General features: G+C 42.9%; 2 protein-coding genes, 1 long non-coding RNA gene and 1 pseudogene across 17 annotated transcripts; 3 read left to right on the forward strand and 1 right to left on the reverse strand.

The window, feature by feature from the left end:
• Positions 1-240: 240 nt before the first annotated feature.
• On the reverse strand, positions 241-55,137 carry LOC103790360 (uncharacterized). Of its 13 annotated transcripts, none has more exons than XM_035290793.3 (6): positions 55,015-55,137; positions 53,894-53,961; positions 29,161-29,241; positions 9,721-9,847; positions 9,128-9,223; positions 1,010-7,303 (listed from the first exon to the last, which is right to left on the reverse strand). In XM_035290793.3, exons 2-6 carry the CDS (start codon positions 53,924-53,926, stop codon positions 5,889-5,891), a joined length of 1,752 nt encoding a protein of 583 aa, XP_035146684.2. In that variant the 5' UTR covers positions 53,927-53,961; positions 55,015-55,137; the 3' UTR covers positions 1,010-5,888. The 13 variants fall into 13 exon arrangements, with proteins under 13 accessions (XP_008988110.2, XP_008988106.3, XP_035146684.2 ...); XM_035290790.3 differs by having other exon boundaries at positions 29,080-29,241; XM_035290791.3 differs by having other exon boundaries at positions 29,080-29,241; positions 54,900-55,137.
• Positions 55,138-55,240: 103 nt separating this feature from the next.
• On the forward strand, positions 55,241-68,828 carry LOC118151377 (uncharacterized). The gene is made up of 2 exons (XR_008479520.2): positions 55,241-55,400; positions 64,585-68,828. It is a non-coding gene; the product is annotated as an uncharacterized LOC118151377 (long non-coding RNA).
• An 8,740-nt stretch (positions 68,829-77,568) lies between these two features.
• On the forward strand, positions 77,569-79,133 carry LOC103790376 (F-box/WD repeat-containing protein 2 pseudogene; annotated as a pseudogene).
• Positions 79,134-82,784: 3,651 nt separating this feature from the next.
• GRM6 (glutamate metabotropic receptor 6) lies at positions 82,785-97,382 on the forward strand. Of its 3 annotated transcripts, none has more exons than XM_002744475.5 (10): positions 82,785-83,492; positions 85,840-86,056; positions 86,371-86,506; positions 87,161-87,315; positions 88,397-88,537; positions 88,640-88,840; positions 90,811-90,956; positions 91,042-91,665; positions 94,531-94,842; positions 95,861-97,382. In XM_002744475.5, exons 1-10 carry the CDS (start codon positions 82,989-82,991, stop codon positions 96,050-96,052), a joined length of 2,628 nt encoding a protein of 875 aa, XP_002744521.4. In that variant the 5' UTR covers positions 82,785-82,988; the 3' UTR covers positions 96,053-97,382. The 3 variants fall into 3 exon arrangements, with proteins under 3 accessions (XP_002744521.4, XP_035146690.3, XP_035146691.3); XM_035290799.3 differs by having other exon boundaries at positions 83,454-83,697; XM_035290800.3 differs by lacking the exon at positions 82,785-83,492 and having other exon boundaries at positions 86,031-86,056; positions 86,391-86,506.
• The last annotated feature ends 4,557 nt before the right edge of the window (positions 97,383-101,939 follow it).

A 101,939-nucleotide genomic window follows, 5' to 3' on the forward strand; every position in this document is an offset into this window, starting at 1 on the left:
CAAATGCAGAAGAAATATACATATTTCAAAATTCACTTAACAGTACAACTGAGGAGTGTCCACCCAACCCTTCTGATCATTCTGCAATGTAACACTGTGCTGAAAGGCAAACACCCAAAGAATCTGATGAAATTCTGTAAATGACTTCCAAGCCATGAAATTGCCCAATTGAATAATATGCTTATGGACAGACAGCAGCATTAGACAATACTTATCAGGGTAAAAGAACATTTCCAAACATGAAATACATAACATTTTTATTACAGATTGGCATTAACAGATAAGCATTTGCAATAGGCTCTTTACAACAAACTTAATTGAGATAGAATTCACATATCATGCAATTCACCCATATAAAGTGTACCATCTTTATATAAATTTACATTCCATGCAATTCACCCATATAACGCCTTGTAGTATATTCAGAGTTATGGAATAATTAGCATGATTTTAGAACATTTTCATCATTCCAAAAAGAAACTCCACATCCATTAGCCATCGGCCCACATTTCCTCCAATTCTCTAAAGCCCTTGGAGATCGATAATCTACTTTGTCTCTACAGATGTACTTATTCTGAAAATCACATATAAATGGAACCATATAATATGTGGTCCTTTGTTACTGGCTTCCTTCACTCAGCATGTTTTCAAGGTTGACCCATGTTGTAGCATTTATTTATTCAGTGTTTTCTTTCTTTTTATTGACAAACAATATTTCATTATACAAATATGCTGCATTTCACCTATTCATTCATCAGTTGATGAACACTGGGTTGCCTCCACTTTCTATTATGAATAATGCTGCTATGAACCTTTGTGTACACATATAAATGTTTTCATTCTCTTGGGTATAAATTTAAGAGTGGAATTGCTAAGTCACATGATTATACTATATTTAATCTTTGAAGTAAATTCCAGTCTGTGTTCCAAAGAGGCTGCACCATTTTATACTCCCACCATCAGTGTATGAGGGTTCCAATTTTTCCACATCCTTGTCAACTCTTATTAATTTTTATTAAATATTATAATGAGCTTCATCATTGGAGGGTGCTTTCCAGGGAATTCTCTAAATTTGATCTTTGCTCAAAGAAGTAATTTCTTAATTTTAGCATCTCCTGTTGTCTTGATGCGACTATCTCCAAAACCATCAAGCCCTGGATCCTTTTTGTTTAATGGTCTTTCCTATAGTTTTTTAATCTCTCCTCATATTTTACTACAATCGAGAAGCCAGATGGCACCTTCAACACTCTGCCAGGAAATCTCTTTAGTGATATCATATTAGGCACATGTTTTACTTTTAGTCTGCCACTATGTAAGTTCTTCCTTCCTCCAGTTTTCCAATACTTAACCTTGCTTTTCTAAAAGTCCTCATCTACAGTCTTGTCAAAGACTATGATGCTTCTACAAGTAGTTTCTTCAAAGCACTTTAGGTTTTTACCAGCACATGCCTACTTAACACCCACTGCCAAGTTCCAAATCCACTCCCATATTTTGGGTTTTCATTATAGCAACTCACCTCTAAGTACCAAGTTCTGTATTAGTTATCTATTGCTGCATAATAAATTACCCTAAAACCTACTGGTTCACTTACTAACCCAGAGTTTCTGGGGGTTAAGAAGCCAGAAGTGAGTGGTTTAGCTAGTTCTTTCTGGCTCAGCGTCTCACATGAGGTTATGGGCAAGTAGTTGGCTGTGGCTGCAGTCTTATTTGAAGGCTCAGGTGAAGGATCTACTTCTAAGCTCACTCACATGGTAGCTCGAAGGCCACAGTTTCTTGCTGGCTGTTGGCCATGAGCTTCAGTTTCTTAATACATGGAACTCTCCATAGGCTAAGTGTCCTCACAATATGGCAACCGGCTTCCCAAAGGTCAAGTAATTCAAGAGAGTGCATGCCTATGCAGAAGCCGCAGTCTTTTCATAACCCAGTCTTTTAAGTGACATGGCCTCACTTCTATCATATTCCATCAGAAATGAGTCAAATTATTTTTTTCCTGCTGAAACAATTGACATTTCCATCCATTTCTGGAATGGTCACACTTTCTGAAACGTTTTTTATAATATCTACTTTAAAGTCTTTCTCATAATTCCAACATCTGTGTCATCTTGGGGTTACTGTCTGTTGTGTCTTTCCTTTGAATTGTTGAAAATTTCCTGATTCATGTATTTCATGTGATTCTGCATTGCATCTTGGATGTTTTGAGTATTATGAGCCTCTGGGTATTTAATTCTTCTGGAAAATGTTGGGGTATTTTTTTCAGCAGTCAATTTAACTGGCTGGTCTTGGTCGCCAGTTCCAATCCATCTCCTGTGGGCTGTGGTTCTAATGTCAGTCCAGTTTTCTAAGTATTTTCAGTGCTATCTGGATCTGTCTTATATGCCCAATGTCAGACTGAACAATTACCAGGTCAGACCTACACATATATAGAACAAATCGCATAAACAACTGTATGAGATCACTTTCTTGAGCTTCCTTATCTTTCACTACCTTGTTGCCTTCCAGATCTCAGGAGCCACTTCCTCTTCCCAGTCTTCAAGTTAGAAACCCAAGGGTTTCTCCTCTCTGCTAATACACCTAATGAATACATCACCTCCAGGTCCAAGTAGCAGGAAGATAGTGAGGGAAGAAAAGCAATGGGGATTCTCCTAACCCTTTTTGTCCCACAGATCCTCTAACCAGAGTGAAGGGTTCCTAACTTTGAGGTGTAGATGCCTGCTCAGCCATCACTGTCCTCATCACAAGAATCCCCAGGAGTGCCACAATGATCTTGTTTCAAATTACAGCCTGTTACCATTACTTTCGAGGGTTCCCAGACAGCTGCTCCATGCATTAGTTACATTTAGCATGAAAGATAAAGTGGGGCATGCTTATTCCATTTTAAGTGGAACCAGTACCAACCAAAGTTACTTTCTTTCCATTGATTACATCCCCGGAAGATAAACTCTAAAACAGGAACTTCCTAAGAATATAAAGGGAGAATTCTGATAGAAAGATTAATATTCAGTACTTTATCCAATCAATTTTTGCATTTTTATTAAAAATTTACATATATAGAAAATTTTTTAAACAACCAACGAACATTTCTACATCCACCACAAAAAAACAGTTGACTAATTTTGTAAATATTTATTTGAAAATATGCTGCAGACATCGTGACTTTTCAAACCTAAAAAAACTTCTGCATGCATCTCCTAAGAATTAGAACATTATCCTATATAACTCAATTATCACTTCTAGAAAAATCAACATACCACATTTTCTAATACCCATTCCATCTTCATATTTCCCCAAATATCCTCCCACATGTCTTTTATAGGTTAATTTTTTTAATGAATCAGAAGCTAATAAAAGATCACACTTTCCATTTAGTTATGTCTCTTGTCTTAATTTAGAAGAGACCACTTTTTGTTTTATTACATTTGCTTTTTGAAAAGTTTAGACCTGTTGTTCTGTACCAACTCTGGATTTGTCTATTTCCATACTGTGTAATTTAACTTGTTCTTCTATTCCTTGTATTTCTTTAAACAGGAAAGTAAGTCTAGGTAAGAGATTTAATTAAATTTGGGGGGAACATTTTTGGCAATACATCAAGGATGATCACATATGCTTTATACTGAATCCCATCAGGAGCCACATAATGTTGGCTCATTCCAGAAGGAGTGAAATGCAGTTTGACAGCCAAAACTTATTGTAAAGGCAATTATTTCTTCTGAAACTTTTTAAACCAAGTTCCTTAAAACCTTTTTCACCTAATGGGTTTTACCATACATTTTTGCCAGATTTAATTACATTAAGGATTTAAAATGGTAACTTTTTCCAAATCTATCATTCTGTGTACATTTAAAAGACATACTTCAAATAATTTTATAAAGTTTTTTTCTCTACTTTCATCATTATGAACTTCTTTTCCTTCTTAATATTATTAGCAATATCAGTGATTATTCTTTTTTATTTTAAGTTGTCCTATATTTGGTCAGTTGGCTATCCCCTTCTGACATTACCCCATTAGTCTTCAAATACTATTTTGCTTATTTTCTTAATTAAAAAAATTTTAGTCACACCACCCACTTCCCCTGCTCCAAACATGGAATCAGCTATTTCTCCAAGGAACCCTGGTTCCTTTTAGTGGGGAATGGCACTTAGAAACCAAAATTTGGATACTAAGCAAGCTCACCACTATTGGGTACAATGTTAAATATTGAGGTCTGTTTAAACACCTCATTTTCTTTGTAATGTATTTAAGTACATAAAACAATTACTTTCTGATAAGCTAAAACCAGTCAATTAAGGAATATACTATACTAAATGCTTGAGTTTAATTCTGTATCTTTCTCAGAAGGTCTAGCTAATTGTATTAGAATCTTTTTTTTGTTTAATGATACCAACTGTTAATTGAATGAAAGTCAAATATAAAATTGGAGGAAAAAGGCCTGGAGGGGAATTAAACATTTAAAATGATGAAAAGAATGCCTAATAATAAAGTCTTCATATATAACTACACAAAATAATTCCTAAAATATGTGTAATAAGAAGGCAACCTTATAGGTGGAGCCTCCAAAAACACTATCTGGAGCTCAGCTAGCTTTAAGGATTTAAGTACAATTATAATAAAAGCAAGCATAATTAGGGACTCATAAGAAAAAAGAATATAGTTATGAGTCAATTATTAAGATTAAGGCGAGAGGAAACCCTTAAAGATAAAACAATAACTTTAAATTACTGCAACTATGTCTAACCAGGCTATAAAGCAAATAGTTCTCTTGGAACCTCAGGTTAGAAATGAGCCTATAATTATCTCAAAACACCAGAACCGAATACCTAGATTCTAGTCTTGGAACTTCATTAAGTTCCAATTCTTCATTAGTACAGTGAAAGGTTATAATTAAACGAAAATCTCTCCTGGTTCTAATGAGCTACCAGACACATAGCCTGAGATTCTGCCAAATATATACCTTCTGCAACAGATAACAAAGTATGTTCATTACAGTTTTTCCAACTGCTTCAGTTAATGCAACTTCTACCCTACTATAATAGTACTCTGTTCAGTTATATAAAACCACATCAAATTAGGAAATAACAGAAGAAAGTAAAAGAAACAGAGTCTACCTTTGGGCATAATTCTAAGAACTAAATTCTAAATTAATAAAACTACATTTTTTAATAATAAAGGACTTTTGAAAAAATGTTTCCCAAAGCTGCATGTGTATGTGTATCCACACACACACACACACACACGCACACGCACACGCACACGCACATACACATATATATGTTTGTTTACACATATAAGTTGCTGGTGGGAAAGCTCATAAAAACAGCATTATTATTTCCACATAAAGAGTTAAATTTAAAGAATTTCCTTTTTATGTTTAGCTTCTCTTTATGAAAAGGAGTGCTTCCTATGTTGGCCCACTACTTTAACAAAGGCTGTGAACTTATTCACATTATTAATAACTCAGTGACTGTTTTTAAAAGAAATTTCACATATTGAAGCTTACTCTTATAAAGGGAATATGGTCTTATGATATAAGCAATATGTATATTCAACTATTTTTCATAATTTTTAAAAAAGTTGGGCCTTTTACATTTTTTCTATGAATTAAAAAATCATTTATAGGATTTTAGAAACATTAGAATTTATGGTTCTTTTTTTTCTTTTTTTTTTAACCCCATCAAAACTGGCAAGCATGGCCATAAACCACAACATGGTTCTTTTAAAACTTAACAAGCAGTGCTCTTCATAACTTCACTAATCAATTTTACCATTACTTAGTGGCAACTAACATATTTTCTTCAGAAGTAAAAAAGACTTAAATCTATTAGGAGTTTGCACCCTACTTATTATTCTCCTTATTCCCCAATGAGAAGTCTTGGATTATTTGAGAGATGAACTAAACCTCATAGGCCTTATCTCCTCTAAGAAATCTCTGATACTGAGTAAGTGAGGAGCTGCAGATGGAAGGTTTCCCATATTCCTTCCATTTATAGAGTTTCTCTTTAGTGTGAACTTTTTTGTGTCTACAAAGGTTTGATCTGTAACTGTAGGCTTTCCCACATTCTATACATTTATACAGTTTCTCTCCAGTATGGATCCTCTCATGTTCAGTTAAAAATGAATACTGGCTGAAAGCCTTTCCACACTGATTACACTGATACGGTTTCTCTCCAGTATGAATTCTCTGATGCCTATAAAGGTTAGATTTGCAACCAAAGGCTTTCCCACATTCATCACATGTATAAAGTTTTTCCCCAGTATGAATTTTTCGATGTTCATTAAAGGACGAATACTGGTTGAAGGCTTTCTCACATTCGTTGCATTGATAAGGTTTTTGTCCGGTGTGAATTCGCTCATGTTCAATAAGGGTTGCAATACGTGTGAAGGTTCTCCCACATTCCAGGCATTTATACAGTTGTTCTCCAGAATGAAATCTCTGATGTTCAGCTAGAGATGTAAACTGGCTGTAACCTTTCCCACATTCACTACATTTGTAGGGTTTCTCGCCTGTATGGATTCTTTGATGCCTGTGAAGTTTTGCTCTACAGTTGAAGGCCTTTTCACATTCACTACATTTATAGAGTTTCTCTCCAGTATGAATTCTCTGATGTACAGTGAGGGTTGAACACTGGCTAAAGGCTTTACCACATTCTCTACAACGATATGGTTTCTCTCCGGTATGCACTCTCAGATGTTTAATAAGGGTTGAACTGTTGCTAAATGCTTTCTCACATTCATTACACTTATAAGGTTTCTCTCCAGTATGAATTCTCTGATGAGAAAGAAGGGATGATCTGTGGCTGAAGGTTTTTTCACACTCATTACATTTGTAGGGTTTCTCACCTGTATGAATTCTCTGGTGTTCAATAAGATGAAGATTCTGCTTGAAGCTCTTCCCACATTCATTACAGATGTGAGGTTTTCCTCCTGGGTAAATTTGGAAGCATTTCATGAGATCAATATTCTGTTTAAAATCTTTCCCAAATGTATAATACATATCGGGTATCCTTTCTACAGGAACACTCTGTTGTGTAACGAGAGCTGTATTTGTAAGTAAGTTTTTCTCCAATTCAAGACTTGTATGGTTTCCATCTTCACTGATGGTTTTCTCATGTGAGACTATCATTTGCCTAGAAGGTTTCTTTTCTTGTTCCTCTTCTGTCCTGCTCTCAAATTCCACAGCTTCTTCAAAGTTAATGTCCCAGTGACCATACTTAATGAATTCTTTCTTCATCATTCCCTGCAATGTTTCTTCTATAAAAATATCCTGCCGATGAGGCAATGCTTCTGTTTCAGGCCAAGTCTTGAAACCTAAAATGCATCAGAAGAATTAATGTCTCCTCTGCTGGAAGAAACAAACTGATGTATCAGTGGGACAATAAAATTGGTAACAGTATATATAAAAGAAAAGTGATATAATCAGATCTCAAATGCTGACTTGAATCTTGGGAAGAACAGGATGGGATATAGGAAGAGAGGTAAATAGGTTAAGGAGTGGCATGGGAGGATACACTGGACAAATTAGCAATGAAAATGAAGAGATTCCACCCAGGGTGTAGTAAAGTTAGACAAAGAACAGGCTGAGTAGAAGATATGAGGATACAGAAAAATGTCGAATGATAAGCCCAAGGTGAATACCATGGGATATTCCATTCTATCATCATTTTCCATTCTGCATATACCAGGCAATGAAGCAGGCAGCTTGCCTACTTTCTCCTTCTTACTCACATGTCCCTTTCATTATATTTTCTCCCCATGCTCTCTCTGAAACTGTATACCCAATAATTTTTTAAATATTTGAGTTGGTTTTCTTAAATTTCTTTATTTCATGTGACTGTAATTTTATATCATAGTCTGCAAAGGGGGAAACAGTCTGTTAAAAAGAGGACAGGCTCAATGGGGTGGCTCACATCTGTAATTCCAGCACTTTGGGAGGCTGAAGCAGGCAGATCGCTTGAGCTCAGGAGTTTGAGACCAGCCTGGACAACATGGCAAAGCCCCATCTCTACAAAAAATACAAAATATTAGCTAGGCATGGTGGCACATACCTGTGGTCCCAGCTACTCAAGAGGCTGAGGTAGAAGGATCACTTGAGCCTGGGAGGCAGAGAGTGCCGTGAACTGTGATCACACCACTGCACTCCAGCCTGGGTGACAGAGAGTCATCTCAAAAAAAAAAAAAAAGGAGTCGGGGACATTCAGGTTTTGAAAATGATAACAGCCCTGCAGCATGACTGTGATGATTATATGTGATTTAAGTTTTGGATTCTCATTATAAAAAAGAGGAAAATATGGAGTAAACCACCCATGTGCAACTATCTAATCCCTGGTGATTGGAAGAATAACAATTTGTTTCATATTCCTTTTTTTTTTTTGTGATGGAGCCTTGCTCTGTTGCCAGGCTAAAGTGCAATGGTGTGATCTCAGCTCACTGTAACCTCCGCCTCCCTGGTTCAAGCGATTTTCCTGCCTCATCCTCCCAAGTAGCTGGGACTACAGGCGCGCACCACCATACCCAGCTAATTCTTGTATTTTTAGTAGTATAATTCTTGTATTTAGTAGTATGTTGGCCAGGATGATCTCAATCTCCTGACCTTGTGATCCGCCCACCTCAGCCTCCCAAAGTGCTGGGATTATAGGCATGAGCCACTGCGCCTGACCTATATTACCTTTCTTTTTATTTTCCCCTTTTTATTTTATCACAAAGAGAGACATATTCATTTTGTCTAATAAGCTGCAACCAAAAAACTGCACTCTCTTTGTAGGAATCTCTTGAGAATAATGAAAATCTGCAGGAGATTTGAAGTCAATATGTCTTAAAGTCCTGAAATATGCCCAAGCCCCAAGCTCAGCTTTGATTCTCAGTGAACTGTTCTCTGTTAAAACCTGATTTCCTTTCGTCAATCCATGAGAGAAAACAGGTTAACATTAGATAATTACAATTAGGTAATTGTGTGTAGATAATTACAATTAGGTAATTGTGTGTACTTTAACCTATACAACTCAAATAAAATAAAACTAACCCTTAGCATCTCAGTATGGCTCCATATTTCCAAGATTTTCCCAAGAACTGCCTCTTTGTGACCTGCTCATCTATAAAGACTCTCTTGTGCCCATTTCCCAGCCTCTCACTTACCTAGACAGGTATTGGAAGGGACGTCTCCTTCCACTGTGCAGGGATCTTGTCCTTGTTGCAACTGATGAATCACCTTTGGCATTGAAAATGGAATCCCTGCTCATGAGGAAGGAAACGAAGTTTGAACAAATAGCATGAAGAGCAATCCAAGAACTCACAGACCACTCACTCAGAACTTACACAGCAAAGAAAGCAAGCCCTGAGAGGCAGAGAAGGCAGCACAAGCACTTCTCAGTGGTAGTGGAGCTGCCAATGGGTGTGGAAGGTCTCAGTTCAGAAACATTATAGGGCCCTGGCAATGAATGCCTCTAAGTTGGGGGGTTCCTAAGTGTTTCTCAGAATCTAAAGTGGGATCTAGTCATTGACCTACTCCAAGGAGGAAACTGATTAGTGGTGGAATGTGAGGGGACAGTAAAGGAAGGAGAAACAAATAGCAAGAAGGGCATCACAACAAAAATGTACAGTTTCAACTCTACAGCAATTCAACCTTTCCCAGGGGCTCAATATGGTTAAAACTGCAGGCTCAGAACCCCAAAGACAGACCTGTGAGGTGTTCCTGTAACAGATTCTTCATTATAGGCAGTAATCCTTACCCAGTGAGACAAGAGTGCTGTAGTTCTCCAACATCACCTCCCGGTACAAGGCTCTCTGGGCAGAGTCCAGGTGCAACCACTCATCCTGGCTGAAGAACACAGCCACATCCCTGAATGTCATGGACTCCTGTAACGGCAAACCCATTCCTGTTCATCCAGGACCATCTTCTTCAATGGAAGACGCAGTAAGAAAGTGACAGTGGGATGTATAGCAAGCAATTCAGAAAATCTCAGGATTCTAAGTATTTCACATCAACCATTTATGTAATTTTTGGAACCACTCATTAACTATTTAAACAAGTATTTATTAAGTACTCATTGGGAACAATGACACATGCCACATGCAGTGGGAGTAGGGGAAATAGGCAAAGTCCCTGCCAACAAGGAATTTAAATACCAGCCTGGGATCTTTCTCAACAGAAGGCAATGTAACGACAGAAGCAAAGATTGGAGTGCTATGCTTGGAAGATGGATGAAAGAACCACAAGCCAAGGGCTACAGGGAAACACTAGAAGGTGAAAAGGGCAAGGAAACAGATTTTCCCCTGAGAGCCTCTAGAAGGAACCAGCCCTGTTGATAGCCTGACCTCAAGCCAGGAAAACTGATTTCAGACTTCTGACTTCCAGAACTGTAAAAGAATAAATTTACATTGTTTTAAGATGCTGAGTTTGTGGTAATTTGTTATAACAGCAATAGGAAAGAAATACAATGTGAACAATTGAAGACAACCTACATATCTATCAATAAGGAAATAAATAAGCAGATTACAGTACATTTATTCGACAAAATGTTATGCAGCCTTTAATATAATTAGGTAGATCTGTGTGACATTGGAATTTGACCTGGACATATTGTTGATTCATATGAAAAAGCCAGCCACAAAACGATCTATATTTGTTAAAAATTCTACATCTGTATGTACATATGCATGATGCATACAAAACTCTCCGGAAGAATACAAGCTGTCACCCTCATTATTCTTTGATATTTGTGGAGAGGGGCAGAAAAGCAATCTTTCACTTATTACTTTATACCCTACCATTAGGCTTACAGTGTTTTACAGTTAGGGAGATTGTATGTATGTATGTGTGTGTCTTCCTTTGCTTTGAATTTTCTTAAATTCCATTTTAACTTATATGTTGACTTTTTAGTTAGACCTCTTTGCATTTTTAGTGGTTACTCTAATAATTATAGTAGTTTTGGTTACTCATCATCTATTTAGAGCTAATATATCATTTCACATTGAATGCAAGAACTTTGTGAGTATCACCACCACCTTTCTTTATGCTACAGTTGTTACAAAGATTATTCCCAGTTCATAGAGTTGACAGTACTTAACCAAATTTCACTGAGCATATTCATGTTAAGATTTACATTTAAAGGCAAAGGGTACAACACAGCAAGAGAAAGAGAGTCCAGGGAAGCACTGGAAAGCCAAGAGATACTCCATGTGCCGTCTCCCTTTATTTGCACAGACCACTCTACATCTCTGGGTCTGTGTGAAGAATCTTTGTGTGGGAGAGCTCCAAGGAGGAACTCTTAGCAGGGGTCTTCTATGTAATCAAGCAAGCCCTATCAAATCATTTAGGCCAGTTGCAAGCCATCATTAAGGAAGCTTAAGGGTGTAGCCAGTGGCATTGGGATCTTAAAAATACACAAGCCAGGCAGGGTGCAGTGGCTCACGCTTATAATCCCAGCACTTTGGGAGGCGGAGGCAGGAATCACCTGAGGTCAAGAGTTCGAGACCTGTTTGGCCACCACAGTGAAACCCCATCTCTACTTTAAAAAAAAAAAGGTACAAAAATTAGCTGGGTGTGGTGGTGGGTACCCGTAATCCCAGCTACTTGGAAGGCTGAAGCAAGAGATATTACTTGAACCCGGAAGGCAGAGATCACACCACTGCACTCCAGCCTAGGTGACAGTGGGATACTCAGTCTCAAAAAACAAACAAACAAACAAACAAACAACAATAACAACAAAAACCCACACAAGCTGATGGCCAGGTTCAGTGGCTCACACCTATAACCCTAGCACTTTGGGAACCCAAGCTGGGTGGACTGCCTTAGCTCAGAAGTTCAAGACCAGCCTTGGCAACATGGTGAAACCCCATCTCTACTAAAAATACAAAAAATTAGCCAGGCGTGGTTTCATGTGCCTGTAGTCTCAGCTACTCAGGAGGCTGAGGCATGAGAACTGTTTGTACCCAGGGAAGCTGCAGTGAGCCAAGTTCACACCAGTTCACTCCAGCCTGGGCAACAGAGGGAAACTCTGTCTCAAAAAAAAAAAAAAATCCAAGAATCCCCAGAAATAAAAATAGAGCTTTTTTCAGAGAAAAAGAGAGACCTTTCCCAGTCCAGATATGTATGTATGTATGTATGTATGTATGTATGTATGTATGATGCATACAAAACTTTTATGTTATGTTTACATTACGAGATGTAAATAAATTCTATCTTCACAGTTGTTATTTGCACTATAGCTACCTACGTTGTAAACCCTCTACTATAATACAATAGTATTATTTTGCTTTAATCAGTCAGCTGCATTTTAAAGAAATCGAGGGAAAAAATGTATTTTATATTTATCCAGATAGCTACCATTTCTAATGCTCTTCATTATTCCTAAAATCAGAGTTCCCATCTGGTATATTTTTCCTTTAACTTGTGTAACTTCCTTTAGCATATCTTATAGAGCAGGCTTGCTGGCAATGAATTAGCTTAATTTTATTTTACTTGAAAATGCCATTATTTCATCTTCATTCTTGAAGAGTATTTTCATTGGATGTAGAATTCTGGGTTGAATTTTTTTCTCTTTCAGCATTTAAAATGTCATTCTATTGCTTCCTGGTCTTTGTTGTTTCTGATGAGAAGCCATTGGTCATTCAAATATTGATTCTCTGCATGTAATACAATTTATTTTCTGCCTGCTTTCAAATCTTTGGTTTTTGTGATTTCTCTGACTTTTCCCAATATGGTAGAGACCAGCTAGCTACATGAGGCTACTGAATATGTGTAATGTGGCTTTTCTGAATTGAGACATGTTATCTGTATAAAATACATACCAGATGATTTACTTAAAAGTATATACACACACACACAACATATACATACCTATGCAAACATATATGAAAGTTATCTCAATAACAATTTTATATTGATTACCAGTAGAAATAATATTTGGATATACAGGGTCAAATAAAATACATCATTAAAGTTAATTTATTTGCTTCTGTTTATTTTTTAATGTGGCTGGTGAAAAATTTTATGTTAGGTATGTGGCTTGCATTCTTGGTTCACACTATATTTCTACTGCATGCCACTGGTCAATGATGTGTGTAGCTATGACTTCCTTTGTATTTATCCTGCTTGAGATTCATCAAATGTTATAAACTGTAAATTTATGTTTTTTACCAAATTTGAGAAACTTTAGGCGATTATTTCCTTTTAATATATTTTACCCCAGTCTCTGTCCCCTCTCCTTCTAGAACTCTAATTTCATGTATATTAGATCTTTTAATATCATTCAGTTGGTAACTGAGGCTGTTTTTTCTCTTTTTTTTAGATAGGATAATTTCTATCAATCTATCTTCAAGTGTCACTGACTTTTCCTAATGTTCATTTCCAAAAGTTAAGCCTATACAGTGATTTTTTAAAATTTTACAATTTCAGGTATTTTATTTTTCAGTTCTAAAATTTCATAGTCTAGAATTACTTTTTTTCACAGTCTCTATTTTGTTGCTTGCATTTTGTATTGTTTCATTCTTTACATGTATATTTTCCTCTAAGTCCTTGAGCACAGTTATAATAGCCATTTTAATATCTTTATCTGTGAATCCCAACATCTGGGTCATCTGAGTCATGGTCTCTATTTATTATCTTCCTCTTGAACTTTGGTTGCACTTTCCCATTTCTACATATGCCTACCTCATCCTGGAAGTTGTATAGTACACAATGTAGAAACTCTGGATTTTGTTAGGTTCCTTTGAAGAGTACTGATTTCTTTAAGCAGGTAGTCAATTTAGTTGGACTTAAATTCCAAACTCGGACACCCACCTCTCTAATGGACAGCATTGAATATCTCTATTCAATTCTTATTTGGGCTACTTTGAGTCTGTCCTGTGCATGTATGGTTCAGGGGTCAACTAAAGATTTAGGCAGAGGTTGTGCACAGAATTTGGGGCTCCCCTTCTCTGCCTCTCTCCTTTCCAAAATTCCTCCTCTCGCGTTCCAGTTGCTAAGTTTGCCTCAAACTCTATCTTGTGATTCTTCACACCAGTAAGACTGCAGGTTTGTGACCAAGTTTTGATCATTCTGTTGGTGCTGCCTGTGGCATACTCCCAGGCAAAAAGCTATAAAAACCAGAAAGTTTAGCTGCTGACAATTCCTTCTTTCAAATATACACAGGTGTCCAGTATCTGTCTGCTTCTGATTTCTCTCTAGTACCTTCAGGTTTCTTATATTTTATCCAGAGTGTAGTAGTAATCCACAGATGAATTAGTCTGTAAGGAGCTATTTCTCTATTACCAGAAGCTGGAAGCACATGTATTTTCTTGAAAATATATTTTAAAAACTCAGTGGGGCCGGGTGTGGTGGCTCAAGCCTGTAATCCCAGCACTTTGGGAGGCGGAGGTGAGTGGATCACGAGGTCCAGAGATCGAGACCATCCTGGTCAACATGGTGAAACCCCGTCTCTACTAAAAATACAAAAAATTAGCTGGGCATGGTGGCGTGTGCCTGTAGTCCCAGCTACTCGGGAGGCTGAGGCAGGAGAATTGCCTGAACCTGGGAGGCGGAGGTTGCGGTGAGTCGAGATTGCACCATTGCACTCCAGCCTGGGTAACAAGAGCGAAACTCGGTCTCAAAAAAAAAAAAACTCAGTGAGCCTGGCAAATCTCATTAAATATTAAGAAATAACAAAATGACAGACTCCTAGAACTACAGATCTCATAGACATCTCATCAATCATCTCATCCAGTTGTTCTCATGGATGTGTGGTATCTCCCCCTACCTCTCCAGAGTGAGTAGAAATGTGTGAGGTTGTTTCATTTCTCACGGTGACTAAGGGGGTCCTACTGGCATTTAAAAATTGAGATCAAGGCTGCTAATCATCTGGAAATGGACAAGAAAGTACTGCATAATGAAAGATAGTTCCACCCAAAATGCTTATCATCTTCTCACTTAGAAACATTTGTTGTCTAAACTATATTTTTAAAATACAAGATGAGAATCTAGGTTGTGGCAGATGGCTTTATAAGAAGTTTATAAGAAATGTGGTTTCTCAGTTTTCTAGCAATAAATTGACTTTGGCTCATTTACACAAGGGACCAGGTAGCTCCAGGAAAACTAGGCTTGGAAAATGAACACAAACTGGGGCAGCAATATTCTGGACCACAGCCAGGATCACACTAGGAAACCAGACTTGTGAGAGTACTGTTGTCATGGAAAAGTAGATGGTACAGCCTCACCAGCACGAGAGAGCCACTGCTTTTGCTCTGCTGCTTCTCCTTCCTCCACAAACTCAATATTACTGATGTTGCCACAAATTACCAGAGTACATCAGAGGTTACCAACCTTTTTGGCACCAGGGACATGTTTCGTGGAAGACAATTTTTTCCACAGACAGCAGGGTTGGGGGAATGATCTCGGGATGAAATTATTCCATCTCAGATCACCAGGCATTCTATTCTCCTAAGTAGTGCACAAACTAGGTCCCTCACGTGCATAGTTCACAATAAGATTCACGCTCCTATTGAATCTTATGCTACTGTCGATTTGACAGGAGGCGGAGCTCAGGTGGTAATGCTCGCTCACTTACCGTTCACTTACTGCTATGCAGCCAGGTTCCTAATAGGCCAGGGGCTGGTATCAGTCTGCAACCCCCGGGGTTGCAGACCTTTGTTCTATTCCTGTTTTCCTCGTATATCTAGCTCCTGATGAAGTAGGTCAAGCTTGGGTCACAAGCCTATACTTTCTCTATAATTAAAGCTAAAAATAAATGCAAATTAAATACAATCACGTCAGGAAAAATGTTTAAATTGAAAACAAAACAAAACAAGGTAAATCAGACTAAATTACTCAAGACAACTTTTGTTCCATTTTTAGAAATATATTCCAGAATGTATATCCAATTACACATACATGTGTTCTTTTGACTATTTCTAAAACAACATGAAAACAGACACATGAAAAAGAAGAGAAAGAATACAAAAGAACACACAGTGCAAAGTTAAGTATTCCCTTCCAGCTCCAATTAGCAGTCACATTCTACAGGTAACTAGCAATACTTTACACATGTATTCTTTTTTAATGGAAAAATTCTCAATCATGCTTTACTCCCATTTGATGGATCTGTATCACATCCGCATATGAATTTTTTTTTTTAAAAGAGACAGGGTCTCACTCTGTCACCTAGGCTGGAGTACAGCAGTGAAATTAATCATAGCTCACTACAGCCTTGAACTCCTGGGCTCAAGTGATCTTCCCACCTTAGCCTCCAAAAAAGCTGGGACTAAAGATGTGTACCTCTATGCCCAGATAATTCTCTTTGTTTTTCTGTAGAGCCAGGGTCTTGCTATGTTGTCCAGGCTGGTCTGGTCTTAAGTGATTCTCCCTTCTTTCTTTTTTTTTTTTTTTTTTTTGAGATGGAGTCTTGACCGATTCAAGATGGAGCAGTGAGAACAACCCAGGATTGAAGCTCTCCGTGAACTTGCGGAGGGTGAGTCAGGGCCGCATTTCCAGACGGATCTTTGTTGCCCACAGAACGGGGATATTCCCAGGTATAAAAGAGATGCGGGACGCCAGCGCAGTGGTTTTGGCTGGTGCAGCCGGCGGCCGGCGCTACAGCACACTGGGGCTCCACAGTGCTCCGCACAAAGCGCACTGGTCCGGATACCCTGTTTAACTGGCAATTGGAGACTTGAGAGGGCAGATTGGCATATCCATCTGATTGAACAGGACTTGGACAGTGAGCCAGGCCAGGAGATTTCAGGGAAACGGCGTTTGGGCCAGCACAGTGGGGCAAACGAAACAGTGATTCCAAACGCTCTACGTGGAGAGTTTCACTGCGGGCACAGCTGAACCCAGGACGGTGCAGCTTGGTGGGGGAGGGGCGTCCGCCATTACCGAGGCAATCCGCCCCTACTGAGGTTACACTACCATTGCTGACGCAACCTGCCATTGCCGAGGCAACCAGCCACAATAGAGAGACTCCGCCGCAGGGCATAGCCCGTGGCAGCAGGGTGGAGACCGCAGCGGCAGGGAAGAGCCTGCAGCAACAGGGCGGACCTCACACCAGCAGGGCGGAGCCTCGGCAGGCAAATAGTGACTAGACTGCCTCCTAGCTGGGCAGGACAGCGCAACGGACACTCATAAAGAAAGCCCCAACCCCCCGAGACAGAGCATCTGAAAAAAAAGTATTTTTCTTTATGAGTTCTGCTGCAGTAGAATTAAACATAGCAGCCTAACAGCCCTGAATGAACAACAGAGCTTACAGCTCAGCACTTGAGCTCCTATAAAGTACAGACTGTCTCCTCAAGCAGCTCCCTGACCCCTCTATATCCAGAAGACTGACATTTGGCAGGCATCATTCTGGGACAAATATAGCAGAAAAAGAAACTGGTAGCATCCCTCAGTGTTCCACAGCTGCTATAGGTGCACCCCAGACAAGCAGGGCCTGGAGTGGACCACAGCTGTCGTACAGTGGAGGGGCTAGACTGGTAGAAGGAAAACCAAGTAACAGAAATACTTCATCATCAACAATTTGGGCGTCCACTCAGAGACCCAATCGAAAAGTCAGCAACTACTCAGATGACAGGTGGATAAATCCACAAAGATGGGAAGAAACCAGCGCAAAAAGGAAGAAAACACCCGAAACCAGAACACCTCACCTCCTACAAAGGACCAAAACTCCTCACCAGCAAGGGAACAAAGCTGGACGGAGAAAGACTGTGACAAAATGATGGAATTAGACTTCAGAAGGTGGATAATCAGAAACTTTTGTGAGCTAAAAGAACATGTTTTAAATCAATGCAAAGAAACTAAGAACCTTGAAAAAAGATTTGAAAAAAGATTAGAGGAAAGGATAACAAGAATGGATAACTTAGAGAGGAATATGAATGAACTGAAGGAACTGAAAAACACAATACGAGAACTTCGTGAAGCATGCACAAGTTTCAACAGCCGAATTGACCAAGCAGAAGAAAGAATATCAGAAGTCGAAGATCAACTCAATGAAATAAAACAAGAAACCAAGATTAGTGAAAAAAGCGCAAAAAGGAATGAACAAAGTCTCCAAGAAATGTGAAACTATCTGAAGAGATTTAACCTACATTTGATAGGTGTATCAGAATGTGACGAAGAGAATGAATCCAAGCTGGAAAATACTCTTCAGGACATTATCCAGGAAAATTTCCCCTACCTAGCAAGGTAGGCCAACACTCAAATGCAGGAAATACAGAGAACACCACAAAGATATTCTGCAAGAAGAGCAACCCCAAGGCACATAATCGTCACATTCACCAGGGTTGAAATAAAGGAGAAAATACTAAGGGCAGCCAGAGAGAAAGGTTGGGTCCCCCACAAAGGGAAGCCCATCAGACTCACAGCAGATCTCTCGGCAGAAACTCTACAAGCCAGAAGAGAGTGGGGGCCAATATTCAACAACCTTAAAGAAAAGAACTTTCAACCCAGAATTTCATATCCAGCCAAACTGAGCTTCATAAGTGAAGGAAAAATAAAATCCTTTGCAAACAAGCAAGTACTCAGAGATTTTGTCACCACCAGGCCTGCTTTACAAGAGCTCCTGAAAGAGGCACTACACATAGAAAGGAACAACCAGTACCAGCCATTCCAAAATCACACTAAATGCTAAAGAGCATCAACATAATGAAGAATCTACATCAACTAACGGGCAAAACAGCCAGCTAGCATCAAAATGGCAGTATCAAATTCACACATAACGATATTAACCCTAAATGTAAATGGACTAAATGTACCAATCAAAAGACACAGACTGGCAAATTGGATAAAAATCCGAAACCCATCAGCGTGCTGTATCCAGGAAACCCATCTCACATGCAAGGATACACAAAGGCTCAAAATAAAGGGATGGAGGAAGATTTACCAAGCAAATGGAGACCAAAAAAAAGCAGGATTTGCAATTCTCATCTCTGATAAAATAGACTTTAAAGCAACAAAGGTCAAAAGAGACAAAGAAGGCCATTACATAATGGTAAAAGGATCGATACAATAAGAAAAGCTAATGATCCTAAACATATATGGACCCAATACAGGAGCACCCAGATACATAAGGCAAGTTCTTAATGACTTACAAAGAGACTTAGACTCCCACACAATAATAGTGGGAGACTTTAACACTCCACTGTCAATATTAGACAGATCAACCAGACAGAAAATCAACAAGGATATCCAGGGCTTGAACTCAGACCTGGAACAAGCAAACCTGATAGACATTTACAGAACTCTCCACCCCAAATCCACAGAATATACATTCTTCTCAGTACCACATCATACCTACTCTAAAATTGACCACATAATTGGAAGTAAAGCACTGCTCAGCAAATGCAAAACAACTGAAATCATAACAAACAGCCTCTCAGACCATAGTGCAATCAAGTTAGAACTCAGAATTCAGAAACCAACTCAGAACCACACAGCTTCATGGAAACTGAACAACTGACTCTTGAATGTTGACTGGATAAACAATGAAATGAAGTCAGAAATAAAGAAGTTCTTCGAAACCAATGAGAACAAAGACACAAAATGCCAGAATCTCTGGGACACATTTAAAGCAGTCTCTAGAGGAAAATATATAGCAATAAATGCCCATATGAGGAGAATGGAGAGATCCAAAATTGACACCCTATCAACAAAATTGAAAGAGCTAGAGGAGCAAGATCAAAAAAACTCAAAATCTAGCAGAAGACAAGAAATAACTAAGATTAGAGCTGAACTGAAGGAGATAGAGACACGAAAAACCCTTCAAAAAATCAATAAATCCAAGAGCTGGTTTTTTGAAAAGATCAACAAAATAGACAAACCACTAGCCAGATTGATAAAAAAGAAAAGAGAGAACAAGCAAATAGATGCAATAAAAAATGACAAAGGGGAAATCACCACAGATTCCACAGAAATTCAAACCATCATCAGAGAATATTACAAACAACTCTATGCACATAAACTAGTAAACCTGGAAGAAATGGATAAATTCCTGGACTTCTGTGTCCTCCCAAGCCTAAACCAGGAGGAAGCTGAAACTATGAATAGACCAATAACAAGGTCAGAAGTTGAGGCAGCAATTAAGAGCCTACCACACACAAAAAAATCCCAGGTCCAGATGGGTTCACAGCCGAATTCTACCAGACACACAAAGAGGAGCTAATACCATTCCTTCTGAAACTATTCCAAATAATCCAAAAAGAGGGAATCCTTCCCAAATCATTTTATGAGACCAACATCATCCTGATACCAAAACCCGGAAGAGACCCAACAAGAAAAGAAAACTTCAGGCCAATATCCATGATGAACATAGATGCAAAAATCTTCAATAAAATATTGGCAAGCCGATTGCAACAGCAAATCAAAAAACTTATCCATCATGATCAAGTAGGATTCATTCTGGGGATGCAAGGCTGGTTCAACATACGCAAGTCTATAAACGTAATTCACCACATAAACAGAACCAAAAACAAAAACCACGTGATTATCTCAATTGACGCAGAAAAGGCATTCGACAAAATTCAACAGCCATTTATGCTAAAAACCCTCAATAAACTCGGTATCGATGGAATGTATCTCAAAGTAATAAAAGCTATTTACGACAAACCAACAGCCAATATCATACTGAATGGGCAAAAACTGGAAGCATTCCCTTTGAAATCCGGCACTAGACAAGGATGTCCTCTTTCACCACTCCTATTCAATATAGTACTGGAAGTTCTGGCCAGAGCAATCAGGCAAGAAAAAGAAATAAAGGGTATTCAAATAGGAAAGGTGGAAGTCAAATTGTCTCTGTTTGCAGATGACATGATAGTATACCTAGAAGACCCCATCGCCTCAGCCCAAAAACTCCTGAAACTGATAAGCAATTTCAGCCAAGTCTCAGGATATAAAATCAATGTGCAAAAATCACAAGCATTCCTATACACCAATAACAGACTTAAAGAGAGCCAAATCAAGAACGAACTGCCATTCACAATTGCTACAAAAAGAATAAAATACCTAGAAATACAACTCACGAAAAACGTAAGGGACCTCTTCAAGGAAAACTACAAACCACTGCTTAACGAAATAAGAGAGGACACAAACAGATGGAGAAACATTCCATGTTCATGGTTAGGAATAATCAATATCGTGAAAATGGCTATACTGCCCAAAGTAATTTACAGAATCAACGCTAACCCCATCAAGCTACCACTGACTTTCTTCACAGAACTGGAAAAAACCACCATGAACTTCATATGGAACCAAAAGAGAGCCCGCATAGCCGAGTCAATTCTAAGCAAAAAGAGCACAGCGGGGGGCATCACACTACCGGATTTCAAACTATACTACAAGGCTACAGTAATCAAAACAGCATGGTACTCGTACCAAAACAGAGATATAGACCAATGGAACAGAATAGACATCGGAGGCAACACAACATATCTACAACCATACAATCTTTGATAAACCTGACAAAAACAAGCAATGGGGAAAGGATTCCATGTTTAATAAATGGTGTTGGGAAAACTGGCTAGCCATGTGTAGAAAGCAGAAACTGGACCCCTTCCTGACACCTTACACTAAAATTAACTCCAGATGGATTAAAGACTTAAACATAAGACCTGGCACCATAAAAACCCTAGAAGAAAATCTAGGTAAAACCATCCAGGACATAGGAGTAGGCAAGGACTTCATGACCAAAACACCAAAAGCATTGGCAACAAAAGCCAAAATAGACAAATGGGACCTCATCAAACTCCACAGCTTCTGCACGGCAAAAGAAACAGTCACTAGAGTGAATCGGCAACCAACAGAATGGGAAAAAATTTTTGCAGTTTACGCATCTGACAAAGGGCTGATATCCAGAATTTACAAAGAACTCAAACAGATTTACAGGAAAAAAACAAACAAGCCCATTCAAAAATGGGCAAAGGATATGAACAGACACTTTACAAAAGAAGATATATATGAGGCCAACAATCATATGAAAAAATGCTCATCATCACTGGTCATTAGAGAGATGCAAATCAAAACCACATTGAGATACCATCTCATGCCAGTTAGAATGGTGATCATTTAAAAATCTGGAGACAACAGATGCTGGAGAGGCTGTGGAGAAAAAGGAACACTTTTACACTGTTGGTGGTTGGTGGGAGTTCAACCATTGTGGAAGATAGTGTGGCAATTCCTCAAGGCCTTAGAAATAGAAATTCCATTTGACCCAGCAATCCCATTACTGGGTATATATCCAAAGGACTATAAATCATTCTACTATAAGGACACATGCCCACAAATGTTCATTGCAGCACTGTTTACAATAGCAAAGACCTGGAACCAACCCAAATGCCCATTGATGATAGACTGGACTGGGAAAATGTGGCACATATACACCATGGAATATTATGCAGCAATCAGAAATGATGAGTTGGTATCGTTTGTAGGGACGTGGATGAATCTGGAGAACATCATTCTCAGCAAACAGACACAAGAACAGAAAATGAAATACTGCATGTTCTCACTCATAGGCGGGTGACGAAAAATGAGAACACATGGACACACGGAGGGGAGTACTAAACACTGGGGTCTATTGGGGGGAAAAGGGGAGGGCCAGCGGGGGTTGGGGGGAGCTAGGGAGGGATAGCCTGGGGAGAAATGCCAAATGTGGGTGAAGGGGAGAAAGGAAGCAAAACACACTGCCATGTGTGTACCTATGCAATTGTCTTGCATGTTCTGCACATGTACCCCAAAACCTAAAATGCAATAAAAAATTAAAAAAACATATATTTAAAAAAAAAGAGATGGAGTCTTGCTCTGTCGCTCAGGCTGGGGTGCAGTGGCATGATCTCGGCCCACTGCAACCTCTGCCTAATGGGTTCAAGTAATTCTCCTGCCTCAGCCTCCCAAGTACCTGGGACTACAGGCACATACCACCATGCCTGGCTAATATTTCTTTTATATTTTTAGTAGAGACAGGGTTTCACCATGTTAGCCAGGATGGTCTCAATCTCCTGACCTTGTGATCCACCTGCCTTGGCCTCCCAAGGTACTGGGATTATAGGTGTGAGCCACAGCGCCTAGCCAAACCTCATTCTTTTTGATTACTGAATGATATATTCCACTGTATAAATACCAAAACTATTTTCACCATTTTCCTTATTTAGTATTATTTAGATGGTTTCTGTTTTTTGCTGTCACAATGCACAATGACCAATCTCATGTAGATATCTCTGGGTACACTTATGTTCATAAGATAAACTGCTAGACACTGAAGTACTGGATCAAAATCTATGCACTTTTTTTATTATGTTTTATATTTTGAGACGGAGTATTGCTCTGTCACGCAGGCTGGAGTGCAGTGGCATGATCTCAGCTTATTGCAACCTTCACCTCCCAGGTTCAAGCAATTCTGCTGCCTCAACCTCCTAAGTAGCTGGGATTACAGGCACACGTCACCATACCCAGCTAATTTTTGTATTTTTAGTAGAGATGAAGTTTCACCATGTTGGCCAGTCTGGACTCAAACTCCAGATCTCAGGGTAATCTGCTTGCCTTGGCCTTCCAAAGTGCTGGGATTACAGGCTATGCATATTTTTAATTCTGACAGTTGTGGAAGATTATACTTTCCCAAGATGACCACACCAATTTCTCTCCCATCTCACATGCTCTTTGTATAATGTGACACTGACATATCTCCCACCAAGAAGTGAGTTCTGTGTTTCCTTCCTTTGAAGCTATCCAGTGGAATTCAATGGAAATGATGCATGTAACTTCCAAGAAAAGGTAGTAAAATAATACACCTTTCACCTGGCTCACTGAATGTTCACTTTTGGAGCCTAGTCGCCACGTTGTAAGCCCAAGACACATGGAGAGACTATGGGTAGATGTTTCATCCAATAGCCCTATCTATGATCTCAGCAATGAGCCAAGAGCAAGCATCAATTACCAGACACGTGAACAACTGAGGCCTCCAGTAATTCTAGCCCCCGGTCTTCAGATCTTTCAGCTGAGACACCAGACTTTGTATGGTAAGCTGTTTCTCCCACACAGTCTGCATTCCTAACCCAGGGAAACTGTGAGAAATGACAAATGATTACTGTTGTTGCAGATTCCTAATTTTCTTACTAAATAGCATGTATATACTTCATGTTAAAAATACAATTCTACTTGATCATTTAAAATTACAATGTAATTGGAATGCCATAAGGAGAAGAGAGACTAGAGCAGAGTGAATATCCAAAGTAATAATGGCTGAGAGTTTTCCAAAATTAGTAGCAGACATCAAACCTCAAATCCAGAAAGGTCAGAGAAGGCTGAGCAGGATAACTACCAAAATATCTACACTAGGCATATCATATTAAAACTGCAGAACACCAAAATCCAAGAGAAAATCTTGAAAGATGGGGAAAAATCTTACCTTACACAAGGATAAGAATTACAGTGGATTTTCTCATTAGCAACATGTAAACAAGAAGAGAGTGAAACAAAATATTTAAAGTATTGAGGAAAAAAAAAATCACCAATGTAGAATTCAATATCCAGAGACATTATCCTTCAAAAAGGATGAGAAATAAAGCTTTGTCAGACAAACAAAAACCGAGGGAATTCATTACCAGCAGTCCTGCCTTGCAAGTAATAATACAAGAAGTTCTTCATGGGGAAGGAAAGTAACCTAAGTCAGAAACTTGAATCTACATAAAGACAGGAGGGAAGACTGTGAAGGAACAAATGATGATAAAATAACATCTTTTGTTTTTCTTACCATTGATTTAAAAGATAACTATTTGCTTAAATTTATAATAGTAACAGTGTATTGGGTGATGATAGCATATGGATGAGTGAAATGAATGGCAGCAATGCCATAAGGAAGTGGGGGAGGAAAGGAATATTCTGCTATAAGACACCTGCACTACCCATAATGCAGTGTAATGTTATTTGAAGGTGGACTTCCATTAGTTGTAAATTTATATTGAAAACTACAGGGTAACCACTAAAAAAAAAAGTTTTTTTAAAGCATAATTGACATGTACAGATAGCAAGACAGGCCCATGGTTGCCATACTGATATAAATAAATGTTTGAATAAATAAATAAATGCTGGGAAAAGAACTGACGCATGACCTGCTTATCTGGCACAAGATGGGAGTTAATCGAAGACCATGCTCTGTGCTCAAAGCAAGAAAGACCTCTTTGAAGCACCAGAATGTGGCCAGACTTGCTAGCTCTAGCTGCAGCCTTTTCCCTATCTGTTTACTGACTGTATCTAAAGTGGAACATACTCTATACCTTCAAAGGAAATGCCAAACTGCCACAGGTATAGATCATCTGCTTGATGCTTTGCTTCTTTTTCACCCCAACATCCCTGAGCACATGCTTCTTTGTTTAAGCACTCAATAAATAGTGTGGGTCTCCAGTGCTCAGGGCCTTTGTATCCTCCTACTTGGATCGGCCCCCTGAGAGCCTATCTTTACACACTCTTACCCTTGTCTCTTAATTTCTTTGTCTCCGCCGACCCTCATTATTTCTTAGGTGGTGTCTGGGCTGGTCCCCGACAGACAGAAGCCACAATCCTCCACACAGATTTCCAAATAATGTATGTCGATTCTTCACCTCTAGGAGTGGTGCCTATCTTGCCATGTCGTGAGGACTACACATAGTATCTTTTTTCCAAGGAATACAGTATGGGAAGGCAGAAAAAGAAAGTAACTGTATAGTGGAGAAACTTGACAAACACTGCCTCAGTCAGGTGATGAAGGTGAACAGCAGCAGAGATAAGCCATGTTATTAGTATGCAATTGTTATGTGATGTGATGTGACTGACACTTCAGCTCTGTGACCTTCCTCCCCAAAACCCGAACCCCAGTCTAATAATGGGAAAAAGCATCAAACAAATCACAATGGAGGGGCATTCAACAGAATACCTAACCAGGGCCGGGCGTGATGGCTCACACCTGTAATCTTTGGGAAGCCAAGGCAGGTGGATCACTTGAAACCAGGAGCTTGAGACCAGCCTGGCCAACATGGTGAAACCCATCCCTATCAAAAATACAAAAATTAGCAGGATGTGGTGGCACATCTGTAATCCCAGCTACTTGGCGGCTGAGGTAGGAGAATTGCTTGAACCCAGGAGGTGAAGTTTGCAATGAACCGATATCACATCACTGCACTCCAGCCTGGGCAACAGAGTGAAACTCCATTGGAAAAAACAAAACAAAACACCTAACCAGTACTCCTCAAAACTATTATGATCATTACATGCAAGGAAAGTCTGAGAAAGCACCAAACCACAGGAGCCTAAGAAGACATGAAACTGAACATAATGTGGAATCCTGGGTGGGGTCCCGGCAAAGAAAAAGGAGAGCAGGTTAAAAACTAAACTGTGAATAAAGTATACACTTCAGTTAATAATAATATATCAATGGTGGCTCGTTAATTGAAAAAATATACCATGCTAACACAGGATATGAATAACAGGGGAATCTGCATATAGGGTATGCTAACTGTTTAATGATTCTTTCATCTATAATTGTTACCAAAAAATTAAGATTATTCTTTTTAAAACTATTGACAATATCAAAAAAGTACTTATTTACTGCAGAAAAATATGTAATTAACAAATTATGACTATTAAGCAATCAATATCAAATTCCATGTGCCTTTTCCCCAGACAATAAATTATTACATGGAAATATGTAACATGGCAAAGAACCAATTTTTTTTCTAAAAAATTTGCTTGTTTGCTGTTTTCCTAACAGATAGAGAGAAATTTCTCACTTAGTACCCTTAATGAGGACAGAATGTGATACTGGATATTACCAGTGCACTGACTTAAATGGGGTAATGAGACCTGGGATTGGAACACTCTGGGTCCCCAGGAAACTTAATCAAAAGGGTTAGATATTGGCCAGGTGCAGTTGCTCACACCTGTAATCCCAGCACTTTGGGAAACCAAGGCAGGAGGATCGCAGGAGCCCATGCATTCCTTCGAGCCTGCAGTGAGCCAATATCTCACCACTGCACTCCAGCCTGGGCGACAAAGCAACGCTCTGTCTCTAAAAAAAAGCAACAACAACAAAAACCCACAAAAGGGTTGGATATTGAATTAGCTATCCCCCTTCCAAAACAAAACAAAACTGGTTCTCAGGTGCAAACAAATGTAACTCTGCCCTTGGCTAAAATGCAGTAAATCTCTCCAGCTTGTGGGTGTGGGAGAGCTCAGAGAGTGAAGAACACTACTTTGGGCTGGCCCATGTAATAGCTGGATATTCCTGTGCACTGAATTTTGCTGGTCTTTACATCTTGGTTTCCTGAAACATCCATCTGCTTAATTAAAGAATGAGCCTAGCCTAGTAAGGCAAAGCACACCAAATCTGGCAGGTCCTAAAATAATACTGATTCATAGCAAGAGCTGGAATTTATGGAAGTCTTCATATGTACCATGCACTGCTCTCAGTATTTTAGATGTACTTTTTCAGAGCATGATGCTAACAGTATAGACTGTCTTGTTGGGATCAAAAGCCAGCTGTGTGACCTTATCAAGCGACTTGCTTCTCTGTACCTCAGCTTCCTCATCTGTAAAATTCTATATTAACAGTCCTCTTGTAAGGATTAAATGACTTACTATATGAAAGGAATAGATATTTTTATGCATAGTAATACATAGACCTGGCACACAGTAAATATGCTATTTGGGTTTTTTATTTTTTATTTTTTTGAGATAAGGTCTCACACTCTGTTGCCCAGGCTGGAGCACAGTGGCACAATCATATCATAGCTCACTGCAGCCTCGAATTCCTGGGCTCAAACAATCCTCCTACCTCAGCCTTCTTAGTATCTGGGACTATAGGTGCTGTCTCATCCAGCTATTTTAGTTTTAATTTTTTGTGGAGATAAGCCTGCACTATGTTGCTTAGGTTGGTCTCAAAATTCTGGGCTCAGGCAATCCTTCTGGCCTCCCAAAGTGCTGGGATTACAGAGGTGAGCCACTGTGCCCAGCTACTACTGTTATTAATGCTCACATCAATTCAATGAGGTATGTATATTATTAACCCCACTGAAATTGAGGAAATGGGGTACAGAGAGATAAAATAACTTGCTCAGGGCCACATCCTAGCTTGGATCTGAAGCCGTGAAGTCAAGTTCCAGAGTCCACATTTCTAGCCTACAGGCTACCACTACTTTTTGGAAAAGCAGTCAATGAAGAACAGGCTTTGGGGTATGGCAGAAAAGAAAATGCACAGAAGGGAGGGGACTAGGAAAAGGAGCTAGTGTGGATGGAAAGATGGGACTTCCATGTGGGAATGACAGACGGAAATGCTAGGAAAAAGGTCAGGCCTGAGGACAGATTTGGGGAAGGTATTTAGAAAGCTGAGGGTTAAAGTAATGAAAACGGATCTCAAATGGAAAAAGAACAACAAAAAGGAGCCAGGTAAGGAGGCTAAACTAGCAGAGAAAAAATAAAAGAATCAGAGAAGGAAATAGAGGCATCAATTAGACAGCTGAGAGGGACATTTGGACAGCTTAACATCCTTGCTGCGCTAGAAGGAAAAGGCCCCAGGCCTGCGTCCTCCCCAGTGCTGGGCTTCAAAGCCCAAGCCACAGAACTTCTTCTGGAATGCCTTTAGTTTTCTCTAACCACGAATATCAGTCTTGGCATCCAGTATCAACTCAGAATGCCCCCATTTCTGGGCTATTTCCCCTGAACATTTAATCATGTTTCCTAAGATCATGATCTTAGGATCAAGTTTATGATCAAGTTTAATCATGATTAAACTCCCCAAAGATGAAAATGACAGCATTCCTCTCTATATCCCCCGGGTGCTGCACAGCATCCTGTACACAGGGATCAATAACGCTTGTGGAGGGTATCTTCTGGGCCTTCCCATCTTTGCCCCAAGTGTGACTATATCCTCTGTGAAGTCAAAGACTGCCTCATACCCCATTCTCCCCACCAAGCACCTACTGTAGCAGGAAGTATATGTTTAGCGCTGCCTCCAATATTGATCGCAAAGTGAGTAGGGTGAATTAAGAGTAGTCTGGGGATAGAAGAGGCGTATTCCTCAGCAGCCCCATGCTAAGCCCGACGCTGGGAAAAACTTTTGAGGTTCCAGATTCTTCATTGTTTTAGTTGGACGGAAAAGTACCTGGACAAAGTCTGGAAACATGCCTGCCATCTCTGAATCCAGAAGCCGACTGATGAGAAAGACAAACTTCATCACTCTCACCTGAGCGGACAGCAGATCCACAGCCATCCCTTCCTCCTCAGTCTTCCTGTCCAGGGAGAGCAGAGCGCGGACAAGGTGGGTCTGCAGAGGAAAAGGCGTCATGAGGAATTCTGGCGTCAGAAGGCTTGGAGAGGAAGTTACAATCGCTCATAATGTCCATCGGGCCACCCCACTTAATGATACAAACCAAGAAGAGTGTTTCCTAGGGCAACTTGCGAACCTCTATCCCTTCTCTGCATTAACCATACTTCTATTTCTGTACATTGATGCTTTAACATCCACCTTAGGGCCTCTCAGCTACCTCTAAGCAAACTGTGATTCACCCAAGGATGTCTGGAGTCCTTAGCTAGCTTTAAAGGGAAGACCCTAACAGTTGCAATGAATATCCGGTTTCATGAGGGTGCCACTTTCCAGCCTAGCTAGCTGATCCTAAGCCTGCCTGCCCTGCCTCGCTTTTTCCTCCCTGTAGAAGCTATGATTAAGAGGCCTCTCCGTATTCCCACCCTCGTGACAGACTCCACTGCTTGCCCTGAGTGGCTCTTCCGTGGAGTGCTCTGTTCTCCCCAAGAAACTGTGAGCATAATCCAACCACTAAGCTTTCCCAGCCTCTTACTAGATCTCCGTCGGGCCTTACCACACTTTACCCAAGGTAACAGGATTAACACACTGTCCCCACCCAAGATACATGCCAGCGTGTTGCTGTCCCTCCTAATACTCCACGGGTGGCACCTCTAATAGCATCCACAGCCAGAAACAGCCATCGCTCCCCGACAAACCCCAAGGGAGAGGGGTGGGAACCCTGCCTGTCCCACGGAGAGGAAGGGAAGAGGCTGCCTGGGGCAGCCAGAGAAGTGTCAGCGCCTCCAGGCCTGCTTCTACAGCGACTCCTCAGGGTGCCCCGTGGCATGGAGACAACCTGAGGCTCTGCCAGGCCAGCTCCAGCGGACGCCTTGGCCAGCCCAGGAGAGGCTGCCATGCAAGGCCTCGGTTACTCGGCGACGCCCACCTCTTCCTAGGAAGCGTTGAGTGCTTTCCAAGCAGCATTTTTAATCTTCACATTTACAGATGTGACCAAGACTGAGAATTAGGGGGTCGTGACCTGCCCAAAATCACCTAAACGGAAAGTAGTAGAGCCAGGAAAGAAATCCTGATCTAAGCCTCAGGCCCCAGTTACACTGGGCAATGACCTCGCCACTCTGCCTCAGTTTCCTCCTGGGAGAGCGGGAGCCAGCGTACCACCACCCTGTTTAGCAGAGATGCGCGGAGTTTGTTCCGGCGAGGCGCTAGCCAAGTGTCTGGCACCCGAGCGCTCTCGGCGGGTATCAGCTGCTGCTTTTATTATTTCCATTATTGAGAAGAAAATGCACAGAAGAAAATCGCAGAATGAGCAGTGACAAAAGGCTGGCATCCCCACCTCAGCAGCCCGGCGCACCCAGCTCACCTGGTGGGGCGCTCCCTCCTGCGGGTCTCCGGCTGCCCAGGCCGCTCGCGGACGGCGTCCCGGGACCCTGTGGCAAAGCGCGCCGAGCCGCACAGGGCCGATCCCGATGCCCCGACGAGGCTGCACGCCACCCGCTCGTTGAAGAGGCGCGGATCCACCCCGGCGGAGATGAGACAACTGAGAACGCCTCAGCCCGGGCCGGCAGTCCTAGCCAAGCCGGGAGGGCCACAACCAGGAGAACCCCAGAAAGGCCGCGAGCTATCCCCGAAAGGCCGCGAGCTATCTCCGAAACCCCGCCAACCCCGGGAGAACTACCACTCCCGACATGCCTCGACCCCGTGCCGACTACACTTCCCAGGGGGCGCAGCGGCGAGCGCTGTGACTTCCGGGAGAGGAACCGCCTCCACAAGCAGGAGCTCTCAAGGGTGACAGTCCGCGTGGGGTTGCCATGCGAGGCAGTACGCACGCCACATACAAGGCAGGAGGTCTCTCGCTGCTGGCCATGCTGCCTACAGCCCGCGCACTTGTTAGGTAAGCAGAATGGTTTGAAAAAACAAAACCCGAAATTAGATGCGTTTAGGAGGATCAGTGTGCTGTAGCTCCCACCTCTGGTTGTGATTATTTTTCTCTTTTGTTGATACGAAATAATTTACATAATTTATAGGGTCCATGTGCTTGTTACGTGCATGGACCGTGTAATGATCAAGTCACAGTATTTGGGGTGCCCATCACCTTAAGCATTTATCATTTTTATGCGTTGGTATCATTTCAAGCCCTCTCCTCTATTTACTTTTAAATATACATAATGTTATTGCTAAGTAGACTCACCCTAGTCTGCTATTAAACATTAGAACTTATTTCTTCCATCTAACTGTATATTTGTACCCATAACCAACCTCTCTTCATGACCCTTCCTTTCCTTCCTTCCTGGCCTTTGGTGTCTGTCCTTCTATTGTCTGTGTCCATGAGATAACGTTTTTTAACTCCAGAATATAAGTGAGAACATGCAGTACTTGTCTTTCTGTATCTGGCTTATTTCACGTAACATAATGACTTTCAGTTCCATCCATGTTGCTGTAAATGCATTATTTTATTCATTTTTATGGCTGAATAGTATTCCATTATGTCTATGTAGGACATTTTTCTTTATCCATTCTTCTATTGCTGGACACTTAGATTGAGTCCATATCTTGGCTATTGCGAATAGTGCAGTGACAAATGTGAGTGCAGGCATCCTTTTCATATACTGATTTCTTTTCCTTTGGATAGATAACTAGTAGTAGGGTTGCTGGATTGTATGGTAGTTCCATTTTTAGTTTTTTGAAAAAATATCTCCCCACAACAACCATAGTGGTTGTACTAATTTACATTCCCACCAACAGTGTGTAAGAGTTCCCTTTTCCCCAAATCCTCACCGGCATCTGTCATTTTTTGTCTTTTTAATAATAGTCATTCTAACTGGAGTGAGCTTTATTTAATTACAGGTTGTTAGTAACCAAAACAGCTTGATGTTGCTATAAAAATAGACACACCCATGGAACAGAATAGAGAACCCAGAAATCACTGCACCCGCTTATAACCAACTGATTTTCAACAAAGGTGCCAAGAACACACACTGAGGAAAGGACTATGTTTAATAAATGGTTCTGGGGAAAATTGGATAACAATATGCAGAAGAATGAAATTGGACCCCTTCTCTCTCAACATATATGAAAGTCCACTCCAGATAGATTATAGACTTAAACATAAGACCCCAAACTATAAAACTGATAAAGGAAACATAAGGTCATTTCTTCAGGACATTAGTCTAGGCAAAGATTTTTCTTTTTGTTGCCTTTTTTCTTTTTGTTGTTTCTTTTTGTTTTAAGGTCTATGGCTAAGACCTCAAAAGCACAGACAACAACAACAAAAAAGACAAACACAACTACATTGAACTAAAAAGTGCACAGAAAAAGAATAGATTGAAGTGACAACTTCTTGAGAGAAAATATCTGCAAATTACTCACTCAACAAGGGACTAATGCCAGTATATACAAAGAATTCAAATAACTCAACAGGTTCGTGACCAGCTGGGCCAATGTGACAAAACCCTATCTCTACTAAAAATACAAAAATTAGCCAGCTGTGTGGAACATACCTGAAATCCAAGCTACAGGGGAGGCTGAAGCAGAATTGCTTGAACCTGGGAGATGAAGGTTGCTGTGAGCCCAGATTGTGCCACTGCACTCCAGCTGGGCAACAGAGTGAGACAACATCTCAAAAAACAAAAACAAAACAAAACAAAACAAAACAAAAACCCAACACCAAAATAACTCAACAGTATACAAACAAACAATTCCATTAAAAATGGGCAAAGGGCTGGGCACAGTGGCTCATGCCTGTAATCCCAGCACTTTGAGAGGCAGAAGTGGGTGGATCACTCGTGCCCAGGAGTTTGAGACCAGCTTCAGCAACACAGTGAGATCTTCTCTTTACAAAACATGAACGAAATTAGCCAGGCTTGCCAGGACAGGCCTGTAGTCCCAGCTACTCAGGAGGCTGAGTGCAGAGGATTACTTGAGGCCAGAGGTTGACACTGCAGTGAGCAGTGATTGTACTGCTGCACTCCAGCCAGGGTGACAGAGTGAGACTCTGCCTCAAAAAAAAAAAATAGGCAAAGGACATGAACGGACGTTTCTCAAAAAGACATTCAAATGACCAACAGGTATATGAAAAAATGTTCAACATTACTAATCATCGGGGAAATGCAAATCAAAACCACAAGATAGTTATGTTATTTTAAATTAGTTTAATGTGTACCATACACAGAAGATAATGTATGCCTAGGCACAGTTTAATAATAAAACAGATACCCACATCCAACACTTGGGTTACAAAAGAGAAATTTACCCAAAATTTGGAATCCTTGTTCACAATGCTCCCAAGTCATTTTCCTGAGTTGCTTTCAGCATTCCTTTGTTTGATAATTACTCCACATGCATGTGTCCCTAAATATTGTTTACTTTTGCAACATTTTAAATATTTATATAAAGACAACCTGTTATATGCATACAATATACAATATGTATGTATATAAAGGTAATCTGCTATATACATACATATACAATTGTATATTTTCAATTGTATATTGTATTAAACTTTCATACAATGTACAATATGTATGCATATAGCTGATTCTCTTTATATAAAAATGTATATACATATCTATATACACCTATCTGTATATATATGCATATGTATGTATCATGTGTATATATATATGCATATATGTATCATGTATATATATATATATATATTCTTCTATGACTTATGTGTTCAACACAAACACTTTTAGATTAGTCTACCTTGATACATGCAAAGTTCATTCATTTTTATTGCTGTGTAGGATTTCATTATTCATTCAACAACAGAAATATATTGAACACTTATCCTGTGCCTGGCATTGAGCTAGATGGTAGAAATACACCAGTGGGCAAAACTGGCAAAACCTGTATACAAATGCAGCTTGAATTCTGCTGGAGGAGAGGGAAGAAAGATAATAAGAGAATAAATATTTGAGCTAGAGATGAGTGTGAATGTAATCAAAATACTTCACTCCAAAATATACTTCCCTGACATATCTTGCGATGGCTATTCAGAGAGCTAGCAGACAGGAATAGCCCTGAAAAGCTGTCTTTTGTGGAGGAGACTTGCATCTGTAGAGGAAATGAAGTGACATAAATAACAGATTTGAATAGGCTTTCTCTGAGCCTCTCCTTTGTCCAGATCTGGGAAAGATTAACTGGGAGTCTGACACCTTTGAAAGTTTGGTGCAGAAACTTTAACCATGGGCTACCATCTATCCTTAGGCTGCTACCTGTGCAGCTTCATCTGCATGATAAGACTACCTTTTCTTCAGGTCTTTCCTCTTCTCTCCCTCATATAACCTATCTTAGCCATGATCCAAGCCCCTGTTCTTCCTGTAACTTCAAGATAGTATAAAAACATCTACTATCTTGCCTTTCTTTTTCTATATTTTTTATCACTCCTGTGCTTATATTCACTTTAATAAAATTTATAGGTCTTGTTTTCCTATTAAACTGTGTATCAGTTGTTTCATAGACTCAAATTATCAAAACTTCAGGAGGAAAATTTAAACTTCCCTATAAGTGCAAATAAGAATTTTAAAAGGGAACAGGAACTTGGAGGGTGGGAGAGTTTGCAATTTTAAACAAAGTAGTTAAGAAACATTTCATTGAGAAATGTTTCTTTGAAGAAAGACCTGCAGAAGATGAGGGATGAGCCAAGTTAAGTATCTGTGGGTGAAGCAGGAGCAGCAGGGAACAAATCTATTGAACACTGAACTGTGGAAGGAAGTGGCTTTTTATTCAGCTGGGAGCTGCAGGGGGTCTACAGCCTTATTCACTGAGCTCCCCGAGCTGCAGCTTCTCTGGCCTTTTATAGGCTTACAATGCTAAAGGGGAAACTGAAGCAGAACTATGTCATTGTCCATTTGCTGGACATCTGACCTTACAATCTTTTGGCTTCATTGATTTGTTAATTCATATGCAGTGTGATCAGGGACCAGCAAGGGATGGGGGCTTACAGAGATAAGACAAAAGCAACAAGCTGCTTGTTGGCAGAGGTGTTTCCAGGAGGGAGCCTGGTCTGTGGAGACTTGGGGGTGTGAACCAGTGCTGAGCTCTCACAATTGTTGAAAGGTGAAAATGATCCAAATGTCAACCAATGAATGGATAAACAAAATATGGTATATACATAAAATAAATATTATTAAGCCTTAAATAAGAAGGAAATTCTGACATAGGCTGTAACATGAATGAACCTTGAAGACATTGGTATATGGTATATGAAATAAGCCAGATATAAAAGAACAAATATTATATTATTCCACTTATAAGAAATACCTAGAGTAATACAATTCATAAAGACAGAAGGCAGCATAGAAGGTACTAGAGTCTGGGAAGGAAGAAATGAGGAGTTACTGCTTAATGGGTACAAAGTTTCTGTATGAGATAATGAAAAAGATCTGGAAATAGATTGCACATTTAAAAATGGATGAAAGCATAAATTTGATGTGTATTTTATCACTTTCCATTTTGATAAAGTATACACAGAATGTGAGGAGGGAGCACGGGAAGGTCATGTCTTCAGTGAAGTGCTAACAGAAAGGTAGAAGTAGGGAATCCACGCATCGGACAGATAAGCAGCAAGGGGAAGAAATGTAAGATCCTAGAAGAAAAACAGAATACCTCTAATTCCCACCTCCCCCACAACTCCCACGTCATCTAGCCAAGAAATCATACTTTATTTACACTGATAAAAGAACACTGGAATTCAAATCTTGGGTATAATCCCAAGCTTGCTGTGATAGAAAGGACACAGAAATCAGCTTGAAGGGGCTCCCAAAGGCCAATCCTGGAACAATTTCAGCACCAAAATAAACAATTGATATTAACAGATTATAGGCCATTGAATAAAATAGAAAAACATGCTTCCAGAATCATAAAAACAAATATATACAGAGAATATAAAACGCTTCTTCAAAGTAGAAAGCCAATTAACAAGTGTAGAAGAAACAACAGAATTATAAAATCTTCATTGGGAAGTGATTATAGTAAGTGATTAAAGCAAGTATCATCAATGGATGAAGCTAGAGACTCAAGTTTTTTAAACATTGTTTTATAATTATTACCATTTATATTACGTGATTATTTTAAAAAGTAGTTTTAAAGACAGGTTCTTTCTCTGTGGCCCAGGTTGCAGGGCAGTGGCATGATCACAGCTCAGTGCTGCCTCGGACTCACAGGCTCAGTCAACCCATTTCAGCCTCCTGAGTATCTGGGACTGCAGGCACATTGCCACCATGCTTAGCTAATTTATTTTTTATTTTTTGTAAAGATGGGGTCTCACCATGTTGCCTATGGTCTCAAACTCTTGGCCTCAAGCGATTCTCCCACCTCAGCCTCCCAAAGTGCTAGGGATACAGGCATGAGCCACCATGTCTTGCCTTAGTAGATCAAGATTGACAAGTAAAAATACATATACATACACTCACAGGATTTCCTCGTAAGATACTGATGATTATAAAAGGAAAATTGTAACTTTACAGTGCAAAATCTGGCAGATACCATCTGAACCAAGAGGGGAAAGTTTAAATGACCAGCAATTGGGATAAGTCACAAGCTCCCTAGTAGGGTATGATGATGAACTCAAAATACAGTATTACTTCCATGTTTTCCTTACCAAAAAAGCATAGCATAAATCTAACATGAGGAAGCATCAGACAAGTCCAGTGAAGGGCCAGTCTAGAAAACAACTGGCCTGTTCATTTTCCACGGATCTATTCATGAGAAAACATATGATAATGTGACAGCCAGTAATAGCCCCAAACCACATGAAAAGAAGGGTGTTTTAAGTAATTTCTTTGAATAAAGTACATCAGGGATGTCAACCATATTATAAAAGTTAAAGCATAGTATGCTTTTTTCAGGTTGCTTTGAAAATGACCTGTTAGGAAGTCATGAAAATGGACATTTTTCTTTTTGCCTAGATTCTGAACGAGTCTGTTGAGAAGTGTTGAGTCTGAACAAGAGAATTTAGGCAAAGAAAATATGTTGACAACTTAAAGATGATAGTCAATTCTTTGCCTATTTAGCTTAAGGTACACATAATTTACCATGCATTTCCTTACTTGGATTAGAAACCAATGTTCTCTTTATCCGGAGATCTAGGGAGATGGATGAGAAGGAAAGATGTAGACAGAAGAGAAAAGTGTTGATAGTTCTGTCAATGAGACACAGTCCTATTCAGCAGTGGCCTGAAGAAGGATCTGACCGTGGCAAGGCTGTTAGGTACAACCTTTAAGCTCATTTCATATTAACTTTCATGTTTACATCACCCTGGGTGATCAGGCATCAGGATCTCTGTTTTATTTTTCCTCAGTTCACCCAGGATTGAGTTGAACAAACAAAATTCTATTATTTTTACTGACATACACAATGGCTCTGGCTGGCTGCAGCAGCCTCCTTCCTGAAAACGGAGTCTCTCTCAAGCACCAAACAAGTCGAAGAAGACTCTGTGCTTCTCCCCAAGTCATCTCCTTGCCTCACACCCAGAGTTTTGTAAATCCCTGTCCCTTATGGTATGTGATAGCTAGTCTCCATACATAGTTCCCCAGTGAACCATGCCCTTGGCATTCACAGTTCTATAAACTACTCTTGACTCTGGGCCAACTTGGTGACTCATTCCCAACCAATAGCATACAGCAGAATCAAAGTTGGCTTTTAAGAGCTGCAACTTCTACGTAGGTGTCTTGGAATGTTTGCTCTTGGGATGCTCCCTCTCAGAAATCAACTTCTATTCTGTAAGAGACCCAAACCACATGGAGTAACCCAAGCCACCTCTTACCAAGCAATCATTAGCAACTGTTAGCTATCTTGAAGCCCAGATTAGCCTTCAGCCCCAGCTGCTCTGACTGCACATCTATTAGCAAAAAAGAACTTCCCAGCTAAGCCACCAAATGGGCTTAAGATGGACAATAAATTGTTGTCTAACACTAAATTTGGGGGTGATTTGTCTTACAGCAATGGATAACTAGAACATCTTCTCAGTCATTTGATGTTTTTACTTAAATATCTTTATCACATGTGTGCAGTTTTTTTGTTTGTTTGTTTTTTGAGATGGAGTCTCGCTCTGTTGCCCAGGCTGGAGTGCAGTGGCGTGATCTCAGCTCACTGCAACCTCTGCCTCCCGGGTTCAAGCGATTCTCCTTTCTAAGCCTCCTAAGTAGCTGGGATTACAGGCGCATGCCACCACACCCAGCAAATTTTTTGTATTTTTAGTAGAGATGGGTTTTCACCATGTTAGCCAGCATGAACTTGATCACCTGACCTCATGATCCACCCACCTCAGCTTCCCAAAGTACTGGGATTACAGGAATGAGCCACCGCGCCTGTTACATATCTTTTAATATATAATTTTGCACACACACAAAAAAATGTATCACACCCTATGTAGTTTCCCAATGATTTTTTAAAACTCAAAAATGTGTTTTTCAGTCTATCCGTTTTTTTGTTTTAGAGACCTAGTTTTACTGTTTCCCAGATTGGTCTTGGACACTTGGGCAATACAGTGATCCTCCTACCTCAGCAGAGTAACTAGGACTACAGATGTGCTCCACCATGCCAGCTTCATCCACGTTTTGCTTAGCTTTATTCATTTTCACTGCTGTTTCTACTGTGTTAATATTCCAAAATTTATCCATTCTCCTAATGGACATTCAGACTACTTACAATCATTTGGTATGAGGATCAGTGCTGCTAAGAATCTTTATGCATCACCTCATGCCCACATGCAATCATTTATCTAGTATATCTCTACTGATTCATAATATCACTACTAACGAATTCCTATTCCCCATGCATTCCAAAGCTCAGTATTGTCACACATCCTAATTTTTCCTCATTTGTGGCTGTATAATTATACATTACTGGTGGCTCTAATTTGCATTTGACTACTAATGAAGTGAATCATCTTTTCATGTTTCTGGAAATTTGTATTTTCTCTTCCGTAAATATTCATGTATTCAGCCCATATTCCTAGTGGTATTGATCTGTACAAATTAAAATTTCCAGATTATAATAGCTTGTTAGGCATACTGTGGATACCTGTTTTGTGCCTCGACTTTTCACCTCCCTTTCGGTATACTTTGACAAGCAGTTCTTTAATGTGAACAAATACATCAAAAATTTTATATAGCTCATTTTTAGCCTGTTTAAGAAATCCTTCCCTAACACCACAAAATCATTCCTAACATATTCCTCCAAATTATTCCATTTTTGCCTTTCATATAACTGCTATGGTGAGGGTAAGGATGTAATTTTTTTTCTGTGTGAACCATTTCTGTCTCAGAGCCAATTTTGAACAGTTCATTCTTTTTTTGTTTTTTTGAGATAGTCTCTCTGTTGCCGAGGCTGAAGTGCAGTGGCGCGATCTCAGCTTACTGCAACCTCTGCCTCCTGGGGTCAAGCAATTCTCCTGCCTCAGCCTCCTTAGTGGGGACTACAGGCATGTGCCACGGCATCTGGCTAATTTTTGTAGTTTTAGTAGAGGCAGGGTTTTGCCATGTTGGCCAGGCTGGCCTCAAACTCCTGACCTCAGGTGATCCACCCACCTTGGTCTCCAAAAGTGCTGGGATTACAGGCGTGAGCCACCACAACCAGCTACAGTTCATTCTTTCTCTGTATTTCTTGTCACGAATGCTTCTAACATCTTACCATTCTTTTTCAGTAGGCTTTCTATAAATAAACCTTTATTTATCATGTTACTAACCATGCTTAGGTACTCTGGATTACATTTACTAATGCTTGCTTGGGATTTCCATATTTCTTGTTCATGGGTAATATTAGTCTACAATGTTAATTTCTTGTACTTTACCTGACTATGGCACTGCGTTATATTAGCAAAACTGTGCTTGTACATTATCTTCTCTGGAAGATTTTGCATAAAACTTGAATGATCTATTTGTTGAAGTTTTGACAGATCTTATCTTAAAAAATAACTGGGCTTAATGTGTTCATTGTAGGATTTTAATTCATATTTAACTTTTTGATGATTTTAAAAGTATTAATCCTAGGCCGGGCGCGGTGGCTCAAGCCTGTAATCCCAGCACTTTGGGAGGCCGAGGCGGGTGGATCACGAGGTCAAGAGGTCGAGACCATCCTGGTCAACATGGTGAAACCCCGTCTCTACTAAAAATACAAAAAAAATTAGCTGGGCATGGTGGCGCGTGCCTGTAATCCCAGCCACTCGGGAGGCTTAGGCAGGAGAATTGCCTGAACCCAGGAGGCGGAGGTTGTCAGTGAGCCGAGATCGCGCCATTGCACTCCAACCTGGGTAACAAGAGCGAAACTCAGTCTCAAAAAAAAAAAAAAAAAAAAAAAAAAAAAGTATTAATCCTTAGGGAAGTTATATTTTCCTAGGAATTTTCCCAATTTAGGTAGAGACAAAAAAAAAACTGTTGTGGGAAGTGAGTATCAGAGATGAGGGATTCAATTGATCCTTAAAAGTCTGTTCTTCACAAGTTTGAAACAGTATGACTGAGTAACCCAGGAGGCAAAAGCTGAATTCTATGATTTTTGCTATGCTCCCAATAACACTTCCCTGTTTTCTATTTTTTTAAGTTCCTTGGCAGAAAAACAACCTAGCACTTTATGAAATGGGGGTTTCAGCCCTTAAGTGGTTGTCCCCCTTACTGATAAACTTGGCTAAACTAGATGTTAGCATCTGTAAAGCCCAATGATTTTAGTTTGACTTGTGAGGGAAGTATTTTTAGCTGGCTAATATTATGATTCGCATTTTAGAAATGCTGAAATGGGCTTAAATCACTTGTTAAAGGATCTAAATCCATTTTCTGGAGAAAAGAGCATCTGAACTCAGAGCCTAAGTATTTGCCCAGTGACTTTCAGAGTGTGGGGAGAAAATGAACATTGTCTGACAAAGGCAAAAAAGTAGGAAGTAATGGTGAAAGTCATCTGGCTCACTTTATGTCCAGGGATGATGACCTGAGTTCTGCATGTTCCTGGGCCTTCTGGTGGGTGGTAACCAGAGAACTCACAGAAGCAGGCACAGCCTGGGAGACAAGTTGTGCTCCCATATTGGCTACATTGTGAGATACTTTCTGACATTTTTCAGTAAATTGCAAAAGCAGTGGTTGTCTGAATGACTTTTACTTACCAATTTAATACAGCAAAGGTAATCACTTTCTATGGGGAAAAACAAGTGAAATACCATGTGCTCTGACTTCAAGTGACTTTATATCTGACTCAGAACAAGCAGTCAAGAAGAAAACTCAAAGGGCAGTATGTCTGCATAGTTTATGGAGTGATTTTCTTCTCAGGTAAATGGCTTAGAAAGAGAGAAACAATTCAAAGTCTTACCCTGAAGTACAGAATCTGCTTTAAGACTATTAAAAAACATGTTAGTGACAGTGAGGTAGCTACAGGTCACCTGTTCATATTTCTTTTCTAAAACATTCTTTCTAGTACCACTGGCTTGCATAACAGTTTCAAAAAATAGAATCCTAGATTTATCTGAAGTCTGGATTTTATGGCTGTACTTTTACATAAACAGCAGGCTTCCCAGTGATGCTCACGAAGCTGGTAGCTGTTAGCATACATCACTAGAAAATCAAATACTAACCCTGCAATCTTAAAAATTCTCAATTTCATAACTTAAGAACATATGAATAACATTTTATAGAAACTTTCCTAGTATTCTTAAGGTTACCCTGCATCATAAAGTCTCCAATGTTTGATGAGGTCTAACTGTGAAGTTTTACCCACAATTAACTACTCTTTATCACTTTTTCCCCAGAGTGAATTCTTTGATATTCAGTATGGAATAAGCTTCAGTTCCCACATGCATTTTATTTATAGTTTTTCTCAATTATGCGTCCTCTGATGATTAGTAAGAGATGAGCTCTGACTAAAAGCCTTCCCACATTCTTTACATTTATAAGGTTTTTCCCCCGTATGAATTCTCATGTGTGTCATAAGGGATGAACTCTGTCTGAAAGCTTTCCCACACACTTTACAGTTATATGGTTTCTCTCCAGTATGAATTCTCTGGTGCTGAATTAAAGCTGAGCTTTGGTTGAAGGCTTTCTCACAATCATTACATTTATAAGGTTTTTCTCCAGTATGAATTTTTCGATGAGTATTAACACCTGAGTGGGAACTAAAAGCTTTTCCACATTCCTTACAATTATATGGTTTCTCTCCAGTGTGAATCCTGTGATGTATATTAAGCCGTGAAATCCAGGAGAAGGCTTTCCCACATTCATTACATTTGTAGGGTTTTTCTCCAGTGTGAATTCTTTGATGTTGTATGAGAGCTGAGCTTTGGCTAAAGGCTTTCCCACATTCTTTGCATGCATATGGTTTCTCACCAGTGTGAATTCTCTGATGTATAATAAGAGCTGAATGATAACTGAATACTTTTCCACACTCATTACAATGAAAGGGTTTCTCTCCAGTATGAATTCGATGGTGCCTACTTAGCCGTGATATTGAAGTGAAGGCTTTCCCACACTGAGTACATTCGTATGGCTTCTCCCCAGTATGAATTCTGTGGTGCTGAATGAGAGATGAGCACTGACTGAAGGCCCTCCCACATTCATTACACTTATAGGGCTTCTCTCCTGTGTGAATTCGCTGGTGATTATTAAGAGAGGAACTACCTTTAAATGTTTTTCCACATTCCTTGCATTTATAAGGTCTCTCTCCAGTATGCATTCTCTGGTGTCCAATAAGAGATGTGGTGAAACTGAAGGCTTTTCCACATTCACTACATACATATGGTTTCTCTCCTGTATGAACTCTCAAGTGCTGAGTTAGGGATGAGCTTTGGCTGAAGGCTTTCCTACATTCCTTACATTTATAGAGCTTCTCTCCAGTATGGATTCTCTGGTGTTTACTCAGGGAGGAACTGTGGAGGAAGATTTTCCCACATATATTACATTTATAACATTTACGCACTGTGTTGACTCCCAGTTGTTTAAAGAGAACTGAATACTGCTGTGAATGCGGTTTCCTTCCTCTGGAAACTATTCTGGGTTTTCTAATAAGTGATGATTTTAGACCAAGGTTTTTCCCAAGTTCAGTACCTTTAAAGCTCCTCTCCTTCATGTAAACTTTTCTGATGTTAACTAACACTTTCCTGAAAAGTTTGTTCTTTTTGCCTTGTTGCTTCTCTAATTTATCTTCCTGTATGTAGGTTTTCTCCAACTTGAAGTCAAATGGGCCATCAAATATAAGTTTTTTCATGACTTCCTGATTTTCTTCTTCAGAAACTATGGTTTCAAACAAGCTCTCCCATCCTAAAATAGACAAAACATGTAAGTCTCTCTTGCACTAATAAAAAAAGTGACATAAAAACATACAAGGATAGTTAAAAAATAGAGCCTTGAAATCTTAGGAAAGGAAGGGAAAAAGAAGAGGAGAAAGGAAGCAAATTGACAGATGTGTGGGTGGAAAGGGTCTGAAGAAACCTACATGTAGGTGGGCTGTGGAACTTGAGGGGACAGCATACTAGGGTATGAGACCTTTCTGAGACAGCCTATGTCACTACTCAGCTTCATCTCCCAGTGCACTCAGGTAAATCCCAAGGGAAAACTGCAGAGAGGCTGAAAATAAATGAAAGAGAATAGCTCCCCAAAACATAGGGTCTCAAGCAGTGCTACTCTAGGCTTTCTCAGAGGGCTGTAAATAATGGCATCCACTTAAGCAATATTTACTGAGTGCCTACTCTGTGCTACACAAAGGTCAAGAGTCTGGGAATGACAGGGCACAAGCCAGATAAGGGCAGACTCTCAAGGCTTACATTTTAGCAGTGTGGTACAGACAATGACCAAGTAACAAATCAACAGAAGTACAAAGGAGTGATGAAAACAGTAAGAAAACAAGAACAAAGTGCTGTGTAATAAGAGTGAATAGGCTGCTATTTTAAACCAGGTGATGAGAAAATGAAATTAAAGATGAGATCTAAATAACAAGCACTGGCCAGGCAAAAATGTGAATGTGGGTATAAAGGTGATTCCAGTCAGAACAAATAGTAACACAAAGGTCCTAGGCAGGAATAAGCCTCCTGTGTTCTAGGACACACAGCAATCCATGGTAGCTGAAGCAGAGTGAACAAGGGGAAAGTGTCACCAGTTAGGAAAAGAGGTGGACCAGGCTGTATCATGGAGTTTTCTAGGATACAGGAAGATACTGGAATTTCATCAGCATTACTGAGGGCTAGAAAGAACATGACACAACATTTTTGTTTAAAAAGGATCACTCTGGTTGCTGTGTGAAAAACAAACTGTAATGGGGTCGGGGAGAAAGAGAACAAGGGCAGCTGCAGAACAGGACTCTTCCTGGAAGAAGATGGTGATGGCTGGCACTGTCATGTGGTGATGAGAGATAGAAAGACGTGGGCATATTTGGGATGTTCTGCAAGTAGCACTGGCAGGTATCTTCACCTAAGAATAGAGCACAGCGGCAATGAAAAAGAGGACTCAAGGATGACTCCTAGTTTTTGGTCTGGGGCAGCTCAGTGGACACCAATGCCATTATCGTGATTTTGAGGAATCATTCTTGGGAAAAATTTTTTGTCCACCTTTTTGGTTACTTAAGATACAGTATAAGAAATGGAATCACTGACTCAAAAGAAATGAATGCATTTTATAAAAGAGCTTTTATTTTCTTAACTACAAAAGAAATATATAATCATTATAAGAAAAACAGAAAACTATAAAAATGAACATACAGCTTACCCATAAATATATCATGCAATTGTAATCACTATTATATGTGGGATGTAGCTCACCAGAATTTTCTACATATAAAAAAATCACTTTTAAGTAAAAAATAAAATGGTAGATTGAAATTAAGCTTCCTTTACCCTCATTTCACTTAAAAATCATGAGCTTCTCTTCATCTCAATAAATGTAATCTTTCTTTTTCTGAAACAGAGTCTCACACTGTCACCAGGCTGGAATGCAGTGGCACGATCTCAACTCACTGCAACCTCTATCTCCTGAGTTCAAGCAATTCTCCTGCCTCAGCCTCCCAAGTAACTGGGACTACAGGCACCCACCACCATGCCCAGCTAATTTTTGTATTTTTAGTAGATACGGGATTTTACCATATTGGCCAGGCTGGTCTTCAACTCCTCACCTCAGGTGATCCACCCATCTCAGGCTCCCAAAGCGCTGGTATTACACAGATGAGCCACCACTGTCTGGCTGACAACATCATTTTAATGGCTACACAGTATGTCCAATGCATGAACACATCATCATCTAATAAATCACTTTTTGAGAGTCATTTAGCCTCTTCCTTTTGTGGCAGTGATGCCTCATGTCATAATAAACATTCTTTTACAAGATCATTATAACTCTGCACAGTTATCTGTGCAGAAATTATCTTAAGATAAATTTCTAGACTTGGAATTGATTTTTTTTTTTTTTTTTTTTTGAGATATAATCTCACTCTGTCACCTAGGCTGGAGTGCAGTGGCACAATCTGGGCTCACTGCAACCTCCACCTCCTGGGTTCAAGCAGTTCTCTGCCTCAGCCTCCCAAGTAGCTGGCACCACAGGTGCCCACCATCACACCTGGCTAAATTTTTGTATTTTTAGTAGAGACAAGGTTTCACCTTCTTGGCCAGGCTGGTCTTGAACTCCCAACCTGAGATCCACCTGCCTTGGCCTCCCAAAGTGCTGAAATTACAGGTATGAGCCACCACACCCAGCCAGAATTGATTTTAATAAAGCCGGACCATTTTCAGAAAGACTGTACCAGTTACAGTCTCACTAATAATACTGTTTATCACCCACAGCAGGGCCAAAACATCAGATATATATTTCTTAATCCTTGGTAATTTAATAAGGAAAAAATGGTAACTCGTGCTTTGTTTGAATTTTACTGACTTTAATTTAATGAAATAATAGTGTTTTGAAAACTCCCTTGTGGATGTTTAACCCACAGGCCTTGCCTTTTCAATCACAATACTCATGGGTTTGTATTGTGATGATTTACTCTTGGCACCTCTGTCTCTTTATATTATGCCTTTGTAGTCCCATAACCATCTTAGCAACATTAATAACAGGGAAAAACTGGAAACTAAAATATCCAAAAGGAAGACTGTTTAATTGGCTTAATATACAATACAGTCCTTTCAATGAGGTAGGTCTCTATTCACTGAGGGCTGAATAACTGAAGGGCATTCACAATTAAAAACAGGCTTGAGAACAAACTCTATAATCAGTCTTTCTGTGTCTTTCTCTATTTCTGTTTCTCACACACTGACACATTTAAACAAATATTCACACAGTTTGAATGGATAATAAACAGTAATTGATCATAGTTGATAAAATTCCAGGTGACTTCTTCTTGCTCTTCTGTTTTTATAATAGCATGTAGAATTTGTACAAATTTAAAATAATTTTTTTTTCCTGCTTGTAAAACAACACTAACAATTTGTTAACAATATTTATTTGCCAACCAAAAGCTCAGAATGAAATTTGAAACTCATTTATAGCTACCATTCTGGTCCTTACTACACATATATTCATTTTCTAAATTTCTGACTGAATTTCTATTTTGTTATATCACTACTCTTGTAGTCAATTACCTTGCATTGTTGGTGGAGTGTGGCAGAAACAAAAGATCCCTGAAATGAAAGAAAGGACTGAATCGTCAAAGCAATGGGCCCAGCAAAGTGCCAAATAACAAAGAAAAAAAAATACTCTTTAATACAACCTATGGAAGAGTCTGAATTCCAAAGATAAAGAAGATTTCCTATAAGATTCCAAAGAGAAGGCAGAAAAAAGAAACAAGTTATCGATACAGGAAATAGAATCGGACCAATGGAATTCTTTGTCAGCAGCAATCCATACCCAGAGAGTGAAGCAGTTTAGACAACACTAACATGGAAAAAAACAATGGATGTGGTGGCTCACGCCTATAATCCCAGCACTTTGGGAGGCCAAGGTGGGTGGATCACGAGGTCAAGAGATCAAGACCATCCTGGTCAACAAGGTGAAACCCCGTCTCTACTAAAAATACAAAAATTAGCTGGGCATGGTGGTGTGTGCCTGTAGTCCCAGCTACTTGGGAGGCTGAGGCAGGAGAGTTGCTTGAACCCAGGAGGCGGAGGTGGCGGTGAGCCGAGATCATGCCATTGCACTCCAGTCTGGGTAACAACAGCAAAACTCCGTCTCAAAACAAAATGGATGCCAGAATTCTAGATCCAAAACACAAATCTCAGAGAGAAAAAAACAACTGATTTTAGACATGTACAGATATTGCACATATGAGCCTTTCTGAAAAACATTACTCCAGAAAATATTCTAGTGAAACCAAAGGGAACAATATGAAGACAGAGCTGATGAATGGAAATGCAAAAGTGAACTGAGCCAGAAAGCCACGCCCTGTCCAGGTGAGAAATAAACACCAGGCAACTGGTAATGCCTGAGAGAGGCCTCCTCCACTGCCAGAAGCACACACACAATTCATGGGAGAATGAACAGGGAAGCTTATGATACAGTCATCTAAGAGGTTAAGAGGCACTCAGTGACATGCCTTAGGAGCCAGGATCTGGGACACGTTATTTTCTACAGTTTCACAGAAAAGAGGAGAATGCCATGATGAGTATGTGGAAGCCCACGTAAATTCTGTAACTGTTACCGTTTGTTACCTCTTCTTTCCTTCTTTCAGGTATGTAAATACATACACATATATCTGTTTTTTCCCCCCTGCTGAACCATGTATAATAAGTTGTACACCAAAGAAATAAAAGTAAAAGATGGTTGGTTCCAGGATGAAATTATGAGGGTTGTAGTGATTAAAAAAAAAAGTAGTGTATGTTCAAGCCACTAAGGAAAATAATTTAGGAAAAGAATCAATCCAGTAAAAGCAAAGAAAAAGGAAGATAAAAGAACGATAAACCTTTACACATGATATACTCTACTACACATTCTGCAAATTACAAGACATGTGAAAACAGTGCAACCTATGTTGGGAGAATTCAACCCTCCTCTGAACCTGATGGATCAAGTAATCAAAAAAGTAGAGAGAAAGGATCTGCCTTCCCAGCATTCCCAACTGGCCTGGCACATCAGGGAGACCCTTAAGCACAGCCTCCTCATTGTGCCCTGGCAGTCAGAAAATGTTATGCCCATCTCCAAATTACTCTGTCACTCACCCAGATGTGTGCCTTGGGGAACTCCACTCTCCACCATCCAGGGGTTTTCCCCTTGCTCTAAGTGGGAGATGACCTTTGGCTTGGAAAAGAGAATCCCTGTTCATGAACAAGAAAGAGACATGAGTGGCCATCATGGCATGCAGGTCCAGCCCGAGAATGCCCAGGACAGAGGGGCAGTACCAGGAAGGAGGAGGTTTGTTCTGAGAGGGGCTTAAAATTGGGCTTCTAGAGGATGATCAGGAGATGGTCTCAGGAAGAAAATTAGGCCTCTGGTTGTGCACTCCTCTCAGCAGGAACATCTTCTGGGGCTCAGGGAACAGAGCTCAGTGGGCAAAGGACAGGAAAAGCAGAGAAAAGATGCCCTTCATCACCTCTACTAAGCCAAGGTCACTCAGTACAAAAAAGGGAATGGCAATGGCCACACTTGGAGCGTGCCTGTGGGTCGACTTGGCCAAGCTCTCCAAATGCTCCCCCTGGAGAGTGCTAAGGCGCTCTTGTGGCAGATTCTGCATCAGGAGGAAAGCTCCTTACCCAGTGAGACCAGGCTGCTGTAGTTCTCCAGCATCACCTCCCTGTACAAGGCTCTCTGGGCAGAGTCCAGGTGCAACCACTCATCTGGGCTGAAGAACACGGCCACATCCCTGAATGTCACAGACTCCTGGAAGGCAAACCCATTCCTGCTCACCCAGGACCATCCCCACAATGGGACAACTGAGAAGCAACCCTGTCACAACTTAGGGTTCTAAGTATTTAAAGTATTTCTGGACAACTTTTTGGTTACCAAGCACATGTTTATCATTTACCTATAGTGAGTGAAACACTGTCCCCTTAGGAAGCCTGAACAAAGAGGCCAAACAAGATAAGCCCTTGAAAATCATGAAACAAAATTAGAGCAAGAAAACATTGAACTTTAGATTTGGAAATGTCCAATCACCTAGACCAAACTCTCATTTACAGGTGACACCTGAGAGTCAAGTTTTGGAAGGAGGCACCAGCACATTCATGTAGGGAGGTATAGGTGGAACACCACCTGGCTTGCCTGAGGGGCGGTCACTGAGTCCTAGTTCTGCCTCAACTTAGGCCCATCTCTGAGTCTTGGGAAAGAGGACACTGACATTCATGTAGGGAAGACTATGAGAATGTCCCAGGCATGGCTGTGCCAGGAGAGGTCCCAAGTGGTGGGCCACATAACCTTTCAAGCCAGAGGAGGCTATGGTCAGGAGTCTCCCTCCCCACCCAGAAGCTCCTGTTCTTCTACCTCTCCTCCTTCAGTAAATGGCGTGTCACTGCTCTGAACTAGGGCCACCTCCCCTTCTTTCCATATTAAGAGTCATCTTGGCTGGGCACAGTTGCTCGTGCCTATAATCCCAGCACTTTGGAAGGCCAAGGTAGAAGGATTACTTGAGCCTAGGAGTTCAAAGACCAGCCTGGACAACATAGGGAGACCCCAACTTTGCACAAAATAAAATGCTTTTAATTAGTTGGGTGTGGTGGCATGTGCCTGTAGTCCCAGTTATTCAGAAGGCTGAGGCAGAAAGCTTGCCTGAGCCCAGGAGGTTGAGGCTGCAGTGACATGTGATCACACCACTGCACTCCAGACTGGGCAACAGAGTAAGATCCTGTCCCTTAAAAAACAAAACAAAAAAAGAAGAATCATCTTCTTTAAAAAGCTTATTAGAAAATTATAAAAGATCAATAAGCAAAAGAACAAGAAGTGTTCATCTAACTTTCTACAACCAGAAAAAGTTAACTTTTTGCTATGTCTCTTCAGATGATTTCCATGCAAATATGGTTCTATATTTAAATAAAAATAAAACTACATATACAAATAATTGCATTCTAGTCATCACTGTTTACATGCTGCCCAGTATTTCACTGTATGATCAAGTTCCTTTAACTCACCTAGTAGTGGATGTTTAGGTTGTTTCTACTTTGTTAATACTCTAAAAATGCTGAATTGCGTATCCCGTACATCACCAGAAAGGCATACAAAGCTTATTTCTCTCAGACTCATTTCTAGAGGTGTAAGTGTTAGGTCACAGCTTCTTTCTCTTTACCATCTCCAAGGTTTGTCCCCATAAAACCAGGAAAGGGGTTGAAAAGCCAGGCACATTCCCTGACTTGTAAGGGCAAAGGCAAAATAAAAACCAGAGGCTGGATTCTCCCTATTGGAAACAAGGGAAAAGATATTCCCCATCATCCTCTTTTCTTTCACAATTTCTTTATTTTTCCTTTTGAAATGTATGTAAATCATTTTAATGGCTAGACACTTGCCAGTCTCACAACTCAGGAAAATTTCCTCAAGAAACTGCTAGCCATCTCTTTGAATTTCATCATCAAGGAAGATGTTCAAAGAACAGAGGCCATTAGGCTGAGGTGGCTCTAACACCCTGGATTCCTAACAAATGAAACTAAAGCTCAGCCAATCAGAAGCACACTCACTGAGCACGAGTTACAGTATAGGAACTGTGCAAGAGACACAGTCCAAATCAAAAACTGCTCAAACTTTCACCAAATAGTTTCTTTGCTCTGCCTCCTCATTCACCCTATAAAAGCTTTCCCCTTTCCTCCTTTGGTCAGAGCCCAGAACCTCTTCTGGTTTAGAGCTGCCTAACGTCTGCCCAAATAAACTCTAACATCTTAATATACCAAAGTTTACCTCTTAACAAAGAAAACTAATCTCTCAGTTTCCTGGGAAGAGATGGACCTAACTTGTCACTGACTCCAAACTGCAAAACCTACCCAATGCATTGGGTTGCATTCACTTAAGATATAAAGGTTTTCTGTCTTTGCAATCTCTTTAGTGCATTGCCTGTGATGTGTATCACAATTGGGTTTAATAATTCTTCAATAATAAAATTTCTTTTCTACATTTGTGGAGAGGTTTTCTGGGTTGGAAGATTATGTTCTTAATCGTATTTCCCTAACAATCCGTCAATGATACAGAGTAGGTGCCACAAAAAGGCACAGAATGGAAGAAACCACTGTGGTCCAGGAGGCTTCTCATCTCAGGGATGGCTCTCTTCCCCAAATCTGCCCCCAAACCATGGCCTAAGCTATGATTTCCTCTAGATGCCATCCATTCACCAGCTATACAAGCCTGGTGCCATCATGTGAATCCAGTATCACACACTATTAGTGAGTTTCTGAAACTACAACTGCTGATAAGGAAGTTTCTTTCTCTGATCTTTCTAGAAAATCACCTGGACCCTTATCATCCAACACAGCCATGCAGCACATAACAACAGAGATACACTCTAAGAAATGTGGTGTTAGGCAATTTCATTGTGGTATAAACATCACATGGTGTTACTTACAGGATCCTAGACAGTATGGCCTATTGCTCCCAGGCTATAAACCTGTACTGCATGTTACAGTACTGAATACTATAGGCAATTGTAACACAATGCTATGTGTGTATCTAAACACAGAAAAGGTAAAAATATAGTATAAAAGTGATACATCTTGTAAAAAGAAAATAACATTTCAGAACCTTCCCAATTTATGACACCAAAGGAAAAAAGTTAAGCCTGGAAACTGAGTTACATAATATGGTTGTTTGCCTTTGGCTCATGACAATTGCTTCCTGACCTTTGTGTTGAGACATTACACGTTAATCCAACTCCCTGTGCTTTCCTCAAAAATAAATGATGTTGGTAACAGAGACCCTGGTGATTGTTACCTCCTTACAATGTTAAGCAAGCCCAAGAGTGTAATCAATAGCAGGCAATCAACCCCTACATCTGTATGCTAGCCTCTGTGTGATAGCACCTGTATGCTAGCACCTCCGTTTTCGTCTATATAAATTATCCCTTTTCCCCACACCAGCACTAATCACTATTCTTTGGTGTCTGTATGTGTGTCCCCTGACAGCTGCCTTCACACTTTGCGCTTAAATAAACTCTTAACTGGATCCTGAGCCTTTTGATTATTTTAGGTTGACAATCTGTATAGGTAACTTGCCATGAATGGAGCCTGCAGGAGTGGAATTTACTCTGGGTGAGTGAGTCAGTGGTGAGTGAAGGCCTAGGACATTATTGTACACTCCTGTAGACTTTATAAACACCATACACTTAGGCTACACAAAATGTATCTTAAAAAAATAAAGTAACTGTGCTACAACAACAGTTATGACATCATAGGGATAAAAATGTTCAGCCCTATTATAATCTTATGGGACCACCCTCAATGCTCCCTGGACTGACTGTACTTCCATATTTTTATTAGTCCTCAGTTCCTGGAGGGCAATCTCAGCTCACTGCAACCTCTGCCTCCTGGGTTCAAGAGATTCTCCTGCCTCCGCCTCCTGAGTAACTGAGACTACAGGTGCGTACCACTATGCCCACCGCACCTGGCTTTTTTTTGAGATGGAGTCTCAGTGAGCCACCCAGGCTGGAGTGCAGTGGCATGATCTCCACTCAATGCAACCTCCACCTGCTGGGTTCAAGTGATTCTCCTGCCTCAGCCTCCAAAGTAGTTGGGATTACAGGCAGGCATCACCATGCTCAGCTAATTTTTGTATTCTTAGTAGAGATGAGGTTTTACCATGTTGGTCAGGCTGGTCTCTAACTCCCTACCTCAAGTGATTCCCTGGCCTTGACCTCCCAAGTGCTGGGAATACAAGGCCTCTCTTTTTCAAATTCTCAGTGTTAGAAAGGAACTATTTGACTCCTCCATGTCTTTGTCCTCCACGGGGCAAAAACATACCTGGATCTTTCACAAAGCTCTGGGAGTGGCAATGGCATGGGGCTGGAGCTCCATTAAATTCTTTGTCAAAAAGTGTAAGACGGGGCTGGGTGCCGTGGCTCATGCCTGTAGTACCAACACTTTGGGAGTCTGAGGCGGGCAGATTGCCTGAGGTCAGGAGTTCAAGACCAGCCTGGCCAACACAGTAAAACCCAGTCTCTACTAAAAATATAAAAATTTGACAAGCATAGTGGCACATGCCTGTTATCCCACTTACTTGGGAGGCTAAGGCAGGAGAATCGCTTGAACCTGGGAGGTAGAGGTTGCAGTAAGCTGAGATCGCACCACTGCACTCCAGCCTGGGCAACAGAGCAAGACTCCATCTCAAAAAAAAAAAAGGTATAAGACTGGGCAGGCACAGTGGCTCATGCCTGTAATCCCAGCACTTTGGGAGGCCAAGGAAGACAGACTGCTTGAACTCAGAAGTTTGAGAGCAGTCTGGGCAACATGGGGGAAACCCTGTCTCTACAAAACATACAAAAATTAGCTGAGCATGGTGATGTGCACCTGTAGTCCCAGGTACCAGGAAGGCTGAGGCTGCAGTGAACCATGTTCATGCCAATGCATTCCAGCCTGGGTGATAAAGTGAGACCCTGTCTCAGAAAAAAAAAAAATGTATGAGACTGGCTGTGAAGCAAGGGAAACCTCTTCCTTCCAGAGTTCCTCGGCTACCAAGGCCTCCAGTCCTTCCCTGAGCTTCACTGGTTAGAGAAGCTCAACAACAGATGAACAAGTTTACCACCTCTATAGGGTATACCCTGAAGGCACTTCAAGCAAAAAGAAGCCTTCACTCACCTGTACCTGGGCTGGCAGCACCCTCCTTGCCATTTCTCCCTCCCTGCTGCCCCTCTTGGAGAAGGCACCTGGAATGGAGAAACAATCTGTGAGGTCTTTTCATCCCACCTGCAGGCCCACCCTCATTAGGCCAGACCAGGCAGAAGCCACAAGCTGAGCAACTGCAGAGAAGGAGCCTGGCACTGCCCAGGGAAGAGGGGCCCTGAGCCCGGCCACCTAAACCAGTGTGGGCAGCAGGCACACAGTCACTGGGCCTGCTACCTTTCCACCATGCTTTATAATAAAGACGCATGGAGCAAAGGGAATGAAGACCACCTGCTGTGCACTAACAGGGTCAAGGGCACAATCAGGCAAGGCTCATCCAGATGCTGAAGTTAACAGGAAATGAGACAATATTCCACACATCTGCTGTTGGATGTTGTTCAATACGAAAAACAGCAGTTGAAGAACTGACGCCCTTTTTAGGAACAGCCAACCACAAATTAGTCCTCTTTTCTTCCTCCTTTAAGTTTTACTTTCTTTATCAAAAACAGTTATCAAAGCTGCTTAAAGGAAGCGTTACTCATTCTCCCCACCCCCAAAAAGCAAGGGCTCAAGAGAATACCATAACTGGCTACAAATGGATTCAAAATTTAGAGAAATGGGAAGCAACTTAGCAAGTGGACAAGGTTATAGTAAATAAAAAAGGAAATAGTCAAATCACTCTAGGACTGACTGTGCAGGAAAACACTGCCAAACGAGCAAGACTGCCAAAACGAGTAAATGTAAAGTTTAAACTCCGGGAAACGGAGTGGAGGTAAGGTTAAACCCACAAACGCTAAGAGCGGAAAACCTCCCCGAGGGCTCCGGACCCCGAATCGAGGCGGCGTTCTGAGGTTTCTTTCCTGGGGCCGTTTCCTCTGGAGTCTGGCCCAGGCTGCAGCCCAGGCGCCCGGCAGTGGCGGCGCGCTCTCCTGGCCTCCGCAGGGCCCTTCCCAGGCGACGCCCCCTCCGGGGCCAGGTTCACCTGCCGAGGCCGCCGCGGCTGAGACGCCTGGAGCCCTGGCTCGGCGGACACGCGCAGCGGCCAGCCTTCGTCCTGGTCCCGCCGCTGCAGCCGCATGCCACGGGCACGCCCTCACCTGCAGCCTATACCCGGGCCCGCCGCGGCGGGGGCGCGCAGCTGTACACCGCACAGGAGGCGAGCGGAACACCTAGCTCCGAGACGTTTCCCGTCGCCGCCGCCAGTCGCCGGGCTCAACTGCGCTTGCGCGTCGGAGAGCCGAAGGTTTTCCCCGGCTGAACCGCCAGCGTTTGTCCCTCCGGACTTCATTTCCCAGACGTCGTCGCGGCACCACCCCCTACGGTGTCCAAGAGGAAACCACAGCGCCGAGACCGCAGAACGCGGTCGGACTGGAGTTCGAGAAGGCTGAAGCCGAGTCCCTCAGCTTGGGCTCCAACTACTTTCCCTCCGCTAAGGCACTCACTGTATTCGTAATTAGAATGACAACAATAGTAAGACGGAAAAGTGAGTATGAATTTTTAAATTTGGGTGGAAGACTAGTTGCTGCTGATTATTCGCAGGTGGTGAGAGAACTATTACAGTCCCTACTGCAATTTTAATTAAAAAGGAATTATGTCTAAATTTTGTAATCTTTACATATTTACTGGCCCTCAGAGTAAAACAAAAGCATAAACCCAGTATTTCCTTCATCATAATACTCACTTCTTTTGAAGTGACTTCTTTTTTTTTTGAGTCGGAGTTTCGCTCTTGTTACCCAGGCTGGAGTGCAATGGCGCGATCTCGGCTCACCTCAACCTCCGACTCCTGGGTTCAGGCAATTCTCCTGCCTCAGCCTCCCGAGTAGCTGGGATTACAGGCGTGCGCCACCATGCCCAGCTAATTTTTTGTATTTTTAGTAGAGACGGGGTTTCACCATGTTGACCAGGATGGTCTTGATCTCTTGACCTCATGATCCACCCGCCTCGGCCTCCCAAAGTGCTGGGATTACAGGCGTGAGCCACCGCGCCCGGCCTGAAGTGACGTCTTTAAATCGTAAAATAAACCCCGTCTCCCAGCGCTATCATCACAACTGCATCTTCAGTGACTGGTACTGTACACACCAAATACTATGTGCTCAGTAAGTGTTGGTTTTTAAAATATCAAACATTAGGGTTTACAGAGACAAGCCTAAACACAAAGGGTACTTGAAGATAGAAAATGCAGCGGTGAACTAAGAGATGTCAGGAAGATAATATGAAAAAGTAACCTTGGATCACGATGTTACAGTAATACAAAGATCATTTCAAAGTAATAATTAAATTGAATAAAATGGGATGTTTATATTGATAAAAGATAATAATGCACATCACTAATCATTAGGGAAATGCAGATCAAACCTCCACTGCGATTTCACACTCATTAGGATGGCTATTATAAAATTTGGGGAAAAAAGAAAACCAGTAAACAATCCTTGTGCATTAGTGGTGAGAACTTAAAATGGTACGGCTGTGCTGGAAAACGGTATGGAAGTTCCTCAAAAAAATTAAACATAGAATTAACACATGGTCTGGCAATTCCACTCCTGGACCATATGTTATTTCTATGTTTAAATATTAATTTAAATGAAAAAAGATATAACAGTTATAGATGATTATTGGCAGTACAACATAGCATTGAGATTTACAAAATAAAAGTAAGGCGGCGAACCTCCCTTTTTCTCTTAATATTCCTTAAAGTAACCCCAAACACATACATATATAATTTTCAAAGGAGCAAATTTCATACAACTCTAGAAAAATACCATCAGAATACCAGAAATTGAGAAAACGTCTGGAAGACATGCAGGAGATAGGTGCTCTGAGATCCAAAATCTAATAAAAAGATTCAGAAGAAGAAAGCAGAGAAAATGGGGAGGGGGGAAATGATAAAAAATAGAGATATAGCCGAGATATACCTATAGAGATATAGCAGAAAACACATTCAAGCTGAGGAAGGCCTGAGTCTTCAGATTAAATAAAATGTAAGGTGTTTAACATAATGAATGAGCAAGGGTAGGGACGGCCCATAAAAAATATATCCTCGATGAAATATCAGAACTCTGAAGATAAACAGAAACCCCTAAAAGTGACCAGAAAAGATGGAATAAAAGGTTGCCATAAGTTATTTGTTGCAAGTAATAGAAGATGAAACTGCTCAAATTGGCTGAAATGAATAAGGCAAAGCAAGAAATCACTGGAGCCAACTCCAGCTACAGAAGAATTAGTGGTTCTGTGATGTCATCAAAAACCAGGTTTTGGCCAGGCATGGTGGCTCACGCCTGTCATCCCAGCACTTTGGGAGGCCAAGGCGGGCGGATCACCTGAGGTCAGGAGTTTGAGACCAGCCTGGCCAACATGGCAAAACCCAACATCTACTAAAAATATGAAAATTAGCTGGGTGTGTGGCGGGCGCCTGTAGTCCCAGCTACTCCGGAGGTTAAAGCTGGTGAATTGCTTGAACCTGGGAGGCGGAGGTTACAGTGAACTGAGATTGCCTCATTGCACTCCAGCCTGGGGACAGAGCTAGACTTCATCTCAAAAAAATCAAACAAAACAAAGCAGAAAAACAGGTTTCTTCCTTTTCTCCACCCTGATCCTCAGGAGCTGGATGTGATGCAGATCATGTACACAAAATCAAGGTTCTGTTGAGAATTAGGAAGGGGAGAGGAAATTGAGAAAGGGGAGAAGCAAGAATGTCCACTACTCTAGGTGAACCAAAGGTACAGCTGACATCAGACTTCTCCGCAACATGGATTCTAGAAGATGGTGTGAAGCAATGTCCTCAGATTTCAAACAAAATAATTTGGAATTTAAATAGAATACTATCGATTCTGTGCATAATTTGGAATTTAAATAGAATACTATCGATTCTGTGAATACTGTAACCTTCCAATCTTGCATTGGATTGTGTGTGAAGCAAAGGCATTTGGAAGGTGAATGTATTTACATCGATTCCAATCCATAGAATATCTCTGATAGAATTAATTAATGTAATTCATTTTTTAAAAAGAAAGAAAGAAGAAGATCCAGCTGGGCACAGTGGCTCACACCTGTTGTCCCAACACTTTGAGAGGCCAAGGTGGGCGAATGGCTTGAGCTCAGGCATTCTAGACCAGCCTGGGCAACATAGTGAAACCCCATCTCTCCCCCTGCCCAAAAAAAATTAGCCAGGCATGGCGGTGCATGCCTGTGGTCCCAGCTACTGGGGATGGGGGTGGGGTGCTGAGATAGGAGAATCCCTTGAGCCAGGGAGATGGAAATAGCAGAGAGCTGACAGAGTGAGACCAGTGAGCCGAAATCTCACCACTGCACTCCAGCCTGGGCAACAGAGTGAGACCCTGTCAAAAGAGAGAAAGGGAGGAAGGGAGGAAGGGAGGAAGGGAGGGAGGGAGGGAGGGAGGGAGGGAGGGAGGGAGGGAGGAAGGGAAGGAAGGAAGGAAGGAAGGAAGGAAGGAAGGAAGGAAGGAAGGAAGGAAGGAAGGAAGGAAGGAAGGAAGGAATCCAAGATAGTAAAACTTGCATGGATGATTACAAGAAACTGTAGTAAGTAAATAAGTAAATTAACAAGTAAAACGTATCTGAGTCAAAATAATTCTTAAGGCATATTTGAAGGTAATTTAATAACATGATGAAAAACCCAGATGATTACAAAAGAGAGTGACAGTGAAGAATAGAAAATATGATAGCATGCTAAGGTTCTTATCTTATTCAGGGGAACAGACATAGATACCAATTAACTTTACATGTATATCATTTTTATGTTTAAATAGGTATGTTAAATATTTATAAGAAGGCACTGAGCAAATAGAAACCTGATATGACTTTGTAACCAGCCCTAGAGTAATTTAAGCTACATTTGATATCCTTACTAATAGTAAAAGATTATTATTTTTAAAATATTTTTAATAATAAAAATATTATTTTTTTGAGACAGAATCTCACTCTGTCACCCAGGCTGGAGTGCAGTGGCTCAATCTTGGCTCATTGCACCCTCCGCCTCCCGAGTTAAAGCAATTCTCCTGCCTCAGCCTCCCGAGTAGCTGGGATTATAGGCACATGCCACCAAACCTGGCTAATTTTTGTATTTTTAGTAGAGATGGGGTTTCACCATGTTGGCCAGGCTGGGCTCAATCTCCTGACCTCATGATCCGCCCACCTCAGCCTACCAAAGTGCTGGATTACAGGCATGAGCCACCTCACCTGGCCAAAAATATTATAGTGATAAATTCAAATGTATATACATATTACAGGATAAAGAAAATAAACAGTTACATTAATGTCAATAGCCAAGATTTTCAGAGTAAGCAAGAAGAAACACAAAGAAAATTTATACAAAGTTAAGTGAAAAGCCTATTGTTTAATATTTGAATTGAAAATATCAACAATCGATTTTTGGTTATTTCTAAAAAAAAAAAGTCCCTGTTCCTATTCACTGCAAAGCCTGGAAGGAATGACAATCCAGTAGTAATTAGCTACCAAATCATGGTCTCTAGATTAGCATTGAACACAAAAGGTTTATGATGAATCCAAGGAGGGAAGGCCCAAGTTAGGTGTGGTGGCTGAAAGCAGGAAAGCTATCATAAGGGTCATGTCAAAAGGACACAGGAACCAAGCTGAAGGGGTTCTGTTGAACAAAGGTGGAAGAATTGATCACCAAAAAGAGTAATAGCTACATTGGATTAAAATGTATCAAATGCCATAAAAATCTGTTTACTATTGGTGACCAAGATAGAATAAAAGAGACTGGAATTACTCTCCCACCTTAAACAAACACTGCCAACACCACGAAGAGACAACATGTCACATGAGACATCAGGCAATAAAGGACATTAGTTCCAGAGATCAAACGAGCTGAGCCCTACAACTGTCCCATCTTACTGTTTTGACAGAGTCTTCAGAAAAGGCACTTGAAAATGCAACATCCATTCCCAATAAAATCTGTCACCAAGCTAGAAATACAAAACAACTTGTCTACAAAACCCTACACTAACACTATCATTTTTTATTTTTTTGAGACAGAGTCTTACACTGTCATCCAGGCTGGAGTGTGGTGATGCAGTCTTGGTTCACTGCAACCACCACCTCCCGGGTTCAAGTGATTCTCCTGCCTCAGCCTCCCAAGTAGCTTGGACTACAGGCATGCACCACCATGTTTTGCTACTTTTTGTATTCTTAGTGGAGATAGGGTTTCATCATGTTGGCCAGGCTGGTCTCAAGACACCTGACCTCAGGTGATCTGCTGGCCTCGACCTCCCAAAGTGTTGGGATTACAGGTGTGAGCCACTGGGCCTGGCCAAATTTGTCTTTTGTCTGTCTAATTTGCTGGACCCCAGCTGGAGAACCCAGGAGGGCAGAGGGAAAAAGTTCTTCCCTTCAGTGTGAAATGCACTGGATGAATGTAAGATGTTCATAATGTGAGTGTGGGTTATAAGGTGACTGTACTCTTTTTGTAACTTTTGGAAACTATTCTAAAATTCAATTGTTATTAAAAATGATGGCTGGACATGGTGGCTCATGCCATCATTTTTAATAAAAGTAATCTCAGCACTTTGTAAGGCCGAGGCAGGTGGATCACGAGGTCAGAAGACCAAGACCAGCCTGACCAACATGGTGAAACCCCGTCTCCACTAAAATACAAAAAATTAGCAGAGCATGGTGACATGCAGCTAAAGTCCCAGCTACTCAGGAGGCTGAGGCAGGGGAATCACTTGAACCCCAGAGGCCAAGGTTGCAGTGAGCCGAGATCACGCCACTGCACTCCAGTTTGGGTGACAGAGCAAGACTGCATCTCAAAAAAATAAATAAACAAAATAAAAATAAAAATGAGATCTGGCACAATGTGAGGAGTTACTGTAATTTTAAACAAATAAGCATTATGTGTGTATAAATATTTTGTACTATAATTAACATTTCTTTGATTTATAAAACATTATCTCATATGCTTATTTTCATCTATTTTCTTTTAATTATTAATTCTTTCTTTTCCCAATTATGTCTTGAGGCTATAGGGAAAAAAAATGAGAAAACTAATATGGACCAAAAAATTTACTGGATGTCCAGGCTGGAATGTCCTTAGGGATTACCTCAACCTTTTGTCTTTAAACTATTTTACAATCCTGGAAGTTGTTGAAAACTTCTAATAATGCAAACTGTTCTTGTTTATAGACATGTAGATTGATTGTGTCTGGTAGAATGCAATTGCCACTTCTCTACAAATATATTCTTTTGTTAAGATGCTGTATAAACTCTTGTTGCCCTATGAATAGAAACTTTGTGCATCCATTTGTAAATTCATTTCAGCTTATATATGCGTGGTTCTTTGAGCTTTCCTTTGAACTGATTTAAAAAATCTTACTGGTTCCCTCATTAGTTAGATAAAAATCTTGTCATTTGTCCATTTTATATTTGTATGAGAGCCATAATATTACCTTTTTTTCTTTATTCTATAACAAGGACTTAGTGTTTTCTTTCGATATTTGTATCTTTTTGTTACAAATATTGTACTAGGCTTAATTTTTTGTGCAGTCTTTCATGACATTCTAATATTTAAATGCCTTTGTAATTCATCCATAACAATATCTTCTGTGTCATTTATTCAGTTGAGGAAAGCACAGAAAAAGAACTTGCCCATCCAGAAACCAGCTCTGTCTGACATTTTATTCTAGCTATACTTCTCTGTAAATTATCTGTATCAAAGAAATGCATGCACATAGTATATATGCCAATTGGTAGGGGAAATTTCCATTATCAAACATTAGGCCCCGTACCACTCCTCCCCAAAGAGGATACCACAGCTAGAAGATACCTCTCTCAAGCTTATTCATTTCTTCTGGAATTTACATCCCTATTTCCAAATTTAAAAACAGCAACAATTATACTGCCTTTTTTCTGCTTACATGTATTAAATATTGATAATGTTTACTCTGTGGTTTATTATTTTTAAATTAGGAAACATTTGATGCAGTGCTTGAGAACTGTAAGTCAGTTTCTTTTTTGCTGATGGAAGAAGTACAAGTAACTGCTTAGAGGCTTGTTGTGAGGATTAACTGAGGTATAAAACATAAAAATGATAGAGGCAAAGGCAGAGAGGGGCAGGTCCCCAGCAAAACCAGTCCTGCGTAAATCCTCAGACCAGATTGAGAATCCCCCTTCCCATTTGACACGCATTCCTGTGATTGATCCCGATCCTTCACCTGTTTTACATATACCTCCCCTTTCCTAATTGGTGTTCCACACTATCATGCCAACCTTTGAATGGTACCTTTACTTTAACCTTTTTTGCATTCTCACAAACCAAGCAATACGCACTCCCGATTCTGAGCCCATAAAAAGCCCTGGACTCAGCCATATTGGGAACACTCCTGCCTTAAGGTATGGAGACCACCTCCATGTTCCCTCCCTGCTAAGAGCTGTTTCAGCACTCAATAAAACTCCCTGCCTGACTCACTCTTCAAGTGTCTGTGTGCTTAATTCTTCCTGCTTGTGAGACAAAAACCCGGACTTAGCTAAGCTATGGAGCAAAAATCCTGCATCAAAAGCACTTCGAACAGTGGTAAATAGCAAACACTATATATCTACTAGATATTATAATGTTATTATTATTTTCATTATTACTTATTAATGTCTCCATTTCCCACCATCACCAGTAGTAACCATCCTCCTGGATTTTTCTTATTCCATTGCGTCTTAAAAAATAACATTTCCCGGTGGCTCACGCCTGTAATCCCAGCACTTTGGGAGGCCGAGGCAGGTGGATCATGAGGTCAAGAGATCAAGACCATCCTGGTCAACAAGGTGAAACCCCGTCTCTACTAAAAATACAAAAAAAAAAAAAAAATAGCTGGGCATGGTGGCGCGTGCCTGTAATCCCAGCTACTCAGGAGGCTGAGGCAGGAGAATTGCCTGAACCCAGGAGGCGGAGGTTGCGGTGAGCCGAGATCACGCCATTGCACTCCAGCCTGGGTAAAAAGAGTGAAATTCCGTCTCAAAATAAATAAATAAATAACATTTCCAAGTATGTATCCATAAAATATTTAAGTTTCTCCAGCTTGCTGTTTTGCTCAGTTGTTTTTGTAAGATTCAACTATTTTGAAATATGTCACTGAAATTCTTAACTCTGATTGTTCTTTAGTATACATTGTGCAACTTTATAACAATTTATTTATTCATTATTCTGTCAGTGGTCATTGTGAGTTGTTTCCACAAACAACACTCATTGAATCCAGATGTCCATAAAATGAGAAGTTTTTTGGGGGGGTGGTATTTGCGGAAGTGGAATTGCAGGGCTTTGGGTATATGCATTATGAACCCCAAATATCTGAGACAGGTCTCCATTAATTTAGAAAGTTCATTTTGCCAAACTTGAGATGTGTTACCTGTGACACAACCTCAGGAGGTTCTGACAACATGTGTCCAAGGTGGTCAGGGCACAGCTTGGTTTTATACATCTTAGGGATACATGAGACATCAATCAATGTATGTAAAACATCAATCAATATATGTAAGACATCAGTCAATTTATGTAAGATGTACAATGGTTCATCTAGAAAGACGGGACAACTCAAGCAGGGAAGGGTTTTTCAAGTTACAGGTAGGTGAGAGACAAATGGTTACATTCTTTTCAGTTTTTCTTGTTTCTTTTTTGTTTTGTTTTGTTTTTGAGGTGAAGCCTCACTTTGTTGCCCAGGCTAGAGTGCAGTGTCATGATCTTGGCTCATGGCAACCTCTGCCTCCTGGGTTCAAGCGATTCTCTTGCCTCAGCCTCACAAGTAGCTGGGATTGCGGGTGCCTGCCAGCACACCCAGCTAATTTTTGTATTTTTAATGCAGATGAGGTTTCACCATGTCAGCCAGGCTGGTCTTGAACTCCTGACCTCAAGTCTTCTGCCCACCTCAGCCTCCCAAAGTGCTGGGATTACAGGTGTGAGCCACCTTGCAGGGCTGCATTCTTTTCAGTTTCTGATTAGCCTTTCCAAAGGAAGCAATCAGATATGCATTTATCTCAGTGAACAGAGGGATAACTTTGAATAGAATGGGACACAGATTTGCCCTAAGCAGTTCCCAGCTTGACTTTTTAGCTGAGTGATTTTGGTACCCCAAGATTTATTTTCCTTTCACAGTATCTTCAACTTTACACTATAATGCCAAACTATGAAGTGATTAAACCAATTTACAGTAAAAATGTTTTATGAGAGTTTCTTGAAATTCAATCAGGTGGGATAAAAAAGTGAAATGGTAACTTATTGATGTTTCAATTTTAATTTTATTGATTCTTAAGGAAGTTGAACTTCTTGTGTGTTTACTGTCAGTTTGAGTTTCTTCTTTTGTGAAATGTCCTCAAGTGTTCTAATGATGTTTCCATAGGTTGTTTTTGTCTTTTCATTGATTCATGTCTTATACCTATTATGCCTGTTGTTTATTTGTCAATTAACTGCATTGCAAATGTCTTCTAGCAGTTTGTGGCAACAATATTCATTCCCTTTATGGTATATTTTGGTGAACAAAAGTTTGTAGTTTTATAGGCAATTTAATAATTTCTTTACTTTGGGGCTAGAATGTTTAGTGTTTTTCAACCATATTAAATAATCACTGTACTATATAAAATCACTATATAAAAATCATTAAAAATTTTTTTAAACTTTATTCTAATATTTGTCTTTTTTTTTTTTTGAGATGGAGTTTCGCTCTTTTTACCCAGTTGCTGGAGTGCAATAGCGCGATCTCGGCTCTCTGCAAGCTCTGTCTCCTGGGTTCAAGCAATTCTCCTGCCTCAGCCTCCCGAGTATCTGGGACTACAGGCATGCACCACCATGCCCAGCTAATTTTTGTATTTTTAGTAGGGATAGGGTTTCACCATGTTGACCAGGATGGTCTCAATCTCTTGACTTTGTAATCCACCCATCTTGGCCTCCCAAAGTGCTGGGATTATAGGCGTGAGCCACTGTGCCCAGCCCTCTAATATTTGTCTTTATCCATCTAGAATTAATTCTATGTATGGTGTGAGGTAGGGATCCAGTTTCATTCTTTTTCATTATAGTTACCTAATTTACTCAAAATCTTTTATTGATAATTTGTCCTTTTCCTTATAAATTTAAAAGTCAGTTTTCCATATATATGGATTTCCATTAATAAATTTTCCATATACATGCATAAATTATTTTAAGGACTCTCTATTCTATAGAGTCCATCTATATGTCTAAATCTGCACCATTTTTATTGCATGTAAATTAATATATTTTTGTGATACATCATCTTGTTTTATCCTTGAAGAGGCTGATTATCTTTAGTCCTTTGATTTTCAACATATATTTTACAATCAACATGTTTCCATGTGAACATCTGAATACCTTTGGGATATAGTTTGGGGTTACATTAATCTGTAGATCAATTTGAAAAGCACCAGAATTTTTACATTTTTGGGTCTTGCTATCTATAGACATTTTAACCACCCAATTTATCTAGTTCTTCCTTAAGTCTTTAAATAAAGTGTCTTAAGAGTGTCTCCTTAAAGATTTTTGCCCATCTTTGTTTAGATAATTTCTAGTTATTCTATTTTTGTAGCTCTTATAAATGGAATCTTTTTTAAAGTTACATTTTCTAACTTTTTGTGCCTGGTATATACAATGCAAATTATTTTAGAATTGCTCTTATATTTATATATTATTTTCTATGTAGTTATCATGGTTAATTTTATGTGTCAACTTGACTGGTCTGTGGGGTACCCAGACATTTGGCCAGTCAGTATCCTGAGTGTGTCTGTGAGGGCATTTATGAATGAGCTAACATTTGAATCAGTGGACTGTGTGAAGCAGATTGTTTTAATGCAGTGTAAGTGGGTCTTATCCAATCAATTGAAGCTCTGAACATAATATAAAAGGTGACCTTCTCCCAAGTAAGAGAAAACTCCTCTTGCCTTGACTGCCTTGAGCTGGGACTCAAGAAAAAGCATCAGTTTTTTCTGGCTTTGGATTCAAACTGAAACATCAGCTTTGCATGGGTCTCAAGGCTACTGGCTGGACTGGAACTTACACTACAGGCTCTCCTGATTCTCAGCTCTTTGGACTCAGACTGGAACTACACCATGGCTCTCCAGGTCTCCAACTTGCCAACTGTAGATCTCAGAACCTTTCATCCTCCATAACTGCATGAGCCAATTCCTTCTAATAAATCTATATTATATGTCTGTCTATATGATAAATAAATAACTCTATGTACTTAGGTAACCCTGTATGTTACATCTATCTAATCAATCTATCTGTCTGTCTATCTATCTATCTATCTCTCTATCTCTCTATCTATCTATCTATTCTTTGTTGTCTCTGGAGAACCCTAACATAGTAAGCAATCATATAATCTGCAAATGATGAAAGGTGTGTATTTTCCAAATCAATCATTATACTTCATTTTTTCTTGCACTGACTAGTGCCTCCTAGAAGGAATGATAATTGAAATTATTGTCTTGCTCTGATTTAAAGGAAGTAAATACTTCAAATAATTCATCATGGAATGCAATATTTTCTGTAGGCTTTTAGTAGATAACTTCATCATTTTAAAGAAGATCCTTAGATTATGAAACACTTAAAATTATGAATGAATATTAGATGTTATCAAATGCTTTTTCTGCATCCATTTAGATGATCATGTTTTTCCTTTAATCTGTTAATGCAGTGAATTACATTAATAGATTTCCTAAGTCATTAATCTGCTAAAGTGCATTTCTGGGACAAACCAGACTTGGTTATGACATTTATGTATTTCAGTTTGCAAATATTGGACTAGGATTTTTGTATCTATATTCTTTAGTTTGGCCTGTAAATTTTATTTCTTGTACTAAGTATTAGCCTCATGAAAGGCATTGTCAAATGTTTTCTTTTTTTCTATTCTGAAATTGTTTGGTGAAAAAACATATTTTGTTCCAGTGCATTTCTGTACTGTGGATTAGTTTAATGGTATGTGGAAAGTGTCTTGGTTTGTATGGGATTTTCCCCCAGCACATTAATATTTTACACTCAAAGTAAGAGGATCTGAATTCAGGCAAACAACACAGCTAAGAGAGTATAACTCGAGAATATGAGTCTCTGCCTGTTGTGACTTTGACTCAGTCCCTCCCAACTTAGTGTGGCCCCTTGTTCTCTCACAAACATTTCTGTTTGGTCTTTATAACTCAGTGGCATCAATCTTTCATCATATCATTTCTCTCCAATATACTTTCATCTTTCTCAAAAGGTCAAGTTCCCAGTTTAATATAGTATGTTTGTAGAGATATGCACATATGTATGTGTGTTTGTAACAATTTATCATGCCCTTTTAACTTTGCTGTTATTTTTCATTAGGATTGTGGTTTTCATTAGTGTTCTGGTTCCAAACCTCCTTATGATTTGAATGGTCTGTTACAATCCTATTATTCCAATACCCTCTGTTTATTTTTTGTCTGCAGTACAACACAGTAATTTTCAGAAATACCTATACTATAGTCTAGCAGAAACACCTTAGTCATTCCTTGTTTGGTGGCATTTGTCTGCACCTGGATCTTCACTTGCTGTCCCCTCTGCCAAAATATTTTCTACCATAAAGGCCTTTTATATACCAAACTTGGTATCCACATGCAAAAGGATGAAGTTGGACCCCTACCTCACACCATATACAAATATTAACTCCACATGGAACAAAGACCTAAATATGAGAGCTAAAGCAATAGAAAACTATATAGGTGGTGGTTGCCCAACACTGTGAATACCCTGTGATTATAGAATGGAAAATTACAACAACCAGTTAGGCAGGACTACTCATGACCAACCCCTTTAGGAATAAAAGTTGGGGTAGCCCCATCAGGTTAAGATCCACAACCAGCTGAGGTGTTTGCTGAGGGCAAAAGGAATATGGAATGGGTAGTGGAAGACTGGTCATGACTAAATGACCAGTGATGGAAATTAGGACTGTACTTATGAGTATTTTTTCCTTGTTTGGTTATAAATATGTTTTGGTAATACTTCTTCCCTCTCTTATCCCTCATTATGTACTGTACAATGTGTTGACTTTATGTCATAGTATTTGTTAACTTTACATCATAGTATTAAAGTTATGCGATATCAAGGAGAAGAACAAACATCACCTAAACACTTTGTATCTTCTTCTGAGGAAAGGGTTAGCGCACTTTCAATTGTATGCAGGGGTTTATCATGTTAGGAAGAAGTATGACCTTGTTGTTGTCCTGGTTTGGAGATTAAGTATGGTTTAAGCAGATACATATGCATGCAGGTTGACAAGTGGTAGACTTCTGATGGTTAATTCTATGTGTCAACTTGTCTAGCCCACAATACTGATATTTAGTTAAATATTATTTTAGATGTGTCTGTGAGAGTGTTTTTGGATATTTACATATAGAACAGTGGACTTTGAGTAAAGCAGATTGCCTTCCATAATGTGGGTGGGCATCATCCAATCAGCTGAAGGCCTGATTAGAGCAAAAAGCACACCACACCAGAGCAAGAAGAAATTCTGCCAGCAGATGGCCTTCAGACTTGAACTGCAACACTGACTTTTCTTGGGGCTCCAGTCCGCGAGCCCACCCTGCAGATTTTAGACTAGCTAGCCTCTGTAATCACACAAGTCAATTCCTTAAAACAAATCTCTTTCTCTCTCTCTCTCTCTCTCTCTCTTTCTCTCTCATTCTCTCTCTCTCTCTCTCTCTCTCTCTCTCTCTCTCTCTCTCTCTCTGTGTGTGTGTGTATAAGAGTTCTGTACAAATTTTAAATGTTAGACCCTTATCAGATGTGTAGAATGTATTGAATGTTTAAAAATATTTTCTACGATTCCTGGTTTCCTTTTTTTAGTTTCTTGATAGTTTTCTTTAATGGCCACAGTTTTAAATTTTATTTTTAATTTACTTTGTTTAATTAAAAGTTTCCAATTTATTATTTCTTGAGTGTCTGTGCTTTTTATGCCATATCTAAGCAATTGTTGCCTACTCCAAGGGCATAATGATTTACCTCTATATTTTATTCTAAGAGTTTTCTGATTTTAAATCTTACATTGAGGTCTTTGAACCATTTTGATTAAATTTTGTGTATGATGTGAGAAAAGAGTCCAGAGTCATATTTTTGCATGTATATCCAGTTATCCCAGCACCATTTGTTAAAAACCATTTTTTTCCACATTAAATGGTTTCACCACCCTTGTCAAAAATAAGTTGACCATAGGGTTTTGATTCCTTCCTTGAAAATCAACTGACTGAAAATGTGTTAGAGTACATTTTTGGACTCCTAATTTTATTCCCTTAATCTAGATATCCTTATGCCCATACCACACTGTTCTGGTCAGGGCCTCTTGCAATTACATATACATGTAAGCATTGGCTTTGCCATTTCTGAAAAAATATTAAATCTTTCAAGCCATGAACACAGAGTTTTTAAAATTTATTTTAAGTTTTCTTTAATTTTTTTCAGCCTTATTTTATAGTTATTAGTGCCCAAGTCTCTCACTTTCTTGGTGAAATTTATTGCTAGATATTTTATTCTTTTGAATACTGTTGTGAAAGGTGTTTGATTTTAATTTACTTTTAAGATTGCTTATTGCTGGTGTATAGAAGCATAACTTACTTTCATGTTGATTCCATATACTGTAAATTTGATGAATTAATTTGTTAGCTATAGTAGGTTTTTTTGGTACATTCTTTGTGATTTTCCAAATAAAGGTTCATGTCATCTCTGAATAGAGTTTTCTTCTTTTCCAGTATACAAGTCTTTTATTTCTTTTTCTTGCCTAATTGCTCTGGCTAGAACTTCTGGTACAGTATTGAATACCAGTGGTGCAGGTAGGCATTCTTGTGTTGCTCCTGATTTTAAGGGGAAAGCTTTTCATCTTTTACCATTGAGTATGTTAGCCATGGGTTTTTCATACATTTTCTTTACTGTGTTGAATGAGTCACTTTTTTATTCTTAGTTTTCTGAGTGTTTTTATTCTAAAAGTATGTTCAATTTTTAAAAATGCTTTTCCTGCATTGATTGAGATGCTCATGTGGCTTTTTTCCCTTCATTCTTTTAATGTGGTGAGTTACAGTGATTGATTTTCATATGTTGACCCACCTTCGCATTTCTGAGATTAATCCCACATGCTCGTGGTGCATAATCCTTTTTATATGCTGCTGGATTCAGTTTTCTAGTATTTTGTGGAAGATTTTTTGTATTTTCAATTCATAAGTGATATTGGTCTGTAGTTTACTTCCACATCTTTGTCTGGTTTAGTATCAGGTTAATGCTGGCCTCATATATAGAATGGTTGAGGAAGCGTTCTCTCCTCTTTTGTTGTTGTTCTGGTTTCTTGTTTTTCTTTTTAAGAGTTTGAGAGATCAAGTTACCCATAAAGGTAAGCCTATTAGGCTTACAGCAGATCTCTCAACGGAAACCCTACAAGCTAGAAGAGAGTGGAGGCCAATATTCAATATACTTAATCAACAGAACTTTCAGCCCAGAATTTCATATCCTGCCAATTGAAGCTTTACATTTGAAGGAAAAATAAAATCTTTTAGGAACAAGCAAGTACTCAGAGATTTTATTACCACCAGGCCTGCTTTACAAGAACTTCTAAAAGAAGCATTATACACAGAAAGGAACAACCAGTATGACCCTTTCTAAAAATACACCAAAAAGTAAAGAGCATTAACATAAAGAAGAATTTTTATCAAGGAAAGGACAAAATAGCCAGTTAATATCAAATGGCAGCAACCCTAAATTTAAATCGACCAAATCTCCCAATCAAAAGATACAGACAAAATCTAACGGTATATCCAAAGATATACATAGACTCAAAATAAAGGGTTGGAAAAAAAAAACGTACCAACCAAATGGAGAGCAAAAATAAATAAAAAGCAGGAGTTGCATTTCTCACACTTAATAAAATAGATTTCAAAGCTACAAGGATGCAAAGGTAAAAGGATTAATGTAATAATAAGAGATCTTAACACCCAGATACATAAGACACATAATGAGATTTAGATTCAACGAGACAACAAATTGATAACGATATCCAGGACTTGAACTCAGAGCCAGAACAAATAAACACAATAGAGGTCTCCATTTTAAACACATAAAATATGCATTAACCACTTTAAACACTCAAAATATTGATCGGCCATTATTGAAACCCATTCTAGGAATGAAGTAATATTCCTTTTTCCCTCTTTTTCTTTTTTTCCCCTTCTTTTTCTCTTTTTCCCTCTAAAAAAAAAAAAAGTTTGAGAAGGATGGATGTTAATTCTTCTTTAACTGTCTGCTAGAACTCATCCAGTGAAACATAGATTTTTCCTTGTCGGGAGTTTTTTGATTACTGATAACAATACAGGTCTGTTAAGATTTTCTATTTCTTCTTGAATCAATTTTGGTAGGTTGTGTGTTCCCAGGAATTTGTTCATTTCATCTAGATTATCTACTTTGTTAGCATACAAATGTTTGTAGTATTCTCTTATAGCTTTTTAAAATTTCTCTAAGGTTGGTAATAATGTTCCCACTTTTATTTCTAACTTTTAGCACTGGGTGAGCACTGAGTTAGATAAAATAAAGGCATCTCTTTCAAATAGGGTCTTTCAGGGAACACTCACATGCATCTGATAGTGACAACTTTGCAGCTTTATGTTTTAGGGGAGTCTCTTATAAGCAACATTAAACTAGATTTTGTTTCACAAAAACTTGAAATTTTTGTCTATTAACTGAAACATTAAGCAGAATTACATTTATTTGAGTTACTAATATACTTCACTTTAGTTCTCACATCTTACATTTTGCTTTCTAATTGTCCTGCTTTTTATGTTTTAAAATATTTAAATTGTGAAAAGTAACACATACATTTTTAAAAATGCAAGACCATAAATGTTCAGTGTAGCAGAAGAGTGTAAATAAAACACCCGTATAATCCTTCACAATCCACAAGCACCCTCACAAGTCACCTCCCAGTCATGATCCTTCTTTGCATTTCTTTGTGCTTTTACTATTGAAGTGTGCATCTCTAAACACTATGATTTACTTTGCCCATTTATGGATACTATGTAGAATGGAATTAAAGTATGTGTATTCCATTATATGGAAGATTAATCTGTGCTATTATGTATCACTTTGCTCACTTCTTTTTCTATATAATATTCCATTCCAGTGCATGGAATACCACAAGTTATTTATTCATTCTACAATGTATCTTTGATTTGTTCCATTTTTTTAATAAATAAAGGTACCTTGAATGTTCTTAGGCATATATCTGTGCATTCATTTCTCTAGGGGATATACCTACAAATATAATCGCTGAGACCAAGGGCATGTATATCTTCAACTTTAGTAAATAATTCAAGATTGTGTTCTTGAGAATTGTACCAATTTACCCTCCTGCTGGCAGTGTATGAGGGTTCCTATTCTTCATCACCCTTAACACAGGGAATTTTCAGTCTTTTCCATTTTAGCGTTTCTGCTGGATAGATCATTGTGGTTTTAATCTACATTTCCCTAATTTTTAATGAGGCTGAATTTTTTCATATTGTTATTGGTATTTTGATACCCTTTTTTGTGAACTGACTGCTCAAATCTTTTGCCCATTTTTCTAATGTGTAATTTGTGTTTTCATTATTGATTCATAGAAGTTCAGTCTGCATCTGAAGATGAGCGCTTTGTTAATTATGAGTTGTAAATATCTTCTACCACTTGGTGGTTTGCCTTTCCACTCTCTTCATGGTGTCTTTTTCTCTTGTTTTGTTTTCTAGAAAAATAGTGTTATAAACTCTTATAAACCTGTCATATAACTTTGATCATTATCAACAGTTCATCCTTATCTTTATGCTGTCTGCAAGAGAGGTCTTAATTTTAGGGTTATGAAATTTATAGTTCCTTTCTTTTGTGGTTAGTGTTTCTTTGTGTTCTTAAACTTAGGGAAAGTTTAAGGTATCTTTCCCTAAGGTCATGAAATACTCTCACATACCATCTTTGACCTATTTTATTGCTTTGCGATTTGTGTCCGCACTCAAATCTTATGTTGAATTGTGATCCTGAGGATTGGATGTGGGGCTGAGTGGGAGGTGATTAGATCATGGGGGCAGACTTCCCCCTTGCTGTTCTCATGATAGTGAGTGAGCTCTCACTAGATCTGGTTATTTAAAAATGTGCAGCAGTTCTCCCTTCTCTCTCTTCCTCCTGTTCTGGCCATGTGAAGACATGCCTACTTCTCCTTCCCCTTGTGCCATGATTGTAAGTTTCCTGAGGTCTCCCCAACCATGTTTCCTGTAGAGCGTGTGGAATTCTGAGTCAATTAAACCTTTTTTCTTCACAAATTACCTCATCTCAAGTAGTTATTTATAGTAGTGTGAGAACAGACTAATACAGTTTGCATTTCCCATTTAGGTAAATAATGCCTCTGAATTGATTTTGGTGTGTGGAATGAGGTAGGGGTGTAGTTCCATTTATTTTCATAGGAGTACTCAATTTTCCCACTTCATTGATTGAAAAGACTGTCTTTTACCCACAACTCTGTAGTCTCACCATTCCCGGTCTCTTGCTCGTGCTCTCTCTCTCTCTCTCTCTCTCTCTCTCTGTGTGTGTGTGTGTGTGTGTGTGTGTGTGTGTGTTGTTATGGCCTCCAGCATTCCATCTCAGTGGTTGGGTCGTTGTGAATCCTGAGCTAAGCTGATGCTGATCATAAGAATCCTGGTCACACAACTGCCAACTGGCTTCCATTCCTGGCTGAGCCCACGAGGCTGACTCTGGCCTGTGCCAGTGTCTGTGCTACAGTGGCAGAGCTCAACAGTTATGACAGGGAGGAAAAGCCAAAAATATTTACTGTCTGGTTTTCTATTGCTGCTGTAACAAGTTATCACAAACTTAGTTCATTAAAATGACGCAAATTAATTCTCCCACAGTTCTGGAAGCCAGAAGTCTGAAACCAGTTTCACAGGGTGGAAATCAGGGTGTCAGCAGGAATGCTGCCCTCCTGAGGCTCTAGAGGAGTCCACTTCCTTGCCTTTCCCAGGTTTCAGAGCTGCATTCCTTGGCCCTTTCTGCATTCAAAGCCTACATTTAGCATCTTGGCATCACTCCCTGCTTCCATCTTCACAGCACCTTCTCTTACTCATAAGGGCCTGTGATTACATGGGGCCCACCTGACAATTCAGGATCTGAATTGTGACCTTAATCTGATCACATCTATAAAGTCCCCTTTGCCATATAAGGTAGCAGTCACAGGTTCTGTGAATTAGAACTTGGACAGAAGCAAGGTTATTATTCAGCCCTCACATGGCTCTTTAGGAAAAAAGTTTTCTTGGCTGGGAATGCTAGCTTCTGCCTATAATCCCAGCACTTTGGGAGGCTGAGGTGGAAGGACTGCTTGAGCACAGGAGGTGGAAGCTGGATTGAGCCATGATTAGGTCACAGCACCATTGTCCTACAGACTGAGTGACAGAGTGAAACCCTGTCTCAAAAAAAAAAAAAAAAAAAAAGCCCAAAAAGGTCAAAAAGAAAAAGTTTTCCAAGCCATGTTCTGAGTAGATGTTCACTGTATATCTGGGATGACTTTGAGATTTATGCTATGACCTTGTTGTATAGTACTTTGATTTCTGTAATTTTGAAGAAAATTTATGTTCTGGTTAAAGATTTTCTATTTAAAAAACAAAACAAAACAATATCACCTAAGTAAGGGGCTCCTTAAAAATGAAGTTTCCCAAATATATTTTATGCTTGAAATCCTTCATTGCCCTGTAGAAAGGCAGCTTAACACACAGCCTTTATAAACAAGTCTGTGGTGCATTTAAACATTTTTGTTTCAAAACGAAGGCAGTTCCTCTATTATCAAAGCTCTGAGCCCAAATGTTGGTGTTCATACTGAACTTCAAGCCAATGCCAATTACAAGCAATAAAAATCATATGGACTGATATCCTGAAAACGGATGGATTTTAAACCCCAATATAGTGCATTCAGTTACTTTGGAAAGCTGTTTGGGCCTTTTACTTATAATGAGATTCAGATTTATCAAATTACTTTATGGTTTTCCTTTTGAGAGTGTTCCCTCTTCATTTATATAATGTCCCAAACAGGCAAAACTGTACCATGGGTTATTTAGATAGACATTTATTTTATTATGCATTTCAAATTAACCTACACTTGATACATTTATTTTTTTTCTTTCTTTTTTTTTTTTTTTTGAGACAGAGCCTTGCTCCATCGCTTAGGCTGGAGTTCAGTGGTGTGTTCTTGGCTCACTGCAACCGCTGCCTCCCAGGTTCAAGTGATTCTCCTGCCTCAGTCTCCAAAGTAGCTGAGACTATTGGCATGCACAACCACGTCTGGCTAGTTCTGTATTTTTAGTAGAGATGGGGTTTCACCAGAGACAGGGCTGGTCTCAAACTCCTGACCTCAAGTGATCCACCCAGGTCGGCCTCCCAAAGTGCTGGGATCACAGGCGTGAGCCATGTGCCTGGTCCACTTAATGCATTTCTATGTGCCACACTCATATAAGCTGTGAACCACCAGCATTTTGCAGCAGCTATTTCCAACTGAACTTTGCATTTCAGTGGCTATAGTACTTTGCATTTGTCAGTCAGTTGGGAGGAACAGGCCCTGCTTCTTTGGGCTGCTCTGTGTGGTCAAAGGGTACACCAGGAGAAAGCCTTGGCTCAAGCAGGAGTGGAGCAGGTTAGGTTCATACCCAGTGCCTGCCCTGACCTCTGCTCACCTCAGAACCCCTGTGATAAGTTTTCGCTGTCTCAAGGCTAAGGCCTGGCAGCCTTGGGAGGGAATGCATTTGCAATGTCATTACGTGTGTTATAGGTAGGATTATGCCCCCTCAATAATGCTGAAAAACATTCATGTTAAAGTCCTGACCTCCCCAGGACCTATATGGTTGTATATACAGACAGCATCTTTACAGAGGTAGTCAAGTTGAACAGAAGTCACTGGGGTACACCCTAATCCAATATGACTGGTGTCCTTATAAGAAGAGGAATTTTGGGGCTGGGCAAAGTGGCTCACGCCTATAATCCCAATATTTTGGGAGAATGAGGTGGTTGGATCATTTGAGGTCTGGAGTTCAAGACCAGCCTGGCCAACATGGTGAAACCCTGTCTCTACTAAAAATGTAAAAATTAGCAGGATGTGGTGGTGCATGCCTGTAATCCCAACTACTTGGGAGGCTGAGGCAGGAGAATGGCTTGAACCCAGGAGGCAGAGTTTGTAGTGAGACGAGATTGTGCCACTGCACTCTAGCCTCAAAAAAAAAAACAAAACAAAAGGAACTTTGGGTGAGGTTTGGTAGCTGGTACCTGCAATCCCAACATTTTGGGAGGCTTAGGCAGAAGGATCTGTTGAGGTCTGGAGTTCAAAACCAGCCTGGGCAAATTAAGAGACCTTGTCTCTAAAAAACTTTAAAAAGAGGAAATTTTGGACACAGACAGGTTCAAAGATGATGTGGAGACTCAGGGAGAAGACAGCAATCCACACACCAAGGAGAAGGACCTGGAACACATCCCTTCTTCCCAACCCTCAGAGGGAACCTATGCTGCTGACACCCTGATATGGGACTTCTAGGTTCTGAATTGCAAGACAAAAAAAAAATCTGTTGTTTAAGCCACCCAGTCGGTGGTACTTTGTTATGGAAATCATAGCAAACTAATAAACAGGGTAAGAGACACCTGTTTCCAGAGGAATTCTGGAACTGGAATTCTAGAACAAAAAATCACATGGTTCAAAATATACAAACTGCAGTCTCTGAAGTTCTCTCAATTCCTTCTCTGTCCAGATTGCATCTACAATAAATGGGAGAAAATGGATAGAAAGTCTCTATCCATGATATCATCTTTATAACCTAATGAGCAACAACTGGGCTCAGGGATCAGCCAGGTGCGGCTCCACTAGCCCCACCATGCTGTCGGATGTTTGCACCCTGGCAGCCTGGTTCCTTACATCTCTGTGCTCCTCTGCCCTTTGGTTTCCTTGTCTGCAATATGGGGGTAATACTAACCCCTACTTCAGCAGGGTGTTGTGAGAATTAAGGAGAGAGATATATATGAGAGCTCTCATCGCCTACTATAATAATTTCATTACTACTCTGTTTCTAACCAGACTCTTAAGAGAAATATACAAAAGCCTAGACCCTAGGATTAGAAACACTGAATGGAAATTTTAAAACACTAGAATTTGGCATATCAAGTTTTCCACTTAAAAGATGTGGACACTGATGGCCAGGCAAGGTGGCTCATGCCCGTAATCCCAGGACTTTGGGAGGCCGATGTGGGAGGATCATGAGATCAGGAGTTCGAGACCAGCCTGGCCAATATGATGAAACCCCGTCTCTACTAAAAACACAAAAATTAGCTGGGCATGGTGGCATGTACCTCTAATCCCAGCTACTCCAGAGCCTGAGTCAGAAGAATCACTTGAACCTGGGAATCAGAAGTTGCAGTGAGCCGAGATCACATCACGGTACTCCAGCCTGGGCAACAGGAGACTCTGTTTAAAAAAAAAAAAAAAAAAAAAGATGTGGACCCTGAAGCTAAATAAAGGTACAGAGACTTACTCAACTTCACCTTGATAAAGGTGACCAGGCCAAGAGCTAGACCTGGGCTCTGTAGCCCCGAGTGTGGACTAAACCACCACCCTGCAGTTTTGCTGGGTGCCCTTTGCCCTTTCCCCTGGATGCCTCAGGCCGAGTCAGAGGGATACAGACAAGTTGTGTCCCCAAATTCTTATGCAGAAGCCCTGACTGGCAATGTGAGTGTCTGTGAAAGCAGAACTTTAAGGGGTGATTAGGTTAGATGAGGTCATAAGGGTGGGGCCCTAATCTGATAGGACTGGTGGCCTCATGAGCAGAGGACAAGAGGACTCTCTCTTCTCCTGCACACACAAGAAAAGGCCATGTGAGAATGCAAGGAGCAGGGGATGGTCTGCAAGCCAGGGAGAGGCCCACCCAAGAACTCACCACACTGTCACCCTGATCTTGGATGCTCAACCTCCAGAGCTGTGGGAAGATAAATCTCTATTCTTTAACCCTCTGTCTGGGGCTTTGCTGTGGCAGCCCAGCTGAGGAAGACAGTCACGGTCTGCAAAGCTGTGGGATCTGAGCACAGGGCAGTGTGTTTATGGCATCCAGACTCACACTTGCGCAGTGGTGAAGTTCAATGAACGGAAACTTGTGACAGGCTCCTTTGCCAACACTGTGGCTTGCTGGGAATACAGTTTCAGAGCCAGGACCCAGCACTTCCGCGAGGACATGGGGACAGTGTTTAGTGTGGACTACAATGATATCTTAGAAAGTGGCTCTGCAGACTTCACTGTGCAAAGTCAAGTCTCTCTTGCACAGCCCTGAAGACTACATCTTCTTAAGTGCAGACAAATAGGAGATTAAGATTTGGCCAATTGGGAGAGAAATCAACCGCAAGTGCTTAAAGACATTGTCTTGTCTCTGAGGACAGAAGGATCTGCTTGCAGCCAAGGCTTCATTTGGTTGGCAAATACCTTGTCTATAGCTCAGCACTCGGTCTCTACCAGCAACTTTGCCTCCAGTTATGCTATTCTCAGGGTCATCAAGACTCCTGAGATAGCAAACTTGGCCTTGCTTGGCTTTGGAAATACTTTTGCTCTGCTGTTTGACAACCGCCACCTGTGCATCACAGACTTGCAGACACAGAGCCTGATTAGCCGCTGGCCTCTGCCAGAGTACAGGAAATCAAAGACAGGCTCAAGATTCCTGGCAGGTGAAGCATCCTGGTTGAATGGACCAGATGGGCACAATGACATGGGCTTGGTCTTTGCCAGCAGCATGCCTGACCACAGTATTCACCTGGTATGGAAGGAACATGGCTGACACCGTGGGCCACCACTGCTGACTGACTTTGGGTGCCAGGGCCATAGGCTATGGGTGCAACCTATACAGCAGCTGACTGCATGAACCAAAGTTCTCACCTAATGCACATCACGCAGTGCACATCATTTGTATCTATGTTTGCCAGGGGGACAGGACCTGGAGTAGGAGAAGGCTTGTTTTACTGACTCACAATGCAGTATGCTATGCTAACAGGGTACACCATTGACTTCATTTGTATGTAGTTTTGCTGGTGAATGCAAGAGGATGCATTTTGGGTTCACCTTTCTTGGGTGGAATATTGGTTGTAAGTAAAGAAAGTTAAATGATTCATTAATCTGCTCATTGGTTGCCTATGAAATCAGATTGTCTGTTATTAAAGCTTTTCACCATAAAAAAAGAATCTCTGTTCTTTGACCAGCTGTCTGTGGGACTTTGCTATGGCAGCCCAGCTGAGAAAAACAGTCCCAGGGGCAGGGGGCAACAGGACTTCTTGGCGCAACCTTTTAAATTATGTCCTATGCATTTTGTAAAAATGCTGTGCAACTTTATCGAGCCCAAGCTGCTGTATCAGGATGCTGTAAGAGGGCCCTATGCCGTGGTTGGGTGTCCCCAGCAGGCATTCTCCCTGGCTAGGGAGGCTGGAGAGATGACTGCTTGTCCTGGTACAGCTCTGACGAGGTCTGGCAACATCTCTTCATCCAGACCCTGTTCCCTTTCTTCATCCTCGAAATCCTAGCCTCAGGCTGCTTTTATTTTGGGTGGTGGGGGGGTGGTAAGGGGAGGTGGACAGGGTCTCGCTCTGTTGCCCAGGTTGAAGTACAGTGGCACAATCCTAACTCACTGCATTTTTGACCTCCTGGGCTCAGGGGATCCTCTCACCTCAGCCTCCTGAGTAGCTGAAACCACAGGCATGCACCACCATGCCTGGCTAATTTTTGTATTTTTTGCAGAGACAAGGTCTTGCTATGTTGCTCAGGCTGTTCTCAAACCCCCAAGCTCAAGCAATCTTCCGCCTCGGCCTCCCACAGTGCTGGGACTACAGGCAGGAGCCACTGCATCTGGCCTGCCTCCTTCCCAGCTGATGGGTCTCCCAGCAGCACCAGGTCTTGTAGTGGCAGCAGCGCCATTGGTGGTCGTGGCTGGAAAAGCTGGTCCTCTGGGCAGTGTGTCATATGGCAGCTGAGCACTGAAGAGCGCAGTGAGGAGGCCAGGGGTCAACAGGGAAGGCTGGAGGGAGGTGATGCTGGGTCTTGGTGACAGCCAAGGCCCAAACTCATGCCCTGCTGCCATGAGGGGCTTGTGGCTCCCCTTGGGGGTGTGAGGGCACTTGGGAGCAGCAGGCTAGTGGGGCTTGCTTCCCAGACACACCCCACATTGCTCCACACAGGACATTCTGGGAGGGATTGGGTAGGCTTCCCAGGTACAGACCCCGTGCTTTTCAATATCCCTGTGCCAGAGTCCATGCTAGATGCACCGGTTCCCCCACAAAACATGTTCCCAACAAAAGAGAGAGTGAAGTATGTCTAACATCCCAATCCTGGGACTGGAAGCTTAACCATTAAACAAACCTGGGAACGTGGAGCTTTAAACTAATTTTGCAGCTGGAACCATCTGGTTGTTAAATGTGGGGGCTGGTCTGGAGGAGATACTGAATGGCCCGGCTCTGGGGTTGGAAGTGTGGACACAAGCTGAAGGCAGCAGCCCAGGCTTTAGTTTCCTGTGTGCTTGTTAATGGCAGCAACTGCAGCTGAAATCACAGAAGGCTGTAGGGGTTTTCCAAGCCACAGGCATCTGGGCAGTGTGGCACGGGGCTGCCCTGCCTCCTTGCCTCTTCTCATGTGTGCGAAGGTGGCCTTCTGCCACCGCATGGGGCTGAATGAATTATGATGAATGTTCCCGCCCTTCTCAATCTTTGTTTCTGGGCCCCTCTGCCACCCATTCTCCTGCTTCTCAACTCTAACTCCTCAGCCATCCCCTCCCAGTCTCCTTACTTCTGCTCAGCCCCCTCATGTTGGGGTTCCTGGGGCTCCGTCCTCACCACCTGTCCACACTCTCAGCCCAGTGAGCTCCTGCATCCCATGGCTTTAAACACCACCATCGAAATCCCACCTCAGCTTTCCCTCCCACCCTGGCCTCTTCCCTCAATTCCAGGCTCATGAATCATGAAGCCTCTGCTTTCCTGCATCCAAACCTGAACTCTTGGCTTCTGCCCTCCTTGACCTGCTCAGCTCTGTCTCAGGTAATGCCCCAGCAGTGATGCCATCCTCCATCCCCACAGAGCCATCTCCATCAGGCCTAAAATCCTGCCACCTCCTCTCCTCCTCCAGCCCCCTGCTCACAGGTGTTCGCGCCTCCCTCCTACAGGGCGAAAACCCCCTACCAGTCCCCCTGCTGCTGCCCCTGCTTCCTGATGGTCTATCCTCCAGGAAGAGGCAGTGGCTGCCTTGGTCATGCCAAGCAGGAGGTTGCTGTGTGCTGGGAGCTGTCAGGCCCGTTACTGACAGGGAAGGGCCCATCCACCTCCCAAGCCCAGTTACTGCAGTCCTTTTCAATGTCAGGCTCAGGGCCTTGTGCCAGCTAAGCTCCCCACCCTTCCCACTGTTAAAATGGATAGGAGCAGGGTTAGACCCAGCCTGCAGACTCTGGGCTTCCCCCAGGAGAGGTGGCCCTGGCAGTACAAACTGTAGGGGCCTGGGGAGTGGGGGAAGAGAAAAAGTGGCATGTTTCTTGTTTGCTCCCTCTGCCAGCCTTGCCCAAATCCCTGCAGCCACCCTAATCCAGTCTGTCTAATGGAGCCCAAACCGGCTCAAGCCTCGTATGAGAAGCCTGATAATCCCTGTGGCTAGGAGGTCACCACCTGTCTCCAGGATGCCCTTTGCTCTCTTGGCATCAGAGAGCCAAATCCTGGGCCTCAGATGGGGGGTGATGGTAAAGGCATCGTTTAGCCAAGCCCCCTCACCTTGGCCCCCACGATGAGATGGGGAAAGTTAGGTACAGAGAGCCTCACGCAGTTTATGCCACAGCTTGAGCCGCTGCCTCAGACCCAAAATCCAGGGAGGCTTTAGACGCAGCCAGAACAACCTATGGGGACTCCATCTTCCCATGCAAAAGCGGGCAGTGGGAGCTGCAGGGAGAGCCAGCCCCTTCCCTCCCCCCATCAAGGGCAGTGTGCGCTGGTGGTTTCATGCCATTCTGGGTGAGAATCCCGAGGCCCACACATGCCAGCTGCATGCTCTTGGGCAAGTCAACTCACTCCTCAAGAGCTGTTTCCCTACTGCAGGGTGTGGTAAGTTCGCTAATATTAAAGGCTGCTCACTTCTGGCCCCTTCCCGGCCCCTTTCTCTTCCTCCTTCTGCTTAGGCCCTCCCACCTCAGGCAGCCTCTGTTCCCTGCAGGGTTTTGCAAGGAGAAAGCTGGGGAGTACCTTAGGCAACTGCAGTCAAGAGCACTGGCAGACAAGACAGAGGGAGAGAGACAGATACAGGACAGAGGGAAAGAGAAAGGGGTTAGGGACACAGAGAGAGAACGTCAGGGAGAGACAGGAAGGGACAGAGAAATATTTCCAAGAAGAGGACAGAGGCAAGAAAGCCAGAGACAGAGACTGAGGAACAAAGAGACCTGGAGGCAGAAGACAGAGACAGAGAGATGGACAGAGACTCCGTGTCAGACACAGCCGCAGAGAGACAGCCAGAGTCTGAATCAGACACAGACAAAGACAGGAAAACAGGAGACAGACCCAGAGATTAGGAGAGGGAGGGGACCGAGATTCAGAGAGAGCCAGCACCGCCACCCCCACGCTCAGGAGGGGTCTCCACCCCAGGAGCAGCCTCTCATCCCTCCCCAGAATCCTTAAATCCTCTCTAGCTCAGGACCTCGGTGGCATCTGTCATAGACTTGTCCTGAACCGATAGCGGTTGGCGCAGGTGGCTGGCTGGGGAGGGAGCCAGGGTGTTCGCTGGGGATGGACCTCGAGGAAGAGGGGCCAGGCCGTCAGGAAGTGGGAGGCCTGGAGGGGTGGGGGCGGTGGTCGGACGGGACCCCAGGCGATAGGGTTCAGCGCTGGTGAGAGCGAGATGGACGCCTAGGCAGGCCAGCTGAGCTAACTCCCCAGAGCCAAAGTGGAAGGCGCGCCCGGAGCGCCTTCTCCCTCGGACCCCGGTGTCCCCCGGCGCCCGGAGCCCGCGCCCTCCTTCCCCCAGCCCTCAGAGCGTTCCCAGCTCCTCTGTCTCTCCGCAGCCAGCTGGACGAGACAATGGCGCGGCCCGGGAGCACCCGGGAGCCGCTGCTCATGGCGCTGCTGCCGCTGGCGTGGTTGGCGCAGGCGGGCCTGGCGCGCGCCGCGGGCTCCGTGCGCCTGGCGGGGGGCCTGACACTGGGCGGCCTGTTCCCGGTGCACGCGCGGGGCGCGGCTGGCCGGGCGTGCGGGCCGCTGAAGAAGGAGCAGGGCGTGCACCGACTGGAGGCCATGCTGTACGCGCTGGACCGCGTCAACGCCGACCCCGAGCTGCTGCCCGGCGTGCGCCTGGGCGCGCGGCTGCTGGACACCTGCTCGCGGGACACCTACGCGCTGGAGCAGGCGCTGAGCTTCGTGCAGGCGCTGATCCGTGGCCGCGGCGACGGCGATGAGGTGGGCGTGCGCTGCCCAGGAGGCGTCCCTCCGCTGCGCGCCGCGCCCCCTGAGCGCGTCGTGGCCGTCGTGGGCGCCTCGGCCAGCTCCGTCTCCATCATGGTCGCCAACGTTCTGCGCCTGTTTGCGGTGAGGGCCGCGTGGCCGAGCTCGGTTTCCAGTGTCTCTCTCCCTTCCTCGCCCTGGGGTGGCCCGAGTCTCCTTTCTTCACTTCTGGAAGAGTCTCCGTTTTAATCAGTCGAATTCACACAGCGTCAAAGAAATCCTGTTCGCTGGGCCCGACGCAGGACTGAATCGGATCCATCCAACCACTCCAGCCGCCCTGGTCTACCAGGTCCCGCAAGGGCGCCCCTTCCCCGGCGGGTGCCAGCTACGCCTAAGCTGGTTGGTTGGGGAGGGCGGCCTGGACTTCAGTCCCCATTTGCCGGCCTGCTCGGGTGTCCTTGTTCTGGACACACCCCCTGCAACCACACTAGGTGCTCCTGCCCCCTGGACCTGCGTAGGCTCGAGTGATGAACTTGAGTTTTATTTGGAATGGGGCCCTTCTTCCAGAGCAGCAACTGGGACGTGTCCTTGAGCTGCTGTTGGGGGTAGATAGACCCGAAAGGTCTGGTCCTTCTCTTTTTTGATCATTTAAATTCATTCTCAAAATGGCTGCCTTGAACCCTCCCTCAAGGGGCATCTGAGAGCGGGGCAGGGTGTTCCTTTCTGAGCACTGGTCTCCTGCACCTTGCCCTGCGCAGGTGCCCAGGCTGGCCCTGCCCTGTTCTCAAATGTAGGGAACTGTCCTGTGAGGGTCAGCGTGTTCCTTGCCGTTCTAGAGGCCAGAGGAATCGGGATTAGGGGGCTTTGGCATATGAGTTTGGGAGTTTTCGATTTGGTCATTAACTGCGGGTTATGGGACAGTTTTTCTGGGGTTCTGTGGGGGGAAGGGCCGTTTGTATGCAGCTGTCTATGAAGGAGGAAGGCCTAGCTTCCATCTGCAAGGGGAGGAACTTCTGTTCCCTGAGTTTCTCCGACTCTCCCAGGAGCAGCATCTGCCTTTGCTCCAGGCATGCTGGGCTGCTCCCCATCCGCTGAGCACATGGAAGCCCCCATCCCCGTTTCCTCGGGTGGGAAGTGTTAATGTGGCCAGACACACACCTCCATGCTGGCACCAGAGAGGCTGTGCTGCGGCCCAGGGATTTTTCAGCCGCTTGTATGTGTCCCCGGCCCTGCCTAGAGCTCTAGTTTCTGTCTCTGTCCTCTAGATCGAATGCAGAGATCCCAAACCCTAGGGCTTTCAATGGGCCCAGTTGGGGACTCAAGGGGGCAGGACCCTGTGAGCCCAGGGCTTGCTGCTGCCATCTCAGCCCAGACTGAGGTTGTGCTGCGGGGCTAGAAATGCAAACATTAAAACAATAAAAACGGTGTGCGAAGCACAGCCACAGGCAAGATGCTGCAATTCCTGTCTGAAAGAGACAATACGTTAATTTCCCAGCCGCACTGTGCTGGCAGGCATCTTCAGTTAACTTCCCTGAGGAAGGTTCTTCCCAAACTCAAGTGTCCAGGAATGCTAAGAGGACCACAGCATTGCTCACTAAGCTGTGGCCATAGGGCCTTTCTTGCCTCCTGTTCTCCGGGGTTTTTTTTTTCCTCTCTCTCTCTCTCTCTCACCTTCTTGTTTCTCTCCACTACCACCTTCCCTCCTCCTTTCTCTCTCCCTGGCCCTCCCTGCTTCCTTTTCATGCTGTCTCCACACTTTCTATCCTGCTTCAAACAACCCTGGGCCAGTCCCCTCTCTCCTTCCAAAAACTCTGTGTCTCTGGCCTTCATACCAGCTCTTGCTGTAGCCCCTCTTGCCCTGGAGCCCCGGAGCCCTCTCTTGTCTGCCTTCTCAGCCCTGTGCCTCCGCCTCCACACTCCCTGGTCAGTTCAGCCTCTGATCTCTAATGCATGCAAAGAAACCCAGTTTTCAACAAACCCCATCCTCGGCCAGACACAGCCTTAAATCAAACAACTGCCGCTGCTCCCCTGTCTACCCTAGTCCCTCCTCGAGCTGCTGGCCCCTGCAGACCACCCGGTGGTGTGAATCAGGAATATGCACTTTCCCCTGGGGCTGATTAGGACAGGCAGATGCAGCTGAATGGGCTGCAAGTCCTCTGCTGGGGGGGTTCTAGTTCAAGACACAGCTTGTACTACTGTACGTGGCCATCCTGCCCTCTCCCCTAGACCTGCATACCTCCCACATTCACAGCCTTCACAGAGTTCTCAGGCCCACTCACAAAACGCAGACCTTGCCCCACACCTTCTGGCCTTTCCAGGTGGCTGCTCCAGGTGGCCCCAGGTCCCCACCCCAAACCTTCCATGCCCCATCTGTGTCCCAGGTCCCTGCCCCATACCTTCTGTGCCCCGTCCATGTCCTGGGCCCCCCTTGCCCTCCCTCTATTGAGTTACTGACCTCCATCCACAGCCCAGCTGTCCTTCCTGCCCCCAGATACCCCAGATCAGCTATGCCTCCACAGCCCCGGAGCTCAGCGACTCCACGCGCTATGACTTCTTCTCCCGGGTGGTGCCACCTGACTCCTACCAGGCCCAGGCCATGGTGGACATCGTGAGGGCACTGGGATGGAACTATGTGTCCACGCTGGCCTCTGAGGGGAACTATGGCGAAAGCGGGGTTGAGGCCTTTGTTCAGATCTCCCGAGAGGCTGGTGAGCTGGGGACTCCGAGGCACCAAGGGGTCTACAGAGGATGGGCCCAGGGCCCTTGGGTGGGACAGAAGCAGGGAGATGAGGGGCCTGGGTCCATGGTGGGCTCCAGGGCCGAGGTTGCCTGGCTGGTGCTCCATGTGGGCAGGGCACTCTCCTTTGGAGGAATCAGCCCTGTCTCAAGCCTGGTGGACGGTGCAGGCTAGATTTCACCCCTGCAGACCCCTCAGCCAGGCTACACAGCCCTATGCAGTGGTGGCCAGGTGGGTATGTGGGTGGGTGGGACAGAAGCTGACTTTGGCACCCCCAACACCCAGGGGGGGTCTGTATTGCCCAGTCCATCAAGATTCCCAGGGAACCAAAGCCAGGAGAGTTCAACAAGTTGATCAGGAGACTCATGGAGACGCCTAACGCCCGGGGCATCATCATCTTTGCCAACGAGGATGACATCAGGTGGGACAGCGGGCTTCTTGGGGCTCTCCCTGAGGGTCCTGCCCCTGCTCTTGACATCACTGCCTTATGCACACCCTCCCTGCCTCCCTTTGCTCTCCTCACCCTGGACCTTCCTTGCTGCTGGGTGTGAGTCTGGCGCCCCCAGCGGCGAAGCAGCCTTGTCTGGGGAGATGCCATAAATCCAGACCTAGTAGCATACAGAACTGGTGTCTATGTTTACAGCTCCCGGGGTGTGGGGAGAGACCTGAAGGCGGATCTGAGTGCAGAAAAGGAGCTGTTAGGGAAGGAGCCCAGGGTCCATATAGAGGCTATGGACCTCGGCCCGAAACCCACTGGCCCGAGCTCATATCCAGCCTGAGAGGTTGGGTGTGACGTTGGCGGAGGTGTGTGGGGCAGGGGTGCCTTCTAACTGGATTTTCCCCCAAGAAGTCCCCCCCATACAGTGGGTTACAGTGGGCAGAGCAAGTGGGCAGGCCTGGGGTCAGAGGAAAGCCCAGGGAAAGTGCGCTAAATGCCTCAAGCCCCATGTTTCCTGAGAAACAATGATCTGGTGAGTGTTTGTGGAGCAGGGGAGATGGATAGAGTGGGAAGGAACCAGAGCCAAGCTGGAAGAAGTTCCCAGACCCTCCCTCACCATAGCCCTGTTCCTACCAGGCGGGTCCTGGAGGCAGCTCGCCAGGCCAACCTGACCGGCCACTTCCTGTGGGTCGGCTCAGACAGCTGGGGAGCCAAGACCTCGCCTATCCTGAGCCTGGAGGATGTGGCCATTGGGGCCATCACCATCCTCCCCAAAAGGGCTTCCATTGATGGTGAGTCCAGGGGCACTGAGTTCCCCAGCCCACATGTCTCCCCAGCACCCCCTCTTGGGGATGCTCTTTTCCGCATCGTGTAATTGGTGTGATAATCCAGGTCCCTTCTCAGATCCCCAGAACCCATGATTCTGATAATCTGTGGATGCATCCCTCCAAGCAGTGCTTAAATGGGATGGCATGAGGAAAAGCACGCCCCACTCACTGGACAGGGGAGGAATTGTTGGTTTTTTGGTTTTGATTTTAAATTTAGTGCCTGTATTTCTAGTTCTGCCAAATACATTCTAATGTGAGGGTGAGGGTGGGAGGGAGAGAAACCAACGATATGGAATATACCATCCTGTTGATCAAAGTGATGCAGCCCTTGCACCCCCAGTCCCACCTGTGGATCTGGATGAATCCAGCAGGGACAGATGGTTCACTTTACAATAAAGTGGGAAAATTTGCTGATTTTCCCCAAGACTGGACTGAGGACGCCTTGATGACACACGCCAGGGCTATTTTATGAAACACAGACCCTGAAAACGGGGAGCCCTCGGTGCTAGGGCTTCCCAGCCTTAGGGGGATATATACCATCACACCTTTTATTTCAACTGTGATTCATTTGGGTGCCAGTGACAGCCTGGACTGAGGGTAGTTTTGGTGATAAAGGCATCTCATCACAAAACAAGAGGTCTACGAGTTGACAACTTTAGGTGTGGGGCAGCGAGTGAGTGACACTCTCAAAGCCCTGGGCTCTGTCCACTCTTTTGTTTCACCATTTCCTGTGGTTGCCTTGCATCTTCCTGCTTGTGGTCTCATAGTTACAAGATGGCTGCTGAGGCACCACCCATTACATCTTCACAGCGGTATCCTAACAGAAAAGAAGGAGCAGGGATAAAAAGTCTTTCAATTGTTGAGGCTCTGAGTTTGCATTAGCATGTAAATTCTACCCTGGAACCCCCAGTTGGCTCTGAGTTCACAATCAGAACTTGGTCACCTGGCTTCTCCTAGCTGCAAAGTGAGCATGTGGCAGAAAGACACAGGAGTAACACAGCTGGCTTGGGTCATCACCACCCTCCCTCTCCTTCCCTTTCTGTAGGTTTTGACCAGTACTTCATGACTCGATCCCTGGAGAACAACCGCAGGAACATCTGGTTCGCTGAGTTCTGGGAAGAGAATTTTAACTGCAAACTGACCAGCTCAGGTACCCAGTCAGATGATTCCACCCGCAAATGCACAGGTGAGAGCTGCCCAGGGTGGCAAGGGTGGGGAGAGGGAAGGTGGGAGGCTGGGTTGGGTGCATGGGGGCCGGGCACACTTTCTCTGGGCATCCCTAGGACAGGCGAGGAACGCATCGGCCGGGATTCCACCTACGAGCAGGAGGGCAAGGTGCAGTTTGTGATCGATGCGGTGTATGCCATTGCCCACGCCCTCCACAGCATGCACCAGGCACTCTGCCCTGGACACACAGGCCTGTGCCCAGCCATGGAACCCACGGACGGGCGGATGCTGCTGCAGTATATCCGAGCTGTTCGCTTCAATGGTGAGTGGGTGCCTGCACACCTGCAGCAGTGAAGGGCAGCAGGCAGGATGGCTTTGTCTGTGAAGCCTGGGATGACCTCAGGGTGGAAGTGCTGGGAGAGGCTGCGTGGTCGAGTTGGGGCACCTGGGGCTGAGTGCCAGAGACTTGAGACAAGTTCCAGTCCCCACTTTTTAACACTACTCCCTCCCGTGCTTCAGCATTCCCTGTGCTGGTTTGCACATTCAGATGCTGGGGGGCTTCTCTGTGATCCCTTCTGCCTGCAGCTCTCAGTGGACCACACAGCACTCCCCTCCACTGCGCAGAGCTTGAGGGCATATGGACTCTGGGGGCGCACGTGGGGCAAAGTTAAGACTGCATGGGGGGTCTACCCAGGGACATGCTGCCCACTCTGAGTCACACACTAGGTACAGGTGTGGGTCTGATGTGTCCCTTGGCATCAGCCTTGGTGTGTGGTCAGGGCTCAAAATTGTGTCTTCTGAGAAGAACCCAGTGGACTCAAGCTGTGTCCACAATTTGTGGGGAGATGACTTTCTGTTCAATTACTATCCTTTACACAATTCAAAACTCCACTCTTCCGCTAAACACTCACTCGCCACCTTCTCTCCGCCATGCTCTCTGCTAATCAATTCAACTTACTATTACTCCAGAGCAGTTCTGTAGGCTGGTGGAACAAGCTTGTAAGAAAAATAGAGCTCATTGTTCCAGTCATTCCAATTTCATACTATCCCTCAGACCTCTCTCCATGTCTGAACTCATCCCCTAGCCTGGACAGTGAAACTTTTTTCATTTTTAATTGTGATAAAATACACATAATATAAAATGTATTACCTTAACCATTTTAAGTGTAGAATTCAGTAGTGTTAAATACATTCAGGCCCCGCGCGCAGTGGCTCACGCCTGTAATTTCAGCACTTTGGGAGGCTAAGGTGGGCGGATCACTGGAGGTCAGGAGTTCGAGACCAGCCTGGCCAACATGGTGAAACCTTGTCTCTACTAAAAATACAAAAAGTTTTAAATAGTGTAAAGGATTATAAAAAATTAGCTGGGCATGGTGGTGGGCGCCTGTAATCCCAGCCACTCAGGAGGCTGAGACAAGAGAATTGCTTGAATCTGGGAGGCAGAGGTTGTGGTGAGCCAGGATCACACCACTGCACTCCAGCCTGGATGACAGAATGAGAGTCTGTCTCAAAAAAAAAAAAAAAAAAAAAAAAAAAAATCCAAGTGTTGTGCAGCCATCACCACCATCCATCCCCAGAACTCTTCATCTATGAAACCAACACTCTGTACACATTAAACAACTCCCCACATCCTCCTCCCACCAGCCCTGCAACCACCATTCCACTGCCCCTCTCTATGAATTCTCTACCCCCTGTACGTCCTGTGGTAGAATCAGACAGTGTTTGCCCATGTGTGACTGGCTTGTTTCACTGAGTATCATGTCCTCAGGGTCCATCTACTTCATAGCATGGGTCAGAACTCCCTTCCTTTTGGAGGCTGAATCACATCCCATTGTATGAATGGGCCCCATTATATTCATCCATTCCTGTCAGCGGACACTCGGGTTGCTCTCACTATGTGAATAATGCTGCTATGGACACGGCTGTACAAGTATTTCTTTGCCACCCTGCTTTCTAGTCTTTTGGGTATCTACCCGGGAGTGGAATTGCTGGGTCATGTGTTTAATTTTTTGAGGAGGCTGCTTTCTGCAGCGGCTGCAGCCTTTTGCCGTCCACCGTGCCCAAGGGTTCTGATTTCTCCGCACACTCACAACACTTGTTATTTTCTGGTTCCTGGATAGAAGCCATCCCAATGGGTGAAGGGAGATCTCCCTGTGGCTTGGATTTGCACCTCCCTTATGAGCAGTGGTGCTCGTTGAGCTCCTCCTTTCTCCTGCTGGTCCTTGGGGCCTCCCCGGGAGGCCAGCTCTGCTGGGCTGGAGGACCAACGAGGATGCCGGGCTCTCCTTCCAGGAAGCGCGGGCACCCCTGTGATGTTCAACGAGAACGGAGATGCACCTGGGCGGTATGACATCTTCCAGTACCAGGCAACCAATGGCAGTGCCAGCAGTGGCGGGTACCAGGCAGTGGGCCAGTGGGCAGAGACCCTCAGACTGGATGTGAGTGTGCAGACTGGGCCCCGGGTGGGCATGGGCCCAGGATTCTGGAGGCAGAGGCCACCAGCCCGTGTTTTGTGCATCCCAGGTGGAGGCCCTGCAGTGGTCTGGTGACCCCCACGAGGTGCCCTCGTCTCTGTGCAGCCTCCCCTGTGGGCCAGGGGAGCGGAAGAAGATGGTGAAGGGTGTTCCCTGCTGTTGGCATTGTGAGGCCTGTGATGGGTACCGCTTCCAGGTGGATGAGTTCACGTGTGAGGCCTGTCCTGGGGACATGAGGCCCACGCCCAACCACACGGGCTGCCGCCCCACACCTGTGGTGCGCCTGAGCTGGTCCTCGCCCTGGGCAGCTCCGCCACTCCTCCTGGCCGTGCTGGGCATTATAGCCACTACCACGGTGGTGGCCACCTTCGTGCGGCACAACAACACACCCATCGTCCGGGCCTCTGGCCGAGAGCTCAGCTACGTCCTTCTCACTGGCATCTTCCTCATCTATGCCATCACCTTCCTCATGGTGGCTGAGCCCGGGGCCACGGTCTGTGCCGCCCGCAGGCTCTTCCTGGGCCTGGGAACAACCCTCAGCTACTCTGCCCTGCTCACCAAGACCAACCGTATCTACCGCATCTTCGAGCAGGGCAAGCGCTCGGTCACACCCCCTCCCTTCATCAGCCCCACCTCTCAGCTGGTCATCACCTTCAGCCTCACCTCCTTGCAGGTGGGTCTGTGGGCTCCCAGGGGCCAGGGCAGGGAGAGGGACTGTCCTCAACTTTAAAAAGTAGAAAAGGCCAGGCACAGTGGCTCACTACCAGCACCTTGAGAGGTTGAGGTAGGTGGATCACCTGAGTTCAGGAGTTTGAGATCAGCCTGGGCAACATGGCATGACCCTGTCTCTATAAAAAATATGACAATTAGCCGGGCATGGTGGTGCATGCCTGTGGTACCAGCTACTCAGGAGGCTGAGATGGGAGGATTGCTTGAGCCCAAGAGTTCAAGGTTGCTGTGAGCCAAGATTGCACCACTGCACTCCAGCTTGGGCGTCAGAGGAGACCTTGTCTCAAAACAAAAAGAGAAATGTTGATTTTAGAGTCACTCTTTTCTATTTTGGCTCCTGTGTTTTGTTTTGTCGTTTTATTTTTAAAGGCCACAGGAAAGGGAGCCCCCTCACTCCTGTGATGACAGCAGCTCAGTTAGGGTGGCCATCTTCCCTGCTGGGTCCTTGAAGGAACATGGAGCGTGGACCTCAGGGATCTTTCTGTACCATAGTGAAGTTATTTTCATAAACTGAATGTGCTCTTCCACAATTTGGCTCACATATGGAAATAGGACAAAGAGCTACCTGACTGGTTTTCCTGTTTCCACAAGGGAGTCAGTGCTGCCCTGTTCACTGGGGCAGTGTGGATGAGAGGCGCAGGGTCCAACATTTTACTGTGGAGTGGAGCATTGAATTCCATCCAGTGGCTGGTGTTTCATGCTGTGCTGTGCATTAAAAAATGGAGCTCCTTTGGGGGATTTTCCTAAGACAGTAAAGTTATTACAGCCTTGGAGACCGCTCCTGGAGTCTGGGATGCCCTAGATGTTTTCTGTGGGAAGGATACAAGAGACAGATGGCTTGGGGAGGGTGACTTGGTGTGACATTGCAGGGCCAGCTGGGTTCTCAGGGCCAGGTGGAGGGTGGCCTCAGTGTCAACACCTGCTCATTTGGACATGGCACTCTCCACTCCCAGCAAGCCCCTTCTCTACTGGTTCCACACACGCCACGTGCCTCGGTTTATGCAGTTCTTCGGGACTAGCAGGTACTCCCATCTTCCTCCAGATAACAGAGCCTGAGTGTCCCCTGGTCAGGCCCGGGGTCTCCATGTGCTGCACATCATGAGAAGGTGCACTCTACTTCCAGCCTGAGGCGCTCCATGCTCCCCCACCCCCAGGTGGAGATGCTTAGACCAGATTTGGGACCCCCAGCTCTCCTCACCAGCCTGAGCCATTACCCAACCCACACTATACCCTCCTTTCCAGATAAACGGATCTTTTTTTTTTTGAGATGGAGTTTCGCTCTTATTACCCAGGCTGTAGTGCCATGGCACGATCTCGGCTCACCGCAACCTCCGCCTCCTGGGTTCAGGCAATTCTCCTGCCTCAGCCTCCTGAGTAGCTGGGATTACAGTCACGCGCCACCATGCCCAGCTAATTTTTTTTTCTTTTTGTATTTTTAGTAGAGATGGGGTTTCATCATGTTGACCAGGATGGCCTCAATCTCTTGACCTCGTGATCCACCCGCCTCAGCCTCCCAAAGTGCTGGGATTACAGGCTTGAGCCACCATGCCCGGCCAAACGGATCTTTAAACAAACACAAACTTGCAACTGGACTAGGTGTTTTTGCCATGACTACCTCATCATGATAGATGTGAAATGGCATCTCATTGTGGTTTTAATTTGCCTGCAGTTAATACTAGTGCACCCGGCCCCGGGGCTTTCCTCTCCTGTGCTTGGCCTGTTCCTGTCCTTTGCTCATTTTCTACTATTTTGCAGGAGTCCATTCCTGAGTGAGGCATGCTCTCTCACTCTCAGTCCCATGGGCTGCAGCGTCCGTGGGCAGGTTTTGTGTTACTGCTGTGCATCCCTGGACTTTTATTTTTGTTTCTTAAGAGGAACTTTTTTTTGGAAGTTAGTAGGAACTTCCAAACTTATTTTGGATGGTCCTTTCTTCAGGGGTCTGCTGCCTTTAGGAAAAGCACAAAAAGCTGCTTCTTCTGGGTGGGCAGATGATTGCAAAGCATCCCTTCTGGCAGGATCACATGGCCCCGCTCCAGGTGCATGGCCTGGCACTGGCATGCAGGCCGGATTCCAGCTCCACCCCCACCCCCAATCAGGTGCTCTTGTGCAGTGAACAACCTGCACAAACGTGTGGGGCAGGCCTTCCAGGGTCCCACCTTTATGTAGGTGGCTTCATTCCTGTTTCCCAGCTTCCCTTGGCTGGGGGTTGTGTTTCCTGTCCTGTAAGAGAATTGGAACTCCATCTCCTCCCTGTGGGAGCCTGCAAATGCCAACACTCCTCAGGCCACCTGGCAGCAGCTCCCACTCCTGCTGCTCCCCACTGAGTGCCCCTGTTTCTCTTGCCTGTGATGTGCCCTTATTTTGAAGCTCACTACATGTGAGGAGGCTAGAGAGACGATGTGAGTAGAGCCTCAGTTCCAGAGCTTCCGGCCGCAGCCATCTACCTTGAAAGGGTGAGGTCAATGGCATTGGTAATATTAAGGGCTAGAACACAGGAAGAGGACACCAAGCTGCCCCTTATGCAAACTGCACTGATGTTGCCAACACATATGGCCAACACAGCCCTTCTCTGCAGCTGCAAGGTCACAGGCCCTTGGCTGGGTGGACCCCTCTTGGGCTGCCCCTTCCTGGGCTGCCACCCCCTCTTCTGCACTGAGTGGTCCTGAGAGCAACCACGAAGAGGCAGAGCACCCCACTCCATAGGCCAGAGCCTCAAGGAGATCCCAGCCTGCCAGGGGCCTTGGTGGGAACTGGAATGGATTTGTCCCTGGAAAATGCTGTGTCTCTGATGTGATATTGGCTCCTGCAGGTGGTGGGGGTGATAGCGTGGCTGGGAGTCAGGCCCCCACACAGCGTGATTGACTATGAGGAGCAGCGGACAGTGGACCCGGAACAGGCCAGAGGGGTGCTCAAGTGCGACATGTCAGATCTGTCTCTGATTGGCTGCCTGGGCTACAGCCTCCTGCTCATGGTCACGTGCACAGTGTATGCCATCAAGGCCCGTGGTGTGCCTGAGACCTTCAATGAGGCCAAGCCCATTGGCTTCACCATGTATACCACCTGTATCATCTGGCTGGCATTTGTGCCCATCTTCTTTGGCACTGCCCAGTCAGCTGAAAAGGTAATGAGGTCCCCAGAAGATCTCACTGCCTCATGTTTCCTGCCTGTCCTGCGGTTGATTCATTCAGAAGCTTAAATGCTTGTTCAAGCTTTTGTTTATCCTGTATCCGGCTGCTTGCTCATCCATTCATTCCCTTCCTACTTGGTTCATTCATTCGCTTATCCACACTTCTAACCCTGCTTCTTAACTTCCACTCTTCTTTTTTATCATTTTCATTTCTTCGAGAAATGGTGCCTCACTCTGTCACTCAGTTAACTTTTTTTTTTTAATTCAAGTTCTTCATATGCTTTTTTTTTTGACACAGAGTCTTGCTCTGTTGCCTAGGCTGGAGTGCAGCGGTGTGATCTCGGCTCACTGCAACCTCGCTTCCCAGGTCAAGCAATTCTCCTGCTTTAGCCTCCTAAGTAGCTCGGACTACAGGCACACACCACCAAGCTGGGCAATTTTTGTATTTTTAGTAGAGACGGGGGTTTCACCATCTTGGTCAGGCTGGTCTCGAACTCCTGACCTCAGGTGACCCACTCACCTTGGCCTCCCAAGGTGCTGAGATTACAGGCGTAAGCCACTGTAATCTTCATATGCTTTATAGCTGCCTTCATATGCTTTATAGCTGCCAACCCATTAATGTGTTAGTCCATTGTGACATAATTTATTCATATACAGGGCAGAAGAATTTATATACCTGTCATCCATTTGTTTGCCCATCTGCTCCTGAATTCAATCTTCGCCCATTTATTCATTTGCATGTATTTGAAACGTGCTCATTTGCTGGCTCCCATTTCCCCAGGTGTCACTCTGTTAATAACCCCTCCTAGCCCCTCCCTCCTGCCTACATCAGAGCTGCATGGAGGCTGCCTCAGGCACCAGGGCCTCTGCTCATACTGTTGTCCTGGTCTAATGCTTATTTCCAGTTCCCAGACTGAAATAGACTCAGCTTCAGTCTGTGTGGTGAGGATGTGTGGGGTGGAGTAGGGAGAGCGCAGCTGAGTCCCACCTTGTCCCCTCCTCCGTGGCCTAGATCTACATCCAGACAACCACACTGACCGTGTCCTTGAGCCTGAGTGCATCGGTGTCCCTCGGCATGCTCTACGTCCCCAAGACCTACATCATCCTATTCCATCCGGAGCAGAACGTACAAAAGCGGAAGCGGAGCCTCAAGGCCGTGGTGGCAGCCCCACCCAAGGGCGAGGATGCAGAGGACCACAAGTAGCAGGGCAGTTGGGAATGAGACTGCTCACTGCCTCTCCTTTCTTCCTCTGGCTTCACGGTGGAATCTGTAAAGAGCCCATGCCTACAGTGAACAGTCAGAGGAAGAGAGTCTGCAAAGACTATGCCCAGCATGGGTGTGGCTAGCCTTGAGAAGGAACTGGACCCAGCTCTGCCCTGATTCCAGCACGTGAGCTTCATGCTTCCTCACCACAGACCAGACTCACTACCTATGGTAGGAAACAGCCACCGAGAAGGTTCTAACTCTAGAGAGGGACTAAATTTATTCTCTCGTTCGAGGTTTAAAGATGATGATGCAGCCTGGGGCTTTGCCTGGTTTGAGGGAGATGTCCTCCCCTCAGTCAAGCCCCATAACCAGGGCATTGGGAAGCGTGGAAGAATGTGTAGATCCCAGAATGAAACATGGGGTCAGGCTAGAGGAGGAGCTGTCTCAGTAAGAGACTTGTGGCTGTGCATCTGGATGAAGGGAGAGACCCTGGGTCTCTTTTTCATTGACAGGTCTGGGTAGGATTCCTCTGGCACGGAGGGAGAGACCCTGGGTGAGACCCCTGTGAGCATGGGAAGGGCCTGCAGTGAGTGAGGGAGAGAGGTGAGGAACTGGGGTGCACCCCCATGAGATTCCCCATGCTATGGGCTTTTCCCCTGCTCTGCCAGGATTGGGCAAGGTCAGTCTTAAGAGTACAGCTGTTTTCCTCCCTTGTATGTACTCCATTAAATCACCCCCAAGTCTTGGTCAGGCACAAGGGCTCTTGGGTTTTGTCCCATTTGTTGCCCTTTAATTATTTCTCCCATCATGAATTATATGTCCCAGTGAAAATGGAGTTCTGGATTGGAGGCTTATTCCACGTTTACACAGTTAAAATTGCAGTGTTCCTCTCTGGGATGAGAGCTCTAAAGCAGAGTAAGATTACATTTTGACATAAGCTTTACCCACCTATTTATAAGGCCTCACCTGTGGTCCAATGTGTTGAGACTTGTATCGAAGGGCTTCTGTATATTAACCATATTCTTAGGCTTTCTCACTTGTGTAAATCTTCTGACACATTTATTACAGCTTTGTCACATTTCTTATACTTTTTGCTCTTTAGAAATTTCCCCCTAATTTATCGCATTCATTGCTTGTGATGAAGAGTCCAGGTAACTGACTTTACTCAGTTACTTCCTGTTAAATAAATTTAACTTTTCCCAAAAGTTTGATTTGGGTCTGTGGTCGCTCCTTTACACATTTCATAAAACTTCTTTAAAAATGGAATAAAATGCACAATTCCAAGTGAATCTTCCCATCAGTTTATAGAATAAAACTGCTTCACAAATACTCTTTATTGATACCTTTGTTTCTCAATAAGAAAAATTCCAAACTGTAAATATTTTCCTGCAACATAAATATTCAGCATATAGCTTTGATGGGGGAACACTACTGTAGGATGGACAGCCAGAGTGGAATACTGATGGTTATTACAAGTAGCTTGGGGGGTTTCAAAAATGACATTCCACCCTGTGGAGAAAATGCTGAAGAAATGTAAGGGATAGGAACCAAGAAGGAATAAGGCTCTGAGAGGAAGAAACTGACCAATTGGATGGAATTCCAAAAGGCAGGCTAGAGTATAGAGAGGTAAATTAGCAAAAGGACTGGATTTGGCTGGGTGTGATGGCTCACACTTGTAATCCCAGAACTTTGGGAGGCTGAAGTGGGCGGATCACTTGATCGCTGGAGGCCAGGAGTTCAAGACCAGCCTGGTCAACATGGTAAAACACCATCTCTACTAAAAACACTAATTTAGCCAGGCATGGTGGCACATGCCTGTAATCTCAGCTACTCGGGAGGCTGAGGCACAAGAATCACTTAACCCAGGAGGCAGAGGTTGCAGTGAGCCAAGAGATTGCACCACTGCATTCCAGCCTGGGCAACAGAATGAAACTCTGTCTCCAAAATTAAAAAAAACAAAAGGACTGGATTTGATAATTTTTATCCTTATCACTTTATTTGTGGAGTCCTGTCTTACTCCATTCAGGCTGCTATAAAAGAATACTACAGACTGAGTGGCTTCTGAAAAACAGGCATTTCTCACAGTTCTGGAGGCTGGGAAGTCCAAGAGCAAGGCACCAGTGGATTTGGTATCTGGTGAGGGCTGCTTCCTTGTTCATAAACGGCACTTTCTTGCTGTATCCTCACATGGTGTGAAGTGTGAGGGCACCTGGGGTCTCTTTTATAAGGGCTCTAATCCCATGCCTGAGGGCTCTACCTTCATAACCCCCGAAAGGCCCTACACCTCCAAATACCATACATTGGAGGTTAGGATTTTACCATATGAATTTTGGAGCAATATAAATATTAAGCATATAGCAATTACTCTGTCAGAATACTAACTAGTCTTTCTGCTTCTTATATCTTTTCCCTCTTATTCATCCTACACACTAATATAAAAAGATCACCTTTCCATGGCACCGTGGTGCTATGACCCCATTGCTAGGGTCCCAGCCTTTTCTGGGTTGTGATTCATTCTCAAATCTACCTGTAGGCTCTCATAACAGAAATAGTAGAAGGGTACATTAGTCTAGGCGAACATGGCCCCAAGCACTGCTCACTGATACAATCTGCCAGATTAGGTATGATCATAGCTCTCTAATGTTGAATTTACTGTAGTATCAATGTCTGAGTTACTTTTCCCATTCTGTTCTGCAGACGGGTAAAACTTCCAGGGCACACAGACCTTGTCTTGCCCATGCCCTGTGTACTTCTTTAAGTCAGCTTTCACATCTTGACCTTGCACTGTGTCATGGTTAAGGCTTCTTGAGGTCAACTGCAGCTCTGCTAGATGAGTGACCTTGGGCAAGATACTCATTTCTCCCACAGTCGCTGAAAGCCAGAGTCTCCTTAAAGCACCCTGCGGAGGTGCCCAAATTGCTGGCCCCATACACCTACCATCAGTCCTCCCAGTCCTACCAATCACTGCCCACACAGGCCCCACTCATGAACTCAGCCCCACAGCTGGGCAGTCCCAGGACCCCATCTCACACCCAGGTAGCCCCTACTCCCTGGCCCCCACAGGCTGCCCATTCATTGTTAGTCCCACATGTAGCCTTGGGTGCTTACTCTGTGCTAAGCACCTGGAATACATCAGCAGACAAAACAGACAGGAATTGCATCCTTCAGGTGACTTGCATCTAATGGTGGAGACACACAATAAACAACATACAAAACTAATAAATAATATTGTATGTTGGAGGGTGGGTGACATTCTGTGGACAAAATAAAACAGCAAAGCAAGGTACAGAGAATAAGGAAGCTGGGGGTGATGGCTGCAATTCTGAATAGGGCAATCCAGTGCAGGCTTCATCTGAAGGAGGTGGGGAGCGAGCCACGGGGATGTGTGGGCAACAGGCTCCTGCAGGCAGAGTGGTGAGTGCCAGGCCCTAGGGCAGGGGCCTGCCTGGTGTTTCTGGGATCCAGCAAGGAGAGTGGCATGGAGGAGTAGGGTGAGGGAGGGAGGCAATGTGAGGAAGGCAGCAAAGCGGAGCAGTCAGGGCTCTCCAGAGGACAGAGTAAAAAGGATCAATATATTAGACATAGATAGAGATTAGATAGAGAGAGAGAGTTTTGCTCTGAAGGCCTTCAACTAATTGGAAAAGGCCCACCCAAATTATTGGGAGTAATCTCCTTTACCTAAAGTCAGCTGATTGTAGATGTCACCTGCATCTACAAAACACCTTCATAGCAACATCTAGATCAGTGCTTGATTGAGTAACTGGGTCCTATAGCCTGGCCAGGTGACATATAAAGCTAACCATCACCTGAGGCACTGGCGTATGTATATTGTGTGTGGCCCTGTAGGCCAAGGCCATTAAAATCATGGACTTTCTTTTACTCTGGGTAAGATGAGGAGACACTGGAGGGTTTTAGTAACAGTTAGAGGGTCTGACGAACTAAAAGGACCACTCTGACTACTGTGTTGAGAATGTTTTAGAAACATCTTTTGTCTTTTCAGAGTATATTACATGCAGAATAGTGTGTATTACATGTGGAATGGTGTGGTAGACACCTTTATTCATAGAAGCAACACTTTGCAATCATACACCCAAGCTGCACTCTTAGCAACATCTTTTATACATGTGTTTTTAAACAGGGTTTTACACGCAGAAACAGTGTAGTGGTCACCTTCACTCACTGGACTAATACTGCTCTCAAACATGCACTGCTAGCATTCTTAGAAACATCTTTTTTTTTTTGGAAACAGACTCTTTCTCTATACTCTAGGCTAGGGTGCAGTGGCACGATCTCAGCTCACTGCAGCCTCCGCCTCCTGATTTCAAGTGATTCTCCTGCCTCAGCCTGGGAGTAGCTGGGATTACAGGCACCCACCACCATGTCCAGCTAATTTTTGTACTTTTAGTAGAGACAGGGTTTCACCACGTTGGCCAGGCTGGTCTCAAACTCCTAACCTCAGGTGATCCCCTCGCCTCAGCCTCCCAAAGTATTGGGATTACAGGTGTGAGACACAGTGCCCGGCCAGAAACATCTTTTGATGTGTACTTATATTTTGGGAAAAGAACAAAAAGGAGAGAGAAAAGAGGTGAACAGAACTTTGGCAGCCAGAGTGACTGATTCCTGAGATCCATGGTGGTACAGCTTATTGGGTAAGCATTTGGGTTCTACCACAAAGCCTTCACATTTAAAACCCTTCTCTTAACTCTAATGTGATCTTGGTCAAGCTACTTAAGTCAAAGACTCCTTGTCTGTCAAGTAAGTATGATAATCACATCTAGCTGATAGGTTACCATCCACCCCTACAAACTTGAAGGTTTCTATATAAATTTCATGGCATAATGTAGAAAAAATGCAAGTTGCCTGGCTCATAATGAGTGCTTAGTGAACCTATCTCTTATGCAATAATGGATAAGCATAAAAACCATTAGAAAGACTAAGAGAAATTCATGACTAAAGAAAACCTAAAAGACAAGAAGGATCATGACCTGCTTCTCAAGGAATAACCATTGATGTGCCCTTTACCTATCTTATCTTCAACTCAGATGAATTCTGAACGGCTGCATAACTATGCTCCCAAGATCCATTTATCTCTAACTTCAGATATTCATGTTTTCCTGCCACAGGCTCTTGTAACAAACCTCTTTCCTAATGAACCTGTCTAGTTACGGCATTATCTTCACCTCGCCATCCCAGCCCAACCCCACTGCCTGCTTAAGAAGTTTAAAATATACCCCTGGTGACAACAGCCTCCAAGTTTCATCTTCTGCCTATGTACATTTCTCTTTATGAATCTGCTGAGTCAGACACCTCTGAGTTCCATCCTGGGTTTATACTCACCTACCTTGGGCCTGAGACTTACTTTCACTCAGACCCAATCTCCCCATCTGTATCAAGAACAGCAGAAGTCATATAACTAGATAAGATTTTTAAAAATCTTCAGTCGACCTCCATGTTTTCAAACAGTAAAGACACTAAAAACTAGATGATAAAAGATTTGCCTGTAGGTATATTACTGAGATGAATTAGCAATTGAACTTCAGGTGATTAAATATGTTTTACAACTTTGGAATTTCTTCTTCACTGCAAGGAAAATTAATTGAGAGAAAGAAAAGCAATTTGAAACTTTTCCATTTTCTAACACTCTGGTAAAATGTATATTATTACAAAAACTATCTGGAGCTTGGAAATTTGAAATACAAAACCCAAAACCAGGTAACAGTTTCCTCTGTTTCAAGTGCTACCAAGGCCCCCTGCATGAACTGATGGGCCTGTGTGGTCTTACAGCTTCAATTGATGGAAGGCTGGGAGGGCAAGTGGGGAAGGGGAAAGGGAGGGAGGGGAAGGGAAGGGAGGAGGATGGAGGGAAAGGGGGCAGGGAGGTGGG

The sequence above is a fragment of the Callithrix jacchus genome, chromosome 2, assembly GCF_049354715.1.
Source record: "Callithrix jacchus isolate 240 chromosome 2, calJac240_pri, whole genome shotgun sequence".
Classification (NCBI taxonomy): Eukaryota; Metazoa; Chordata; class Mammalia; order Primates; family Cebidae; genus Callithrix; species Callithrix jacchus.

Bases quoted from the DNA above. Each gene is read 5' to 3' on its own strand.
- LOC103790360 (XM_035290790.3), bottom strand. From the start codon at position 53,926: ATGGCAAGGAGGGTGCTGCCAGCCCAGGTACAG. The intron at 29,242-53,893 runs GTGAGTGAAGGC...TTTCCTCTGCAG, and splicing joins TGCTGCCAGCCCAGGTACAG to ACCCACCTTGTCCGCGCTCT. The intron at 7,304-9,127 runs GTAAGTGAGAGG...GATGCATTTTAG, and splicing joins CCCTTCCAATACCTGTCTAG to GTTTCAAGACTTGGCCTGAA.
- GRM6 (XM_002744475.5), top strand. From the start codon at position 82,989: ATGGCGCGGCCCGGGAGCACCCGGGAGCCGCTGCTCATGGCGCTGCTG. The intron at 87,316-88,396 runs GTGAGTCCAGGG...CCCTTTCTGTAG, and splicing joins CAAAAGGGCTTCCATTGATG to GTTTTGACCAGTACTTCATG. The intron at 90,957-91,041 runs GTGAGTGTGCAG...TGTGCATCCCAG, and splicing joins CAGAGACCCTCAGACTGGAT to GTGGAGGCCCTGCAGTGGTC.